The sequence below is a fragment of the Pollachius pollachius genome (assembly GCF_949987615.1).
Source record: "Pollachius pollachius genome assembly, chromosome: 5".
NCBI lineage: Eukaryota > Metazoa > Chordata > Actinopteri > Gadiformes > Gadidae > Pollachius > Pollachius pollachius.
In genome coordinates, this window is record NC_136938.1 from 14570360 (window position 1) to 14676324 (window position 105965).

General features: G+C 42.3%; 5 protein-coding genes across 8 annotated transcripts; 3 read left to right on the top strand and 2 right to left on the bottom strand.

Annotated features, from left to right (window-relative positions):
* The first annotated feature begins 4306 nt into the window (after positions 1–4306).
* Positions 4307–53857, top strand: apba2b (amyloid beta (A4) precursor protein-binding, family A, member 2b). 2 transcript variants are annotated; one of them, XM_079736022.1, is made up of 14 exons: positions 4307–4412; positions 18542–19531; positions 24052–25013; positions 25818–25898; positions 28725–28761; positions 35963–36108; positions 38322–38354; positions 39204–39290; positions 40969–41154; positions 42842–43021; positions 44971–45183; positions 45611–45730; positions 50599–50739; positions 52597–53857. In XM_079736022.1, exons 2-14 carry the CDS (start codon positions 18562–18564, stop codon positions 52666–52668), a joined length of 3228 nt encoding a protein of 1075 aa, XP_079592148.1. In that variant the 5' UTR covers positions 4307–4412; positions 18542–18561; the 3' UTR covers positions 52669–53857. The 2 variants fall into 2 exon arrangements, with proteins under 2 accessions (XP_079592148.1, XP_079592147.1); XM_079736021.1 differs by lacking the exons at positions 4307–4412; positions 18542–19531; positions 38322–38354 and having other exon boundaries at positions 24584–25013.
* A 158-nt stretch (positions 53858–54015) lies between these two features.
* sord (sorbitol dehydrogenase) lies at positions 54016–66796 on the bottom strand. Its single transcript, XM_079736858.1, has 9 exons — positions 66652–66796; positions 66533–66566; positions 66253–66417; positions 62343–62502; positions 57308–57426; positions 56149–56214; positions 55730–55908; positions 55360–55481; positions 54016–54678 (listed from the first exon to the last, which is right to left on the bottom strand). Exons 1-9 carry the CDS (start codon positions 66700–66702, stop codon positions 54513–54515), a joined length of 1062 nt encoding a protein of 353 aa, XP_079592984.1. The 5' UTR covers positions 66703–66796; the 3' UTR covers positions 54016–54512.
* A 354-nt stretch (positions 66797–67150) lies between these two features.
* Positions 67151–77885, top strand: terfa (telomeric repeat binding factor a; the record flags this gene model as incomplete). 3 transcript variants are annotated; one of them, XR_013811860.1, is made up of 12 exons in its annotated part: positions 67151–67325; positions 67617–67712; positions 67838–67968; positions 68116–68202; positions 68507–68647; positions 68925–69055; positions 73961–74458; positions 75012–75113; positions 75457–75543; positions 76856–76929; positions 77096–77502; positions 77727–77833. XR_013811860.1 is itself a non-coding variant. In XM_079736350.1 (12 exons), 12 exons carry the CDS (start codon positions 67151–67153, stop codon positions 77883–77885), a joined length of 1722 nt encoding a protein of 573 aa, XP_079592476.1. The 3 variants fall into 3 exon arrangements, 2 of the variants coding, with proteins under 2 accessions (XP_079592476.1, XP_079592477.1); XM_079736350.1 differs by having other exon boundaries at positions 77462–77502; positions 77727–77885; XM_079736351.1 differs by having other exon boundaries at positions 77096–77774.
* Positions 77886–78135: 250 nt separating this feature from the next.
* On the bottom strand, positions 78136–80408 carry nip7 (NIP7 nucleolar pre-rRNA processing protein). The gene is made up of 5 exons (XM_079736352.1): positions 80277–80408; positions 80086–80172; positions 79847–79985; positions 79254–79394; positions 78136–78270 (listed from the first exon to the last, which is right to left on the bottom strand). The coding sequence occupies exons 1-5, from the start codon at positions 80330–80332 to the stop codon at positions 78151–78153; spliced, it is 543 nt and encodes a 180-aa protein (XP_079592478.1). The 5' UTR covers positions 80333–80408; the 3' UTR covers positions 78136–78150.
* A 431-nt stretch (positions 80409–80839) lies between these two features.
* Positions 80840–92329, top strand: cdc42se2 (CDC42 small effector 2). Its single transcript, XM_079736110.1, has 5 exons — positions 80840–80930; positions 82114–82374; positions 91017–91118; positions 91198–91276; positions 91679–92329. Exons 2-4 carry the CDS (start codon positions 82321–82323, stop codon positions 91270–91272), a joined length of 231 nt encoding a protein of 76 aa, XP_079592236.1. The 5' UTR covers positions 80840–80930; positions 82114–82320; the 3' UTR covers positions 91273–91276; positions 91679–92329.
* The last annotated feature ends 13636 nt before the right edge of the window (positions 92330–105965 follow it).

Sequence of the window (105965 nt, forward strand, 5' to 3'; positions counted from 1 at the left end):
GGGGGAAATGGGACCTGGAGATATGCCCAGTACGGTCATGAACTATCAATGTTGTAAAGTTCGCTATTTAGCAAGTTCGCTAACTAGTGATTAGCGCATAGTAGCGATTTTGGTTGTTGTGCTTGTTATAAAGAAAATGTCTATACTACATTGAAACGGCATAATGATAATTTGGTGGTCATCATCATTTATTTCTGATTATTAATGATTAGAAAGAAAACACTTACATTTGTGGTTTTCGATCCTGTCGCATCTTTCGCCCATCATTTTGCGTAGGATTTTTCTTGATTTTCTATTTTTGAATACTTTCTGAGCCGCTCCTCACTAGTTTACGCCGATTTGAAGCCACTCACGTAGGGTAGATATAAATAATTCATATAATAAATAGATATAATCAAATAGATAAAATATAATTGAGCGTTGCGTCACTGTTTTACAATTTTGACTGACAGTCAAAATTGACACTTAATAATCGTGCAAGACAAAAAAGTATTGCAGAACTAATTACGTCACATTTGAACTCCTTTGGGTAGCTGCTACCAGGGCCGCTGACAGGTTTGGCTGGGCCCGGGACAAAATTCTCTCAATGGGCCCCCCCCCCCCCCCCAAAAAAAAACAAAACACACACACCTCTACTTTCTCAGTCCCTACCCTACCCTTAAATGACGGAAATTCAAAAAAATACTCATTACTCAACAAACAATTTATTTGAACATTTTAACATTAACTTTGTGTGCAACTATTTAGGTGCGAAATGCCATGCGCCGGACTTTTGTGGTGGCAAAGTCATCAATGAGGTCATTGAAGTCCAGCTTCTTTGCAAGCTTGTGCTCTATGGGGGTCCAGTTATGGGCCCCCCCCATTCGAGGGCCAGTCCAGGGCCCGGGACAACGTACCCGTTTGTCCCCCCCTGTCGGCGGGCCTGGCTGCTACAAAGGTTTGTGTATTGGAACCGTCGCCGAGGGGAACTAAGTGAGTGGGCGTAGCCAAAACACTGAGCCGCTTTCCAAGTAGTCCCTCAGTCCGAACGCGCCTATAGTGATTCTTTCGGCGGCGCTCAAAGTCCATTGAGGAAGATCAGGGATACATCTCCTCCCAGCCATCGTAGCTCTTTACCTGAGCTGGGCTCCGGCAGGAGACAATCGCGGGCAACAATACCCTTCTCCTCCTTGTCGCGGTTCATGTACTTCAGGGAGTCAAAGCCAAAGTTCCTTTTCCCCCAATTCCTTCTCAACCATGGCTGAGATAACCCCCACTACGAGTCTCGTTGTGGAAATACCAGAGACGTCAGAGAACCCGACGTGTTATGCGCCATAACAACAACAGCAGAACGGTTATCCAAATAATAAAGAAGTGTACAACACTTGCGTAACAGTCCTGGAGATCTATATCTAATTAATATATTAATATGATATATATATGATATATATATCCAGGGTGCGATTTGTGAAAAAACCAGAGGGGGGAATAATTTTGAGAAACATTTTAAAATGTTTCAAAATGAAGACGGACCCTGTGTATTTTGGTTGTTAATTATTACGATGTAATGGTGAAAATACTTTGGGTGGGGGGGATAATTTTTATCCCCACCGAGGATAAAAATAATTCAGCAGAGGGTAGGACGTGTAAACCAGAGGGGGGGATAATCCCCACCATCCCCACCGGCAAATCGCACCCTGTATATATCTAATTAATATTAATATATATCATATATATATACATAGATATCTATATCATATAATACATATTATCACGGCCAAAAGCTGTGCGTGCCTCCAGACGATATTATGAATTTCAAACGACTGCGTCGGGTTCTCAGACGTCTCTGGTTCTTCCACTTCCACTTCCACATCAATCTGAAGTAGACTGAACCACAACATGGAGGAGAAACGGATTGTTGCCCGCGATTGTCTCCCGCCGGAGGCCCGCTGCTGAAGCACCACTGTCTCGGAAGCAGGCAGCGGGCAGCGCCGAGGTGGTGGTGCCTCGCGGCAGCGGGCAGAAGTTAGCGGGGCTCCTGCGGGAGACAACCGCATCAATATTCAGATGCCACTCTGGCCACCCGGTGTACATTTTTAAATGAGGAAGCAAATGAGGATGCAATAGGGACAAAATATAAACTTAAAAAGATGATCTTGTATCGGTATGGAGAAGGAGAGCAACTGGTAGTACCTAGTTGTACCCTAAGATGTATTTTATTGGATTCGGGGCATTGCAGTCCATGAGCAGGATGATTAGGCCCCAACCAAATCTTGGGTGGGGGTGAGGGATAGATTTTCTTGGCCGAATATGTGTGCAGTGTTTATAGCTTTATATATAGCTTTTTGTAAAGCATGTCGCAAATGCCAGCTCACAGCCCCAGATAGAACAGAGAACCTTTAATAACGATGCCCATTATTGATGTACTGTTTCAGAGAATTGCTATGGACATTGTGGGTCCCCTGGAAAGGAGTAGCAGAGTGAACCGCTATTTCCTTGTCATCTCTGACTACGCCACAAGGTATCCAGAAGCCTTTTTCCCTTAAAAATATAGAAGCCCGGCAGGTAGCAAATGCAATGTCTAACAGTACTTGGGAATACGGGCCCTAAAGACACTACCTTACCACCGTCAGACCAATGGGTTGGTTGAAAGGATCAATCAGACTTCAAAGAATATGCTGAGGAGGTTTGTTTCAGACACTGGAGTTGACTGGGATGAATGGCTACCCCATCGCTGTTCGCCTACGGAGAGGTTCCCCAGGCGTCCACAGGCTTCTCACCGTTTGAGTTGCTGTATGGGCAACATGTGAGGGGTCCATTGGATGTCTTGAGGGAGACCTTTGAAGGTGAGCAGCCAACAGGTGAATATCTTGGCTTATGTACTCAAGATGTGAGAGAAAAAATACAAAATGACTGCAGGACTTTTGACTACCTTTCCCCGTCCAGAAGGATGCCTCAGGAGTGGGGTTAGGACCCATGCTGCTACAGGGAGAGGAGGGGAACCAGAGGCCTGTTGTCTGCCTCAACATGAAGCTGTTTAGAAGGGAACAAAGGTATTCGACTGTAGAGAAGGCGACAGAGGCGGCAATCAGAACTTTAATCGCGCCGTCACCCAATCAAGGGTTGTATGTGTTCGGCATGAAAGCCGTCTGACTTTTATATAGCCACTATAGCCTATAGGTGTGTAACTGTATAATTATTAATTAATGTAAATATATATATTTTAGCCTTTACCCAGTGTCAGAAATAGGAATGTCCGTTCCTTAGCGCTCTTGTTAAGGGAGAACGCACCCATGGGTGGTGATTTATAAAGGTGTTATGCGTGACACGTGACAAGTTAAACCATTTGGTTATGGTTTTTCTCATGCATAATATGTATAAGCAGTGCTGTTCAATGACCAGCATGTTTATTGTTGTGTAAGTAAAAATGTATTGATTATGGTGTCCCTGCATTTACGCTATGGAATAGGTAACCAGTATATTCTGTGTCTGTGGAAGCTGAATATTGTACTGTGTATATGATGGTATTGTCATGTGGGCGGGGCTAGTTGAAGCTCAGAGTCGCTGGCACCACGGAACCCTGTTCCTCCACGGACATCTAGACCAGAGGCCAGAGTAGCTTTTAGCGATTCACCTCGCCAGTGAAAGGTTGAAAAGGGCATCACTCTGCTTTCTCTATGTGACTATGGACGCCAAATCGACAGCAACTGTTTCCAGGTCCTACACAACACAACACTGGAAGACTATCTGGAAGAAGTTGCCAATTATCAGTCAACCTAGATGCATCTCTTTCAGAAGGTACAGGTGGACTGTTTTAATCCTGAGATCACCCATTAGAAGCAACTTCAACTTCCGTTGAAGTTGCCTGATGATTTAGCTGATCATCAAGGACCTATTGGAAGTTACTGCACTGGAGCGGGTATTTACATAAGTCTCAAGGAAAGGTTTCTGCCACAAGACATCTAGCGGCAGAAATTACATATATTATACAGCTTTAACATTTACCTACCTGATATCATGCCCACATACCTTACTCAATTGAACATAACATATTCCAACAATCATTGAATTGCTCCTCTTAATTAATTTACCACCACAGCACATTTGCTCAATATAGTTTTCTAAATATAATTTAGGCCCACAACCGGCGTATTGTGGCATCCCGTCTAGGGTGCTGCTGTTACATTTAAATGACCATGGCCGATCTGGCCGACAAACTGCAGTGGGACCGCTTATTCACATTCCGGGGCCCCTCTCTCCTACTGTGACGCTCTGCGAGTTCATGTTCCTGGGCGAGCCAGCTGAAACGCCTTTTGTGTGTATGTGTGAGTGAGTGTGCGATGAGAGTGAGTGTATATGATGCGCGGTACCTAGTCTCGGTGTATATCTAGCATCCTCCGTTGCTTCTGGGAAGCAAACGGAACTCGTACAAGGTAAGATGTCCGGACTCTGGATGTTGCTTTAATTAAGGCTATTTAATTGTGTACAATTGTATGAAACGACGTTGTTTTTGCCGAAGCGTTTCGGGGTTGTAGAGGGTTGTGACGCTGATCTAGTGGTGTTGGTGGTGTTGGTGGTGGTGGGGGGGGGGGGGGGGGGGGGCAATCAGTGTTGCCGGGCTATTTTTCAACGGAGGAATAATGCGAATAATATCTTTGCGCATTAAATGACCGCATTTGCAAGCGCTGAGAACTAGCAATGTTAACGATTCTGAGCGACAGCGAAATGTGTCAAAGTGGGAAGGGATGTGTTTTTTAAGACAGTCTTCGCATATATCTTTTTACTGTGATCTACAGAGGTCTTTGTTTACGTACTTACATTTTTGTATTTTAACCCCCGCGGCTCAAACATTTTATTTTCCTTTAAGATGAATGTAGAAAATGTTAACAGTGGCAGCGTGCTAACTGCTGTAGCGCAATATTGCACACAATAAGCACAGTGGCCAACTGGACCATAGCAACGAGCCTACAACATATGACATCTAGCATTTTGACTGAATACATAATATCTCAAAGTGAGGAAATATATGACTAGGCCTACATCAGCCGAGCTTTCTTATATCGTCATCACATCTGGCGGCCTGACAGACTGTCCTCCTTTGTCCTCTATGGTACCAACCTGCTCCTGTGACTGTGTGTGTGTGTGTGTGTGTGTGTGTGTGTGTGTGTGTGTGTGTGTGTGTGTGTGTGTGTGTGTGTGTGTGTGTGTGTGTGTGATGGGGTGGATGGGTGGGTCAGTGTGTTTGGTTAGGGAGTGTGGTTCTCTATGTGTTGGGATGTATCTTATTTGCTGGTTGTTCGTGTGTTTGTTAGTCATCTGTTGACTGGCCATGTTGGGTTTTATGTTGTGCTCTGTAGTACATTATATGTATATATATGTGTGTGTGTGTGGGGGTGATATGATGTGTGTGTATTCATTTTGTGTGGGCGGTGTTATACAGAGCCTTTTATCTGTCTCTCCACAGCGATGACATAAGCCTGTTAAATTCGTAATCTATTGGCATGTCGAGCATCTTCCTGGCCAGGCTATGATAATATTATATTATCAGTGAGCACAAGCCCTGGCACTTACTGCTGGGGAATACTCTCCCTCTCAACTGGGGCTGGGCTATTTCCAAACATTTATTATAACGATCACTGGGAATATGAAATCAGACGGAGGAATATCTAAATATTCAAAACATCATTACAAACATTCTAATTGAGGGTCATTACATATCAGTACATTTAAAGTCTGATATCAGACTGAAACTAGATTTCAAATCCATAGTTATCATTTTGTGGGCATATCTTTTCAAGATTCAGTCTCAGGCTTCTTCAACAGTGCAATATAAAATAAAAGTGAAAGTAAAGAGAAACACAAGTAAGAGAGCTGAGACCTAATTAAACAAATAAATAAATAAACTACAATACTGGATATGAATAATTAGAATAAAATAAAAAAAATAAAAATAATTAATATATAATAATACCTGTAATGTATAAATAGATGCAGGATAAAAAGGTGTGAAATGTAAACAGACATTTTTATACAGATGTCGACTGTTAGAAAGTGGCATAATGGTGAGCTAAGTAGCTCAGGAGTTCAGCAGTCTCATGGCCTGTGGGATGAAAGGTGGTGCGGGACCGGCTGCTGCGGTAGCGTCTACCAGATGGCAGCAGCTGGGGTGATGAGGGTCTTTAATAATCCAGTTGGTCTTCTTCCTGCACTGCTGAGTGAAGAGTCCCTCCATGGATGGCAGCTACGTCCTGGTGATGTGCTTGGCAGTTTTCACCACCCTCTGTAAGGGCTTACGATTGAGGGTGGAGCAACTGCCGTACCAGCTGGTGATGCAGCCAGTCAGGATCCTCTCTACGGTTCACCTGTAGAAGTTGCTGTGTATCCTGGAGTCCATGTTGAACCTCCCCAGCCTGCGGAGGAAAAAGAGCTGCTGTCTTGCCGTCTTTGTGATGGTGTTGGTGTGGTGAGTCCAGGTCAGTTCCTCGCTGATGTGGACCCCGAGGAAGTTGAAGCTGCTGCCTCTCTCTACTTTCGTCCCGTTGATGGTGATGGGGGCTTGTCCTACTCCCTGTCACTTCCTGTAGTCCACAATCAGCCCCTTGGTTTTGCTGAGGTTGAGATGGAGGTTGTGGTCCTGGCACCAAGATGAACTTTAGTCAATAAACAGCATTCTCACATATGTGTTCCTCTTATCCAGATAGGAGAAGGCAGTGTGGAGGGTGAGGGTGATATGGACCTGTTTGCCCTGTATGCAAACTGCAGGGGGTCCAGTGAGTCAGGGAGAGAGGAGGTGATGAATGATTTGACTAACCACTCAAAGCACTTCATGACGATGGAGGTGAGTGCTACTGGGCGGTAGTCGTTAAGGCAGGATGTTTTTGACATCTCGTGGATGGGAACGATGATGGGCTTTTTGAGACATGTGGGGACCACAGACTGGAGCAGCGACGTGTTGAAAATGTCTGTAAACACACCTGCCAGCTGATCTGCACACACCCTAAGAGCTTGGCCAGGGATGCCATCAGGTCCAGGGGCCTTGTGTGGATTAATCCTTTTGAAGGATTTGCACACATCTGCCCTTGTTATTACTAGTTGGCAGGGGTCCTGGTCCTTCTGCGTGCAAAGGTGTTAAGGTCATCTGGAAGAGATGGAGACACTTCCTCAGCCCCGCTCATTGTCCTTTAGCAGTCTGTTATCTTCTTATTCCGGTCCACATGTGTCTTGAGTTGGGGCCCTGAAAGTTAGACTCCACTCTGTCCCTGTATTGTCTCTTAGCACTGTTAATAGCTCTCCGGAGCGCATACCTGGGCTTGCTTTACTCCTCCAAATCACCTGAGTTGTAGGCGGCGGTCTATGCTTTAAGTTTGGCTCGGACTTCTCCATTAACCCAGGGCTTCTGATTCGGGAATGTCCGTATAGAGCTCGTAAGTCCGCCCCTTCTGGTAGACCCCCATGGGACCTCTGAGATCGTAATATATGAATGGGTTTCAATGGAGAGAAAGTAATTATTTTCTGGTCCCAGTCTTTATATGCCCTGGATTACACTTATGTTGTTTGTGGATTTAAATTATAAATTTCCATGCAAAGAAAACAAAAAAAATTTGCGAAGATGTTTGATAATGTTAGGTTTTGTGTGAGGCCGCTTTGTGAACTACAGCTCTTCGCTGCTCTCGCCACGAATGATATACGTCACCACCACTCTGGTACAGACATGGCGATCTCTCTGCTCCACTTCACTGCTTTTTTCTAAGGGGAGGATAACTGCATCGAAAGAGGTATAAACCATTATAAGTCGGGGCATGTGTAGATTTTCAGTTATGCCGATGGGGAGATTGTCGGTCTTGTCCACGCCAGTCGCAGGGAGTGTGACGTCACACACGAGACATGTAGTCTTTCTCATTGTGTTTTCTCTACAGCCTTTAACTGAACAATTGCACAATAAACGGTTCATCTCTTTGCATGAAAAACTATCATATAAAACCACAAACAACATGTGTAATCCAGGGCATATAAAGACTGGGACCAGAAAATAATTACTTACTCTCCATTGAAACCCATTCATATTTTACGATCTCAGAGGTCCCATGGGGGTCTACCGGAAGGGGCGGACTCACAAGGTCTATTGTAATCCGTGGCACGACGTCATCAATGCATTTGCCGATGTAGCAAATCACAGAGTCTGTGTGTGTGTTTAAATAGTCTTTCAACACATCCCATTCCATAGTGCTGAAACAGTCCCGTAATGAAGAGTCTGATTGGTTGGACCAGTGCCTGTCTCGTTTGAGTCTCTGCCTATAGGACGGCAGAAGCAGTACTGAGTTGTGGTCTCATTTGCCGAATGGGGGTCATAGGAGGGCCTTATATACGTTGCGGAAGGGAGAGTAAACATGGTCGAGCGTGTTTCCAACTCGTGTAGGAAAGCTGATGTGATGATGATATCTCAGCAGGACTTTCCTCAAGTTGGCTTTATTAAAATCCCCGGCCACAATGAAAGTAGCCTCGGGCCATGAGGTCTCCATCCTGTCGATAACTCCATACAGCTCGTCCAGCGCTTGTTAAGTGTCGGCATCCGGTTGGATGTACACCACTGCGAGCACGACCGATGTTAACTCCCATGGCAAATAATAGGGCCGGCATCCGATCATGGGTTGCCCTAAGTTGGGTGAACTGTTTGATAAAAGTACCTCCACGTCACCAACACCGCTTGTTGTTAATCATGAAGCAGACACTTCGCCCTTGCGCTTCCCCGATGTTGTTGTCCTGTCCTGGCAGTGAATGGAGAGTCTTTGTGGAACAGTCCGGGGCCGAAGGGTCTAGCCAAGTCTCTGTGAAAACCATCACGTTACAGTTCTTAATGTCCTGTTGAAACGCCATCCTGCTCCAGAGTTCATCCAGCTTGTTGTCCAGTGACTGGAATTTCGCCAGAACAATACTGGGGAGAGGCGGCCGGTTCTCACATTTTCTCAGCCTAAACAGGATTCCAGCCCACGACCCTCGCTTCCTCTGCACATTTTATTAATTTAGACTTAATACTGTTTATCACACACACACACACACACACACACACACACACTCACACACATACTTCATAGACTAATGTTAGCTAATTAGCATATTTTGAATTTGACATAAATTGGCAATTTTTTACAGAATAAATGACCAACTCAACCAATTTTAATCAGGCAAGTCAATAGATCATGTATATCCAACTGTTTGTCATTTTAGGCTATGGTTCTGAAGTTGCCGATTTTTGACGTTTTCACCAAACTTTCACTCTACAGCTAAATCTATCCTGACGGACATATATGAAAAATGTTCTGCATGCGAAACAAGGCATGTATAACAAGTTTCTGATTTTTTTATCCATCGGGGCGGAAATGCCATTCCTTTCGATCGTTTAAACTTTGATAAGTCCACCGCTGAGATATAGGCATTACAGGCATTACCAATCTGGAATGTAAACAAAGTATCGGAATTCTTCATCCATCAGGGATCATTCGAGACCTAAGTTTCCGGGAGACCTATAGGTCTGACAAATTTCAAAACTTTTTACCACCTAGAGCCTGTCACGATACCACACATAAAGTAGTCGATATCAATACTAGTGAAATTCCATGATTCTCAATACCCAATTCGATACCATGGTAAAAAACAAAAACAAAGCAATAAATCCCATGTACTTCAACATACACTCATTTATTAAAAACATTTGAACATTACAAAAAACAGTGCCACTTGCATGTAGCCTTCAAGTAATGAATAAAAATTATCCCCTATAACATTACAAAAAAAGAACAGTGGCAAACAATATAAAGTGCAATCTGCATTATTCATTCTTCTTTTTAACATCGATAGTAAATAAAATAAATAACCTGCGTCCAAAGGAAGCACAGCAGACCTGGATTTACAACTTTAAATTATTTATTTTTTTCTGCAGTTCGTCGTAGCGAAATAAAGTTTCTGTCGTGTTTTATTTGGCATTTTGTAAATCCATTGATTTCTGTTGGAAGACTCATTACTCGTTGACCGGAAAAATAAAGGAGGGCTGGTTGAGATGGAGAACCGAGGGAAAAGACTTCAACCAAACATGAACAGCCCCTGTCTGTTTCTGGTTCCGGTCCACTCTCCGTTTCAATGGGATTTTCAAAATGCCAAATAAAAATACGACAGAAACTGTATTTCGCTACGATACTTGATTAGGAACATCAACAAACACTACTAACCACTCGGTGAGTTGCACATTTCTGAAAATAAACTTTTAGGGTCGTTTTAAGAACAGGTTTGTGAATTCCCATAGCCAGCCATTGTGAAGCAGGCAGGGGAGATTCAAAATGAGCCAAATAACCAAGACAGGACCAATAGTCAACATTTCTGTGTCAACCACTATATTTCATCCGAGACAAACCAGAAAGGGGGCTCAATGTGCTATTTATTTTATTTATTTATTTCAGTACAATGCACATTAATAAACATGTCCAGCAGTACATGTAAATGTGCCAGATTGTAGCCCAGATGCTATTTTCCATCTGTAGTCCATTAAGCAGGTTGATGTTACATTACAAATGACAAAAAATATACAATAGTAAAATTTTCTATATAAAACAGAGAGAGACAGAATAAAAGGAAAGGAAAAACAGGACAATTCATTAGTATGTGTTAAAACGGAGACACGATTCATTAGTATGCTCTACTGAGCTAATACGGTACAGCATACAGTTAGAGGTGGTTGCACGTTTGGTTGGCTCTAAGCCAGACCTTTAAGGTGGCTCTTGAAGGTGGCCAGAGTGGGACATTCCCTTATAGTTGGGGGTAGTGTGTTCCATAATGCACTACCTTTAATAGGCAGTGCGTTACGGCTGAAGGATGTTTTCTAAAAGGAACCTCACAGTCCCTATTTAAACAGCTCTGGTGATCCGAGTCTGTCTGTATTTAATAAACTCCTGCAGTGGGGGTGGCGCCAGGCCATGTAGTGCTTTATAAATTAAGCATACAGAGGAAAATTTACAGAATTTATCAAAGCTCAGTAAGTTATATTTCTCTAAGATGTTGCAGTGATGATACGAGAGTAATTTTTTATATCTACCGTTTTGAGTGCCATTTAGTACAGAAGCTCAACTGGTTTTAGGATAGTAGAACCCGACATAGACCAGCTGGTGATGCAGTAGTTCTGATATGAAAGTATCATTGAGTGCAGAAACATCAGAGCAGCTGCATCTGACAGGGATCCTCTGATTTGCTTAAAATGACAAAGATTGAATTTAATTTTTTTGGATATCATTTTAACATGGTTTTTGAAGGAGAGTCTGGAGTCTATAGTCACGCCTAAGTATTTAAACTCATTAACAACTACCATCTCTTATGTGCCCGAGAACACCCCAGATTGAGAAAGCATAGTAGTAGAAGGTTGCTTCGACAAGTATAAACAAACATTTTTTTTTGCATTTAAGATAAGACACGATCCATTGAGCCATGTTTGTATGTGTGTTAGAGCTGTTGAGAGCACACGGGCTGCCTCCTTAGGATTCTTTGCTTTAGTAAAAATTACAGTGTCGTCGGCATAAAGCTGGACATCAACATGTAAACAGTATTCCGGTAAATTATTAATATATAATGAAAATAAAATGGGCCCCAGTATGGACCCTTGGGGGACTCCTACTGGACAACCCATGTAAGCAGAACTGGCCCCGCCCACCACAGTGCATTGTTCTTTGTGTGACCAAAATTAGTGAAACCAATTAATAGTTTGAGCAGAAAAATGTAAACGGGACAGTACCTTGATAGCAGTACCTTGTGATTGACGGTGTCGAAAGCTCTTTTTAAATCTAGGAATACGGCACCAACGCATCTATTTTTATCTAGCTGACATCTGACTTTTTCCATGAAAATGGCCAAGGCAGTCTTGCTTGAGTGGTATGGCCGAAACCCAAACTGCATGGGATGTAAAGGTGTTTGGCTATTGCTGAGGAATTCAATGATTTGTTTAGTAATCCATTTTTCAATTATTTTGGAAGTTATACGTATAATGCTGATTGGTCTATAGTTTTTCATGTCAGATTTGTCCCCAGCTTAAAATACTGGGGTGACTGAGGATAAATTAACCAAGTGCATGATTGGGGGCGCTATAGCCTCCTTATGTGATTTTATAAAGCTAGCGTCAAGTCCATAAATATCCTTGGCTTTAGAGTTGTTTGAAGCCGTAATGATATCAATAACTTCTGGTTCTGGGATTTATTCAATGTCAAATTTCATCACATTTCATCACATTCCATAAGGCCAATCCAGTCAATATATTTCAGAGCTCTATCCACATTTTCTAATTGATTCTTGGGAATTGTCATATTAGTAGTATGGTTGGTTGAAGTATGACTGGTGGTCTGAGAGACCTGTTAACAGGTTGTGGGTGTTTGTGATTCTTTCCCGTTTATTGGTGAAAACTAAGTCAATTCTGGAGTGAGTGCCGTTTGTAATTCTTGTGGGTTGTTCTATTAACTGAGTGAGGTTGAAGTAATCTGTTATAAGCTTGAGGGTTTTTCTGTCTTGTTTGTTATCCCAATCAACGTTGAAATCGCCAAAGAGGAGGATTTCTTTTTTATGATTACATAACGTAAGGAGTGCTTTGAGCTGGTCATAAAATTCCAGATTAGCAGTAGGTTTGCGATAGATGCAGATAACTGTCAGAGACATCTCTCTCAAAAGGGAGATGTGTACACCAAATTGAATGCATTCAATCTGATTGCATTTCAAGTTGTTCTTTACATACAGTGTTGGGCAAGTTGCTTCAAAAGAGTAATCTATTATTTATTACTTGTTACTGTCATTTCAAAGTAATTAGTTACATTACAATATTACTATCTTTGAATTGTAAGGCATTACACTACTTTTACATTACTTTTGCATTACTTTCACCAAAATAACAGGAAATATGGATTTGGTGTTCTCAATAGATCTTTCTGTGTTCAATGCAGCTCATTACACAGCAAGAGGTGATATGGTATGGCATAATGACTGAGCTAGGCTTAAGGCTAACAAAAGTACAATATAATGGTCGCAGTTATGGCTCATGGTGCAATACATTTTATAATAGAAATACTGTAACTTAAGGTATTCATATTGAAATCAATAGAGCTAGAGCCTACTACGGTAGATTGTAAAAAAAAAAAAAACATTGAGCCCCCTTTCTGGTTTGTCTAGGATGAAATAGAGTGGTTGACACTGAAATTTTGACTATTGTTCCTGTCTCGGGCATTTTGCTCATTTCAAATAGTTTTCAGCCATAGCGTTCATAACAGCCAGTAACGATAAAAAATGTAGACATGTCAAATTTTTAGAGCCGTTATTGTAAAACTACTAAGTTTTCCGCTGTGGACCAACGTAGTTATGCTAAATTTTGGTGTGAGACTTGGTGAAGGGACGTGGGTAGTTTCAGTTTTTGAGGAGGTCTGCTGCAAAACTCAGAAAAATCGGAGTATCCATAACACACAGCATTTTCCATTTGTTGCATTTGTCATTTTGTAATCCCCCAGTCTGAGAAACATTCCAAATCAAAATGCATGGGTTTATATTTCATTCTGTGTAGCATGAAAAAAGTCAGGGACACGAATCAATAGAATAATCTTCGTGACTATGAGCCAAAATCGTGTGATACCGGGTTTAGAAATACGTGGGGGAAAGAAGAAACTGGTCGAACTGAGGCTGGCAAAACACACTATTTGAGGACTTGGGTCACCCAAGTAGTACTACTTAGTACCAATTAGCCTCTAGTGATGCACATCCTAATCCTACAGCGTTGTCAATGTAAAATAGAACAGCATATAAAATCAACATATAAAGAAAGAGGAGAGCAGTTCTCTTGTTGGATTGCTATAGATAACCTTAATCATGTCAATAAAAGGGGCACCAAAGCCCATTGCACTGAGAACTGACCACAAAAAGGGCCACTGGAGCCGATCAAATGCCTTCATTGCATCCAACAAGAGAACTGCAGTTGGAGATGACATGTTTTTGGCACAATCAATGACAGGCAGGAGCCACTTTACATCATCAGAGGCCAGCCTCGATTTAATAAAGCCTGTCTGATCGCTATGTATTAGTTTCTTCATAGGCCCCTGAAGACGCCGAGCCAGCACCTTGGCATAGATCTTTAAATCTCCGTTCCGGAGGGCAAGGGGCCTGTAACTAGCGCACTCTACTGGGTCTTTGCCTTTTTTAAGGAGCAGGGATATTAAAGCAGTATTGACATCTCTTGAAAAATAACCTTCCTTAATTGAAAAATGTACCATCTCTAAGAGCAGAGGGCCAAGCAAGGACCAAAAGGCTAGATCGAACTCGGGCAGAATACCGTCGGGGCCTGGAGATTTTCCCATAGACATGTCCATCATTCGAGTTGTGTGATAGGAGCAATTAGGTTTTCAGCTTCAAAATACGAATATTTGACCTGTTGCTTCTTCAGAATTTCTGATGAAGAGGGTGGGTTGAATCATTTAGAATTGGTTCTGTCTTCGGTGGTCATTGTACAGTTGAGCTACAGTTGATCTTGCTGGCTGTTTAACTATTCATTGCATTTTCTTCTGGTCCCTAATGTACATGCTACCAAAGGCACAAATAAAGCCAAATGATAAAACACTCTGCAGGAGAGCTTTGTAAAACATCTGAAGAATACAGCTGTCTATTCTAAAATGATTGAGTTTCCTTAGAAAAAACATCATTTTCTGCAACTTTTTGGACTTATTTTGTGCACATTCATTAAATGTCAGTTTGTTGTCTATTTCAACACCCAAATATGTATATGTTGTGACCCACTCTACCACTACACCATTTATATTTGAGAGTGGAACTATAATTCCTTTTTTATTAAAATCTATGGTCATCTCCTTTGTTTTCTTTGCATTAACCACGAGAAAATTATCTGTACAGCATTTAAAAATAGGTGTAGTCAGAGGAGGTTGCTTGGCAGTTATTGGGGTATAAGGTGTATAGAATAGGGGAAAGAACGCACCCTTGTGGTGCCCCTGTGTTTATGGCTTTTAACAGTGAGACACATAAGTTATATTTGACTTGTTGACTACGGTTCCTCAAAAAGTAATAAATCCACAAAATTGGGTTAACCAAGAGGTGTCTACATTTTTGTACCATAGAGTGAGGTTGGATTGTGTTGAAGGCACTGCTGAAGTCTATGAACACAATCTTGACAAGACTCTGTGCTTGTTCAAGGTGCTCATAAATGTTGTTTATCAAGGTCAGCAGTGCATCTTCAACCCCTCTCTCTGTGCGATATGCAAATTGGTTTGGGTCTAAGGATGGTGTGACCTCACACTTATTATTTTTTCAAAACATTTCATTGGTGTAGTTGTTAGGAAAACAGGGCGCAGGTCATTAAGTTCCCTAGGTTTATTGTTTTTGGGTACAGGCACGATCAAAGATTTTTTCCTTAGAGAAGGAACAACACCAGTGTCTATTGATAGCTGGGACAGCCTTTGGAAGGGCTGTGCCTCCTGGTCTGCACACACACACTTAATGTCCTGCTACTAATACCATCATGCCCACTAGCTTTACGAGGGTTCACATGTCTAAAGTAGGACTTAACATCGTGTATAGAAATGTCAATGTCTGCACACTTCATACTACAGATTTCTTTGTAAACCAATTCCTGCTCTGCTGTAAAATCATGAGAATCAAATCTGCAATGAAAATTATTCAAATCATTTGCCATTTCAAGTTTGTTTTCCACTGCCATGAGATGTTTCTTAGGCTTATATCCGGTGATTGCCTGGACCCCTTGCCATGCTCTCCTAGCATCATTTCTAAAATAGTTCTCTAATTTACGTTTATATGCTGCTTTACAGTCCATAGTAATCATTTTTATGTTTTTCTGCACAGTCCTTTTCTCTTCTGTTTCCTCCCTGTCTCTTTTTTTGGTTATGAAGTTGTTTTAGTTCTGGGATTACCCTGGGCTTGTTGTTGGGAAACATTTTAACAGTCTTCCAAATTTAAAGGTGCATCAAGCCCATTAGCAGTATTGGGATCGACTATGGGGATGTCAAGATTCTGGAGGAAAGAAGTAGTTTCTGTCCTGTCTGATGATGATTCAGATTCATAAAGGGAGAAATAAAAATCCCTAAAGATGTCATTTATAGCAGTGGGTTCAGAGAAAAGCTCGCTAGAGGAATCTTTCTTTTGTGGAATCATTCGAGAAGTAGTTTGACGTTTCAATTGATGAGCCAGGAGCCTACTCAGCTTATTGCCATGTTCATAATAAGTAGCACGAGAATTAGCATAGTAGAAGTCGCTCAGCGTCGGTTGTTGTAAGGAGGTCCAACTCTACCTGAAGATCATATCTGTTTCACTAAACTCTGGGATGGGTTAATAGCATTTTGTCCATCAATATCCCTTAATTTAGTTAGGAGTTCATTTAACTTGGCCTCACGGGTTCTATTGCAATGAGTAAAAATAATTTGACCACGCAAATAAGCTTTGAGTGATTCCCATTATAGAAGACAGAATCATTTTTGTTAATAGTTATAAAGTCATCAATTGAGGACATGATAAATCATTGAATGCAAGAGTATTAAAGCAGTATTAAACATCCAGGGTGAGGAGAAATGAAATTGGCCTGAAAGTATTATATTGAGACTAATGCTACGTTCACATGTTCACGCTGCTTTCATTTTCTTCAGAGAAGAAGAGGCTGATCAACGGGCGTAGTTCAAATGACTCTGTAAGCAATTGGCTGCTTACCGTCGCTCCCCTGTCGTCATTGTGTTGAACCAGCCAATAGCGCGCCAGGGGGAAAAGCAAGCTTGTTGATTGGCTCCAGTAAAAGTGGATCGGAAACAGGAAGTAAAGTATTGCTCCTCTCCAGCCCCTGCTACTGGGCGAATTCAAATTGCCGGCAGAACAGGCTTGGGGCATCCAGTCTAACATTCAAACCAAAAGCAAATTTAGTCGCCTGTATTTAGTAGTCGCGAGTAGTCACAAATCTGTCGCAGAGTAATTTGTGCAAGTTTGAACACACGCATTTACTTGTGCGAATGTTTGAGTAGAGGCTTCCTTTTGTGACTGCCATGTTTCTTGTTTGCCAATTCATTCTCAAGCATGGCCAGGCTTTACTTGTTGAATTTCCAGAAACGTTGGAGAGACCATCGTTTAGCATTCATAATATCATCCAGAGGCGCACACCGCTTTTGACCGTGTGCTATAAGATATTCTAGAACACTCGAGGAGCTCTGGTGGAGTCCGGGAGCTCAGCTCCGGCCTCATTTATCAACCGTACTTGCGCACAGATTTGTGCGTAAGGAGTGCATACGAACTTTGCCACGCAAAGTATGGAATTAACCAAAATGTGCTTATACTTAGGAATGAATGTGTGTAAACATAAGCACAGCTCTGGCCATGTGTACAAACCGAATCTAGTGGTAGAATAGCGATATTACTAGCAAAAAACAAAGCATTTAAGAGTGTCAAAGTATGCATTAAGCAACTTCTACACGTTTCCTTTAATTGGAAAAAATAAATTACTCCTTTGTTTAATTTTAAACATACTGATTGGTTTCAAACCCTATGAAAGACAGTTGTGAGAAATGTTTGAAATGTAGTGCAATGGCTTATCTTGCGTCATTGGAAGACTTGGCAAACCATCCTCTCCTCAGGGAGTGCGTTTTCAAAGATTGCGCTGATTTGCCTGGCAAGTTGCTGACGTCTCACGTCTGTGGGCTGTGATTCCCGACCCAACTAGAGGATGCACTGCACTATCTGCGCACACCCCTTTTGAAGCCCCCCCCCCCCCTCTCCCTCTCTTTCTCTCTCTCTCGCTCTCTCTCGTTTCGTTAAGTCCAGCATGAAAATAGTCAGAAAAATGCTCCCATTCAAAATGCATGGGTTAACATTTCGTTTTGTGTAGTACAATTTTTTTTTACGCATACATAACTAGAGGGTGCATTGTACTGTCTGCGCACACCCCTTCTGAAGCCTCTCTCTCTCTCTCTCTCTCTCTCTCTCTCTCTCTCTCTCGTTTCGTTTAGTCCAGCACGAAAATGGATGGGCATGCTCCCATTCAAAATGCATGGGTTAACATTTCGTCCTGTGTAGCGCAAAAAAGGTCGGACAATCAAGATCTGGGACACAATGCAATAGATTAAATTTCGTGAGCATGCGCACAAAATCGCATGATACTGGGTTGCACCAATCCCAGCCTAGTTGGATTCGTCGTAACATCATCTGTTAATCAATAGCCATAGAACCGGCATGAATTCACCATATATCCGCTAAGTAGCCACTGCATGGTTCAGGTGGGGCAGTGTACAGGGTATTTTCTTTCTTTCTTTTCTGATATTGCATTGTGGGCTGTGGGCTGCGCCAGAACCTGTGCTTAATTTCCATATTTGCATCCCAGAATGGTAGGGAGTGAGGGAGGAGAGTGGGAGGAGAGATTCATGTTCATCCAGGACTTTTATTATAATATCACTCTATTTTATTATAGTCCCCCATTCTATATTTTAACCTATGATTATTTTCCATTATTCAGAGTTTAACTTTAATGTTAACATGATTTTTTCCTGTCTTCCAGGATCCAGCCAGCAGCAATGTATGGCCTGTAAGCTGCCAATCATGGCCCACAAGAAGAAGCCGGAAACTAGCGGGGGAATCAACATGGCAGCACCCGCCCCTAGCCGTGCCCTTCGTTCTACAGAGAGACAAGACCAAAAGTCTCTGCCCTCTCGGCCCCGCCCAGTTCGCTATCCCAAAGAGTCACATGGTCAGAAGCCACTCGCCAGGCCATCCAAGGTCCAATACTCTCTTCCGAAGTGCCGGGAAGTGAGTCCAAGCCAACCAGAACAGGATGTTGAAGTTGGCATGGTCAAGCTGCAGTACTACAACCAATCAGAACACAAGATGGAACAGGATGTGGTCAAGCCGCAATACTTAAACCAACCAGAACAGGAGGTGGAAGTGGGTGAAGTACAACCTCAATACTACAGCCAATCAGAGCAGGAGTTTGAGGAGGAAGGAGTGGACCCTCCGTACAACAGAAAACCAGAAAATGAGGTAGAAGATGTAGTCAAACCCAATTGCTACAGCCCACCAGAAGATGAGTTGGAAGTGGGCGAGGTTGACCCTCATTACTACAGCCAACCAGAACAGAATGTGGAGGAGGTAGAGGCGGAGCTTCAGTATTGCGGCCAACCAGAACAGGAGGTTGAGGACAGATTGAAGCTTCAGTATTGCGGCCAACCAGAAGAGAAGGTGCAGGTGGATGTGGTTGAACCTCAGTCTTGCAATCAACAAGAGCGAGAGCCCGAAGGATACCGACCGCTTACACTGCCCACACTGGAACACAAACTTCTGAATGACCTTCCGGTGCCTGATCTTCATGTTCGTGACCTTCCCATGCAAGATCTTCCTGTTCGAGAACTTCCTGTGCATCAGCTTCCAGTGTACAAGCTTCCAGTGCAGGACTTTCCCGCAACTTTCAACATTGCAGACGACAGCCTGGACGATGACTCCAGCTCAGACTACATGAACAACACCTCAGAAGATGAGGAAGACTATGACGAAGGTAAGAACCCTTTTCCCATTATGGATTTAAAAATTTTCATCTACTCTTTTTTTATATTTATATTACTCTCCTGTTGAGTATATAGACATATTTTCTGTAGGTTGGTTTTAAAATATATCTATTGTACTTTTTACTTCTACTGCTTACCTGTACCTGGTACCCGTATTTTGCATCTAGGATCAATAAAATACTGTCTCATCTTAACTACCTCTAAAACCTCTATTAATTAACTTTAGTTAATGCAGTACTAAGCAGTATTACATTACATTGGAAAAGCATAGGGTTAGTGGGTTAGGGTTACCCTAGCCCTATTAAATAATCTATACATGAATACCTTAGTTAATACTGTTACTGTAATTAAGATGAACACTACCTATTTACTAAACATGAACACCATTAGTAAGTGATTACTAGACATTCAGGGCGGACCATTTTCTCATACTAGTCTTCTGCCCATTCCAATGCAACTACTACAATTTTACATTTCCTAGTGATTCAGTTAACCAAACACTAGCTAGCATAGAAGATATTGAACTAAAACCAAACTTAAAAGGTACTTTCTGGTAGTTAATAACGTGGCCTCAATGAGCCATAATGATGACAATCAAGAAAAGACATCAGGGATTTTACCTTCTCTTTGACAGATATTCACGCTTTAAATTAATGTGTTGGGCAGCATTACAGGAGACGCTCGGCAGCATTACTCATCTCTATCGAGCCATTATTTGGTTATTATTGCTCAGAATAGTAGAATTACAAAGTACCCTGCCCTAAACAATAGCTTCAATAAATTCCAATCTAAACTGGATACGTCAGCTTGTTGAAGACCGGAAACCGATGAATAAACTTGTTGTACTGCAATAACGTCATCATACTACTCACACAATTGGTGAGTTTATATATAATGGGCTAAAACCAAGTTGGAGGGAAATTCTGTGAAATTGCAGATAGGCACTGGATCGAAAAGCCTCACTAGTGTTGCACACAATCTACAGGGATTGCATGAGGAACCTACTACGTCCTTCAGGGCATTATTTTTGTGTATATAGGACATCAAGTGCACATGAAAGGGATGAAAGATGTGAGTGTTCAATGCAACGGCCGAACTGCGAGGCTTCCAGTTTGTTACCAGGGGAAATTGTCCTGCTATAAAAAGGCGGATATGGCTAAAATAATTCCGGCTTGACCGGCCAGCCGTAAAGAAGCTGTCACACGGTTCCATTCACCTGCAGGTGATATTGGAAAAAAACAAGGGAAAAAAAATTGGTTTTGTGTGACGAATTAGGCAGCATGAAAGATATCACAGTGAGACTACATTTCACCTGGGTAGGAAGACTGTGTTCATGAAAGCCAAACCAGTGCCGCAGTCAGACCCAAGGTGGAAGCTGACGTGGACCATCTGATCAAGAATGGGTTTTTTCGAGCCGGTGACAATCAGTGAGTGGGCCAAGCCCATCGTTCCGGTACCGAAAAAGGATGGGGGAATCTGGTGCTTTGCTATACCAAGCTGTCAGGAGGCTTTCGAAAAGGCAAAAGAGGTACTGACTACGTCAGAGGTCCAGAGGTTATTTCTCATGTACTTCCGTATGGTGAGGAAATGCCAATTGCTTTCGCATCAAGGACATTGAACTAGGCAGAGACTAATTATGCTCAATAGGAAAAAGAGTCAGCACAATAGTATGACATTAAGTATTGCAAAGAAGGCTCTCATGGCTAAACGGATGGTTCATCCAGAATGTCAATCCCTGTTACAAAGCCAGAACCACAATGACCCTGTGTTATCTGCGGTCATGGACATCATCACCAATGGCCAATCTGCATTTGATAACTCAATCCTGAAGCCATTCCTCCAAAGGAGGTTTGAGCTGTCTATCCAGTCTGGGTGTTCGCTGTGTGGAAGGAAGGTGATTATTCCACTGTGACTTCGCACACTGGTATTGCAGCAAATTCAGTCAGGAAACATTTTTGATGGCCAAGCATGGATAAGCAAATTGAAGAGATGGTCAAATGCTGTTCCTCTTGCCACAAAATCGGAAGCAACCCACCACGGCAGCGTGGGAAGATTGTTTTATAATATTTTTTACTTGATCATTTCAGAACAGGCTGTTCCTAGTTGCTGTTGATTGACACAGTAAATGGTCTAAGGTGGCTATTTACATTGCATTTACATTTAGGGCATTCAGCAGACGTTTTTATCCAAAGCGCCTTGCAATAAGTACAATTGTCAGAAGAAGGACAAACAATATATCGCTGTCGGTACAATAAGGATGTTCATAGAACCAAGTGCCAATCACAAACAGTTGATAGGTTAACCCATTCCCCGTTCACAACAAAGCTAGCTAGGATCAGATGCTACACAACTAAGTACTATATTTAAGTGCCAGGATGTACAACATACAATAAGTGCGTACATTAAGTGCCAGGACGTGTAACATACAATAAGTGCTTGGAGGGTTGGGTGGGGGTGGATATGCAGAGTCTAGGTGAACTCTGAACAAGTTAGTCTAAGTCTTCTGCGGAAGCTGGTGAGCGACTCTGCGGTCCTGACATTGGCAGGGAGCTCGTATCACTACTGCGGGGTCAAAACAGAGGTAAGCTGAGGCTGTTCCATTGACTGCCTTGTAGGTCAGTGCCATTCTCTTGAATCTAATACGAGCTGATACAGGGAGCCATTGGAGATCCCTGAAAAGGAGGGCCTCATGGGAGAATTTAGGTAGGTTGAACACGAGCATGCATCAGCATTCTGGATACTCTGCAAAGGTTTAATCATTAAGGCAGGAAGTCCAGCCAGGTGCGAGTTGCAGTAGTCGAGGTGGGAGATGAGGAGCGCCTGGACCAGGTGGTCAGCTGCTTCTCTCGTGAGGAAGGGCCGGATCTTGCGGATGTTGTAGAAGGCCCATCTGCAGGATGATTGTCCAGTACCAAACAAGGTTTCTCGGGGTTGTTGATTGAGATACTGCAATGTCCTTGACAGTGATCAGTAAGTCCATGTGAGGGCATTCTTTCCCTGGCACAAGGAGGATCTCAGTCTTGTATAGGTTAAGCTTCAGGTGATCGGCAGACGTCTAAGTGCTGATAACATTCTGAGATGCGTGTTGCAATCAGGGTGCTATCCGAGAAGGGGAAAGAGAGGAATAGTGTGTGTGTCGTCAGAGTTGCAGTGATAGGAAAAACTATTTGATGTGATTACAGAGCCCAATTATCTAGTATATAGGGAGAACCGAAGGGGCCTCAGTACAGACCCTCGAGGACTCCGGTGTCGAGAGCGCAGGGTTTGGAAAAGGAGCCATTCCATGTGACCTGATTGGTGTGATATGAACCGGGATAGCGCAGAGTCAGCGATGCCAAGTTTGGCGAGAGTGGCAAGGAAGATCTGGTAGTTCATGGTGTCGAACGCCACAGGCATTTCCAGGAGAATGAGAAGGCTCTGAGAATGAGAGGGAGGAGGCTCTGGCAAGCACGGAGTGACTCAGTCACCACGAGGAGAGCTGTCTCAGTGGAGTGTGCAGTTTTGAAGCCTGACTGATGAGGGTCAAGCAAATTGTTTTGTGAGCGATAGGACAGTTGGTTAGAGATGGCACGTTCCAGGGTTTTAGAAAGGAATGAAAGAAGAGATACTGGTCTGTATGTGTCGGTAGTGGTATCATGAGATCAACCACCACAGAGAAGACAATCGAGAAGCTAGGGGAAAAGTCGCTTTTGATCTCCTCCACAGTTAGCCCCTGACAATGGACTTCAACTTCTCTCACAGGAAATGGCTGGATTTCTACAAGCTAATGGAGTGCAGCACATTAAGATAGGTCCCTACCAACCCGCAACAAACGGTCCTGCTGAGGGATTCTTTCAGACCCTGGAACATAGAAAAACCCCAAAACATCACAACGGCAAGGAACACTACATCAGAGACTGCCCCGCTTTCTGCCAAATTAACACAGCAGTCCACATGCATCCACAAAGACCTCTCCTTCTAGCCTCATACTAAAGAGAGACCTGCGCATCACCTTCGACTTCTTGAAACCCTCAGCGGCGAATCTCTCTCTCTCTCTTCCTTCTCTTTATTTTGCCCAACACGGCAGTGCCCAAGCTAGTTAGTGTGAGATAAACTCCCAGTTACTCTACATTAAATGAAGCTTCATTACAATAATACCCTACTAACCCCGAGAGAAATGTAGCAAACTGAGCTACAGCAACATGGCAACAGTGGCTTGCTACATCAATTATATTTATTTTTCACATGAACCAACTTCAATCAATTGACTTGGTTCACATTGAACCACATGGTTCACATTGAACCAAGTTAATGCAATCTCAGGGATCAATACAGGCAAACAAACAATACAGGCCAAAAAATATCAGTTACATTTCTTATTACACAATAAGCTTTGCTCTCTGCTCCAAACCCCCCGAAAAATAAATAAACATCTGCTGTACATATTATCAGAAACATTGTGTATGTGTGTGTTAAGCTGTACTTTCCTGCCCCCAGTTTATTTGTTATTCTTCTCTGTTATTCGCGACAGGCCTGGCGGAGGAGGACGAGGGCGTGACCTACTACATCCGCTACTGCCCCGAAGATGACAGCTACCTGGAGGCCCCAGAGAGCAGCCTGAACAAGCCCAGCCTCGATCAGGGGAATAAGAGAAAATACCCCCAGACCGCCCAACAGGATAGACCAAACACGGACCAACCGACCCCGGAGGGGGTGGTGGAGTGGGTCCAGGATGAGGAGGTGGAGAGGGGGGAGGGGGGGGTAGGAGACAAAGCGTGGGCAGAGGATGAGGAGGTGGAGAGGGAGGCAGAGATGAAGGAGGGATGGAGAGAGGAAGTCGGCCAGGCCAGAGAGGTCCGGTTGGGAGGTGGGGAGGGGAGACACAGGGCAGAAGGGGGGGAGGAGTGGTGCGAGGCAGAGGGCGAGGTCCGCTGTGAGGTTGTTGAGCAAGACCCCGACGAGCAGATATACGAGGGTCGCCCAGAGCCCATTCTGGACCGCCATCACCAACACCATCATCATCCTCATCCTCCTCCACTAAACGTGGGGGTCGAGGAGGGAGAGCAGGACTACTGCCTCCCCAACAAAGAAGTAGAGAAGGAAGACGGTTATCAAGGCGACTACTACGCCCAAGAGGAGGTCAACGGTAACTCCCTGCCCCCATCTCCGGACGCCGGGCGGCGAGCCATGGTGGTGGTGAAAGAGAACGGGGACAGGCCATGGCCGATGGGGGGCGACGATGCCGAGGAAGACATTGACCTTATCGTGGCGGAGATCAAGATGAGCATGAGCATGGGCAGCCTGAACAGCAGCACCGATCACAGCCCTGAGGAATACCAGTACCAGGCCGCCACGCCCCCACACCACCAGGACGGCCGTCCCAAGTCCCTCAACCTATCGCCCAATAGTCACAACAACGCAGAGGTCCAGAGTGTCTTCAAGGCCAACCAGCGCAGCCCAGCGGAGGAGCAGCAGAGGTGGTCCCAGGAAGAGGTGAGGAGCCCCCCCCCCCCCCCCCAGGATCTTATGTAGGATCCTAAGGTGAAGCGACATTCTAACTTACGTAATAGTACACTTTCCTCAGTGTATTTAATCAAGATCGCTATGAAATATTTAATCCCACACACTTGAATCATTCAATTGCTACTCATTTATCCATACAAAGGTATTAAAAAAGAGCATTAGAAAAAATGCTGAGAATGCTGCACAGTGTTGTTGTATGCTGGCGTTCCATGCTGTTGTTCCCTGTGTTAAGTCCATGGCATCAGGAAGTTGTCCTCCGTTGTATTGAAGGCCTGCGATGGATGATGTGTAGGGTTTCTGTTGTGCTGAAGTCAGTAGGAAGCTGATTCCCCAAATGGGTGGAAGCTGGGGTCCCCATGTAGTGGGGGATTATCGGGCGGTTAGGAAGTTGCAGAACGTAGTGGAGTTGCAGAAGTCTAGACGTGAGATGACGAGAGCCTGGACCAAAACCTGCGTTGCCTTCTTATTGAGGAACGGACATATCCTTTAGATGTTGAGCATTCCTCTGCAAGAGCGGGTCTTCGCACCGATGGACATCTGGTCAACAAAGATTCCTTGCCGCAGACACAACAGAGTTTTCATATTGATGAAATTGTGAACGGAGATGCCTTCCCTGGAAAAAAAGAGCAGCTCAGTCAAATTTATCCTTTATGTCTACCTACATGTTACTCTGTAAGTCTACCTATACACTATACTGTACTATACTGTCTAACTAACTCTACCGGTCTACTTATATAACTATACCTCTACCTGTCTACCTGTCTGTATCTCCAGGTGAGCAGTAGGGGGGAGGGCCCGAGGAGACAACAGCGTTCTGACCTCAACGTTCCGCTGGAGAACAACAATGTTCCTGAGGTGAAACACATACTCACACGATTGTGTAGTAGTGATCAGGGCCATTTCTTGCTCTATACGGACTATGCTTTTTCATAGAGCCCCCAAAGACATAGCTTCCATTTCAGCCTTTTTCTTTATTATTATGTTTTGTTTTATTAATTAAAATAGCGAAAACAAACCAACTCTGCTTTCTGACATTTTGTTTATTTCCAATAGCCTAGGCCAGAGTCCTGCACGGGTCGAGACCCGCCCCCGCAAAGTTCAGCACCAGATCTGCCCTGTCACCCGTGATAATATTAAAATGAAATCCGCACCCGCCCGGACCCATTAACATTTGGCCCGTTACCCGACCCGTGCCCGTGATAAATCACACACAAGCTAAAATGATTCACTGATTCAACTCGCACTATTGGAGCACGTATACCCTCTTGCGTTCCGCTTCAAACTATGAGATGGTTAGTGTGACACCTTTCCTGCTGTCGGCTCCCAGACCGTATGAGGTGCACAGGGGAGACGCCGATGCTCTCTCAGGGGCTTATAGGTCGGACACCCTTCACTTTGACCGGCAGTGGCTCTGCTTAGAGGTCGGACACCCTTCACTTTGACCGGCAGTGGCTCTGCTTATAGGTCGGACACCCTTCACTTTGACCGGCAGTGGCTCTGCTTAGAGGTCGGACACCCTTCACTTTGACCGGCAGTGGCTCTGCTTATAGGTCGGACACCCTTCACTTTGACCGGCAGTGGCTCTGCTTAGAGGTCGGACACCCTTCACTTTGACCGGCAGTGGCTCTGCTTATAGGTCGGACACCCTTCACTTTGACCGGCAGTGGCTCTGCTTAGAGGTCGGACACCCTTCACTTTGACCGGCAGTGGCTCTGCTTAGAGGTCGGACACCCTTCACTTTGACCGGCAGTGGCTCTGCTTAGAGGTCGGAATATGGTCGGAATGTAGCGGCCACCGATTCTTGACAGGCTGGGTACTTTATTCTTACACACAACCGGACTCGTTCATTACTTCACTAGACTGGCACACGCTACCACTCGCTCTCCTCGCTCGTCCACTCACTCGCTGACGTCACTCACACACACACACACACACACACACACACACACACACACACTGCCAGTGATATGCGTACAAGATAGGCCTACTTTCTCTTGCTCACGACATACTTTTTCGTGCTCTTTTTTTAAAATATTCATTAATCGGCCATTATAAATGCAGATACCGATAGTTTGGAAAAAACCTAATATCAGCCGATAATATCGGCCCGCCGATAATATCTGCCCGCCGATAAATCGGTCGGGCTCTAGTTAAGATAGCACCATGTATCATTTGCACCGGAACACTTCTTTGCTTATCGCCAACACGCCTCTCAGAGCGCAAGTTTAGTGGCGCAAGTTTAGTGGCGCAAGTTTAGTGGCGCAAGTTTAGTGGCACAATTTGCTGCGGGCGAAAAACAGCTTTGCGCCGGGTACAAACTAGCAATGATGCGTCGGTGTAGAAAGTAAATTGCGCTGGGTGCAAGATAGGGCCCTTGATCTTATTTACACGCATATGAAAGATGTTATTAGGCAGATCAAGTTTTTAAATATATTTGTAAGGCTAAGTTCTTGATGTAGGCGAGCCCCAGTGTTTTCCATTGATCATCATTTCATGTGGGTTTAAATTGCTGGGGTCAACTTTAGATGCTTGGTTTGAATTTGAAATAAAAATAGGCTCTTTCCTCACAAAGGATGTGAGCCCTGCTTAATATTTTTTTTTGCTCTTGTCTATGTCGAGATGTAAATCAGCCATGATTTTTGTTCAACTTTAGTGCATACAAGCTGCCCTGACCAGGTAGTTTCTCCCACAAACCAACAAATCCACATGTTTAGATTGTGTTTTTACATGCCACTACGCATGCTCATATACTTTAATGGATGTAAATGGCTTGCTAACAGCCCAATTTCGGAACATGCATTCAAAGCAAGAGGTTATGAGTTGAACGTCCCATCTAAGTCAACAATTAACCTGGTTCTTGGTAAACCGTCTAAATCCTTTAAAGTGAATTTGATTGATGCATTTCAAGGTAAAATGCATGCCCCCGGAACCTGAGAGGGTTTGGAATCCCCCAACCATATTATCACAAATTAGGGCCCCCCAAACCCCCAAAAAGCTAGACACAACCCTTCTAGCGATGCACCATATATATCATTTGAATAACCATATCGCTGTTACTTGGCACAAACACAGTTTGTAAACAGAAGGAAGTTAATACTGAGTCGGCCTCCAATCACACCATTAAAAATGTTGTCCCTTCCCCCCTGCTAGCCATTCACAATTTTTCAAAGCTAAAACAAACAAAGTAGCACAATAATCTGTATTAAGGCTTTTCTTTAAAAGATGAAACTTAAGTCATGAAATAAGTTAAATGTATTCCTATTATATGCTAATATATCATAACTTGAGATGGCCAAAGCAAATTGAGGCCATAGCTTTGTTCATGTGTGTACCGGTGAAAACTAGAATTGCTTGGTGATTAACAATCTGGTGTCGTATGGAGGAAATTTGTTGTCAATGGTTACTTTTCAGCATAATAGGCTCTTTATTTAAGAAAAACTTTAAAAACTGTTCAAAACATTATCAAACAAACAGAAAAAAAACAGACCAGCTGAAATATTACAACGGCAAAAATAAAACGGCTTTCGCCTGTCAACATAAATCACGATTACAATAGACACGCCTATAATAAATCACACATGTTGTTCTTGTAAAAATAAGAATACAATATGCTATTCGACCTCCCAGCGGACATCTCCCTAACCCTTCTAACCCATCCTCTGTGTTTCTCCCTGCCTGCAGACCAAGAAAGCCGCAGCCTTCCCCAGTTTCGTCGATGGTAAGATATGAAATTTTTCAAGTGAGGAAATCTTTTTTATTCCAATAGATATAGGTGATCCCTTTCAAAAGGGTAGGAACAGCTGTTGTTATGGGATGCCATTAAGCAAGTGATTGGATAACTGGATTGGTAACAATCCGCAGTCCACCAGTTATTGATTGATGCATAATATGAATAAAATGAGGAAGAGTTTAACCCTATTTACTATTTTATAATTGATCATGGCAACTATTCCGCCCCTTTTACATCATATAACCGCTGATTACTTTCTCCTCTTCTATAAATATTATAATTATTAGCTATATTGGTATTTGTAATCGTACAAGTTCCACTAAAATAGGTGTCAATGTAGTTGCAAGCAACATATGGCCTAAAGTGTGCATCATAATAAACATTATTTGATTTCATGCCATGTCTCACAATATGGTTGGTCGAGGAACCAGCGACGCCATGCCACTACACTAAGGGCAAGGGCAAATTAGATTACATTTTGAGAGATTCTTCCATACCTGGAGGTATCGGGAAATGCCATCGGTTTGCCTTAAAAAATTGTTTACCGGAAGTAAGCATATCAATGTATCATCATATATCATATGTATCTAAAGTATATAGTGTCAAAACAGACGTTTGAGAAATTACGTGTGTACCGCTTTAAGGCCCGGCCTGCGTTGGAGAGAGGCCACGCTTCAGAAATGCAACTTCAAACAAATGTATTACATTTTTATATTCAGATATAGACTTGACATTTGTTATGGGTATACTATGGATCTCCTCTTAATAGCAAGGTCACACAGCCGAGGCTACGAAAATGGCGCAACGTTACACCTGTTTAAACATTGGAGGTATTCATTGATTTCAAAATGTATATCTCTTCCGTCTGATCACCTCCGGCATCAAAACAGTTTATGTGTGGGTATTTGGTTGAGTTGAAGTGTAAATGGTCGGACCAAATGGATTGCAAAAAGAAAGTTGTTCATCATGATGAATGGTGCATGTGTAGCAAGTTTCATGCAAATTGCACCTTCCTAGTGGTAAAGTCGACTTGTTGAAATGTTGAACCTCAAAGCATTATTATAGCACCACCTTGGCTTATACTATAACATCCTTTGATTCTCTTACTCATTTTACGAGTTCTACAAGCCTGCCAATTTGTATTACCTTTGAGCCAAAAAGTCAGGAATAAAATAATAATACTAACGAATACAATAGGGATCCTACGTTTTTCGTAGGATCCCTAATAATGCTAACAAATACAATAGGGTTCCTACTTTTTTCTTAGGACCCCTAATAATACTAACGAATACAATAGTATTCCTCGGTTTTTCGTAGGACCCCTTATAATAATACTGACGAAAACAATAGGGTTTCTAAGTTCTTTGTAGGACCCCTAATTATACTAATACTAACGAATACAATAGGTTTCCTACGTTTTTCGTAGGACCCCATATAATGCAAAAAAATACAATAAGGTTCCCACGTTTTTCGTAGGACCCATAATAATAATACTTACTTATACAATAGGGTTCCTACGTTTTTCGTAGGACCCCTTATAATAAATCTAACGAATACAACAGGGTTCCTACGTTTTTTGTTGGACGCCTAATAATACTAACAAATCCGTGTGTTCCTACTTTTTTCATATGACCCCTAATAACCAGAAATTTCGGATTGCAAGCAGCCCCAGAGGTATTCATAGTCTTCCACGCACCGCCTGTCCCAGCGGCCACCCTTTTTTTTAGGGGAATAAAGGATGTATTCATTACTCCTAGATGCATCTATGCTTCCTGCCGGGGATGGTCTTTGTTATTTACCCAAACACGCACACACACTTGCACTCAGGCATACAGAGAGACAGGCACACTTAGGCAAAGGCAAGGTGACAAGGTGGGTAGTTAGCGATAGCCAAAGGTGGATATGAAAGATAACCATTGCGTTCTTATGGCTAGAGGTTAGGTGCTTGCTACATGAAAACAATGCTTTCCTGTCCAATAGTAATTAGGGGCGAGGGAGGGCACTTAGATCTGTCACTCAAACCTCCGTTCCAGTGGAGATTTGACTCATGATCTTTTAGTGGAGCTGGCGTTGACTGAACATAGTTCTCCGGTTTATGTTCTTTAAGCTCTTGTCAGATTATTTACTACATAAATGAATGATCAATTTATCCATGACTATTTTGAGGGTTGTCTTATTTTTAGGTCATGTACCAAACATTTTCTGTGGCTGTGTCCCTGCACACGGAGTGCGCGCGCAAGAGTGCATGTGTGTGTGTAACGTACAAGTTATTAAGTCAATTAGGTCGCATTAAGGTGTTTTTTATTGGTCTTTTACATAGCTATTTTGTGTGTTGTGTATTAATGCCATCTCATTGAAGACCCATTTTCTGCTGCTATCAGTGTGTTCTTCACACAAACCTTGTGAGGTATGTGTGTGTGTGAGAGATAGATGAGAGGTTCCTCCACATAACGTCATAGTTAATAATTAGGTTGTGTTTAGGTGTATATTTGTGTATGTGCCATTGCAGGAGTATATGATTTATCGGTTTTCTGGCAATACACGTTTCCTGGCGGGTTTTGGTTGATTGGGCGTTTTTTAGTCTATAGCTGGGCTGGAAATTGCCAATCCGATCTGGAAACACTTTCTATCTACAGAAACAATATGACATATGAAAGCTGAGACTCAAAGGAGTCCAACGGTATAAGCCTCCTCCTTTCGGGTCACTGCTCGTGTGGTCGACCAATTGGTGCAGAGAGTAGCTTTGTACGTTGTTGAGTGTTTTGTTTTGATTATATTGCGAATTGACTGATGACCAACTGCTGCTGTATAGTCCAGTAGTTTGTGGTGTGATGTGCAGTTGTTGTCACCACACCATACACACCGGACTAACGAGCTAACTCTAACTACCCGGCTAGCTTTAGCGTTCACTCCTCCAGAAGTATGGACTTCACATGGACTTTATGGATTTTTGTGCCTCTACTATTCGTCTTGGATCATCTGTCCTCTGCAACATATGGATACAGTCTTAGGGACAACCAGCGGATTACTTACTCCAGGGACTTTTTGCTACAGCTGCAATACCACTCTCACCAAGCTGCTGTCACAGACAAGCTGCCGGAGGAGTTACAACGCAAACACCCACCTGACCGGACAGACACCCAGCACAACAGTAAAGAAAAGAAGGTAACGAGACGGGGGAAGAATAATGGTGGAATTAAACTAAGACTTAGGCGAGGAGCAAGTAAACACTGTGCACTTCCCTCAGTGATCCTTGCTAATTCGCGCTCATTGCGCAACAAGACTGATGAACTGCAAGCCAACGTTTTTCATATGAATGAATACCGGACTGCTTCCATTCTTGCTTTTACTGAAACGTGGCTGACTGGGAATGACAGCAGTGATAGCCTGCACATAGATGGCTTCGAGTCTCCTCTAAGGTTAGACCGAAAAACTGAACTGACGGCGGTGGTGTCTGCCTTTACATCAACCCACGCTGGTGCAAGACAGTTGATGTCACCGAAGAACTGTGCAAAAAATCGAAAATCTAAAATTCTAAAATCGACCTCTTGGCTGTCTCCCTGCGTCCCTTCTATCTTCCCAGGGAATTCCCTGGGAAGATTTTGGTTAATATCCACCCCAGAGCAAATGCATCCACATCCACAGCCAAAAATCCAAACTCAAACCGATATCCCCAGACGCCCCCAAATTCATCATGGGTGACTTCAACCACTGTTTAATCAACAAATCACAAATCACACAAATCAGGGTTATCCCAGTATATCAACTGCACCACCCGTCTGGGTAAAATACTGGATAAATGCTATGGTTCAGTCCCAGACGCCTACAGAGCCATCTCCCTCCCTCCTCTCGGCTCTGCTGACCACCGCAGCATACTGCTCACTCCTGCCTATACACCTGTGGGAAAGAGGTCAGAGAAAGTCATCAGGGACTGTGGTGGGAATTTTGAGCCAAGTCAATCATATCCTGAACAAACTGGGTAGAGTATAGAGTCATACCGAACTTAAAACAATTATGGTCATATATTTGGGTAATAACAGTACATAACATACAAACAATCATACGACAACTAACAATAATTTATAAAACAAACAAACAATGATTTGAGGCCTATCATAAAATCATCCGAGGCCTAGATGGGAGTCCTCCCTGCATCTCTCCAAGAGGAGTGGAGGAGGAGAAGTCCCCTGGATGTGACATCACCCTGCGTCTCTCCAAGAGTGCCCCACGAGCAGAAGTCCTTCCTGGATGGAAAATCAGCCTGTTGCTCGAAGAGCTCCGCAGGCTGAAGACCCCTGAATGGGAAATCACCCTGTGCCCCTCCAAGAGGTGCAGAAGCTGAAGAGCGACGCATTGACAAACGCGAAGACTTCTGTCAGAACCCTGAGAGCAGCTGTGCCCCCAAATAAACTATATTATTGGTTAACTGGATGGTAAACTATCGATGAACCTCCTCAGGATGTCATAAAGGGGGTCGACACCGTGCCTTATCAGATGGAACCCTTCGCTTCTCAACGCTCCCCAGTGAGTCAAGAAAACAGGCCAAAACCAACAAAAGGCAGCTAGAGAAACCGATGTGAAAATAGAATTTTCCCACTACAGGACATCAAACAGTGGACACCAGATAGTATCGACAGGCTGCAAGGGTGTTTTGAAACCACGGACTGGAATACCCTCACATCCTCCTCCACCAACATCAGTGAGCCGGCGGACACAGTCTCAGCATACATCACTTTCTGTGTGGACAATACCATCCCCTCTAAAAAGGTCACCGTTTTCCCTGAAAATAAACCCTGGTTGACTAAAGATCTGATAAACATTCTGAATCAGAAAAATAGAGTTGCCAAAATTGCCAAGCTGAAATATAAAAACAAAGTGGAGCAGACCTTTGGAAAAGGGGAACCTCCACGCAGCCTGGCAGGGCCTCAAGAACATGGCAGCAGTGCACTTTGTCTCTACCAACCGTAAGCCCAACCAAATGGCAGGCATCAGTTTCACTTTAGGCAAGGCAAGGCAATTTTCTCAACTCTTTTTTCGCTAGATTTGAAAAGGACAGCAACCAGCTGGAATCAATCATCTCCTCACTCAGACGTGATGACTCTGTCCTCATGATCAACGCATCAGAGGCGATGAGAGCCCTCAAAAGGACAAAAAATAACACAGAGGACCAGAAAACATCTGTTGGTGGACCCTAGGACACTTTGTTGAGCAGCTGGAAGGTGTGTTCCAGCATCTGTTCCAGGGCTCTTTGACGAGCAGCACAGTCCCTGCAATGTGGAAAACCTCAATAGTGATTCCCATCCCGTTGAAGGGCACCACTAAGGTCCTGAATGACCTCAGACCTGTGGCTCTCACCTCTCTGGTCATGAAGGCCATGGAGAGGATCATCAAGGATCTTATAACCAAGGCAACTGGCTTGATGATGGACCCGTTGCAGTTTAGTAGGGGGGTCGATAACGCAAAAATATTTATCTTAAACACCATCCACAAGCATCTGGAAATCCCCAAGACCACAGCCAGACTTCTGTTTGCAGACTTCTCATCAGCATTCAACACCATGCAGCCACACACTCTGGCTGAGAAGCTTATCACACGTTTCCATCTCAACCACCAACTCACTCTGTGGATTATAGGGTTTATTTTAGTAAATCTTTAAAGATTTAACGTGTAAAAAGAAAATTAACGCTGTTAACACATTTTGTTTACTTGCTTTGGCGGCTGACCTCTTATAATTTACCCTCGAGAGGAACCATTGTGTCAAGAATACACACTCAATGTGAAGGCGAGAGGTATGGTTGATGCCTTGAGCAAGCAAAGCACAGACACAGGCAATTAACCTTGGGCAGTGTTAACGCGCGCAGACCTTGCTGCGAAAAAGGCGTGCATAAAACGGCATATTTGGCAGTGTAAAAACGCTCAGTGAGAGAGGGCTGTATCTTAGTAGAACGGTTCCCAATAAGCAACAAAGTCAGTAAAGTGCCAATTGTGTTCTCTGTGTTGTTCTCCCTTGTTGTTCTACTAAGCAGTGGACACTTGGTGATGACGTATTACGACGTGATGACGTATGTATGTATATGTATGTATCGTACTTGAGTATGGTACAGGGCAACTTTGCCTAGTGTGAGTGCGCCCTTAGAAGCTCAGCCATCCCTGAGGAACTCGGATTAAAGCTGCTGCTCCTCTGTTTAGAAAGGAGTTGTGGTTGAGGTGGCATCTGGTAAAGATGCCCCCTAAGGGCGCCTCACTTGGGAGTTGTTCCAGGCACGTCCAGCGGGGAGGAGGCCTCGGGGAAGACCCAGGACTAGGTGGAGAGATTATATCTCTGCACTGGCCTGGGAACGCCTCCGGATCCCCCCCGTCAGAGCTGGTCAATGTGGCCTGGGAAAGGGAAGTCTGGGGCCCCTTGCTAGAGCGATTCATCATGATTAATCACAGCAAATTGTGAGATTTAATAATTATTATTTTTTGATAGATTGACAGCACTTACGGCAGTTACTCCATTCCTCCCGGCTCGTTATACTGAGCCGGTCACTTTGTTTTGGAGTTGATATTTCGTGGGGCAAGGGATTGTGGGAAGGCACACGTGCGGGCGGTAAAAAGTCAAAGTGATAAACTTCCAAAAGCAGCAACTAAAGTGGATGCCCTCTATCCGTCTGTCTTATACTTAATGTTTGTGTCCTCTACTTCCTGTCTGCATCTGCTGCTTCCTTTCTGTTCTTCTATACTTTACTTTCGGTATGTTGTTCTACTCCCTGTCTTGTTCTCTACTTCCTGTCTATTGTTGTACATCCTGTCGATGTGATCTGCTTCCTGTCTGTGTCTTCTACTTCATTTCTTGCCTTCTCCTTCCGGTCTGCTTCTTGTTCCACTGCCTCCCATTGGTTAACCCAGTGTTTCCCCTCGATGTTTTTGTAGCAGTGGGGCTGTAAAAAATAACCCTTTAAATGGATATTCTGGTGAGATTTTTTGGGGGAAAATGCATGGGTTGAGCTTTCAAATAAACAATCAACAGAGTCGAGGTATCTGCTGAGACCAGATCATTGTGAAAATGTGCCTTGAACTTAGCAGAAACTTTAAAAAAAAAAAAAAATGATGCAGTGGCGCTGACAATCCAGCAGCGGCGGTGCACCGCTGCTGGATGCATACAGGGGAAACACCGGTTAACCACTTGCTCTCTCTTTTTTACCAGTCCCAGGTCCCTGTGAGCCAGAGGACCTGATAGACGGGATCATCTTCGCTGCAAACTACCTGGGCTCCACCCAGCTGCTGTCGGAGAGAAACCCCTCCAAGAACATCCGCATGATGCAGGCCCAGGAGGCTGTGAGCAGGGTCAAGGTACGCACGCACGTACCAACACACGCACGATCACACGAACACGAAAACAAACACACCAACCCACGAACAAACACAAAACACACAGACACACAAAACAACACAAAGGACCTATCAGCATGAGGGCAAGGATGCTACTGTTTTGCATATAATTAAGAGATTTAGATAGTGTCATATTTATGTATAGGTACATGTTTGGTGTGATAACGCAAGGAAAATGATCAGTGGGGGGAGGGGTCAGTGCATCATTCGAACCACCAGGAAAGAGTGCATAGTTACAGCCAGCAATCATGAAGGGATGGTGTTGTCAGTGTGGTGTCATTATACATGAGATTGGATGGTTGAGTAGGGGGGATGAGGTTATGGCTGTACGTGTCTGCTGTTACAATTAGGTTAGGGAGAGAGAGTTAGAGACCAGTATTCCCTCCCTGCCCTCTAATCTGCTACAGCTCTCTATTATAGTCTCTCTATCTCTCTTTTCCATCCTATTGATTAAGTCTCTCACCCTTTTATTTTCCTCACCTCCATCGGACAACTTAAAGTATTATTGTTGTTATGGTTGTTTCAACTTTTTTAACCTGACCTGTCTAAACATGGATATTTTGAGTGTATGCTCACCTTTTTCTTAATTTACAATAACTGGACTCTGGAAGTAGACATTTCAGACATGTCATAATCATATGTTCCTTATGGATCATTATTATCCTACTCTTCAATGTTGTGAAGCTATTTAACAATTGTACTCTACACCTTCTGACCGGGCTGTAACAACCATCCCCAACCATTAGAATTCACTCCCACCCTTAGAAGCCTGCCTTCCCTCTTTCTCCTTGTCTTTCTCCCTCTCTTGTGTCTCTCTTTTGCACACTCTTAATTCTCTCTTCTGTTCTTCTTTTATATCTATTCCTCTCTTTTTCTCCCTCTCTCTTCGCCTCCATCTGTCTCTTTCTCTCTCTCTCTATCTCTATGTGGACACATTTGCATAAGAGCTAAACCTTGACACTACCTTGTAACTACATTGCTTTGATACTACATGTGCATGGGGGCCGACCTCGCAATTATTCCCTATTCCCCCACAATACAATTTTGAATTAATGCTATTATAACGAACAATAGCAAACACACATTCTATTTTGTTTTACATTATATCCTATTGTCAAATTTGATCTGTTTTTCAGTGTGCGAATCAATGTTGCCAATTGCAAATGAATACCCCCTCCTCCTTTTCCAATGACTAAGGTGGCCTGTAATGTTCTGAAATGTATAGGTGCCAGTAGGTATTTCTGTTCTGCAAAAAGCAGTGGATACCAGCTTAAGCTTCTCGGACACTTGTAGTATAATGCCATGGTGTGTGCTGATGTCTAGCTTCCTCTGACCAGGTGTTTTGATGTCCATATCTGAGTAAGGGTTAAGCTTCTAGGACGCTTTTATGTAATGCAACAGGTTATATGGATGTGTGGACCTCTGTCTGGCCAGCAGTTGATTTGGATGTCCAAGTCAGAGAGTTAGTCTTCTCGGACACTCATAGTATAGCGCCAGGAGGTGTTCTTTTTCGGAGCTCCGCCTGGCCAGTGGTTGATGGCTGCATTATGACACTGCTACCAAACAACGGTATAAATAAGTATCACTCATCGGTCGTAGCCATTGGGATAAACCGCCCTTCTAGAACTCTAAGCCCCAAAGTACAGCCCTAGTTCTAGTTCTAGTACTTTTTATATTGTAGGCCATATAATATATACAGACAGAACATACAGTTACAAATCACATTTTTGCTATCAGGGACGATCTCCTTTGCCTCCAGTGAAGCGCTTCTATCTGGGGAAGCTTAGTTTGGACTGGTTCTGCGGACCTCATGCATGCCGTCACCTATGTGTCCACACGCCTTTGTGGGCATTCTATCTTTTATCTTTTTGGCGGATGGGGGCTGTTGTCTTTATCTAGCAGGTATGGGTGCTCGCCTACTTAGTTCTGTCCTGTTGTTGGCTATAGAAGATCATTTTTTCTTTCTGTGTCCACCTCTCTTGCTCAGTGATTGAAGCCTTACTCTGTTGTCTGAGGGTCTTGTTGTCCTGTCTTATTTTCTTTCCCTTCCTTCTTTTCTTGCTCCCGGTGCTCCTGTATCTCGCCTACCTGCCTGCCTGACTTCCTGTCTCCTTCCTGACTTCCTTTCTACCTGCCTGTTTGCTGTCCTGTCTACCTGCCTGCTTTCCTGTCAGAGAGTGCAGAAGGCGGCCAAAATCAAGAAGAAGGTGGTGTGTAAATGTGATGACCACCAGCTTCTCCCATTGTGTGTGTGTGTGTGTTTGTGTGTGTGTGTGTTTGTGTGTGAGACCACCCTTTTGAGACCACAGAAACTTGATTTTAGAGGAGCCAAGGCCATGCTTCAGAGCGGCAAAAGTGCATTTCCAATAAAGCATCTGTTCAAATGAACCCCAGAAAGCGCTGAACTAACCTGTAGGCCACTCAGCAACCGCACTGACTTTTGCAGGAACAATTTGAATGTTATCTGGAGAGACATTCACATTGCTCAACCTGGAAGAAGAGCTGGTGGTCGAGGAGGCACTGAAGAACTTGACATGAGTCATCTCATCAGGGGAGAAGGTTATCAGGATATCATCCAGATAACCAAAGAGGAGGAAAGAAACATGCTGACTAAATGTACTAGGAGGGGAATGATAATGAGGGACAAGGGAAAACAATCAAGGAGAGGGAGGTCAATCAAAGAAGCAGGAAACTTCTCGGATGAAAGTATCTGAAATGAGAATATATAAGTAAGATGTGGTAAAACAGGAAATGATGAGGACATTTATGCAACAATTAGCAGGGCAAGACGTGACACATGCATCAATCAGCAGTTATCAGTATTACCAGTGTTAGCAATTAGCAGAGCACCTCCTGGCCAGGGCCCAGTGCTAAGCATCTAGATTTATTCATGCCAGCTCAGGCCTCAAGCTAATCTCATAGTCATGATAACATATAGTATTACTGTATAGAATGTGTCTACATTATATATATACTGTATGTGATGTAACCAGTTTATGTTGATGTGTCTGCGTGATTGTCTGTGCGCGTGTGTGTGTGTGTGTGCACGCTCACAGAGTGCAGAGGTAGACACCCAAACGATGACCGAAGTGGATCTTTTCATCTCCACTCAGCGAATAAAAGTTCTGAACGCAGACTCCCAGGTACACACACACAAGAAAGCACTGACATTCATTCATACTGTAGTCAACCGATACAATTCTTGGTCGACTGAAATTCAACCAACCTTACGTCAAATCTGCCAGCCTTAATATCCCGTTTGTGCTGTTTGGAGAAAGTCAGTGGGTTTCAGATCCACTTTTTGGTCCGAGTCCGACTCAGATACAACTGAGCTTCATTCATGTAAAGCAGGTCACACACCAGGCGAGCCATGGTGTGGCAGCATCGCAAAGTTGCTGTAGTAGATAGACAGCGCATGGCTGAAGATTTGAATTTAGGTTATGTTCTGTGTTTAATAAAATGGGTCTGCATGCCAATTCTGATATGTTAACATGAGGCTCGCTCCGACTGAGGGACTTTTCCCTCTAGTGAGCCGCTATGGGTGTGGTTTGGGAGAGAGGATCTGCCCAACTTCAGCTATTAGCGACTTTGTTAGTGGCTCAGGTAGTACCTGCCTCGGGGTAGGAGCTTATTGAGCCTTAACTGAGCCGCTCCTATCTAGTCAATGCTGATTGGATACGGTTGAGGTGGATATGATGTGAGTGTGACGTATGATTAAGGCGGGATATGACGCTAACCCTAGGCTAAAACTGTCGCTAAATAATCGCAACAAAAAGTTTTGCAGAACTAATTACGGCACAGTATAGCTAAGTTGGGTATCCGCTATAAAGGTTCCTGTATGGGAAGGGAAGCCAAGGGGAGCTAAGTGAGTGGGCTTAGCCAAAAGACTAAGCCACTTTCGTAGAAGTCCCTCAGTAGGAACACGCCTATTGAAGCCTATTGAACACGAAAGGCGATGGAGCATTGCAGACAACTGGAAAATAATCCAGCTTTTAAATTTTTATTAAAAGCTGCCATACCGACTTCTTTGACATGTTGCCATTATTTGGGAGTAAATGTTAAGTTGGTTGCGAAAATTAATCCTTATTTTGGGCGAGTTCAATGTTGTGAAAACCGGGGTGTTTTGACCTCCTGTTTTATTATTCTCTTATAGTCTATTAAACCGTACGATTATCAAAACAGATACTACGGAGCCTTACATATTTGTATTAATACATAATGTTATTTCTAACACAATATAGCCCATCGCTCAAAAACTAGTTTATCAGTCCGCCTTTGTCTCTTCTGCCCGTGAAAATAAGGGATTGAGAATCGCTTTTTACCTCAGGAAAGAACACCAGCTATTGTCCGACCAATGAGAATTAAGTTGAACAATTTTATATCGACCAACCAATCGATCAACAGACCAGAACTCGGCAGTCCTAATTCATAGATACATGTAAATATATTTGCACATACAAATATGTAAATACAGAGGTATGGTTGCCATAACTACCTGTGAGCTAGTTAAAAAAATGGGCAATGAGTGTAATCAGACAGAAATGTTTTTTGCTAAAGTAAAGCTACAGTTCCAGTCTAGTATCAAAGCTACAGTCTATGTTTTATCACAGCTACAGTGTTTCCTTTATCACAGTAGCAGTCTATCCTTTATCACAGACACAATAGGTCCTTTGACACAGCTATAGTCTATCCTTTATCACAAATACATTCTGTTTTTATCACAGTTACAGTCTGCCCTTTAATACTGCTGTAGTCTATCGTCTATACAATTAGGGTTCAGCAAAGGATTGTAGAGGTTATAACTCACTGCTCTGTCTGAAGGAAACAATGATGGACAACGCACTGCGCACCATATCCTACATCGCTGACATCGGGAACATTGTGGTGCTTATGGCGAGGCGGAGGATGCCGCGCATGGCGTCGCAGGACTGCATTGAGACAACGCCAGGGGCCCCTGAGACCAAGAAACAGTACAAAATGATCTGCCACGTCTTTGAGTCTGAGGACGTAAGTGGGAACATGGCTTTTAGCTCATTACACAGTAGAGCACTCTTGTTTGTACTTTAATTTGGTACTACTATTCAACACTATAGTGATTTTTATGTGTATTGTGCATTTTCTTACTGAATTACAGTTAATGTTTTTTGATAATACCAACAGTGAGGTGTTAGAGACGAGTCTTGTAGGGAGGGACATCAGAACAGTACGAGGTGAACGTCGGTGTATGAAGCTTTTACAGGGGGCTTTTTGTAAGTGCAAAGTCGTGAGGGAGTAGCATCCATTTGGCATAGAGTGTACTGGACAGGTTGAGGAGTATGGTTTGACATGGTCTTAGATTTCGGATTGGCTGGAGTGGTTTGCAGCAAGGTGGGCAATTACCAGTGACTTATCTAATTCGAGCAGCCACCAGTAGCCAGTGCAGAATGTGTAGGAATTATGTAGTAGCGGAGAACCTGGGTAGACCAGCCGGGCTGCTGCATTCTGGATGAGCCGCAGAGGATGAATGGCACAGCAGGGGGACAAGCCAGAAAGCAGTTGCAGTGCTCTAAATGCGAGCCTGGACCAAAACCTTCATGGCCCTCTGGGTGACCAACCCATATCCTCTTAATGTACAGCTTGAATCTGCAGGAGCTGGATGTCACAGCGATGTTAGAAGCGAAGGGCAGCAGGTCATCAAGGGTAACACCCAGGTTCCTTTTGTCTCCAAGTCACAGGCACCACAGAGATTTTAAGATTGATGGAGAGGCTGCAAACGGGAGATGCCTTCCCTGGAAGGAAGAGCAGCTCAGTCTTCAGGTGGTGTGTTAACATCCACTGAGAGATTTTGGCCAGATAAGGAGAGATTTGTGCTGCTAAGTCCAAATAACTATCACATCCAGGAAATCAAACCAAGGAAACAGTCCAAAAGGTCCAAATGCAAAAACAAGGGACATCTAACACCAGATATAGGGGCTGGCATGGCGATGTGTCATTGGGGAAAGAAATGGCAAATGTCTGGCAAGGGACAAAAAAGGGGATAAATAAAAAAGCAAGGTTATATGAATCTGCTGAGTAATAGAATACAGGTGTGGAGAAACCAAGGGGAAGAGTAACAAGACATCTAGTAGGACAAGCCGGAATCACAGGATGAGACCCAGAACAGAACCCTGAGAGATCCCAGTATGGAGACTACAAGGTTCTGATTATTTCCTTAAAGGTTACCCTTATGTGCCATCTATGAGGTAGGATATGACCTGGGAGAGTGAAGAGCATGAGATTCCCAGTTCTTGGAGGTTGGAGAAGAGGATCTGGTGGTTCACTATGTTGAAGGCTACTGAAAGCTCCAAACGAATTACAGCGGAGGAGAGGGAGGCTGTTCTAGCAGTGTTAGGTTTCTCTGTGACAGCAAGGAGTCTCAGTTGAGTGGCCTGCCTTGGATCCTGACTGGTGATGGTCGAGGAGTTTATTATTTTGGAGGTATGCAGAGAGTTGGGAAAAGACTGCATGCCCAAGTGTTTTGTAAATAAATGTTAGAAGAGAGACAGGTCGGCAATTTTTTACATCAGATGAGTTGAGGGTGGGTTTCTTTAGAGGTTTCACTCTCGCTGCTTCAAGTGTGTTCGGAAAAAAATTTTTCTATGTACTTTCCACAAGGAGGGTTATGTGACACTAACCCCATAGCTCCATGTCTCTCTCTCCCTCTCGGTTTTTGCAGGCCCAGCTCATAGCCCAGTCGATCGGCCAGGCCTTCAGCGTGGCCTACCAGGAGTTTCTGAGAGCTAACGGCATCAACCCAGAGGACTTGAGTCAGAAGCAGTACAGTGATGTCATCAACACCCAGGAGATGTATAACGATGACCTCATTCACTTCTCCAACTCTGCGAACTGCAAAGAGGTCGGTTTTGCGGGAAGTAGTTTGTGGAAATACACTCAGAAGCCTCATGTAGTGTAGCCTCAACTGTTAAGGCTTGCACAATGTCTAATATGAAGCTGGATTGAGTTCCTTTTTCCAGTTGCTTGGAATGAGAATGCTGATGCTGGTTTTCCTAAATTTGGTGAAATAATCACATCTCGTTGCAGCCCTAGATACCCAGCCCTAGAATGACACGCATAGCTTGAGTGGTGGTGGTGCAAGGTCATGAATCAATTTGTACATCAAGCACAAACCAAAGAAAACATTCAAATGGTAACAGGTTAGGTTTTTTTAATAATGGTATAGTGGTGGTAATTGTGGTTCTTGGTTTTTATCAAATACTTTCACAGACTGTTTGTAAAGAGTATACAAAGATTAGCAGCATGTATTGGTAATTGATGTCTTATATGTCTAAAATGTATTAATCTAGCACTGGCATTTCTGGATATCTTTCTAATATGCTTTTTAAAAGTTAGGTTGGAATCAATGATTATGCCCAGGTATTTAAAGTTGTCAACAATTGTAATCACCTCTCCTTTGACAAAGATATCAGTTGCTGCTGTGCATTTCTCTTGTTGGAGAAATACATGCAAACAGTTTTACTTACATTGAGAGACAGACAGTTGCTAGTTAGCCAGTCGGAGACTTTGTCTAGCACTGCATTGAGTTTTGATGCAGTCTGTTCTCTATTTTGAGCATTGTGTATAGATGACTGTATCGTCCGCATACATTTGAATATGGATGTCTGTGCAAATCAGAGGCAGGTCATAAATATATAAACTAAATAAAATTGGTCCTAAAATTGATCTCTGTGGGACTCCAATGGTGCTATTAACAAAAGAAGAGCTTGCATCATTCATTCTGGTGCACTGCTTTCTTGAATCTAAATAAGACTCCCTCCATGTCAGAGCTTTAGAGGAAAAGTTAAACAACAGAACATTATGATTGACAGTGTCAAAAGCTTTTTTTAATCAAGGAAAACAGCACCAACCAAACACCTCCATTATCAAGGCTGGATTTAATTTTCTCAATAAAATAGCAGTCTGCTGTTTCTGTTGAATGATATTTCCTAAAACCAAATTGCATAGAATGCAATGGAAAATGGCCTTGATTTAAATGGGCTATCAACTGGAGTGGAGAGAAAAATAAAATGTAAACATAAAATGTTTTTATACATCCTCACAAATGCCATAATCAAAAACATCTAATTGTGCACAAAGGAACATAAGGAATTTTCTTTAGACTTTCTCAATTCCCATACAACTTTATTGCGTAATTGTTGAAAGTCTATGTGAAGTGCATTACTTAAAACTTGTTCATGGATAATTGTGGTACTGGTTTGCATTTCCATTGGAGAAAAAAAGTGCTATCTATTTATGATTATGTCACAGTATATGTTTGACATATCCCTTTAACAGAACAGCCATCTTTGCCTGTCACTCCGTCACTGTTCCTTTACTTTGTAGTTCAACATGTAGGCGTAGACTGTTGAACCACAACCAAATATTTAAATTGAACTTCAACACGGAAATCTAGCATTTTACAATGCTAAGTCTGTTGATCCATGACAAAGCAGACACAGCACACGGCATGGATGTGAGTTCACGACAGGCTGAGCGTCCTTCATTTTAAAAACGGACAGATTGCCATAGAAATATCCCATTTTGAGCGGAGAGGAGTGCCAGGATGTTTAAAGAGGCTGAATTTCTCCCTAGACGTAATGCTGGCTGAAGATTTTAAGCTTAATTTATTCCTCTGGATCGAATAGCTGCCTCGGGGTCTCTACAATACTGATGTTTCCAAAACTGTCCATAGCTAACGTGCACCCCGCCAAGTACACATCGGGGTTTAGAACAATTACGCCCTGGATGGCCATAGTCCAGCTATCTTTTGCCTATTTAACCCTCTCCTTCTTTCACCATCTCCATCAGCTGCAGCTAGAGAAGAGCAAAGGGGAGATCCTGGGCGTGGTGATCGTGGAGTCGGGGTGGGGCTCCATCCTGCCGACGGTGATCCTGGCCAACATGATGAACGCCGGGCCGGCGGCGCGCTCCGGGAAGCTCAGCATCGGCGACCAAATCATGTCCATCAATAACACCAGCCTGGTGGGGCTGCCACTGGCCACCTGCCAAGGCATCATCAAGGTAATGGCTCACACCTCTTCCTGTAAGACACACACCTGTTCAGGTAGGATTAAAATATGTATGAGCTGGGTGAGATGCCCCATTTAGAGTGTCCAGTCCATGAAGATGCGGCAGCAAAGTCCACCACTGCATATCTACTACGTGTGTCCACTCTAAATACTGACCATGAACATCAACAAACAGATTGAACTAACTAAAAAATGACTACAACTTCCCCTAATTTACCGTAAAGTACAGCAAAAATATATGGGTCATCTTTAAATTAAAATGTAATTTGATAAAAAAAACTTTACTGGTACTTTACGATTAGGGACCTCAAGTGTCACCACATATGCATAACATATTTTGTGCTTCTTCTTGTGTTTGTGTTTGTGTGTGTGTGTGTGTGTGTGTGTGTGTGTGTGTGTGTGTGTGTGTGTGTTTGCAGGGCTTGAAGAACCAGGTGCAGGTGAAACTGAACATCGTCAGCTGTCCTCCTGTGACAACGGTCCTAATTAAGCGACCAGACCTTAAATACCAGCTGGGCTTTAGTGTGCAGAATGGCATTGTGAGTAAACATGTCAAGCCCACATTCAACAAAAAGCTTTCTTTAACAGATTTTCTTCAACAGTTTTGATATGCAAAACTTAATTTAAAACATTAATAACACTTTTGAACAACAAAGATTTTTATTTATCAGATACATAAAACTTCTTAAAAACAAAGAGCTTTAGAGATTGATAAGAACATTTCAAGCAACACAAGCTTAATTTAACAGATGAATTGCAGTTACAACCAACACAGAGCTTTATTTTACAATCACCAATGAGCCTTTATTGAACAGGAGCAGAAGTGTAATTAACATAGATTATGTCAACCACATCCTCATATTAGCAAATACCTTCTAGCTTTCTATCACTTCATATTCATAGTCTGTTTGAAGACTGCAAGAAGGACAATAGTTGATAGAAAAAAAAAACAATGCCAATACTAGTATCTCTAAATGTTCTCCCCCGTACATGGGACGGCCCTGGACACACTTACTGTATGTATAATGGTCTACAATAATGAAGCATATAATGTTAATAATGTCTGATTCAACTGCCTGTAATGTTTACACATATTGTTTCATTTACATTTACATTACTGCATTTACATTTAGGGCATTTAGCAGATGCTTTTATTCAAAGCGATTTACATTTAGTACCTTTGTCAGAATTACTGCTACTCTTATTGTGTATTCTATATTTAGATGAGTGCCTCATGCAGCACTCAACTATTGTTCTTCTTAGGTTTTATTCTTTCTTTCTTTCTTTCTTTCTTATTCTATACAAACTTTGGGACCCTACTCCTTACACAAGTTTTCACCTAGAGACCTGTGCATGTTCACATTGTTTACTACATTTAGACTCTGTTCAAATCCCTTCACTTGATTTAACCCTTTTAACATTTCTTTATGTCTTTAAATATGTGGCTTTACGAAAACATATTTCAACCTCACTTTGCACTATAGCACTCACCGCATTTTCAGCAGGAAATGCATTCTCTTCTAATTTTGGGACCCTGCTCCTTCCACAGTTTTTCCATTCCAATTTTAAAATGTTCAGATTAGCTTGGAATCGTGCACTTCTATTCAAACTTTTAAAATATTTTAAACTTTTTAGGATATTCTACTTTTTAAATATTATTTTTAACAATGGAAGTCAATGGTAGGACGGCGAAGCAGTCGGCTCATTCTTTGACACTTCAACCATTTCAGACTTCATTACTTGGTAACAGTTAATTACATACCTGCTTCGTAAATTATCAGTTGGTCTTCCGTTAAAGCTTGAGCCTGATGATGTCAAGCTCTCTAAATTTTAACTAAATTTTAAAATCGATGCCTCGTCTGTACTTTCTGCAAAAGACACACATATTTCGGATCGACCCCAGCCATGCAAGAAACTTATTTCAGGGAAAAGGACACGAGTCCTAGATAGTAATTGGGAGCCCCCATCCACTAGAGATAAAATATAAGCAAGATGAAATGGTAACGGCAAAGCCTAAGGTCTGCAGAATCGCCATCCACCCCAGCTTTGCCAGATAGAAGTATTAGTCATTAGTCAGTCATAATATCACCAATGTGAAATGTAGCTGTGTTACGTCTGTATAAAATACATATAAAATGTCTCTTGAATAATAAATACATTTTACTAAGGTTTTTTTTTTTTACATTGTTGTCAATAACATTGGTTAATCCCTTGTTATGTCCTACCTTATCTTATACCTAGCCTTACCCTACCTTATCTACTACTAAACAATATAGGCTTTTTCTTGTGTAACCCCTCAAAAGAAAAACACCAAAGCCGATATGTCTGGGGTATAATATCTACTCAACTCGGTATGCCTAATAGGCTACATCATGTGACTTATAGTTCTGATCGTAATTGATAGATACATAGATGCATCTTCAATGCAAGAGGCAGCTATAGAATTCTTTCTACGGTCTTAGTATTTTCAAAACGTGCAAAAAAAATAAAACACATTATATTTGAATAATACATAAGCACACCACACTAGGCGATGTCTTAGTCCGATGCGGAATAAGTCGGAGCTGTGTTGGGGGTTAACCAGGGGGGCGGCCCTCATATGCGTGTCAAGGCCCTGACAAACTGGGCTGACAATTGGCCATTGGGCAAAGTCGGGGCGTCGTTCAGCATCTGTGGTGTGTCCCGCACCGTTGATACTAGTCTGACCTGTTCTGCATTTTTTCGGTAGATTCAGCATGTTGAATTGGGGACGTATGGATTTATTAGTAGTAAGAGTATGGAATACCCTTTGAGTCCAACTTTTATAAATAAATTAATAAATATTGCTATGAAATTAATAAACAAGGCAATAAATTCATAAATTTACCTACATGAAAATGTTTCAATATAGTGAAATAAAAAAATATATAAAAAGACATTCAGAATTTTTATTTTATTTTAATATTTTAAATAAATTTGGCATAAAAAAATCGCCTGAAATATATATAATAAATGTAGTCCTTCTGAAAAACATCCCATTTAATATTGACATGTATTTATATTTAGTTATAAATTTATTGCCTCATTTATTTATTTCATAGCCATATTTAGCAACATTTTGACTCAAATGCCATTCTATAACGTGAGAGATATCAATAAGATTGGTTGTTAGGATAGTACTACGCAGGAACTGAGGGTGACTCAAGTGCGAAGCAAAACAAGGATACGTTTTAGGGTTTTATTCCATAGAAAAAAAAAAGTTCTAAAAAGCTCAGAAGATCAAAAAGAAAAACTCAGTCCATAAATCAAAAAGCCAAAAAAAAAAATCTGACAGTTAATCCAAAAGGGTAATCCAAAAATCTGGGTTAGGTTACATGCAAAGGTTGGCAACAAGATCAATCCAGGTAGCGCAAACAAAGACAGTGGTCAAGACGAAAGTTACTCACAGGGTTCAATGAAGACTCAACAGAGACAGAGTGAAAAGACCAGGCTTAAGTACTGTGAGACAATTGGCTAAACAACTCACATGATTAATTAGCAGGGGGCAGGTGAGACTGATAACAAGAGACATAATTAGGTAGGAAAAGCATAGAGAACAGACAGTAAGAATTGGTGACATCTAGTGGTTTGCTACAAAAGTCCAACATTGTGACAGCCTAAGCAAATCAATGCACGAGAAGAGAAACTGAAGTAAGCAAAGCATCAATATTATACACTATATATACGCCCGCACACACACCGCATACACACACACCACACACACATGAACACACGCACACACACACATGCACGCGCAGACACACACCTCACACACGCGCGTGCGGACGCAGACGTTGCAAGACAAGGCAAGATCGAGATAACAGCCCTGCTGTGACACACTCTCCCAGCTGAGACGTTATGTCTATAGACTACGCTTTTCTTTTTTGCAAAACTTTATTTATTTTTTAATATTACACACCTCCTTGAGCATCCCGCAATGTCTTGCAATATTGATAACCCCCCACAATTTTCAGCTGTTGTCAATGCACTTTGAGGCCTGAATAACAGTTGAAGCTATTGAATAATTGATTTGCATGCATAGCATACTACACTTTCCATTGAACAATTACCCCTGTAACCAATAAATTGACTCATTTTATAATGTCATCAAATGCTCACACACTAGCTGCTTTCAGACACATGTGTAAGTCCTGATATTCTCCGCCTATTCTACTGATGGGCCGTATGTGTGAACAACATATCCTGACATTTGTACCCTGAAAATCTCCTGAATAATACTAACGCTGGGGTAGTATTTTTCCCGCAGAAAATGTAAATTACCTTAAATATGAATGAGCAGTAGAAAGGCGGTATTTTTTACACCACTTAAGTGGGCGTGTTGATGACGTTTCTGCATGTCATTCGAGTGACTCCATCAATGATAATCAGCTTGTTTCCTTTTTGTTCGCTGAATGGTTAAAAAATATTTAAATGTTGGCACTGCTTTTAAGAGTCATTCGTGGTGAACACTAAAAGTACACATCATACAATAAATAACAATACATTAGTTCACAGCTGCACACGTATATAGAATTATTATTGTTATTTTTATTATTATTGACAACAGTTAGCTGAACATTATAGGGTCCCGTCCTTCCACACCTGTTTTCTTAGGTAAACAAAGAAATCAACTACATTTGTCCCAGTGTTTGTTTTATGTGAAATGAAGCGAAAAAATACACTCTCTTTCTCCGGTAACGCAGTCGTTCGCTTTCTTCTTCGTTGTTTCTTCTATTTGTCTCTAACTCATGCTCCAATCTTTCATTGATTGATGTTTCGGATTTTGTGGATGCAACAGAATATATGATGCATCATTTTAGCAACATTTAAGATGATTTCTGCCCGTTCTGGCTCCATTTTGTCTGTGGTCAAACCAAAACAAACGTCATTGTATGCACTTATCCCACCTCTTGCAAACTTAGACCCTACGTCTTATGCTGCCCCTTGCTAGCCCACCCCCGTAAACCCCCCTTTGATTCTACTGATGTCTAAATTACATTGATGTGCGCATATCAAGTATGAATCACCATCAGGTGTGTATTGCCCTCAGGGTCGAATCCTGATATACAAATGAGGCAAAAATGTGGAGGACATGTGTAAAAATGGCTTATAAGTAGAAAATGATTAAGTTTGCTTCATAATGTAAGGAGGTAGTTATTATGCTTGCTTCATTATGTAATAGGTGAACCAAAATGTTATACGTTGTAACATTATATGCAAAATGTTATTATATTATGTGCTCAGAAATTTGTTATATTATCGACTGGGGATTCCAGGTTATAGCTATGGGTTTAATTACAACTAGCGGTTGAGCGGAAATTCTAGTAAGTGTTAAGCTTAGCAAACCAAGCAGATGAGTTTAATGTTGTTTCTTTGTCTAAACATACAGATTTGCAGTTTGATGCGGGGGGGCATCGCGGAGAGAGGGGGGGTCCGTGTGGGACACCGCATCATCGAGATCAACAGTCAAAGTGTGGTTGCCACCGCCCATGAGAAGATCGTCCAGGCCCTCTCCAACTCAGTGGGAGAGGTTAGAGCCACACAAATACACATGCCTAAAATCATCTCCAACCTAAACCACAGAATAGGGCATTTGTCAATAAGACCGATATGAGCGTTTTCCCACATTGACTGGTCAAAGGAACCAGCAATACTTCACCTGGCAGTCGAGTTTCTGTCTGCAAAAAACGGTCCAGTGTTTAGAATTTAGTAGCATCTAGAGCTGGGGGTGCAGATTGCACCAACTGAATTCTACCCTATTTACCCCTAGATTTCCAATGACTTACCGTGTTCTCTGCTGGCCTTTGTTGTGTAAGGTGTGTGTAGCACCGTAATAAAGCTGATTTCATATTGGATATTTGAAATTTGGTGGATATTATTTATTCTCAATGTCAAACAATATTTTCAATTAGGTACATAATGCTCTCCCTAACCTAGAGATAAAATGAAAAACTTCCATCAATGGGGGTACAAAATTCCCATTCGCTTATTTTATCTTGTAAGTGAGTTTTGCAGGCCCCTTCTGGCCCGAACTGGAAAAACTTGTACACCTGCTAGCTGTGATTACATACCTAAAGGAACATGTTTCTATTTCCATCACGGAAATGGAGATCCTGAAACCGCCAATTTACTTTTGCCCTTGAGACCGATCAGAATGTGGTTTACAAGGCTGTTTTTGAGATAGTAAAGGTCCTACCACCCAGAGACTTGACAACCTTATTCCAGGGCCTGACTGGGAACCACACATCGAAGCTTGGCCCTCACATCAAAGCTCGACCCCAAGGCGCCCCCTGGTTGATAGGTCTAATGGCAAAGGCTCTATCTCTTTCAAACAAGGTTACATAGCAAGGCCTTATATTTCCAATGCGTTTCAATGGCGCATTTGATGATACATTGTAAGTCACTTCCTGTTGATAATTGATAATCGTATATGTCCTTTAGGCTCTTTAGTTCAAAGAAGAACCCCAGGTCCCGCTCCCAAGTGTCCTTGACCCCTAATTTGATTAGTTATATGCCCACTTTTATGCAAAATCCTTAAACACACAACGATAGGCAATCAAACAAACAAACAGACATAAAGAGTTTACACGTATGTGTACAAATGCACATATTTACTAAAATAAAGGTTGCCGGCTTCAAATAGTAAAATACCATAGTGCTATGCGCTGTTTCTGATCAGCTCAAATCAGATCATTACCATCTCACTTGTGACTCGACATTAGCACAAGCACCCATGTGTGCCAATCAGAAAGGGCCCTGCCATTAACCTTTCTGTGTGGTGTTGTCTCTGTAGATTCAGGCTGCGGTTGATTATTTTTTGCTTAGGAGGTACTTCATTGTTTTCTTTTTTATCTCATTAGCATGGGGTACACTAGAGATGACTATCCTTTACAAAAGGAAAATAGATAATCCATTCCCACAATTCCTTTCAGCAGCAAAATTCAAAGTGATGCACTTTTCTGCGTTTCATAAAGACGATCAAACAATTAACATGACCAACAACACGTCCATAACATCCGCCATTGCATAATAACATAGCCTGGTGTAGATGCAGGCGGATTCCCTTTTTCAAAGTCCTTATAAATACTTTGTCACATCTTTCTTTGTACTCACAATGTTTTCCATCGAGGCCAAGGAAAAGGGGTTAGGAAAAGACATAGGAGGTAAAGTTATATCAGCCCCTTGTGGCACTTATTCCCTCCAAACTATCCCTGGAAAGGGATAGTTTTTCCTTCTCCTTGTCCTTTAGAGGGCGAGGCTAAGGGGTTGTATTGTGTGGGCCTGTGCAGCCCTTTGCGACTAGAACTGTGATCAAGGGATAGCCACATAAAGCTGACTTGAATTTACATTTTGTTTGAGAGGTTAACTTTGTTTCCCTGCCTGGCAGATCCACATGAAGACCATGCCAGCTGCCATGTTCAGACTGCTTACTGGACAGGAAACACCAATATTCATTTGAAGGAAGGAGAAGGGCCATGCAACACTCATCAAGCCGACAGCTAGGATTGGTCTTCACAATCCCAAGGTGCAACCCGAGCGGACCAATAAGGACAGCTTTTTCCCCTGGGCAACAAAACAGATTGAACATTATTTTCTTTCAATGTTTATCCTCCCTTTCTGTGCAACCATGTCAGGGCCTCTCACACCCATGCTCTCCTCATCGAACATGCCGGGAGTGATGATGTCACCAACACATCAGGTGGTTGAGAACGAGCAGGCATTTTTTTCTATTTATGTTCGACTTCTGTTGGGAGTGCGATAATTTTCCTGTGCTTCTACTGTCTCGATGTCCGTTCTGTTGTTTATTTATTTTAACCATGTAAATAGTTGCTGATGTCTGTGTGAGAGAAAGGTTGAAGGTCAAACATAAAGAAAGGAAAGGGTTGAGTGTGTAAATAGGTGAGCTGGAAAACACAGGTATGCTTTGTCTTTATTTAATGAGATTTTAGAACCGTACTGTGAACCTACAGCGCGAAGTATCGCGCCAATGAGTTTGTACGTATGCTAACGTGCTAACCTGCAGATGGACAAGGAGGTCTCAGCAGAGGCTAACCGGGAGCAACGGCCATTTTGTTACAGGTACTACTACTACTAGTTTAGGCCAATAGAAAAAAATTCCAAGTCTGGAATTGACATCAAAAAAGGGATCCTCACATAATTTACTGTTCCCATGAATGGATAGGCGACACCTCATTTCAATAAGATGCAATGCAACTTCAAAAACAAAACAATAATAACTTAGCTTTTGACATCGAGGTCATGCTTTTGAAAAAGATGAAGTTATAACATTCTTCTTTTTAAGTGACTAATCTGTGCGTGTGTGTCTGTATCTGGGTATGTGTACTTATTTGTTGTTTCTGGTGGGGGGGAGGGGAGGAGTGTACTGTGAATGTATTGTTTTATGTGAGCTCTGTTGTCATCAGCACAGCAGTACAAGAATGTCTTTACATAAGGATTAAAATGTCTAGTATTGTGCCCATGTCTCACTCATGTTTTAGTATCTGCTAGCACACAACTTCCTGTCAAGATTGTGAGAAAGAAAGAGCTGTTTAATTGCACTGTGACAGAAAAAACAGCTGTCCTAGTTACTTTGGAGTTATGGCTTATGAAGAAAAAAAAGACTGAAAACCCTACGCATACAAACATGATCTGTGTGCATGCCTCTGTGTGCAATAACTATCAGTAATTTCTGCAAGATAATAAAACGGAACCCAAAACCAATTTGACTCAGTTTACCTGGATGTTTATTTAATCTTTGGTTCCAAACCCTTTATGGGCTCCAAACGTATAACATTGTTATGCAGTGTAATGTGTATGTATTGCAGATGTTATCCATCAACATCTGCAAGTTATGTCCCAATGAAGTTGTTGGTAGTAATTTGCTTTTGTCAAAGAGTCATTAGCCTGCTCTTTGTCATAATGAATCTAACACATTTAGCTTATATGACAGCATCTCCCACAATATGCATTTCAAGCAATCGCAATCCGCAGGTTTGGAAACACCGGCACTCTTTTGATTGTCTCGATCTGTCTGATTATCTATTGAATGGCTTCTTGTGACTTGAGCCCATTTTAAATAATGCAGGTAAGTAAACAAATGGGATCACATGGTATTTACTAAACATTTATTCATGTCATTCATTTATTCTGTTTCAGAGGTAAAAAGGCAGTATTTAAATTTTTTAGGAAATCAAAATGAAATGAAGAACACGGTACATCTGGACAATGTGTGTTCATGTCAGTGTGTGTGTTTGTGTATGTCTCTGACTGTGGCTGTTAGATTTTGTGTCTCTTCCAGCATCATCATGGCTTTTGGTCGCTTTTATCACACTTCAGCATGACCTTGACCCCGTGACCTTGGCGTGTGGTCTCAAAGGCCTGAGCGGCCTCCTCCAGGGGGAAGCGGTGGGTCACCAGTGGCTTCACGTTAACCTTCCCCGATGCCAGCATGGCGATGGCCATGGGCCAGCTGGCGACACACCCAAAACAATACCCATTATTGACACAACAATTCCCTATTGTATGAGCTCAGAGGTATAACTATGGAGGCCCAATCAGTCATGGACGGGCGGGCAAAAGTAAACCTCAGGTTGAAGATGATTAGTTGTTTGCGTTGTATTCAGATAGAGTTGTAACATCACAACTTCTGCCAATGATAATACAAGGGTCGCTATATGATAATACAAATGTTAGTGCAAGGATGAGGCTTGGTGCTGGATGATAATGCTAAATTATCAATTGTCCAAGATAATGTTGCGGTTGGCTCTAGAATGAGGCTAGGTACGCTCTAGTCTAGGTAACACCTTGGTTAGCTCCAGGATAATAATGAGGTGAGCTCTAATAGGAGGCTAGGTTAGCTCTATGATGACACCTTTCTAATTGTGTTTTCGAGATCATTGTACACCACCCGCATGAGTTGCTCTTAAATTAAAACGACCAACGTGGTACAAATACAAAGAAAATACATCTCTTTACGGGCGCAGCCATCTTTGTTTGGCTCGCTGAACTCGATGGACTCTCAGGAGCCCGAGTGGATACGACCAAAAGGTGGCGTGCCTCTGGTGGCTTTCCCAATTGGCAACTCATGCGAGGGGTGTACGATGCCTCTCGAACACACCATAAGCTCTACGATGAGGCTAGGTTAGCTTACGTATTGCAGTAGCGGAACACCCCGCGGATGTCAACCTCACGGACCGCGGCGTTGACCAAAGGAATGCTGGCCATCTCTGCACCCAGACCCACCAGGACCACCACACCGCCAGACCGGGTAGCCTGTCACAACAACACCAGCTGGTCATCCATCATTTTAGCTAGCTAGTTAAGAAATATGCAGTAAGATAGGTATTTTCCAGGGCTCCAATTTATCTTATTACTATAGTCCACTATAGAAATACAGACCACTCTTTTATGACAGGAAGATTTGTCTAATGAAACTAGATAATATGATCATTTAAACTTATACTTTATACATCACATATAAACACAGAATAAATATTTATATATATATACGGTTTATGTACATAGATGGCGGTTTGTATGCTGCTCTCCGCTCCGGTGCACTCAATGGTGACGTGTGGCTGATTTCCCAGCATTCCCGCCACTCGCTGGGCTACTTCCTGTGCCGAGTCCTCTGTCGTCACCAACAGCGGAAAATCGGCCCCTACCCGCTGGGCCATCTTCAAACGCTCCGAGGATAAATCTAGAAAGGAGAGCAAGTTCAATGAAAGCCAATGACACTAATGTGCAACAATTCTGTAAAATATTTTTTGTGTTTTCTTCTTTAGTGTATGTTTTATTGTGTTTTGTTGTATACCTCTGTCTTGGCCAGGTCTTTCTTATAAAATAGATCTCAATGATACCAACCTACCTGGTTTATAAGGTGAAAAATAAGTACAAATAAGTGCAGTACAATTTAGTTTATTATATATTTATATTATACCTGTGACGACAACCACTGAGGCACCCATTGCTTTGGCCACAAGCAAACAGACCAGCCCAATGGTCCCTGGTAGTGTAGGAGAACAACACAACGGTGAAAGGTTTTCATAAACATGAGTTGGACCACTGATGTGGTCTGGGATTTCCATTCCAAATAGAACCATGACATCAATGTTCCAACTTGGCTGCAATAATTTGTTGAAGCGGATTTGATGTTGCAGACCATTGCTGTGTTCCAATATCCATACTAGCCGTACTCACTATACTTAGTTTGAGTACGTAGGGCATTCTAATTAAGATTGGGGCGACAATAAGTGTACTGAAAGGACCTGGATGGTATACTGTAAACGGTCAAACCGTGGATAGCTACGTAGCAGAAGAGGCGGCGCCAGGCTGAGCCAATGTTGGCGCATTTTCCACATTGCCTGCATTTATGGAGTCATTTTGTAGTTTTTACATCTTTTATAGCTTTTGATGGCTGCTAGGCGTAATGTGTTCACTGTTCAAAGTGGGATGTTTATTGCATAATTTCTGGTTACTACACCATGGAGTATTCGATTTGGAACAACACTGACATCTGAAAATCAGCACACTTAGTGAGTGAGGATAGTGCACTATGTTTAAGTGTACTCATGTAAGTTTGGATATTGGAACACAGCACATGCGTTTTTTACTACTATTGTTGGTCAACTATAAAAAAATATATATTTTAAATATTCTGATAGAAAGTCTTCACAAGCAGCCCCTGGCACCGACTCTATGATACGTGGTTAGGGAGCAGCAAACCCCTTGTTGGGTATCGTATAAAAATGATATCTTCCGGCTTTCCAGTGTCAAACACGTTCATTGGTTCGATTGATCGAGATTTTAAGTCAGTGACTTCCACACCAACAATGTGTTCAGAAGCAACATAGTGGAAATGTCATGCATTAGTTTATGTTTGATCAGGGTGTAGCACTATCCTTGGGGAAAGCTGTCCCATTATTGGTGGAAAGGTTACATGTGATGTTATTGTTGGAGGTTTTCATATATTACCTTATTTTACCATGAACTCAGTTAGGAATGTAGGGAAGATTTAAGAAGTAGCAGTAATGGCAACTTGCTCAAGGATTAGATTGTGGACATTATTTACTTTGATGTGATGTGATTGGTGATCTTACCGGAGCCACAGATTAAGACGGTTGTTCCGAGGGTGACCCCAGCCCGGCGACATGCGTGGATTCCCACGGACAGTGGTTCAATCAATGCACCCTCCTCGAAGGTCACGTTGTCAGGAAGCCTAGACACCATTTGACAAATGAAAAGCCTGTTCCTCACTGTTGTACAGTTCCTCACTGTCTGAACCAAATGTAACAATTGAATCAACAATTAATAATAATAATAATAATAATACATTTTACTGGTTAAATGTACCCAGCCTTTTACAGGCTACAGATCATGTAGGGATTTATAAACAAACAATGATTTTGTGTTGAATGCGGTAGTGGACAGGGAGCCAATGCAACGGTTTTTACTTCAGCAGGGGTGGTAGTGAAATTGCCGGAGATAGACATCTGAAGATGTTCAGAATGCTAGGGGTGGAAATGAGAATAGCTTTTGTCTTATCTTGATTGAGTTTGAGGAAGTTTTGAGTTATCCATTTGTTAATGGCATTTAAGCAGCAGACCAGGTTGGATAAGGATAATGTGTGAGCAGGCTTGGTGTGAATTTAAGTGTCATCCGCATAGCAGTGGAAATTCAGCCCATAGTTTTGTATTATAGGGCCGAGCGGAAGGATGTAGATTATGAAGAGCAGGGGGCCAAGGACAGAGCCCTGGGAGAAACCATGCGGGAGGGGTGAATCAGGAGATTTTAACTTCCCAATGGAAACAAACTGTCTTCTCTCAGTGAATTATGATTGGAACCAGGATAGTGGAACACCAGTGATACTAAGAAGGGTTTCTAACCGGGTTAGTAGGTGGCTGTGGCAAACAGTATCAAAGGCAGCTGTGAGGTAGAGGAGGATGAGAATGCCGAAATGGCCTGTGCCATTAGCTAACAGCAGGTCGTTAACTACTTTAACCAGGGCAGTCTCAGTACTGTGCATGGCCCTGAACCCAGACTGAAACTTTTCCCACAGGCTATGGCACGTGAGATGTTCTTGGATCTGATTGGCAACCGTGCGCTCAAGGAGCTTTGCAATGAACGTGAGGTTGGAAATGGGCCGATCGTTTTTATAATCCTCTGTGGCCGCCCCAGGCCTTTTCAAAACAGGAGTGATGGATGCTGTTTTATGAGGCAGGGGAACATAACCCAGTGAGAGATGAGTTTATTATTTGCACCAGGAGGGGGCAGAGGGCTGGTAGGCAGGCCTTGACCAGTGGGGTGGGCATAGGGTCAAGGCAGGTGGTAGGTCTAGACTTAGTAACAAGATCAAAACATAATGTTCATCAATAGGTGAGAAGGCAGAGAAGGATCTACTTGTGATGCACAGGGGGAGTGGACATCATTAAGGTTGGTGGGGGCCGACTGGAGCTGTTTGTAGATCAAGCTAATTCTGTTGTTGAAGAATTCAAGAAATTCACAACAAAGATTGGTGGATGGGGTAAGGGGGAAGGACTTGGTTTAGCCTGGGTTATCTTATTAATAGTGAAGAAGAGTAGAGTGCCGGCGATCTGAATTCGCCCTGCAGAAGGGTCTGGAGAAGAGCAACACTTTTATTTCTGCTGCCGCTACGTTTTTGCGGGAGCTAGTCACCAAGCTGGCTTCTCTCCCCCAGTGGCGGCTGGTGGTTTTTAAAGTGAGGGAGGAAGGACTGCGTGCTTGGTTGCCATTGGCCTGCTTGCACTGTTAGTGGCCTATGGTGGCGTAAGTATGTGAGACTCAAGTTTTTTCAGGGTGTTTTGGGGAACTAAAAAATAGCAGGGAAGGATAATTATGTGAATTGATACAAATCCACCAGTGGCAGCATTGTACTTTGAAAGTTGGTGGGCAGCAGGTCTTGGACTACAAGGGCAGAAGGAAAGGATGCAAAGCCAATTAGTCAAATCAGGCCTACTCTTGATTTGTAAAACTAAATAAAAAATCTGGGCCTAGCATTGGGCCTATTTTTGCCCTCAATGACTGAAGCTATTGGTTGTAATTTGGCTATGTTTATTTTCAGCTACAATTGCGATGACACAAGACCAAAAGTGATGCCATTTAAAATGCATCTTGCTTTCCACAATATCAAACATAACAGTCAGAGTAACAAACAATTAAAATATAAACAAGAACATTATTTCACAACTATTTACATAGGCTCTAAGCCTAACATTGTTTGAGGCAAATGTGGATGTTAATGGATGTTTCAGAATGTTGGTCATGGTGTTAGGCCAATTAAGATTGAGGGACCTCATTTATAGATCAAGTCAATCCTCCTCGTGGGCTCTGCAGCTCGGCTGCGGGCAGCCCTGCCCGGCCGCGGGCTCCGCAGCCCGGCCACCGGCTCTGAAGCCCGGCCGCGGGCTACGGAAACACCAATATAACCGAACAGAGCTGCACTGTACCGCAACAAACAGTAGCGCACCGCTTGGTGGAAACGAGGCATACGACTGAGCGAGTTCGTTGGTTCTCGTAGCCTGGACTTGAGGGGATAACCCCTCCCTCCAGGCTGCTCCACAGCCTGGGCTCCTGCTTATTGGTTCATAGCGCAGCCATGCGCTATGAACAGACGTAGGCAGGATCCAGATCCCTTATCTAGTCAGACCCACTCAGAGGAGGACTTTCCTCCTCTCTCCCATTGAACCCCATGTCATTCACCGGCCGCCAACACTTTCGGGGAAATGAATGGGAGTCAATGGAGGCTGAGGGAGAAACGTCCTCCCTGAAGTAATTGCCAATAAGTGATAGGGGGGGCTAATATCCCTTTACCAAGGTTAGCGAACATTACATATACAAAGGCATAAAGTAGTCATATTTAAGGGCATTAATTCATTAGTAGTCTGGGCAATCTGCATTTTTTATTCTCAACAATGTTAAGGAGGATCTTCCTCCCTCTCCTCACTGGAGAAGCCTCCACTAGTACAGAGTCAGTTGAACTAGGCCCGTTGATCACGCCTCTTGAGCTGAAGAAAATGACAGCAGTTTCCCCAGACCAAGCTCAATCCACGATTGAGCTTGGTCTGGCAAGAGCCAGGCTATAAGAAGAGGGCTCTCGGGGTGTTTTGACCTCTGTCAATGATGGTGGTGTACTACATGGTCTTAGCTTCATTGAGAAACTCTTTGTAGGCAGAGACATGATCACTGTATGCCAGGGCATGGACAGTTAGGAAAGTCTTTTGACTAAGTCGCTCTAGCCACCTTCATTTCACGAAGCTCAGGTGTAAACCATGGGGCAGAGTGAGCGAAGGAGACCGAGCGTATCTTCAGGGGAGCAAGAAGATTGAGGGAGCCAGCAAGATGTGTGTTGTATAGCAGGAGTAAGTCATCCAGACATGCATCTAACAACTCTGTGATGGGTTTAGATTGCAGAGTGTCTAACAGAGCAGCTATAGTAATGCTCTTTGTGTTCCCATATGTGATGGAGCGAGAGGCAAGGTGCCAACAGAGCTCAGGCTCAGGAATGGCAAGATTGAACATAATGGCTCTACGGTCAGGCACAGAGAGATCGTTATGACACACATTAGATGGTGAGATGCCCGCAGTGCAGCAAGGTTCAGCAAAATTACAGTTTCCAGAATCGACATGTATGTGGAAATCACCAAGCACCAGAATGGATGTATACGAATAGGACTCACAGATGCGAGTAATTCAGAAAATTCCTTAATAAAATAAGAAGAGGCTGGTAAACAAGTGATAATAGAAGTGGTAAACCACCAGTGAATTTCAAGGAAAATAGATGAGAAATCCAGCACTGATACAGCCATATAGCTGGAGTGGGAGACCACAGCAAGGCCCGCCTCCCCGGCCAGTTCAGCGTGGCCGACCAATAAATTCATAACAAGGAGGAGTAGCTTCATTCAATGTAACAAAATCATTTGGTATCTGCCACATTTCAGTTTAACATAGTAAATCAATGCCAGCATCAGTAATTACATCATTGATAAAAGGTGCTCTCTTATTAAGAGAACACACATTAAGCAATGCAAACTGCCCACTTCTAGAGGGAGGTTAGTCCAGGGAGGCTTTTGTTAGCTTTATGGAGCAAAAGTTCTCAAAGTCAGCATTTTACTGCGCAAACTTGCCACACCTCTCTACGAGACGAACTCCAGAGTGAATCAATGTTGTTGTTAGGGTTGCTGGTTGCGTACAATCTTCCGACCAAAGCCCCTGTGTTTATATTAAGGACGCTGCAGACCGAGATGTTGGTGTGCAGCGAGAGCAATAGGGATTTTGTAGCCTTTGTTCCCAAGGGGGTGGAGATAGGTTGACGAGTATTTTAATGCCATGTCAGCCCAGAGGCATAGAGGAGCCAGTGCGGATAATTAGTCTCTCTGTAGCGTAAGTGCCCTAGCCGCGGATAAGAAGCCAGAGCAGCGTCACAATTTCTACATGCATTGGGAAGGGATAGCAGGACACCGTTCAGCTCACTCCAGACAAGTGCACCAAACACAATAGCAGATAGCCATACATTCCAGACCCAGCTTCTGTAAACTAAACACGTTAGCCAAAAGGACAACACTTTGCACTCTAGGGGACAGGCAACGGAGGTGGCCAGAACCCTAGAATAGCTACAACAGTTCAATAGGAAAAAGCTCTCTCACGAAGCAAGCAGAGACATACCAATGAACAGTGTTAGCATATCACTCCTGAGAGGGCTCGCATAAAGCAATACAGGGAAAAATGGGAGGCCTGGGAGCAGCACATCAGTTTGGCGAACACTTTAGCAGTCTCTTTGACCGAGCCTAGTAATCCAAGCAGGTGAATGAAATAATTCCAGCAGTTTGCAAGTGATAACGATGTGATGAGGGATCCGAACTTGCAGTTATAAGATATATAAACACACACAAAGAGGAAAAGACACGGATAGCGTAAAAAGAAAAACAGACAGAGACGACACCGGGGAGTAACGGCAGCAAGATGCGCCAGCGTTCACTCACAACTGGCACGAACAATTGAACTCTACCTCACATTCCTGTCTCACACACACACGTCACACACACTCCAACATCAACAGTAAGACACACAGACGCGCCACTCTGTATCTCAACAGGGCGGCGTGATGGGGTCCCTCACTTGTAACAGAAGTTGGCACAATGCTTGTAGTATCGACAGAGGTTGCCGTCGTCGGGAGGCGTGGCACAGAAGAAGATGGTGGGTGACAGGTTGTAGCGTCCAGATTTAAAGAAGTCGTCCATTTCTCTAGGAGCCCCTGGCTCTACAGCCACACGGTCCCCTGGGGAATATATAAAGTTACACACAACATCAATTCGAGTCGTCCCGCGACCCACACGTTGGTCTCGGGAGATTTTAATTGGGTCGCCAAAGATAAAAGAAAACGCTGCACCCGTTTATACTTATTTTGGAACTATTTTGTATCCATCTCTACATTTTCTTGACTGTCTAACTTTCTCCTTGCTGCTGAAACACCCGAATTTCTCCCCCGGGGATTTAATATAGTTTAATATAGTCTTATCTTATGTGGTTAATAAATTGATTGTTGTCTGTTCGAATTGATTGATTGATTGAATGTTTAATAACATAGCTGCACTTAAACACAAGCCTACCTGTTCGGCATAAGCATTTAAAACAACTTTCAACCAGAAGCATGATTTGATAGTACTGAATGTTCATATTGTTCTTATAATTGCTCTTATAACATTGCATCTAGTACGAAAGGCTAGCGTACATTGTGTTTGTTTTACTGATGAGAGGAAATAAAAACAATAAGATAACCTGATATGAATAATGTTTTCATAGCACGTGCATTTATCTCTTTAAAATGGCTGGTTTAAGATCACATATTTGGTATATGATCTTAATCATATATTTGGTATATGATCTTAAGGTGTAGGTGGCAAAGAAGTAAAAGCTGCGTCATGTTTTGAACTACACACTTTTTCCATCAGGTTTCGACTGGGTTTTTGGATTGTCGGTGCCGTTAAAGTAGCATTAATAATCGTTTACTACTTAACCGGCACCGACCAACCCAAATGTCGCCTCCCCAAATGTCTTGCGAAATTGATACCCCCCCTCCCCCCTGCGGACTGTTTTAGTTGTTTTATTTTTCTTATGTTTTGTGTGTATGCTATGTGTGACTGTAGGCTACTGCTGCCTGTCTTGGCCAGGACACTGAAAGAGATGTTTAATCTCAATGATGATTATTATTTTCAACGAACCAATAGTAGTTGCCTTGCATTTTTAAATGTCAATACACTTTTCAGCCCTGAATAACAGTAAAAGCTATTTAATAATTGATTTGCATCATAGTATACTACACTTTCCATTGAACAATTACAAGAACTGTTACCATAAATTGACTAATTTTATAATGTAATCAAATTCTCACACACTAGCCGCTTTCAGACAAACACGTAAGTCCTGATATTCTCCTGATTGGCCGTATGTGTGAACAACATATCCTGACATTTGTACACTGAAAATCAACTGAGTTATACTACCCCTGTGGTAGTATTTTCTCCGTAGGAAATGTAAATTACCTTATATGTGAATGAGGAGTAGAAAGTCTGTATTTCTCACACCACTTCAGTGGGCGTGTTGATGACGCTTCTGCATGTCATTGAGTGGCCCCCTAAATGATAATCAGCCTGTTGCCTTTTGTTCGCTGAATGATTCAAAAATATTAAATGTTGGCACTGCTTTTAAGAGTCATTTGTGGTGAACGAATGCTACATGCTGTAAAATTATAAGCAAAATGTTATTATATAATGCGCTCAGAAATCTGTCACATTATCGACTGGGGTTTCCACATTATTGCAATGGTTTTAATTACAACTAGAAGTTGATCGCGAGCGAAAACTCTAGTAATATATAATATCACGGCCTAAAGCTGTGCGCACCTCTGGATGATATTATGAATAAAGGACTGCGTCGGGTTCTCCGACGTCTCTGGTCCTTCCACATCAATCTGAAATCGCGGTTCAATCTGGACTTCACCATGGCCGAGAATCAATACACGGGTCTTATTTTGCAAACCAGCACCCGCCCGTACCCACGAATTTCATTCCGCACCCGATCAGACCCGCTATAAATTTATACCGACGACTGACCCGCACCCGAAAGAAAATTAGACACATTAGATGGAACGCTGAATTCCACTACCTGGTGTTTGGCGTGGTTCTTTAGATTGCTGTGCCAAAAAAACAGATCATCCACTGTGGACGGTTTTAGTTGACTCCTCCGCCCCTGAATAGCATATCCAGCACTGGTGAAGTCTCGCTCGCTATCGCAAAACCCGCGACCGACCCGCGCTGTTCAGGCGCCCGACCCGACACAGTACATTATTTTTCACCCGTTTCACCCAAATGGTGCGGGTCACCCGTCGGGTACCCGAACCCGAACCCGTGCAGGACTCCGGACGAGATAAACGCCAGGCGCAGGGAGCGTGACATCACGAGACGTGTAGTCTTTCTCATTGTGTTTCCTCTATAGCCTTTAACTGAACAATTGCACAATAAATGGTCAAACTCTTGACATGAAAAATTATCATTTAAATCCACAAACAACATATGTGTAATCCGGGGCATATAAAGACTGGGACCAGAAAGTAATTCTTTCTCTGCATTGAAACCCATTCATATTTTACGAATTTCAAATTGCTGGAGATTATGGGGAAAACATTTTCGCGACGTAGGTAAGTTCTCGTGAACGACACCTCATGACACTCTTATGATTCTACTTCCGTTCGGCAACTGGGGCCATATTTTGATAGCTGTTGCCCAGTTGGTGACGTATGGTTTAATAGCAACGTGCATGAACATGGCGGAACATGAATGTTTTACTCAATATAATAGAATCAACCATAATATCAGCTACTTTACTTTTGATTGAAGTTGTAACGTCTGTTGGCATTACTTTGCTCAGTTTAAAAGTTGTGTACTGGTAAACCAGCTCTAAGTGGAAGTGTTGCTTTCCATACAGTAACAATACTGTATGTGCTTCTCATAAATAAAAGCAAAAGCAAAGGAGGTGATAGGCATCAAGGAAAAAAAGGCATGCAAACTTGAAAGTCCCCTTTAATCGATCAAACATGTTTTGGACACCTCAAAGGGCATTATCCTGCATATACCATGGTCACTTGCCAAAGAAAAGATATTAAGATCATTCATTCATATTTTCATGCATTTTACAATCCAAATATTAAGTTTTTCACATGACATAATTTAGTTTCCCTGGTAATGCCTGAGGGTTTGACTGAAACCTTCAGACATTACCCTCCCATAAGGCTCTTATGCAACAGAAACGTTGTTCGCTCCTCCAGTAAATGGGACGGACCTTAGCTACGACTTGGCATCGGGAGGTATTCTAGTCCACTGAGCTATGAGCCAGAGAGCTAACGTTATGGATTGTACATATTTATAATTCGAAATTCATCTCAGCCTTTATACCACAGATACCCTAGGGTCTATAGCATATAACCGCGTTGTCTGATTACAGTTTAATTAATTTTTTACAATTTACCAGCTCTTGTTTTGAAGAATAATCACTGCGCCATTCGTTTCAATGGGAATCGCGACGGTCTATACTTTCAACATAAAGTGTACATATTTATAATTTGAAATTCGTCCCAGCCTTTATACCACAGATACTATAGGGTCTATAGCATATCCGCATATGCTATAGCATAACCGCATTATCCGATTAGTTTAATGCATTTTTCAAAATTTACCAGCTCTCGTTTTGAAGGCTGAACAGACAAGACAAGTATTCCAAAAAATACAAGCGTCGTATTGATCTACTATTTGATGACACTGTGCTCAGTCAGCAGCAACTAGAACCGACAAGTCAGCATTAACCTGCCGGGTTAATGCCCTCCTACCAGCCAATCAGAATCAAGCATTCTTAAATGAAGTAGAATAACTGGGCTTTATCAACTAAGAGCCGCCTTCATTACCAACTTTGATGAAATACCCCTCTGTTTTGACGTTTTTTGTTTATCTACATTCTGAACTATTGCTATACTTGCCAACATTGAGGTGCTTGACTGCCGAGCCGACCTTGACCACCCTCCCTGCGGCTTCGTGCCCCAGCACCATTGGCTGTTTCACCACAAAGTCCGCGATCCGCCCGTGCTGCCAGTAGTGCACGTCAGAGCCACAGATCCCCACCGAATGCATCCGCAGTAACACATCTAGAAAACACAGGCATGGGTAAAAATGAGACAAAACGATAAAGTTCACTGATGTTGATTGCAATTTGACATCAAAAAAATGTGCATCCGTTGTGCAAACTCCATTGCTTCTAACCGTTAGGTCCAGGTTCGGGGATTGGTCGGTCTTCCTGTGGGCAATATGGGATTGCAAAATTAAATCAGTTCAGGGAAATCTACAAAGAACAAACTAGTATAAACTCATTGTTTCTGTACCAATCGGAGGTCCCCCTTTGAATGCAGCACTACGCAAAGATTGTTCTCCATATCAAAAGGATATCTGAAAGGCAGAAGTATAGTGGATCTGATGCCACTGGCTGTTAATGGCACACGTCAGGATTTGCACAACTTCAGGTTATTTGTATGTCCGAGTAGAAAGAGCTCAAAGTTCATGTTCCTGTATCACAACAAGGTGTGTGATTGGTGCAGCAGTCGAGAGCTGTTCCATTTCCACAAGGGGGGGAACGTTATTTCAGGATACTGAATTGTTTCAACTGTCCCGTGTAAATAATTACGAAAAGTACAATAAAAATTTGCATAGTCTAATTATTATAAATGTTTTACATTTTGTATGATCAGGATTATACTTATTTTATTATTTTATTAACCTAAAAAGGCAGTTAAATATCTCACTGTTATCCAGTTGGCGGCGGTAATGCATATAATTGCTGGTTGTTCGTGCAGCAAATAACACAAGAGAAGAAGCAGACCGGAAATGTGCTCCGTTGCTGTCAACATGGAGGGCAACATTATTGAGGAGCCAACAATGCATCAGCAACTGGAATGCATAGTCAACCGCTGGCTAGTGGATTATTATTTTTTCTTGGCTATAGATGCTGTAAGGAATGACAAATATTCCGAATTTTGTGAGGTCAGAGACGTCTTGGAACGTGAGTAACGACTATGCATTCACTGAACACTTTTACCGCCAATTTGCTAAGTTACTTTTGGGCCACTATTGTTAATGGCCCAGACGCAGCCTGTAAGTCAATCCATTTAAAATACCTTTACAAATAAGCCTTGATAGTGCTGTTTTGCCTAGCGTTTTGCAACCTTGTTAGCGCCAACCAAACTGTGTGTGTGTGTGTGTGTGTGTGTGTGTGTGTGTGTGTGTGTGTGTGTGTGTGTGTGTGTGTGTGTGTGTGTGTGTGTGTGTGTGTTTGCGTGTGTGTCGCTCGCAGGTCTACTTCACCGTCCATTAGAGTGTACAAAAGCAATTCCGTCGAAGATTCGGGTTCTCCAGTTTCTCTCGAGGATAAATGATGGCGAGAAACTAGGTAATGGACATTCCCTGACCAATGCCTAAAGTTGCACGTATTATCCGTAATATGGTGATGCTTCATAATTGTTATTGGTATTTCAATAGAATTTATTCCATAAATGTTCTGCTTCCTTGTACTAGATATGGCCTTCGAATCTGATGACTCTGTCTCTCCTCTGGAGTCGGCTGTAGAGGTGCTAAGAAACCTCAGTGATAAATGCAGTATTACCAAGGAAGCCATTGAGAAAGTATGCACTTCCATCAAAGAGATGGTAAGTATGTGTGCAGGTTTCAGAGGGTTTGGGATTTGTTACACTAATGAAGATAAACATCCGTTTATTTCTGATTATTTTTTAAACGATAGTGTAGTTATTTTGATGGTTTCATGGTTTGCATACATGGCTTGTCTCTATTCTCAGTCGGTGGTGATTTGCCTGAAGAACGGAGAGTTTGAGAAGGCGAAGGGAATTCTCACAAAACATTTTCCCTGTGGGATGATGGGGAAGGTATTATATATTTTATATATCTTCAGATGATATTTAATACCTACTTGGGCAGCCCTATGTTAAAAATTAAACATGAGAAAGCTAATTATTAATTCATTGTTGAGCCTGCCAATTTCCAATGATCTTCAACCAACTATAATACTAAAGAAAACTGTATTAAGGCCAGACATTAAAGGAAATTCAACGTTTCCATGTATTGATTACTTTCTTGGTTGATGGGACTTTTTTGTGTTTTTTTTTTTTATATATTTTTTAGTCAAGGATTGGAAGATGTCTTAACTTCCATATGTGGTCTGTCCTACAGAAAGCAATATTAATGGGGTTGGCCAATCAGAAGGTGAAAAGCCACGACATTCTAGAGCAGACCAACTTCAAGAAGTTCAAGGAGGACATGGTGAATTTTAGCGTGCAACTCTTTCCCACGTCTGAGCCATTCCTTTACAAGGTACGTCCCTCCAGGACCTAAGGATTAAAGGGCCCCTGTTTGACCGCAAGCCATGGAAATCTATCCTAATAGTAGTGCCATCACAAGTAAGAGTCCACCCAGATGTCTGTTGGATGGGTAAGTCTACCAGCCTACCAAGTTAACAGTCAACAAAAATTGGTAGACTGATCTATCCATCATGCATCCGGATGGACATCATACATCTAGGCTAATCAACATCAAAAACAAACGTGTTCAGTTTGTTGACACTAGTTTGAATCACCTGTTTGAACGGCAGGCTGCAAAGCAACTTGTGGAGAAGCGGCTGGTGGACCTAGGAGAGTCCAACCAGGGGGATTCTGCGGTGGAGGGGGAGGCCTACCTGGCAGACACCTCCGGGGACAACACACCCGTGTGCCTGATCTCAGGGTAGGGCATTTTCTCTCAACCTTTTCTATTAGTGCTGGGCTGCCTGCTTTAAACGGGCAGACAAGCCCTGTGTGCTGTTTATCCATATGGTATCTCACTGGTATCTGGGGCAGGGGGTCACATCTTTGTTTTTGTGGAGAACCGTTTTTTATTGAGTAGCTTCAAAAAGCTAACCTCCAATATCACAAGGTAGTTCTGTGCGGAGGAAGTCATTGGCTTTCGGATGAACTCTTGGTCCAAGTCTGACTCAGTTACAGCAGAGCTTCAATGTCAAGTGGGTAGAATGAGAGAGGTAGTTTGGTTGGTATTTGGAACATCTGTCTTGCAACGTAATGTATTGTACAGCCTCTGAAAGCACAACTGTGGATTCCTTATTCATGGTTAAATACCGGTAGTTATGGAAAGGTTTGGGATATGGGCAAGTTCTTCTGTAAGAGGGTTCTTCCCCTCATACAGGTGCATCTCAATGAATTAAAATATTGTGGTAATTTCAATAATTATATTAAAAGAAAAGTGAAACTCTTATTATATAGATTCATTACGCCCAATGTGAAATATTTCAAGCCTATATTGTATTAATCTTGATGATTATGGCTTGCAGCTCATGAAAACCCAAAATTCAGTATCTCAGAAGTTGAATATTGTGAAAAAGTTCAAAAATAAACGATAACCTCAAAATACCTGCAACGATTTCCTGAGCCATTAAATGCTCTCTCAGTCTGGTTTAGTAGGCTTCACAATCATTGGAAAGACTGCTAACTTGACAGTTGTGCAGAAGACATTGAAACCCTCCACAAGGAGGCTATGCCTCAAAAGGTCATAGCTGAAGAAGCTGGCTGTTCACAGAGAGCTGTATACAAGCATATTCATAGAAAGTTGAGTGGAAGGAGAAAGTGGTAGAAAAGGGTGCACAAGCAACAGGGCTAACCGCTGCCCTGAGAAGATTGTCAAGCAAAGGCCGTTCAAAAATGTGTGGGAGCTTCACAAGGAGTCTACTGAGGTAGGCGTCAGTGCATCAAGAGCCACCACGGACAGACGTATCCATGACATGGGCTACTACAACTGTCTCATTCCTCGTGTCAATCCAATCCTGAACCAGAGACGACTGGTCTGTTGCTCATTTCATTTGGTAATAAAGGTTCCAGAGTCTGGAGGAAGAATGGAGAGGCACAGAATCCAAGTTGCTTGAAGTCCAGTGTGAAGTTTCCACAGTGATGATTTGGGGAGCCATGTCATCTTCTGGTGTTTGTCCACTGTGTTTTATAAAGTCCAAAGAGGAGGAGCGGGTCAATCCGCTGTCAGTGCGTGTGCATGTATCAGTGAGACGCGGCTTTATCCAATTAGTCGTAGTGTACCCGCGCACCATTGGCATGTAGGCATGCTTGTCTCTCTGCGTGTGTGAACGAGAATGACGGGGAGGAAGAGTGCTATGCGGAGATGAATGAACGGAACAATATTCATATTTCAAAATCGCGTAAAGACAAAACAAAAACACAGAATCAATTTGTGGCGAACCTCAGAAAATGAGACTGGTTTAAAGGAAAAGCCAGCGGTGATGGAGGGGGAGGGCAAAGTGAGTGGTGGGACGCTATTAAGGTCAGCAGAAGTGAAAGCTAGAGTGGAGTTCACAAAGTATTGATTAAAGAGAGAAACCATGCAAGCCTTGTCGGTAATGACAACCTTCTCAAAAACCATGGATGCAGGTAAGCTTGGAGAAGACAGTTTGTTTTCCATGGACTTGACTGTGGTCCAAAACGACCTCACATCAGTACCACACGTTGTAAGCTTCTCCTTGAAGTAAGAGATTTTGGCTGACCTGATGGCCTGGGTGGATGTATGCCTGCATTGCCTGAAGGCAAGCTTGAGACTTAGAGGTTTGAGCCTTTCACCAAAGATAATATTTTCGACAAACAAGCTCAGCCAAGTTATGCGAAAACCAAGGCATAAGGCGATTCTTAATTCGGTATCTTTTCAGTTGGCCTTGTTTATTAATAATAAGGCTGAAAGTACTCTTAAAGTAAGACCAAACATACTCAAAAGAGGTGAAATCATTTTGCATCTCCCAGTCTGCGGCAGCAGTGTCACTGAGAAAGGCCTGCATGTCAAGCTTCACACAGCGCTTGGATACGAGTACTGGGGGACGTTTGACTGCAAAACCCGAACGGACGCAAGCAATGGCACAATGGTCGGCCAGGCTATCGCTGAAGACCCCTGAACGGTAGCTAGAAGGATTATTGGTTAGGATAATGTCGATCAGTCCAGAGGATGTGGGAGATCTAGGGTTGTGTTGAGTGATTTCAGTTATGAGTTGAGTGAGGTTTAATGCATCAAATTGTTGAGTAACAGTAGCAGGGGGGTCTAACATATTCCAGGTCAAATCCCCCATGAGGATGAATTTAGAGGAGATGAATGGGACCAGAAGCTGACTAAGGGTGCACTCACACTAGGCATTTGCCCTGTACCATAGTCAAGTACGATTGCCTGTTCTCACACTAGGGAATCGCAACTGGGCCTGAGTACGGTTGCCTCTTGAACATACGTATACGCATGTCGACTCATTAGCATCTGTACCGTGGCCTGAGCACACCTCTCCGAAGTGTACTGAGGCCACGGAATTTAACGGGTGGAATTTTACGGGTGGTGTGCTCACACTACCCAAACGATCTAGACTTTAGGGGGCAAACATATTCGGGCACGGTACAGATGGCCTAGTGTGAGTCGCCCTGAAAGTTGTTAGTGGGTCAGCTGGGGCATCATGTTTTCTGTAGCAGACGGCAACAGAGAGGGTGAACCGTGATGACAGTAGCTTGAGCACCAATAATTCAAATGGCTTGGTAACAAACTTGGGTAGAGGGACGTTGTAGAGCACTTCATGCTTCCTTCTGCTGACAAGCTTTATGGAGATGCTGATTTCATTTTTCAGCAGGGCTTGGTACCTGCCCACAATGCCAAAAGTACAAATGCCTGGTTTATTGACAATAAGATGACTGTGCTTGATTGGCCAGCAAACTCGCCTGATCTGAACCCCATGGAAAATGTATCGGGTATTGTCAAGAGGAAGATGAGAGACCCGAGACCCAACAATGCAGACGAGCTTGACGCTATCCAAGCAACCTGGGCTTCCGTAACACCTCAGCAGGGCCAAAGTCTGATCGACTCCATGCCACTCCGCATTGATGCAGTAATTCATGTACAAGGAGCCCCAACCAAGTACTGAGTGCATATAAAAGAACATGCTTTTGAGAAGGCCAACATTTCTGTGTAAACAATAACCCCAGGGGGCGCTGTTGCAGATTTTCTGCAACATGCACGAGTTTGAAGCGTAGACAGGCATTGTTGTACAAGTTGTTCACGTGCGGAAACATGCACAAGCTTAAAACTTAACGTTTGTATCATAATCGATCACTCGGATTAGGGGTATTCGTCTTGTGACACCGGGTACCATTAAGTGGCTGGAGCAAAACGTTTCATATGCCACTGTGGTGTCATAACGAGCGCAACGAGGGCGCAGAGCCAACACTATTCCGCACCGAGTAACATGATACAGATATGAGGATGACGTATTAAAAGCAGGTTGCTGTCGGGCGCTTCTTCCCGCGGCACGCCATGCTTCCACTGGAACTACAAGCTGCTGCTGCTTCAGTTGCGCAATACTGTCGGCTCTGCGCTCTCGTTCCACAGTGGGCAGCGGGCTTCAGATCGCCCCAGCATCACACCAAACGTAGGCAAAGGGACATCGGATCGCCCCAAATTGGTGCCCTAATAAATTGGGCTCCTTAACCCACTACAATTACCCTTACGCTGCATATAAATCCAGCCAAGTTACTGCAATCACACACACACTTCACATACAGGCATCAGTTCATTGTTTATTTCATACTGAAGTAAAAAAATCTAAAACGGTGTGCATTATAACAAATGCATGAATAAAATATAAGGTCCCCCCCCCCCCCCTCACCTTGATATTAAATGTGCTTAATAAATACATTTTATTTTATTTTATTAGCATTTGACAGACCGTTACAATAAATAGGGCGTTTTGTAAGGTCCACCACCGTTGCTTCTCTCCCCATAAAGAGCTACAGACAGTGTTTAATAACGTTGATTTACCTTTGAGCATATATTATAGGCTACTGTGTAAAATGCTGTTTAGAATTAACGTTTGTATCAAGAAAGAAAGAACCAGCGAGTGACGCTCTTATTCCCGCTCTCCTTGCCTGACAGCGATCTAGTATCTAGGATGGATTGCTCTTCCTTGGGTCCCCGGATGTTAACACTAAATTTTATACAGTGAATTTTGCAGGTGACTTTGGCATGTTGAATTTAAGGACGTTGAATATATTTAAGTTGAATTTTTCTACGTTGAATATTTGATTTTGAATTTTTTAACAATTAAAAATTAAGGTTAAAATGATTTGTTGATAATTTAAAGTTATATTCAGAGGCAAAAAATTCAGATGCGCTATTTCAATGCGTAAATATTCAGTGCTTAGAATTCAATGGCTTTTTATTTTCAAAATCTGATGGAACAGATTTACTTCCATACTTTTCAACAATATTCTAATTCATTGAGATGCACCTTTATACCCAGAAATTGTGTCAGATGCTCCTCTTGAATCACCTTTTTGTATTAAATTTAATCTACAAGTCTAATTCCTATATCCTAGGGTAGTATTTAGGGTCTACGATTTCAGCGTAAAGTTTCTGGGTTCTCTATCTCCCTTTAGGCATCCTTGACAAAGATGCCTAATCCCTACCTTCTCCTAAAATAGAAAATTCTGAATTGGCTTGAATTGCTTTCGATAAAACTTCTTCTGTTGACTAATAATGGCAATGTTAAACCGTAATAAGCAAATGGCTTTTTTTAATCTTATAACTTTGACCCTGCCTTTCCTCTGTCATTAGATTAGCCTCTCAAGACCAATTCATCGAGAAGTATAGACTGATGGCAGCGTACACGGCGTTATCGAAGAACTCAAATGAGACAGACTGGGAGCACGTCTCCCAGGACCACATCAAGGACCACCCTGGCAGCGACACAGTATTCTGCGATGCGCAGTTACGACCAGAGAGGTTCTCCCGGGTGGACTCGGGCAGCCCCAGGGATGCCTGTGTGGTGGGCCAGCCGGCAGGGACTGAACCCCCGAACCAGAGCCATTGCCCTTCACCCCGGGGGCCTGGTGTGTGCCAGAGGCCCCGGCGCTTGTATAGTGTGGCCCAGCTGGTACAGGAGCCTGACAGCCAGGTCAGCACTCTGGAAGTCACAGGCACTCAGGAACTGGACGCAGAATTTGACTCAGCAAGAGTGGAGGTGGAGTCACATGCAGCGGAAGGGTCTCTGCTAGAATCAACCCATAAGAAGAGGCTGGTGACGTTGACTAAATCGCCACAGGAGCTGCAGAGGTGAGTCCCCTGCCCATCCAGCAAGTACTGTACGTAAATCTGCTTCTATAGGCATTGGTTTGTCATCAATTTTTCTGTCCTATTATTGCTTTAATGAGTTTAATATTTATTTTGAAATACTTAAACAATTAACAAACAAATGTATCTATCTAATGTAATCCAGATCAAAAGGGTTACCTAATTCTTACAACAACGGGACACTGAGAACTGAGGCCCAATCACCTGTATGGGTCCTGTGTGTCTAGCAGTGTGTACCTGCCCAGTAGACGGGACCATCGGCAGCAGCTTTCCTCTCTGTAGAGCCATTGTTTGGTCAACCTTTCTACACAATTTGGGTGTAGAAAGGTACCAGTTAACGAAGTACCAGTTAAATCTGATAACTTGCATGTTTCAAAATGTTCTTGATGGTTTAAAATAGCTACTTATAGCTAAGTGTATGCTCTTGTGTACTCTCTTAACTAGGAGGAACGGCTCTGTGGTCCACCTTTTTAACTGAAACTAAGGACGGTCTTAACGAGGATGCAGGACTTTAACACAATTCACTGACTTGCAGATGGGCGGAAGCAGCATCAGTGGACAGCGACTCGGATATTTTCAACCGAAACCAGTCGTCAACAGTCGGGAGACTACGGAAACGCAAGTCCACCACATCAACGTACGTTAACGTTCCTTCTCAAGTGTGTGGGTGGTTGGGTGACCTGCTAAACCACCGAATACCTCTATCGTTTTGATTAAACATGAACATTTGTATTTAAATTGTTATATTTTCAATATTAAAGTGTATCTAAAACCTTAAATATGGGACTGCTAATCCTGGCAAGTCTTGAGCAGACCAATGCTACAGCAGCCTTGGCTTCAGTTCCATGTATGAAATGGATGTGGGCAGGCAGTGTTGTCTATTGGTTAGGGTGTTCGAAATCGAAGCAAAAGGTTCTGGGTTTAAACCCCAATGTACGGAGTCTAAAGTGTTGACATTGGAAAACGTATCCTTTCCACAGCGACTCCCGTGATGACATTGAAGAGGATTATTTGTCTATCATAGACTCCTCCGGCCCAATCCCTCAGAAGACTACCAAGACAAAGGGGTTTGTAGGAAAAGAAATATCATAGCAATATCCCCGATTTTTTTTTTTCAGAACAGATTTTCACTCAGTGATTCTCGCGAATTCATAGACCATGTTAGCTATTGGATCGCTGTTTTACCAGAAGGTTTGATGTTGATTTTGCCATTTCAAGATGTACAAGTATGATGGGTTGATTAACCTACCAGCAAAACCAGTGGATTCTATAAACTGGTAGGCTTGTCTATCCATTATGCATCTGGCTTGGACAGTACCAATATAGGGTCGATCTTGGGGTAAAATATTCCCCTTTTCAAATAATATATTTTTTAATTTCTGGTCTGAGGTAGAGTATTTGGTGCCCATCATCAGTTATCATTTTAAATTTAGAGAAACTTGAATTTTCTTGTGAAACGGGCACTATCTGTTGTAATACTCTGCACGACCATGGGTTAAGGCCATGGGAGACCATTTATTATGTGGCTGCAAGGTCGTTTTTGCATAGTGTTCTCCCCAAAATTTGGAGGTTAAACTAGACGAGCAAGCCTTTCACTTTTTTTCTTAGTATCAACCACAGCTGCCAGACTTGAAGGCTGATACCGATATTTCTGCAGAAGGCTGATATTGGCAGTTGCTATCGACTGTCCAGGCTTTATCTAAATGCCTCATCAGTTTCAAATTTCGACATACATCAGCCATATCATTAAAGAGCTGGCGACTATGCCTGTTAACGCTTACCTTATTGTTAGTGTATAACCGTTCTCCAACATGCACTGGTAGTTTTTCAGTGCTGGATTTCAATCCTGCACCCCATGTTTTTTCTTTTGTGTTTAGAGTCCCTAAACACAAAATAACATAACTATCAGAATTGTAGCCAAAACGACTTATTCTCAAAGGAAAAGAGGGATATCTGCTGATTTTCTGCCCGACTGGTCCCGTACCACAGAGGACATGGCCATGACATAAGAACAACAAAGCAAAAGTGCATTCTGGATTTATGTGGCTGCTGGCCAGGCGAAAATGTGTGTCCTTACTAAATTAAAGATTTCTCTCAATAGGAAAGTTGCAGAAATCAAATATGCAGTTATTCAGAGACTGATCCCCAATTTGTCATTTTGAAATTAAACTGATATCTGATACTTATAGTTGTAGACATACTTAAGATGAAGTAATGGCTCCCCTAGCCTCTCCCACCACAAGTGCAGAACAAGCCATTTGAACACACATTTAAGGAATTTAGCAGACGCCATTATCCAAAGCATATTTTTTGTTGTTCATAAATGTTGTATCAACATCTACAGCAAGTAGATGTACTGACTAGTTTGTGTCCCCTCAGGAAACTACTGGACAGTGCAAGGGAGTCAAAGGAAATATGGAGCGAAGAGTCGTCGCTGTTTGACTTAAACAAAGGTGAACATCAATATTGTTTTAATGCGGCTTCAATAAAGGCCTATATACTTGTATATAAAAATACAGTGTTCACGTTGACCAAATGGTAGGTTAGCATACAAACAGCTGGTTTGTGAAGCCAAGCTGATCAAACTTCTCCTTTTTGGGGGGTGCACGTAACCTACAGCTGCGGTCTCTGGGCAATGCTGGTGACGGAGCTACCCAGAAGAATTGAACCAGTCAAGTGGTTTTAGGAAGCCAGGGAATGACACCTTTTTGTGCCCTCCCAGTCCTCCTTGGCAACAAAAAATAAAGTCAAGGATGGCTGTAGGAAAATACTTATATTTTATTCCTAGAATAAGTTATGGTTTTCATTGGATTGCCGAGTTTTGACTATAAAACACTGCCGGAGTTGTGAACCATGTGTTCCTAGTATAGTGATTATGGCATAAGCATTTCCCATTACACTGTCTGGGCCCAAATGATACAATTTGTTGTCCCGGTCCAGTGAGTGTCTTCTTAATGAACTTTCTGTTTCTGTATAACAAAACAGAGCACAAAAACGACATGTATGCGGGGTCAAACAGCAAAAAGGTAAGAGGAGCTGATCTGAATGGAATTCTTATTGAGTCTGCTTCACCATGTTTACCTTATTGAGGAGTATTCTGCATAACCTTAGACATACCTTTTAAGTATCATTACTTCCTCAGGGTAGTGGATTGTACAGTTTTTTTTTACTATAGCCAAGCTATATTTTTACATTAACTTCACTTTTACTACAATTTAACTCAGCTCTAAATCCATGTCTTGTTTTTCAGCCCTGGTCGGAGGAGGAGAGCAACAATTTAAAAGAAGCAGTAGCCAGATTTGGTGAAGGAAATTGGGTCAAGATCATGGGAAAATACAAATTTGAAAACAGAACAAATGTTAACCTAAAGGACAGATGGAGAACTATGAAAAGGTTGAAGTTGGTGTAAACAAAAGCTCACTTTAAAAAATTTAAGAAGTTTGTGTGTTCCTGTTTTTAAACCATTACACACGCTGCAGGAACAAGAAAGATATCTAACCTAAGACAGTTTCGTTCTGAATTCAAAATTAATTACTTTATTTTTTTACAAAAGATGAAACTTAATTGAGGAATGGTACAGAAGTGCCACTACTGAGTTTTGATGGCACTGGATGGAAAATGAGGGCCTGCAGGGGAAGCCATGTTATCGCTGTCAAGAAGGAGTCAAATACATTTTATGTCAATGTATCCTCGTTCCTGATAAACTCTCCTACATCCGCTTGGTGGAACACCACGATAGACATGGGGTCCATCCGCCGGCACTCCTGTGTCGTCTTGGCTGCCACACCAAAACCCTGGGGGGGGGGGAGGAAAGAAAGTACCATGTTGCCTTTATGATTAACAGGCCAGCCGACTTGACTGGATACTAATATTTTCTGATTTAATGTCTTATACCAACATCTTGCATAAAACTAAACGGCATGTGGAATCAAGTACATTTGTCACACTGAATCCAGTTTACATGCTCCAGCCTACAAACCAATTTAGGTAGTGAGCGCATCCAGACCCGGATCTAAGTAAGTATAACTGCGATAATGCATCCCCACCTTACATTGTCCCCAGGCTTTCACATTTCATAACACAACGCCCGGAACAGGAGGTGCCCAATTAGTTCTTTGCGAGTGAGGCAACACTTTTTTTTTACATGGGTTTGACAGCTGGAGGAGGCGGGACTCTGAAGAAAGCTTCGGAGGAAGACTTGTATGTCATTTTGTTTACTCCGTCAATTTCTTCATTAAAATAATTTCCATATTCTCCTTGTCATAGCTGTAATTCTAGTCACTTATTCTCACGTATACACAGCTCATAGGAATTATGTTGTGGGAAACAAGATAAAGCAACTATTCATTAACGGTGTGATCGTTTGATACCTTAGATCTGGTTCAGAATTCAACCTGCCTGTAGGCTGGAGCTTTTCCATTTTTATGTAATTTACATTTAGCAGACGCTTTTAGCCAAAGCGACTTACAATAAGTACATTTGTCATAAATGAAACAATATATCGCTGTCAGTACAGTAAAGATGTCCATAGAGCGAAGTGCAAGTACTTGCAATCGCTAGGCTAACCCATTCCCCGTGTAAAGCAATGCTAGCAGCTACTGCAGATGTTACACAATTAAGTACTATGAATAAGTGCAATGTAGATAAAGTACCAGGACGTACAACATACAATGGTCATGCAGGCTACAACATAGAATGGTCATGCAGACTATTCAAGACTAGTCTTGAGAAACTAGAACACAAACAAGTGGTGTCCTAACACGGTGGCCCAACTCACCAGGGGCACGTCTGCCATGGAGTAGACCACTACACCCTGGTACTGATTAGTGTTCTCTGTAATCCTTCCCAGTCCGGACTTCAACACATGGTTTCCATAGAGGAACGACTGTTCCGTTCCTGGTTTCACCCAGACCTTGAACTAAACGGGTACTGTAATGTTTAGCAGGAAAAATGTATACTAATCTATAGGTTTGGGAACAGATCAAATACACAGGTATTTTGTAGTACAAAATGTGTCTACAAATAATAATTCTACTTCTACCAAGTTGATACAAAATAACTAATGGTGTTTGGCAGGACAATTAATCTGTATAAAATATTTCTACCAAGTTGAATGACAAATTAACAAAAAAATAGGCATTTCGCAATACAAAATTATGAACAAGCATAATTCTACCAAGTTGAGGTAACCTTTAGTTCATATTAATTAACTCAAGAAGGCATTTGACTAAAATAAATCAGTAACAATACTGCCACCAAGTTGAAGTTGGCCCTCTGAATCAATAACTTTCGTTTGACAATGAGTCATGATGAACCGTTTTAGTTTCGTGTTTAGAAGATATAATACAATAGGTCCAATTGGCTGGCTACCTTTGCATATGGTGCGAGGAAATCCAAAGCTGTGATGTGCAGACGGAACTTTCCAGTCTTCGTGAATTTACCAAAGCAGGTTCCAACAGAGACAAGCTTGTCTCGGGCAACGTTTGTAGCCAATTTGAGGATTTTCTCACTGTTGAGGTTCAGATTAAATAACATTATGGTTTGCTGCGACTTCAATTTTTAAACCAATGCGTGTAGCAGTAACAAGTGATTGCAAAGTAAATGTTTACCTCATGTAGTACACACGGTCGTTGTGAAGTCTGAAACAGTAAACCCCATCAGGCCGATCTACAAGGAGTTTAATGTTTTCACCGATGCTGTTGAAGAGAGGCATGCATTTAAACCACTGTTAGCGAATAAGTAACACGGTAGTCTGTCTAAATTGCATTCAAGTTTAAAGTAGCTATTATGTCCCACTCACTATTTCGAAAGTTTTTCAAACATAGTTTTGGTTTCTTCATCCGTCAACGGCCTCATGATGATACTTGATTTGAATTGTGTTGTTAAGCGATCAGAACCCTTCGCATGTGCTAACCTAAACACGTGGGTCACACGGAAGTTGTACCATACACAATGCTGCGTTCAAATCAAGTGGGATTTAAGTTACAACATTTCGGATACTGTGAGTTCGAATAATACTAGATAATACTGCTTTTGTTTTTCTAGCAATACATACAAATAAATATAAAACAGAAAATAATGGCCATAAATTTCCCCCCTAGCGATGAGATAAATCTCATTCAAACCACATCTGTGATTTGAAATTATATCGCTTTTTGAAGATTTTTTAGCAAAACTTTGAATTATTCCAACTAATTGTTCAATTATCAATCACTAATCATCAATATATTTTGGAAGGTTGTTGCTTTGTGGATAAATCTTTTTACATGTTTTTTCCTGTATGAAAATGTAAGGTATATACAACGGGTTTTGAACGCCACATACTAACGCTATTTGACGCCATGACGTCAAGTCATCAGCGTGGGGAAAACTTCCGCATCTCTCTTGGATTTGGTTCGTTAGCTTCTAGCTCGAATCGTTTTACTTTTTCTCGGAAATTGACTGCGATATTCTGGTACGTTCTCCCTTTCTTTATACTGCAAGCCAAGCACCCAAAAGTAGCTTACAAAGAGTCACATCCATTAATGTATGAATGTGTTTTAAACACGTTGTAACCCCTTGTAATAATGCTGTGACTCGAAAAACCGTTTCGAAAACGATCTAGCTGCAAAGCTAATGCTAGGTTGGCCAATGCTAATCGTATCCATTTATGTCAGATAGGTTTGCGAGCTAGCTGGTATGCTAACATATTTTGATAAAATGGTAATGGTAGTGTTAGTACCCTATTGTATTGTATTAACAACTTAATTCATATACAGTGGAGATGAAGTGATTGTGGTCGATGAGTGATTTGTTGGCAAATAGCGCTTGTACAAAGATGTAAACACACCCGATTTCAAAAATTCGTACTGTCTGTAACGTTACACACCAGCTGCAGCTCTACGAGGACTCTTATGCTTTTTTGTATGGGGCTCTTTGTGTATCAAGAAGAGGGGGTTGAAACGTATTTTGACATCACTCACTTTAGCCAGGCTCAAGAAAAATAACTTTGCAAATAGTTAAAATCAACAGTTTACGAATTAGGTTTTAACTGCATCTGCCAAAGGCAGTTTACCCTTTAATTCTAAGTTAAATTGCTTGCACTCAAAACCTGGCCACTTCTAATACCATGGTGTATGAAGTTGCCTGACCATGTCTTCAGAGGTCTTATGACTTGATACTAATCACACTTTTGAGGTATGTTCGTCTGTTGTCTTGTAATGTCAATTCAGTAAGGGTGTGTCTCAGTGTAATGCCATTTTAATATTATATCTTAGGTTCAACAAGGTCAAGAGAGTAAGGCAGGCAATAGTTTGAAGAATGATAACTGAGACTAAATGTCTGTAAGACAATGCCACTAACAGGGCTTGTACATCAGAATGTATCATGGGATCAATGACCAAAACACCCACAGTTAGTCAGCAGTAAGAGCAGAGAGCTCTGAGGTTCCTTCCTCTAAAAGATGCCTCACCGCTATCACCAAAGGGAGGATCTCTGCCCTCAAACAGATCATACCACAACACATCACCATTGTTTACAACACGTTAGTCCAAACCGCTACAATAAAATACAAACAACCATTATCAGGTGGCTTTAGTAATGACTTGTTAATATGAATACACAACTGTTTTATTGTTTGAATGTTTTGCTTGTCACAGGAGAGGGCTGCCTGAGGCCAGGAGGAGCTGTCCCTGTGTGTGCGTCAGCTGTTTGGGCCCCCAGAAAAACAACGGCTTTGGCTGTGTCTTCCGGTTCCCTGCCACAGTGGTTGGTTTGTGACGCTGTCAGGCAGGAAGTCAGGACGTCAGAAAGAGAGCGAGACAAGCCAGAGAGGAAGCTGCTGTGGCTATTCAGTGAGCCTCAGAATGACTGAGTTCTGGGTGTGTTTCAGCTGCTGCATTGCTGAGCAGCCTCAACCTGTGAGTACATTATATGCAGACACCAATGTCTCTTTAGAGGCGCTTTCTTGGCTCCAACAATGTATTCCTGGCATAAATTGGTTTTCAGGAATCTGCACTCTTTTGCATATCTTGCATATCGTCTTTTTAAAATTGCATGCTAGAAAAGTAGGTTCGGCATGATGCAGTTGTGTACATTTAAACTAAATAGAAGGACGATTAATTATGAGGGTCTGTTTTAGAATATAACTAACGTTATGTCAACTCAGAGATAAAAAGATATTTAATGCCGTCATAGGGCAATAGACTAAGGAGAATTGAGACCCCTGAGTCATTTGAATATGCGCATCATTATAACCGCCCTGCACTGTTTGTATGATCTTTCGTACCTTCTATCAAAAGTTTAAACATGCTTCAAAGAAGGAATATAAATCAAACCCTTTGAAAAGCATTCAAAAGTTGTTAAAATGATTTGTGTAAGTCTTAAATATTTTTTGCGACTGTCGGGAGTGTATAATAGCCACTCTAATGACGCTTAAAATGTATATATATTTTTTTTTGCCTCCTGCACCATACATGTGGCGTGTTGACCACTTGCTTCATGCGGTTGCCGGACCTTTTTGTCAGACAAGCAGCACTGCTGAGATAAACGGGTTAGCAAGCTAGCTTTGATCACAAAACATGGCTGACTAGCTAACTACTAGGTAGAGATGCTCCGATCAGTATTTTTTGGCCCGATTATTGATCACCGAAATCATCATGATCTGCCAATCGCAGAATGGCAGGGGAATGGGAATCTTCCATATATTTTATCTACTGGATGAGGGCAAGCACCAGTTTCTGTTCCAATAGACTCTTTATTTTTTTCTCTTTGAATCCCCCATGAGGTATATACGCTATATACTGCTGTACATTCGTACTTAATATGTATATGTAGGATAAAGCGCGCGAGTTTTGCAAGTTCTCAGTAAACGACAATGAACGTAAAACTGCATCCTTTGTCATCTTTACAGCGACCGCGTCAAATCCTGGCAGTGTAGCACAATGTTGTAGACGGGAGAACTGCTGTCAAGTTCCGCTTTGATGTGCGCGTGACGCATGCAAGGGAAAAAATGTTGCTCGACTAATTTACGTCACAGAATCGGCGCTTTTGTGGTTCTCCGATCAAGCTATGTTTAGCCAATATAGGCTGATCATGATCAGAGTCTGATCAATCGGAGCATCTCTACTACTAGGGTTGGGTACAGTTCCATTTGAACCAATAGTGGTACCTGGAATTTGGTACCACGAAAAATGATGATAATACAGCTAATGTACATTGAAAGTTATTTCGGTAATTAAAATTGCATAACAAAAATAATATTTCAGTCATAAAAATAAGTGCAAACCTCTATTTCAACATTGTTTTCTATTCAGAACATATTACGGCACACAAAATAAAATCTCTCCCCTCCCAAACCCATCCCTACAATTTCAGCATGTCCGTCTGTCACCGTAGTGTGAGGTCGCTGCCATGTGTGTCTCGGAGGAAGCACGTGATATCCTCTACAAACTGTAAGCTATTGACTAAACTAACTTTAGAGAAGTGATATGAGTGGAGGTGCTGATCTTCACTAATATCTATGGATTGCGGATTAAGTTTGTCATTGCATTCCAAGTTTAGGACTGTCTTTTACCTGTACGATTTTGGGCCCTGAAATTGGTATTCAATTTATTCTAAGTAGAGTTGGGCGATATATCGATTATACTGAATTTATTGGTCATCATTGGTTGGACAATTACTGGCGTTCCTTTCATTCGGGGGAAAAAAGCATTACTTAACCCGAAGGCAGGATGGGCAAATGCAGACCAATGCATTAAAAAAATAGATACAGCGGGGCAAAAAAGTATTTAGTCAGCCACCAATTGTGCAAGTTCTCCCACTTAAAAAGACGAGAGAGGCCTGTAATTTTCATCATAGGTAAACTTCAGCTATGAGAGACAAAATGAAAAAAAAAAATCCAGAAAATCACTGTCTGATTTTTAAAGAATTTATTTGCAAATTATGTTGGAAAATAAGTATTTGGTCAATAACAAAAGGTCATCTCAATACTTTGTTACATGCCCTTTGTTGGCAATGACAGAGGTCAAACGTTTTCTGTAAGTCTTTACAAGGTTTTCACACACTGCTGCTGGTATTTTGGCCCATTCCTCCATGCAGAGCTCCTCTAGAGCAGTGATGTTTTTGGGCCTTCGCTGGGCAACACAGACTTTAAACTCCCTCCAAAGATTTTCTATGGCGTTGAGATCTGGAGACTGGCTAGGCCACTCCAGGACCTTGAAATGCTTCTTACGAAGCCACTCCTTCATTGCCCGGGCGGTGTGTTTGGGGTCATTGTCATGCTGAAAGACCCAGCCACGTTTCATCTTCAGTGCCCTTGCTGATGGAAGGAGTTTTTCACTCAAAATCTCACGATACATGGCCCCATTCATTCTTTCCGTCACACGGATCAGACGTCCTGGTCCCTTGGTAGAAAAACAGCCCCAAATCATGATGTTTCTACCCCCATGCTTCACTGTAGGTATGGTGTTCTTTGGATGCAACTCAGCATTCTTTCTCCTCCAAACACGACGAGTTGAGTTTTTACCAAAAAGTTCTATTTTGGTTTCATCTGACCATATGACATTCTCCCAATCCTGTTCTGGATCATCCAAATGCTCTCTAGCAAACTTCAAACGGGCCCGGACATGCACTGGCTTTAGCAGGGCGACACGTCTGGCACTGCAGGATTTGAGTCCCTGGCGGCGTAGTGTGTTAGTGATGGTAGCCTTTGTTACTTTGTTCCCAGCTCTCTGGAGGTCATTCACTAGGTCCCCCTGTGTGGTTCTGGGATTTTTGTTCACCGTTCTTGTGATCATTTTGACCCCACAGGGTGAGATCTTGCGTGGAGCCCCAGATCGAGGGAGATTATCAGTGGTCTTGTATGTATTCCATTTCCTAATAATTGCTCCCACAGTTGATTTCTTCACACCAAGCTGCTTACCTATTGCAGATTCAGACTTCCCAGCCTGGTGCAGGTCTACAATTGTGTTTCTGGTGTCCTTTGACAGCTCTTTGGTCTTGGCCATAGTGGAGTTTGGAGTGTGACTGTTTGAGGTTGTGGACAGGTGTCTTTTATACTGATGAGGAGTTCAAACAGGTGCCATTAATACAGGAAACGAGTGGAGGACAGAGGAGCCTCTTAAAGAAGAAGTTACAGGTCTGTGAAAGCCAGAAATCTTGCTGGTTTGTAGGTGACCAAATACTTATTTTCCACCATAATTTGCAAATAAATTCTTGAAAAATCAGACAATGTGATTTTCTGGATTTTTTTTTTTCATTTTGTCTCTCATAGCTGAGGTTTACCTATGATGAAAATTACAGGCCTCTCTAGTCTTTTCAAGTGGGAGAACTTGCACAATTGGTGGCTGACTAAATACTTTTTTGCCCCACTGTATATATTGCACAACTTAAAGGGGGCTGTTAGTCATAACTAATTGAATATTTACTCAAAACTAATGACGATAGGTCACAGAAGTCTTCAGGGTGGCCGCATTTTATTAAAAAATAAGCAAAAAAGATGCAGGCATATCATCTCAAAACATTATGCAGAACTTATTTTCTTTCATGTTGTCGTCAACCTTTGTGTTTAATTCTCGATGGGCTTGAATGTAAACACATCAGAAATGGGATACATTTTTTTAAACGCAGATCAAAACCTTAAAAATCAAATCTTCTGACGTGTTTTCTATCTACTACGCCAGTGGTTCGAAAACTTGTTCTACTTCGTGTACCCCCTCCCAAGATATTTTGTCACCGAGATCCCTCCCAGTTGCATGGGCTTCATGCAACTGTTGGCTAATTTCTCAGCACAAAAGAACCACCACACCAGGGAAGTTTAGAGCATGAAGAGGTGAATGCCATTATTAAATTCCTCCTGAAAATGACGACATATTGACGTTTCTCGATGCGCTTTCTTGTTCACGGTTTCTCTTTTCTTGTTCTCAGATTTACATTTCAACCACTTATTTTTTTCAAATATTTCCTGAGAGAACCACTGTAATATACGATGCGGCCTGACAAGCTTTATTATTTAAGCTCTGCTTCTCCCACTGACTTTCTCCAAACAGCACTAACATGATATTAAAGGTTGCGTCAGTGATGTTGGGTGACATCACTTGTGTTGGTATTTGAAGCGAGTTCCCAAACAAACAGAGCAAAGTTGCCCCTCCCTTCTCTGTTTCGTGCATCCAGAAAAACTATCATGAACGCAGCGCAAAAGCCCAGAACACCCACTCCTTGTGGGTGATTGGTTGGAATACTATTTATTTTGGTTTTGAGTGGTTGTTGGTACCATTTGTTTTTGTGCACGATCTCGGAGTACAGGCTGCCTACAGAGACGTGTTTTTTTGACGGCCTGCTGATGGGGCGGGCAGTAAGCGGATCTTGTGGAAAGATCTGATGAATGTGATAATTTATGTTTCGGCCTAGCATCGCTGATACAACTTTTAAGGCTATCAGGTAGAGTGTACTGTGGCGATTTTAGTTAATCAAGAGGTAACTACCAATCGGTTGGTCGTAGAGTTGGTCAAATTTCTATGTCTTCCAAGATTTTTTTAAGTTGACTACAGCCCTAGAAATAAGATCATCATTTAAAGGAAACGGGAGCAAAATCTCGTAAAATGGTTTCTGAATGTTCCACTCAGCTTAGAATGCATGTCTTTTTCGTGATGTAAAATTCCCTGTTAGTGTCCCCTTCAACGTCACGACCAGGCGGCGAAATTTGTGTGGACGTGCAGAGCTCTGTCTGGACAGCGGTTGACTGCGTTTTCCGATAGAGGGTTATGCTTCATGAGGTCTTTTTACACTGCAAAGCAGGTCGCTGCTTGGCAGATGTTACAATTTCACTGTCTTGCCTGTGTTAAACCGAGGGGGTATATTCCCCCTTCGTCATGAGTCGGCTTTCTTGGTTCATTGGAGTATTTTCTTTTATATTATTCAAGCAACACAAATGCAAGAATGAGTAGAATACATCTGAGTGTAGGCTACAAACGCGATAACAATTTACAAGTGCAGAAACGCCAACATATTCCTTATTTTGCTGACCACTTGTTTTTATCCGACAAAAGCCTCGTAAGGAAAGTTCCTCTGCTCCTTTCTTGTAGCTCGCACCATCTTTCACCGTCTTCGTTAAATGCGACTGCATCACATGTTGCAACAACGCTCGTTGATTTCACCGTATTTCCAGTTAAAACTACTCATGTTGATGTCGCTGCGTTGTCTCTGTTGTCTTGACGACCAGTTGTCCTTCTGTCTCTCAGCTGTTTCCTTCTTTAAAACTCCCGGCTGTGGGTCTCACATTTTTCGTCATCAACACCTCTACCCAATTCCTGCCCCTGGTACCGCAATGCCGTAATCACATTTATATGAAAATGGAACCCCTAATATGTTTAGGGTTAGAGAGGTGACATTGGGGTGCAAAATCAAGACGGTATATTACCTTGGTCTTGCAACTCCGGACCATGCTGGGAAAAAGTTTAAGACAGGCATATGTGGAGTGTAAAAACGCTTATCGATACTTATAGTACAACGCCATGGTATGTGTGGAGCTTGATCTGGCAGCCATTGAGTTGGATGATCACAGCCGACCGTGGCCTCTGTGGTTCACAAACAATTTTACTTTACTGTTTTTTTGCCTATTGCCTCAAACATCATGCACCAAGCTGTACTTTGATTTTTTTTTCAGGCTTTCTTGTTGAATGCACTTTTTGTTGCTGAACTCTTTTTTTGTTTAGGGTGATTGTTGAGCTTGAGCTTGATTGAACTAGGCTACAGTATGTAGACGGCAGGCCTAAATCAGGCCATGATTTACTTTTCATTTAACAGCTGTTAAAAGCCTGTCTGCAATTGCGTGGTTTTAATCATAAGTGTTTTGTTAAATTTCCCCAGTTTTGCACTTTAAAACGGTTTAAATAAAAAACACCTAATATAAACAATGATGTTTTAATGCATATATATGTTGCAGGGACTTCTTTAAATCATCATACTGGTGGAATCGTATGTATCAAAGGGAATCTACCATTTAGAGCAGATTTTAAAATATCAATATAATGTGTATCGTGATATATCCTGAAAACATTTTCTTAAAGGTCCCATGGCATGCTACTTTATGGATGCTTTAATATAGATATTAGGCCCCTAACACAGTATTTGAAGACCATCCCGAAATTCAACTGTGGTGCAGAATTACAGCCACTACGAGCCAGTCGCACATTGAGCTTTCCCCAAACGCGCCATTTCGGTGTGTTTGGGGAAAGCTCAATGCAAATGAGGAGGAGAGAGGCGGGTCAAGGAGGAGGGTGGGGTGGTGTGGCCCTGAGCAGCTTGCGGCCACGGTACCATGCGCTCTGTTTACAGTGGATTTATCGCAATGGCGAGGCGCACACAGCCTTTGGCCGTGTTCTGTAAATATTCTAGAACACTCCGGGTGCTCCGGTGGGAGTCCTAGAGCTCTATAACTAAATAATATCATATTATACATAGATATCTATATCATATAATATACATTGCCACGTCCACATCAATCTGAAGTAGACTGAACCACGGCATGGAGAAGAAAGGGATTGTTGCCCGTGATTGTTGACCGAGATTGTCTCCCGCTGGAGCCACGCTGCCGAGGGAGCACCGCCTCGGCAGCGGGCAGCGCCGAGGCGGTGACCCCACGGCAGCGGGAAGCGGGGCTCAAGCGGGAGATAATCACGTAACAATCCCTTTCTCCTCCATGTCTTGATTCATGTACTTCAGGGAGTCAAAACCAAAGTTCCTTTCCCCCAATTCCTTCTCAACCATGGCTGAGATAACCCCCACTACGAGTCTCGTTGTGGAAATACCTGAGACAAGAGTCCGACGTGTTATGCGCCGTAACACCAACAGCAGAACGGTTATCCAAATAACAATGAAGTGTACAACACTTGCGTTACAGTCCTGGATCTCTATATCTAAATTATATCATATAATACATATTATCATGGCCAAAAGCAGTGTGCGCCTCCAGACGAAATTATGAATCACAAACGACTGCGTCGGTTTCTGATTCTTCCACTTCCACATCAATCTGAAGTAGACTGAACCGCGCGCTGCCCACTGCCGGCTGCCTGGCAGCGGGGCTCAATGATGGCTGAGATAACCCCAACTACAGTCTTGTTTTGAAAATACCAGAGACGTCAAAGAACCGATGTGTTATGCTCCATAACACCAACAGCAGAACGGTTATCCAAATAACAAGGAAGTGTACAACACTTGCATTACAGTGTGTATAATCACACACACACATGTGGCGCTCGCACGGTCGTGGCTCATTGTCTAATTGGCGGGCCAAATTCTCTGGGCTGGCAAGGCAGAGAAAGGGGAAGTGGCATCTCCCCTTATGACGACATAAGGGGAAAATTTGAAAACGGCACGTCTGAGCTTCATTTTTTCAAAGGCGGAGCAGAATGCCTAGTGGTAGTTTTACACCCAACGAAATTTCTAGCTACTGGGGAAGCACAGGTAGGCTAGGGGAACTCATATTAATGTTAGAAAACCTCAGAAAGTGACATTTTCATGCCTTGGGATCTTTAAAAAGGGTAGCTTTCAAATGGAGAACCCTGTTGGTACCCTATATGAGCGGTCCCCAACCTTTTTTACACCATGGACCGTTAATATGTCAGACAATATTTTCGCGGACCTGTGTTGCACCGTACTCTGTTACCCATCATAAAGTGTGACACCAGGGCTCGCTGTTGGATATTTTCTGCAACATGAACATGCTTAAAGCGTAGACTGAGTTGAATACTAATAAACATTGTATCGCCATCGCTCAGTCGGTATCATGGGTCTTACTTTCTTGCTGTAGTCAAGACCAGGTCTTGTCGAGTCTGTGTCCAAAGAGGTTAGAGTCCAAGTCGAGACAGTCTAAATGTGAAACGTCAAAAAAAATGATCCTGTTCGAGACCAATTAGTTACCTGTTTATACTTTTTGTGTGATGCTAGAGACACAGTATATCTTCTATCATGAGATGATTATTTAGGACTATTATTTGTAATGTGCAGGATCAAATGAGGTCATATTGTTTAATTCAATTATAGCCTTTTGACTTAAAAGTCACATAAAGCTGAAGCGAATGAAAAACGATGAGCTGCATGGATCATGCATGTTTTGGCATACGATTGGTTACCATGCATCAATTTCAATGCCCGTCCTATTTCTAATGAATTAAACCAATGCCATTTTTCTGAACGAGCTTCCTTAATCAATTATTGGGTTTTAAACGAGGAGTTACTTTTCAAGGCGGCGATAAAAAAAAAATACATTTTAAGTTATTTCTTCTCCTTCACGACCCAGAACCATGCGACCCGGTACCATATGAGCCGCAACCCGGTACCATATGAACCGCAACCCGGTACCAGGTCCCGACCCCCGGGGTTGGCCCCGCCCTGTATGACCTAATGCTCAATCAGATCTTATGTGTTAGCATAAGATATTTAGTTTGGCTGCATCAAACCATCATGTCATGAGTTATAAGACTTTGACCTGTTGTCTGATCGTGTTTGTATGACCGTATAATCTTTTGTCTATGCTTTCTCTACGAATGTTCGATTCTAGAAGCGGCGGCGGCGGATAGATCGCTCGATGATCGGGGAGCCGACCAATTTCGTCCACACGACCCACGTGGGCTCTGGGGACATGGGCCTGGGGCTGTCCTCGGTGAGGAACACCGAACCCGCCACACACTGCATGGAAAGCTGTCCTCCCCTGAGACTGATGATGAGTGTTGTTTTGGCAGGTGGACCTGGTGCAGGCCCAGATGAAGTCTAAAGGAGGATACTCTCACGGCGCTTCAGAGGGATCCCAGTTATAACTTGGTAATGTGTGTGTGTGTGTGTGTGTGTGTGTGTGTGTGTGTGTGTGTGTGTGTGTGTGTGTGTGTGTGTGTGTGTGTGTGTGCATTCTGACGAAAGGTGAGTTTAGATTAACATTTATTTATTACTAGTTACTTACAGAAGCCCCTACGTATTCTTTCATAGTGTGTATGTGATTGTGTGACTAGTGAATCTGCTAATAATGCTACTTCCTAAAACGTATAAAGTAGATGTATATGATTACATATAATAGACATAAATGTCTTGGAACGTCGATAAAAACTGATGTTAGAATAAAAAGTTGGCATTTAGCAGAAGCTTTTATCCAGAGTGACTTACAATAAGTATATTTGTCAGGAGAAACGGATGATAATTGATTCTTTATTTTTTCTTTTCATTGCACAGACCAGCCAAGCAGCCTGTGGATCCTACTTTCAGTGGTTGAGGAAGTGTTTTCAAAAGCAGTTGTGTCTGTTACGGACAGCAGGACCAAAAGATGAATCCACTGCTTTTCCATAATGTTGTATATATCGTTTCTGATGTTCAGTTCTTTTGTTTCCTTCATTTATTTTTTGTTTAAAATGAAAGCACTGTTATCCATCGCCGGCCATTTGGTTGCACTGTAAAGATTTTTGGATAAGAGATTTTTAGGCCAACTTCAGCTCTGTCGTTGAATGCTTGTGGGGTATGCATGAGGACATATATTTACATCTTATTTTGCTGTTTTTAGCCCATGTTGGATGACTGTATTTATTATGAATTGTAAACGAACCTCACGGTGGCTGGGCCACTCTGCAGCATTCTGTTGGGTGTTGTTCATTCTCAGAGGTTGCTCAAACAGACAGGTAGAGGTTCAATGCTATTGGCTTAGCTGCTCTCTGAGGAGCTCTGTGCTAAATGCTGTTTTGTATTAAACTTGAAGTTGAGTAGAGCACACTGGAGCACATCTTAAACACTCAATGTTGCTTATGAATTTCCCATTGATTTCAGCTGTGTTTTTATATTAATTTTGATCTAACCAGAAATAATTTTAATAAACAACAAACTATAATCTTCTGGACGGTTTATTTCTATTTTTTTTTTTTTTTTTTTAACTATCTTTCCATGGTCAATGTTATGCAGCACTTCTTTCAAAGGACATATTTGAGACTTTCAATGCCCAGCTCATTCACCTCAAAGCATCTTGTTTCAGCAGTGGAGGAAGGCTTGTAGGTTTGGTGCTACACTGCCCTGCGCTTTAGCCTGGATCACTTGGTTCACTGTGCTTCTTTCATCTGAACGAGCCGTGTCACATTGTGCAAGCTGATACTGGTAGTTTGTGGGAGTTGGAAGGGACACTGTTTTATTCACGACGGAAAACACTTAAACTTGCTTGCATGATGGATTTAACCTTAAATATATATTCCCACGTGATATAAATGCAAGGTTGAATAATACTTGTAGAATTCCAGAAAAACAGGAAAAGCGACACAACTGGCAATTCTTTAACAGACCTGAATTTAACAATATGCAAACTGCTATTTCCATATGATGTTATTACTGAATGTGTATGCCATGTTAAGCTCCGTGTGCATGAACTGCAAACTTTACTCAACTTCAGGGTTCACAAGCAGGCCGTTGACAGTCAACATTTGGATCTCTGCAACTGAAACACCCAGCTGTTGGTGCAAAGCAGGCGTCCGTGAATGTAGTCTCTTATGTGGCCTTCACTGGTCTGAGTTCTCATCTGGAACTTTACAACAAACTAAAGTACATTGACTTTGTCAATGGAAATAACAGGTGAAAACAGATGCACCTGCAACTACAAACTACAAATGCACACAGATTTTACTAATCACAATTATACACACACATCCTTTTCCTGTCCCATCTACTCAAATATATTTAAGTAATGTATGGAACTGTGCAGAGAATGAAATGACGTATTAATTTGTTAATTAAATCTAGAGGGCTTCTGGCTACTGTATTTGATCTGAATTTATGCTATCATATTCATCCACCAGCCATTTAACATCTATTCCAAACCTTTATTTTTCTATTCCTATTCAGAACAATGAATGAAGTATGTCCAAGTGTAAAATAAAATCTATTATTGATGAAAGATGGTTTATAATAGGATCCCCCTTTTCTCCATCCTTGGTGCCCTCTCCACTTAAAAACCCCTCCACTTAATCCTTCTAAAAGATCCTTTTCATCAGTTAAGGTTTCTTGCCTTGCATGAACCAGCCTCCATGAGTCCAGTACTGCTATGTAAATTGTTCATTGCTGTAAACCAAATTCCCTATTTTAGATTTAATGTAATTGAACACACCTGCTGCCCCAGCTGTCTAGTATGATTAAGAAGCTCCAGATATTGGAACTCATTATTGTATGTGAAGGGGGTCGAGGAAGCTATTAAGTGGCAGCATAACCGATATTGAGCCTATTGTTAAACATGCTTTTGAAACTGAAGCAATTCCCATGCATCCCCCCCCATCGCTTCCCTCTTCAGGGACGTGTGCAAAGCAGTACAAAAGTGAAACAGGGTCATTTCTCTATGAATGAACTTGAATGTGTGATGCTGCTTTATTTTTTATTGATTTTTGATATTGCCTGTCAACATTTATATTATCTGATCATTCATAAAAAATGAAGTGTACATTTTACTTTTTTTAATTTATATCATCTTTCAAGTCTTTGTAATATATAAATCTATGTCTTCTCTTAAATTCCTTGAAATTGATGTTTAAAACCACTTTTTTTTGTTGTTGCTTTTTACAGGTGTTTGGTTTGAAGTATCCGATGTTGAACACATTTATTTATGATTTATTTTCCCTGTGTTACTTGTCCCCCCCCCCCCCGCCAATAGGACCTGAATCCCTGTAATAAATTGATGTTGTTAACTGTTGTCCCAGTTATGCTGTAGTTCCACACTCCTGGGCTGGCCTTCAGTCCTCTGGGCTCCAAAGAACGCAGAGGAAAGGTATATTAAACACCTTAGTATTAATAAGTGTATTAAAACCATGGCCATTGAAGGGAAGGGATGGAGTTGAGTCTTCCGGATTTCGTTCATCCTTACATTGGTAGCCAATATTTTAGCTACAAACATCAGGCGATGACTTACGGGTCAGAACGCCCCAACATTTTACACACAACCCTTTTAATAGTCCCTCTATTCATTCTCAAAATCTTCAACATCTAAGGATGGGTTGTTTGGACGGTGACTTCACCAGGTCTGTCTGTAGAAGCTCACCCCCCACCCCCAATACTGTGGGACTGAACTGTTTAACCTGTGTGAAGATACTATGATACCGCAATCATTTATTTTTGTTGTAAATTGTCTAATATCGTCCTATTTTATGGTTGCACGCCATCTCCTTCATATAAAGATCCCAATCCTATGCACTGGAATATGTTAATTGATTCTAGTACCTCTTGCCCATCTCTGTGCCAATTGTTATTTTGTGAACAGTGAATGTTTTGTTCTATATAGACTGTGTCTTGTCTTGAAAGCTAGATGTTCTGTAGCTCACCTTACTCTGTGTATTAAAATCAGATGACTCTTGTTTGAACTCGCGTGTGACCACTGTGTTCCAAAGGACACCTGATTGGTTGATGTACTTGGTCTAGTTGTTATGCTCATTTCGTTTTTATATTTTAGAAACACATACCTACCTTTATAGATGCCTATCTGTAACAAAGGACACTCTCTTTCCTGACACATAAATCATTATTGGTGTTGGCGCATGACAACGTTCTTTGTTGCCATTAGTTGTATTAGCAAATTGGGTTTGAGAAATACGCTTTATAAAAAATAATTAGGGCTTCCCAGTGGCTCAACGGGTAGAGTGCGTACCATTAGGGCCTAGTCCTATTCGCAGTGATCCGGGTTCATTTTCTGCCCGTGGTCCTTTGCTGCATGTTCTCTCTCCCATGCCTTCCTGTCTATCTCACTCTTATAAAGCATACAATTGCAAAAATACATCTTAAAAATATATATACAATTTATTACTATTTAATGTAGGAGAGGTGTGTGTGTTGATCAATGATTTGAGCTGAAAACCTCAAGAGAGGTTAAAATGCCCCATGCAGTCGTGCCATCAAATAAACCTTTATTCATGTTTGAAAAATGTTTCACTTGAGGCCAATAAGAAATTACTTTCATCAACTTATAAAGTCCTAAATGCTGTTCTCAAAAAAGTCCTTTATCTTGCCCTTATTCAGGAACATCTTTCTTTCACAACGCACAATGTATGGTTAGCTCAGAGTTTATTTCCGATAGTACAGTACGTAGTAGCACTCAATGACAATTAAACGCTTTTACATTTGTATTAAGAAACTTCCTCTTTTTCCCCTTACAAGGGACACACAGTCATGACCCCCCATAAATAAGGGCTAGTTATGGCAAGTGGTTGACTCAGCAATAGCCTGCTCCGGCAGCTCATGCACGGGCATGTCTCTCTGTGTTGAAGCCAGTGAACTAGATTGTTTCAGCTAACAACAAAGCTTGGAACCGGACCTCTGTAGCTCATCCATAAGCCCTGGAGTCTGGTTCTTCTCACACTCTGTTTCTCTCTCACTCTACCTCTTTTTGTCTCTCTCTATTTCTCTTTCTCTCTCCTTGTTTGGTTGCTCAACTCACACTGACAACCAAATAAGAAAGCAGAAACCTTCTATCCAAAGTGCTTTACGGTGATGGTTAATGAAGGAGCAGTTGGGGTTGGACGGTGAATACAGAAAAATAACATTAAGGGTCAGGTCGAGGTTAAGAAGTTGATACAGAGACAGGTATTAGGGTAGGTAAGGTTCAAGAGTTATAAAGAGTAAAAGTTAAATAAATAAGCAAATTTATAATCAAAATGTTCTCATACGAGGCAAGCGCATTTCCCTCACTAATATTGTTTCCTAAATCATATCTATAGCACATTTATCCAGTAGGTCAGGGTTAAACAGTGGATAGAGACACACTTCTTATTGTGGTGTTGACCAATCAGTGCCCACTGCCTTGTCACAGTGTTGTTGTCCAATAGAGTTGCTGGATTCAGTCCAGCATGGATAGATATCTGAGTAGTGGGTTTGGAGAAAGTCCTCACTGTCACCTGAGGCACACACACAAAACACAAAACCTCACACACAAACACACACACACACACACACACACACACACACACACACACACACACACACACACACACAAGTAGGGGGGAGATGGACAGCAAGGTAGCATTAGATGATAGTGCAAAGATTTAATTAATGGTTTGTCTACCGCAATTGTACACATACAAACACACACACACACACACACACACACACACAGTGTCGTACAGTGCCAGTGGTTTCTCTGTGTGTAAGCTCTCCACCCGTTCTGCTCTCCTGTTTGGTCCCAGAGTTCAGTGCTGTTGAAATGGTCCATCAGCTGGTGAAACACAGAGAGCATCCAGTAAGGTCAGCCACTAGCTAGCAGCAGTTCATAGGAAGATAATCCATTATGGTCATAATTTCATTTAGAGAGCAGGGATCCTTAACCTGCAGGCTGCTATAATATAGGTCTACACGGGTAGCACCTTAGACCACATCCAACAGCACGGGAACCATGCCACCCATTGACAATTAATTAATTCACATTTAGATTTCTAATCCTATTCATTCCCTTTAAATCATGTATATTACTGCAGTTAAAATAGATTTCCGTACATAATGACAATCATATTTGGTCTTGAATTAATCAAATATATCTTCAACTATTTTATTATATTCCTTTCCAATTATATTTCTAAATGGTATCATTTTCATTATATTATACTTATATTGAATTTGTATTATTATACTTATTCTTAAACCCTATTCATATTTGTTCATTCATATTGAACCTCAGAAGAAAAGCAAGGTACCTCTTTGAGGCTTGTATTTATGTTGCACCCTTCAAACACAGGCCATTCAGACTATTACCTTAAACACTGCTTCAGTCTGCTCCTGCTGGTCGCTCCTTCCCCCCCACAGCTCTGCACCCAAACAAACCAAAATAAAAGGATTACACTAATGCAAATAATGGTGCAATCATAACTTAAACCAACAACTCCAATACCAACAACGCGCGTGTATGCTTGTGTGTGTGTGTGTGTGTGTGTGTGTGTGTGTGTGTGTGTGTGTGCGTGTGTGTGTGTGTGTGTGTGTGTGTGTGTGCAGGTCTCTGTGTGTACTACCACTACTTAAGCAACTAATAGGAAAAAACAGCTAACCATGCTTCTCACAAAATGTGTGTAGTAGTACCATATACGGTCATGGTCTTGTGTGTCATTTCATTTGTCTGTCCTCACCCAGGGCAGAGGTGTTCCTCTCGGCTGGGTATGGATTGGTGGAGGACGACGGGGAGGCGGGGGTAGGTTGGACAGCTTGTGTCTCATTGTTGCTTCTGGCTGCCACAAATGTACGTCCTGCTGTATGTCCAACAGGCAACTGGTTCCCTGGGGATGAAGAGAGATCATTCCCTCACTAGTTTCCTAAACATATTTTTTGGTAGAGTTTAAGATTCAATAGCCATCTGTCAGCTATAAGTGAGTGAAATACGATGTTTCTACTTGACTGCGCCTGCTTATGTATGTGCCAATTCAGACACCTGTTGACGCCTAGAAAAAAGGTAGGCTGGGTTCGATCCCCAGTGGTTATTCTCCTCATACACCATCTGTATGTACATTGACATGATGTAGCAGATGCCTTCATCCATTGAGACACACAGGTTGACCATGAATCTGTGATGATAAATCTGTTGTATAAACCTGTCTGTCCAACCTGTGCTGTGCATATGGGTGCCCGGCGGAGTGGTCTGCAGCGTCGCGGGCGGCAGCATGCGGTACACCCTTGATGCGAGGTGTCCTCTTTTGCGGCTGCGGTCCTGCAGCTCGCATACGTCAGTCAGGGAATTGAGCGCACAGCGGAAGTTAGCCTTCCACGTCTTGGGGTCAGGTTTGTCCCTGCCTAGCCGGTAGCGCCCTAACACATGCACACAAACCCACGTGCGTACTCACACACACACACACGCGCACACACACGCGCACACATGCGCATGCATGCACTCACACGCACAAACACAAGTACGTCAATACACTGTGACCCTGGGTAGAATTCAGCTTGTTACTTTAGTCGTATCTTGTCATGGGAAATGCTTGGCACAGTGGTTCTGAATCCACCTTTTAATCAGATTGATACCAAAGTACAACTACAGTACCAAAAAGCACCAAGATATATAACTAACATATACATTTTTAATGCTTTCTTTTGGGGCTTTCTTCCAAGACCGTTCACCACTATTTGTGTTGCAATTAAATATACTTCTTTTCTAAGTTTCTGTCATCAGTCAGATTGTGAGAGACAAGACATTAATGCTGGGGTAACCTTAGAGCCAAGATGCTCTTTGGGTCCCAAGCCTCTCTGTGCCACTGCCTTCCCTTAACAACGGTCAGGTTTCACAGAAAAACCCCAACCTCCTCTAGGGTCTTCAGTGTGGCCATTAACACGCACACATACCATACATACATTGACATTAAGACACGCATGTGTGTTAGTGTGTGTGTGTGTGTGTGTGTGTGTGTGTGTGTGTGTGTGTGTTTGGGCGTCCTACCTGTACCTATTTGTGTGTGTGTGTGTGTGTACCAGTGTGCATGGCCCAGCTCCTGAACAGCGTGGCGTCCTGGTCGATACTCCAGCCGTGACGAGCAGCGTGTCTCCAGGGGATCTGGAAGATCTGGGCTGACTAAAACACACACAATCTCAGTAAAGTATGTGTGTTTGAGTTTGCTGTAAATAATGCATTCAATTTAGTCATTAACATTTTTCCCAAAGATACTCAGAAACCTGGCTTGTCTGCTCCATCAACAAACTGGAAGCCACTTGCGGACACTTTGACTCTTAGCTGGGCAAAGATTGGCTGGGAGCCAATAACCTGCCTGACCCCCAGAGCTTCCCAGAAGAAAATCACAATGGGTACAATGTCTAGTTATTTATTTTTTTTAAATTGTATTTTTTTTTTTTTTTTTTTTTTCACCGCTACAATTTGGCAGCATAATCATTACTACCGATTTCTTTTTGCACTTTATTATGTTTTGGGCATTTCCTCCCAGTGCAAATATATTTAAATGAGTTATTGAAAGCAGTGTTGTGAAATGGGATCAATTAATAGTTTTTAAACCTATGTTGTGAGAAATAGAAAGAAAATATTAAAAATATTGTTGCAAGTGGCCTGTATGCATGGCCTTCACATATTTTTTGCAAAGCTGTGCATGTCTTAAAGATATTGATGTGGATGTTTCCAACATTCTCATATAATGTCTCGTGTTTGCTGCAGCAAGATGCCCCAACATCTACTGCTCCTTAAGGGCATGCATCGGAATTCAGTGTAAGTCACTTTGGATAAACAGAAGCTGGGGCAGTACCTGGTCCAGCCATGTGACTCCTGGGTATTTCCCAGACTCAATCTGCTCCTCAAGCCACGGCCTCAGGCGAAGCCGACCTGACCTGTGCATCCTGCATACGCACACACACACACACACACCCACACACACACGTACATAGATGTTACAAACAAAACTAAATTATTGGTATCGCTCTTATCCCATTTATTATTGATAATAGAATAGTATAATACATACACATAAAGTCTATAGAAATTACCTGGCACGTAGAAAGAATAACCGGCTTCTGCCAGAATCCGGCTTTGTCCTCTCTTTTCCTTCAAAGCTTCTCACTCTTACCTCTACAGAAACCTCAGTTGAAGTAGAACATACACTGAATCTCAGCCGTAGTGGGCTACAGGTAAGCTCCTTCGCATGAATTCTGGTGTAGGTGAGAAACCGTACAGGTTCAGGTGGTGCTGGACCACTAGCCACTCGTCTGCAGGTGTACAGGTATAGAACTTCTACACCTGAAATAAGGGGAGTGTCAAGAGGTGCTTTTGGCAAGATACGGAATATCTTGCATCACATTGTGAACAGTAGTGTGTGATAGAGTCGTCCACTCCCAATCCGCTTTGCACTTAATCTGAATTTTTTTTTTTCAATACCTGGAAACATGCCATAAGAAGAGGGCAGGCATGAAGGCTTATTTTTAAGTAGATACAACTTAATGAATATTAAGGGCATGTTGTGCATTATGTGTAGCGTGGTAAGTCCAAAATAATTATTTGAGTTTGATCATTTCATAGCAGTTTTACTATTTCTGTTGAAACATATGTTTATATGTACAACAACAATAAAACTGTGCAATTATGAATGAGATAATAAATCTATGAAAAACTTTCTCGATCTAGTTTTTACATTTTACAATGCTGCTGTACATGAAATGGGTATATCTATATTTTTCACACGTTGCTATATCACAGGTCCTTGTATCAGTTCACTTCCTTTGTTCCCTTGTTGATTTGTTATTGTCTTACCCCCCTTTCCCTATCCCCTTTTTTGTTAAGCGACCTTTGGTATCTTGAAAGGCACTATAAAATTCCAAGTTATTAGGGGTCCGAGCAGCGAAGCTGCTTGGTCCACTATTGTTTCTGTACCGTTTTTCCCCAAAATTCTGTGAAAGTCATACTGCAGCCTAGCCTGGATATACCCATGCTGCCTTGCGTGCAATTTCATTTCGCGAAAATTAAAGTGTGGTTCCCAGACCTCATCTCAATGTAGATTGAGATGAGGTCTGGGGTTAGCCAGGCTAACTGCAGCCTATATCGTAGGCAAAAACTTTTGAAATTTTCAGGTATGATTACCAATAACCCCCACTACCCATGAACCCAAATTTGTGGTACTGCACCCAAGGGAAGCGCTATTGTAAAAAAATATGAATTAGAATTATTTCTTCTGACCAGATTGACCTGGACTCAGAATTCTGAATTCTTAAACTGCACCTGAAATACATCTGGCAATCAACATTCTGGCTCATTAGTTTCCAATCACCTGAAAGCCGAGGCACAGTATGGCATTAAGGGGAAAAACTTCATTAACATCTTTCCTACATAATTATATGTCATATTTATATATCTTCCCTATATATCTTCCATTAGTGTGTTCTTGACTTTTTATTTTGCTCGGACCCTGTTAATCACCGCTTGCGGTTACATTTAACAATTATTCGCTGAAGGCGAAGTGAATAGTGGGGAAAAGCCCCTGAGACCGAAGGTCGAGGGAGCTATTCCCCACTATTCACAGAACCTGAGGTGAATAATTGTTAAAGGGGACATATTTTACCACCAGGTGTGAGTGTGATTAGCGTTACAAGCCGTTTCAAAAATCTGCCCCATCTGACATCACTAGTGGGCGTGTCCACCTAGATCTGTGCTGGAAAGATCAGTCTACCAGCCTACCCAGTGAACTGAAGTAAACGTTGCTCATCTATCCAGCACAGATCTAGGTGGACACGCCCACTAGTGATGTCATATGGGGCAGATTTTCTAAACGGCTTGTAAGGCTAATCACACTCACACTTGGTGGTATGATATGTCCCCTTTAAATATGATGACGCTCTTATGATTCTACTTCCATTCGGCAACTGGGGCCAGATTTTGTGACGCCTTCAATACAGCTTGGAGGTTTGGAAGCTCTTACGTGTCTTTACGTAAACCTTCCCTTCTTACGAAATAAGAGTGTTCAGGAAACGCCCATCAGAAGTTCGCAGCCTTGACATAAAACTGGAAAAACAGATCGTTAGTGAGACTAGACTTCATAACTACAAGTATGGATGCCTGCAGGGACATCTTTGCGCTTCTTTGCTGAATCAGATGAATCAGTTATTAGAACTGCTTGTGATGGTTGAACATAAGCGAGAATTTATCAGGTGATGTTTATAATTGTAAGCTATAATGCATCTTAATGCAAATGTTAGAATGGGTGTTAAGTTCGCCTCTTAGTGCTTGCTTCAAATTCAGTTTAGTCTATCAATGAAATGGGCAGCCATGGTTGTGCCGTGATCTCGGAGGACTCGGGTGGCTTTACTTTCGCACGAAACTCTGAGCGAAAACTCAGACCCAACCGAGTGTTCAAAGCACTTCCCTCCGAGCTTAAGGTCCGAACCTCCGAAGCAACCGGAAACTCTGAGCGTTTTGAAGGTTGCATTAATAACAGAGTTGCCCAGTTGGTGATGTATAGTTTACTAATGACGCGCATGAACATGGCGGAACACGAAAGTTTCCATTAACATTCCATGGATGGAATGTGTCATCTATTTAAATTATCCACCACATCATTGTGTGTGTGTGTGTGTGTGTGTGTGTGTGCGTGTGTGTGTGTGTGTGTCACCAGGAGGCTACATTGATTAAGGGGTCTATCACACATATGAAACACACTATATCAGGGGTGTCAAACCCCTGATAGGAGGTTTGACACCCCGCGACTTGAAGAGCATACATTTCTGAGTATGTCAAAAACAAAAAGTAAGTCTCTAGCCCCTTCCTGTGATGAGTTGTGATTTTCTAAAGAAATAACCAAAATGCTCACTCCAGCCAAAATAAAAAAGGAAGGAATTCCACACTTGTCCTTGTTTCACCACAAATAAGAAGTTATCAAGGGTGACATCCCCATTACCAAAATGTCTTTCTCAAAAAGAAGAAAAGTGGATTCAAAGTACAGATTTCTAGGAAGAAGGGACTGAGAATTATTTATTCACTGAGGTGAATACAAAAGCAGTGTGCTTGGTATGTAATCAGCAAGTTTCAGTGCTCAAACAATACAATATTCGGCGCCACTATGAGACTCATCATAAAGAAGAATATCACCATTTGAAAGGACAACTAAGAAAAGAGGAGATAGAATAATTGTTAGCTGGTCTGAAGAAACTGCAGTCTACTTTTACTTTCTGCCGCGAGGTCAGTGATGCAGCAGTGAAAGCTAGCTACCTTATTGCTCACGATAGTGCAAGCATCCAAGCCATTTTCTGATGGTGAGTTCGTGAAAACATGCATGCTGAAGGCTGCAGAAGTCGTGTTCCCTGAAAAGCGATCTGCCTTTGCCAACAATAGTCTGTCGAAGAACACTGTCACAGATAGGGTAACAGAGCTCTCAGGAATCTTGGGCAGCCAAATGAATGACAAAATCAAGTCATTTCTTGCTTTTTCGGTTGCAATTGATGAGAGCACTGATATAACAGATATTGCTCAACTGGCCATATTTATTCGGGGTGTTGATGAGACTTTGACAATCACCGAGGAGTTCCTTAATTGGTGCCTATGAAGGACACTACAACAGCGAATGACATTCAGCTCTCTCGTTGGAGTGCTGGACAAGGTTGGAGTGGACTGGTCCCGTGCCGTCCGCCTGGCTACAGATAGCGCACCATCAATGGTCGGGGGAAAGGCAGGCGTTGCGACAAAATCCCGATAGAAAGAACAGACCGCAAATGGGGGACACGATTTTTGGGCATTTGACTGTTTTTTGCATCAAGAAGCGTTGTGTTGCAAAACACTAAAAATGGATCATGTTATGAGTGTGGTTGTAAAAACTGTAAATTTCATCAGAGCGCGAGGTCTGAATCACCGTCAGTTTGACACTTTTCTCAGAGATAATGACATTCAGGCTGGCCTACCATACCACACTGAAGTACGGTGGTTAAGCCGAGGTGCCGTGCTCAAGCCTTTCTTTGAGCTACGAGAGGATATTGGACAGTTCATGGAGAAAATGGGTAGCCCAGTGAAGGAACTTAAATGTCTGCAGTGGGTGCAGGATCTTGCCTTTATGGTGGATATTACACAGCACCTGAATAATCTTAACAAAATGTTGCAGGGCCGCAAAAAAATTGTCACTCAGTATAACGACAGCATCCGCGCACTGAAGTTAAAACTGTCACTCTGGGAGACGCAGCTTTCTAGCGGTGACACCGCCCATTTCCCATGTCTAACCGCTGTGCGTGCGACCGAGGTAATGCTCATATGGATCAAAACAAAGACAAGATAACAGGGTTGCTGCAGCAGTTCGAGCGGAGGTTTCAGGTCTTCAGTGAACTAGAGAAGGAATTTGCTGTTTTTCGCCCGCCATTTACAGTCAAGCCTTCTGACATGCGGGCTGACATCCAACTCGAGATAATTGACATACAGTGTGATACCAATATGAAGGAGAAATTTGCGTCGATGGGCTTGGACACATTTTATCAATATCTCTTGCCAGGGTACCCCAAATTAACATCCCTGGCTGCAAAGGTTTTATCCATGTTTGCCACTTCCTATCTTTTTGAACAGGTGTTCTCTCTAATGAACCTAAATAAAACAAAGCACCGCTCAAGGTTAACAAACACACACTTGAATGACATTGTGAAATGTGCTGCTACTAAGGATTTGATTCTTGTGATGCTCTTTCAGAAATGTTTGCACTCTGATGAATACAGATCTTTGAAAATAAGCTTACTCAGGTTTCATGTTAAAAGACAATGAATATTGTGCAGCATATCATTCTCAGCTTCAGTAGCCTACAAAACAGTTTGATCTGATGTAGCCTAATCTCATTGCTCATGCACTGCTATAACTTTTATGTTTGTTTATTTTATTTATATGTGCACAGTTACATTTTCAAGGCAGTATGATAGCTTTCTTCATAGCTCCCACTTGAGTATGTTTAGTGTGGTGAGTTGGTTCAGGTGTTCAGATGTAAAAATGTATTCACTCAACTCTATAAAAATAAACCAGTTGTTAATGAATGTGAAATGCATTTTATTTCAATTCCATTGGCCTATCTGCGAATAAATGTGTTGTGCTAATATAGACCCTTGTGATCCGTGATTATGTAGGCTACGAATGTAGGCTGAATGATAAAGCATAGTACTGAAAAACAAAAAGATTTGGAGTTGACGTAGGTTATTTTGCCATTATTTTAGTGGTCCAGCCCACTTGAGATCAGATGGGCTGTATGTGGCCCCTGAACCAAAATGAGTTTGACACCCCTGCACTATATGAAAGAAGGCCTAAAAAGACATTTGATAATATCAATCTGGTGGTTCTAGAATCTAGCCCAACCGGGAGTGATGCAATCCTTCCCTAGGGGTCATGCAAACATTTAAAAAAGGTTTTACTACAACTCTGTAGTAAATCCTCTTCAACTCAAATAAATCTCTACAACTCAACTGATTTACAAAGCCTTTTCAACCTATATTCAATTGAATGCGCTGCAAAGACAAGATATTTAATGTTGAAACTGACTTTGTTTGATTGCAAATATTCACTCATTTTGAATTTGATGCCTGCAACATGTTCCAAAAAATGCTCCAAAAACACTTGTTTGGAACATTCCACAGGTGAACAGGTTAATTGGAAAGTGTCAGTGTCATGATTGGGTATAAAAGAAGCCTCCCCGAAAGGTTCAGTCATTCACAAGCGAGGATGGGGCAAGGTTCACCGCTTTGTGAACAATTGCAAGGGATTTCGTCAACTACGGTCCATAATATCATCAAAAGATTCAGAGAATATGGAGAAATCTCTGCACGTAAGCGGCAAGGCCGAAAACCAACATTGAATGCCATGACATTCGATCCCTCAGGCGGCACTGCATTAAAAACCGACATCAACGTGTAAAGGATTTATCACATGGGCTCAGGAACACCATTGTCAGTTAACACAGTTTGTCACTACATGTACATGTGCAAGTTAAAGCTCTACCATGCAAAGCAAAAGCCATACATCAACAACACCCAGAAACCCTGCAGACTTCATTGGGCCGGAGCTCATCTGAGATGGCCTGACGCAAAGTGG

Bases quoted from the DNA above. Each gene is read 5' to 3' on its own strand.
- apba2b (XM_079736022.1), top strand. From the start codon at position 18,562: ATGGCCTGTAAGCTGCCAATCATGGCCCACAAGAAGAAGCCGGAAACT. The intron at 25,899-28,724 runs GTGAAACACATA...CCCTGCCTGCAG, and splicing joins AGAACAACAATGTTCCTGAG to ACCAAGAAAGCCGCAGCCTT. The intron at 43,022-44,970 runs GTCGGTTTTGCG...CATCTCCATCAG, and splicing joins ACTCTGCGAACTGCAAAGAG to CTGCAGCTAGAGAAGAGCAA.
- sord (XM_079736858.1), bottom strand. From the start codon at position 66,702: ATGGAGAACAATCTTTGCGTAGTGCTGCATTCAAAGGGGGACCTCCGA. The intron at 55,909-56,148 runs GTATAATATAAA...TCTCCTTTCTAG, and splicing joins CTCAGTGGTTGTCGTCACAG to ATTTATCCTCGGAGCGTTTG. The intron at 55,482-55,729 runs GTACATAAACCG...TTGTTGTGACAG, and splicing joins GCATACAAACCGCCATCTAT to GCTACCCGGTCTGGCGGTGT.
- nip7 (XM_079736352.1), bottom strand. From the start codon at position 80,332: ATGAGGCCGTTGACGGATGAAGAAACCAAAACTATGTTTGAAAAACTT. The intron at 80,173-80,276 runs GTGAGTGGGACA...TCTCTTCAACAG, and splicing joins TTTGAAAAACTTTCGAAATA to CATCGGTGAAAACATTAAAC. The intron at 79,986-80,085 runs GTAAACATTTAC...GAACCTCAACAG, and splicing joins GACCGTGTGTACTACATGAG to TGAGAAAATCCTCAAATTGG.
- cdc42se2 (XM_079736110.1), top strand. From the start codon at position 82,321: ATGACTGAGTTCTGGGTGTGTTTCAGCTGCTGCATTGCTGAGCAGCCT. The intron at 82,375-91,016 runs GTGAGTACATTA...GTTCGATTCTAG, and splicing joins TTGCTGAGCAGCCTCAACCT to AAGCGGCGGCGGCGGATAGA. The intron at 91,119-91,197 runs GTGAGGAACACC...TTGTTTTGGCAG, and splicing joins TGGGCCTGGGGCTGTCCTCG to GTGGACCTGGTGCAGGCCCA.